The 144,179-nt window shown below is 33.8% G+C and overlaps 2 protein-coding genes across 6 annotated transcripts; both read right to left on the bottom strand.

The window, feature by feature from the left end:
- Positions 1–43,273: 43,273 nt before the first annotated feature.
- On the bottom strand, positions 43,274–128,701 carry LOC125050600 (T-lymphocyte activation antigen CD86-like). 4 transcript variants are annotated; one of them, XM_047650538.1, is made up of 8 exons: positions 128,442–128,701; positions 94,813–94,995; positions 53,896–54,038; positions 50,642–50,852; positions 48,014–48,058; positions 47,158–47,275; positions 46,411–46,598; positions 43,274–45,623 (listed from the first exon to the last, which is right to left on the bottom strand). In XM_047650538.1, exons 2-8 carry the CDS (start codon positions 94,883–94,885, stop codon positions 45,517–45,519), a joined length of 885 nt encoding a protein of 294 aa, XP_047506494.1. In that variant the 5' UTR covers positions 94,886–94,995; positions 128,442–128,701; the 3' UTR covers positions 43,274–45,516. The 4 variants fall into 4 exon arrangements, with proteins under 4 accessions (XP_047506494.1, XP_047506496.1, XP_047506495.1 ...); XM_047650540.1 differs by having other exon boundaries at positions 128,491–128,701; XM_047650539.1 differs by having other exon boundaries at positions 128,514–128,701.
- Positions 128,702–135,474: 6,773 nt separating this feature from the next.
- Positions 135,475–138,191, bottom strand: LOC125050704 (bile salt-activated lipase-like). 2 transcript variants are annotated; one of them, XM_047650711.1, is made up of 5 exons: positions 138,141–138,179; positions 137,754–137,917; positions 136,484–137,533; positions 136,216–136,412; positions 135,475–136,054 (listed from the first exon to the last, which is right to left on the bottom strand). In XM_047650711.1, exons 2-5 carry the CDS (start codon positions 137,802–137,804, stop codon positions 135,880–135,882), a joined length of 1,473 nt encoding a protein of 490 aa, XP_047506667.1. In that variant the 5' UTR covers positions 137,805–137,917; positions 138,141–138,179; the 3' UTR covers positions 135,475–135,879. The 2 variants fall into 2 exon arrangements, with proteins under 2 accessions (XP_047506667.1, XP_047506666.1); XM_047650710.1 differs by having other exon boundaries at positions 137,754–138,191.
- Between the last annotated feature and the right edge of the window lie 5,988 nt (positions 138,192–144,179).

Raw genomic sequence — 144,179 nt, 5'->3', positions numbered from 1 at the left:
CGGATAAATTTAAATTGATACTGTCAATAAGTCGGTCCGAATTTTTAGTTCAAAGTTGGAACCTATAAGCGATATGTGTAGTTAAATTTTAAATGATACCACTGGTAATCGTAAAGTTGTTCAGGAATCAATACGTAGTTTCAGCAATCGGCGTCGCTGTGAATATCGCCGGCTAGTTTAGACAATGCTATAAAGCGAGCTCCTCCGGGAACCCTAATCTGGGAATAATGCTTGATATACACTAAAGTTTTTGGACGTTAAAATTGCACTTTATTAGTTCTTAATACGTTGTGACGGAAGAAGTTTACTTATCACTCAGAGACAGGTTAAGGTAAATGTTGAGCTATCACTGAATATCGCTTATAAATCACTATTGTTCATTGAAAAATATTTTTAAAGTAAATTAGTAGAATTAGTAGATAACAGTATTGCCGTAAAAATAAAATATGATAATGAAATAAATAAAAAACTGCTTCAGTTACTCGGTGTCATACGTTATGGTTCATACAAGATATTTCCGGTGAAAATAAATACTGTTATCGAGTCCTATATTTTTAAATCAAGTGTAAATTTTTGTCAGTGTACGTCGTATTTCTCAGGTCAATAGCACGGCAAGGCTATAAATTCCACCAAAGGACCTCGCCGAAACGGTTGCTTATCACAGACCCTCCCTTGGTGGATATATACCACTGTTTTTGTCTCTACTGATACATCGATTTAAATTCGGATGTTTGTGTGCCACACGTAAACTAAGCAAGGTAACGTTAAAGGTTTTTATAAACTGCAGCTTATTTTACATAAAAGCTCCTAACGAGCCTCTCGTAAGCCATCATATTGTTATTATTCTAAGAAAGCTTACTGGGCCGCGCTTGTGCACTAACACCGTTGAGTAGGCACAGGTGCGGTTCTGCGAATTGGCTCGCCGTGCGCAGCGCAATTCATTCGAGAGATTAAACACGTTATTGCGCAAATACATATTCAAAGTTTGATTTCAAGCCCCCAAATTACAAATAGAGAACTTCTCTTGCTTGTATGTTGTTGCGTTGTACAAGCCAAATTATAATTGAACTCCATTACCTGTTTTCATTTGTTAAAACATGGAAACGATTATACGTAATTCTAAAATAATGTACATCTAAACACAAAATATTCTACAATTATTGTTGAGCTTTGAAGTATTATGTGTCCCTTATAGTATTCAGTACATTTCCATTTTCAGGATTATGACCTTTTGAGGCTGGTCAGATTAATTTACAAATTTAGTTTTATTTCGCGCGTTTAAATTAGTTTTCCTTAAGGATGGTTTAATACAATACAGAGTACAAATTAACTGTCAATAAAATTGATAATCGGATATCAGATCGGCTACGGCCGTAGGTGGTCGTCAGGAGCGTAGGCGTGATGCTAATCAGAAAACTACCGTAGCCCTTAAGTTATAAGTAGTTGGCGTAAGTAAAATTTCATTTATATTATTGACATAACTTTTACACATTTAAAGAAAACACTTTTTTACCGGATTGAAGTTATGTATTATTATGAATTTACAATTATTTTACATACTTTTAAATTTTTCCGACGTTTCGCGTGCTTTACAGCGTGCGTGGTCACGGTGACTGAAGACAAAAGGTTTTAAGTATTTTACAATATTCTTGAGAATTTGGTAATTTTGTTTATCTAGATAAGTTCTATTATATATTATCCTGTCAATTTGTACAACAACATATTATCATAATTTAGTATAACAAAAGTAAATGCATATGTGTAGTGCTACTCACAATCGCTCCTAATTTAAGGCAAGCGTGGAGTAGATTGGGGTCCAGCGGTCATCTGGGATAACAGCGCTTTCACGCGGCACCCGGGTCGTCCCCGGGGCATTATTGTTCCCCAAATTTCATGCTACGACTTTATGCTGTCATAACCCCAATGATTGCTGCTTGTTGTTTCTAACAGTTTAGTTCTATACGTATTCCTTGACGGGAAACAGTACATTTGAATATTTGCGCTAAATTAATAACCGATATGCACTGCCGGTAAATTCTATACGAATTACAACGAGGTCGCTTCCTGCCGTTCCCTTAGATCTTTTGAGCTACGACATGGATTTTAATGCAGTTATCATCAATGGACGGAGCGTTTCAAAGGTTTATAATAACCACTACAGAGTATTGAGGATGAAGTATGGTGAACAGTTCCTCCGACCTAAAGAGAGAATCCTCGACCAGACTCGAGGTGATCGCAGTCATTGTAGCCTGAGGATCTAGGTGACGCTACAGTATAAAACAAAGTATACTTTCCGTTGCCGGTTCTGGAAACCCTGATATGTTCCATCTGCTACTGCTGCTCATCCACCTATCTACTTGACGGCCTCCCTCTCTTTCTTTATTAATGCAAATGAAGAACCAGTTCACGATATCTCGAAACACTTCTCCTCTACCCTGACCGTATGACGCGATCTTCCATTTGATTGTCATCTTTACATTGTCGAATTACGTTCAAATAATATATCATATTTGTTTATATCATAGTTTTCAGTTTTGAATAGTTCGCGTTTGTAGGTGCCCAGATTTGGCACCCATAAGTAGGTACAGGGAGTATACAGGTATGAAAAAACTAACGCTACATTAACTCAGAGGTTTCTATATTTTTCATAAGTTCCTATAGGCTTCAATACTGTTTCTTTATCTATCAATTTCCTTCGTGGTGAAATCTGAAGGTGAGCTTATTTGGCCATTGTAGACGTATTTATCATTCCAATCCCTTACACCATTTATTTATTGTCGATATTTTTATATTATATATTGTATAACTTTATCAAATTTATTTAAAGTTAAATAATCGTTATATTTCTTTGCCTTAACCAAAGTGGTGTCCACAAAGGACAAGCAACAGTCTATGATTGATGATGAGTTATCGTCGGAAGCATTAATTAGTTTGCTGACTTTCGTGAAACTGTGCATTACACTACTAAATATAATCTATATAATATTATAAGTACCAAAATAACTTTGTATTATTTAGTAATAAAATCATTTAATTTTATATTTTATTAATTTGTACCAATGTTTTTATTTACAAGAATATAAGTTAATTTTTATTAAAAGGAAGGTGGAATAAAAAGTAATACAATACGCAAAAAATATATTTAAAGCGAATCCTAGTTTTAAATGTTTTGAATAAGCAAAAATGAATTCACAACATTTTTCCTGGACGCAAACAGAATATATAATTCGTTTATCCAATATTTAGGGCTCTCTTTGCGATATTAAGAAGAAAGGGGTCTTCTAATTTGATTAGTAAATAAAAATACAAAGGAAAAATATCTTTTGCACATATTGTTTGTACTCAGTAGTTATTTTAAAGGTATTTTTAATTGATACCACGGTTACCATTATAAATAAAGTTAACTGATTTTGATTTATATACAATACTTCCATTTTGGTTTAGTAATTTCACGAGTTGTTTATGTAATTAAATAATCTCGTGCATCAAAAGCCTTGTCATAAACATAATAAATTATTCAAAAGTACTTTCAATCAGTATGGCCAATATTTGAAACCATCTGAATTTTAATATTCGAGCAAAAACTCGCTGAAGCTTCACTAGTACGTAATGTATTGAAAAATGAAAGTTATTGAAATGTTGCTATTATTGAGGAATAACGAATTTTTCAAACGAAATTTTACTAACACAGATTACATTTGTTCATTCAGTTATAAATATAAAATATCTCCTATGTAAATACTATGCTAATATTTTCCGTTTTCTAATAATGCTACGAAAGTTTGGGAGCTCCAAAGGAACACGAAGCTGACTAATTTATCCGTTTGTTTCTTTGATAAGCCTTCTATGACATATACTTACAGTTCGATTGTTTTCTTGGCTGTGGAAAACAACGAGCAAGTGTGGCTGGTGCTGGAACGTACGACCTCAGGGTTCTCTGTTCAACTGCTACAGCAGAATTAATACAACGTATAATTTACAAAACAAACAATAACATTATAAAATTTATATTTCATGTTTAACAGCCTTATTTAATTTGTTACATTTAAAATGACTATAAATGTTGCTTATATAATTGGTTCCGTAAACTAACAATCGCGATCTTCACACGAAGGCACTCCTGCGAAGCCTCTCTCTCTAATTTCCGCTCGATGGCCCTGTTGACGGCTCCCCCGAGGAAATCTTTGAAGGTGTTGCGATCAATTAGTTTCGCTATTCGTACAAAAATATATTTCGCTATCAATGAAATGGAACGCAATTTATTTCTTACCTTTGCTCGTTGCTTCACTTACGTGGAAGAATCGGCGATGTTTTTCACAAATAGAATTACTATCTTATTATTTCAAGCGTGAATTTTAGTAAATATTTAGTTGTTCCTTTTTTGTTTATAAAGTAAATTAAACATTTATAACGCAATACACCTACATTATTAATCTTGTTTTATTTAACATAACCAATACAAATTACACAATTTAGTTACATATTTAGATAATCTGATTTTGTGAAAGTTCCTACTTCTACTACTACTACTACTACAACCATTCATTATCTCCGTTTATACGGCTGTACTTAAAAAGGAGCCGTATTATTATCGCATTAATGAGGTAAATCGTGCGAAAGGAATGAGATAAAACAGGTCAATTCAGTAGTTTCGTTAATTTATTTCGATGTTTCTCGCCGCAAATGGAATTTTAATTATTACCTCCCTCCAACATTACGAGGTAATTGTTGGTGAATAAAGCCTATTGGGAATTATTATTATGGTAAGCCTTTATGGTATAGTGATAATAACGGTTTATTTCAAATAAAATATAGTAAATTTTCATTAAATAAAACATTTTAAGAATATGTATGTATAGCAATTGACTATTGTTTTAATTAAAGTCTAGGCAGGCTGATTCTTTTGATTTAGATTTATACAACATTTATTTAATAGATTTATCGAAAATCTATCGGACAGCGTGTGTCAGACAGAGGAGGCTGATCACCTACTTGCCTATTAGAGTGACAAATGATCATGAAACAGATACAGAAATCTGAGGCCTAGACCTAAAAAGGGTGTAACGCCACTGATTTATTTATTTTATTTCCACGTTTTATGTACATGCATTTACATTACAACACACATTATTTGAGGGTGATAAGTGCCTTTTTGACGACCGTGACGACGACGAAGTGCATTACCAGGTTCTTATGAGATCGTCGCCAGCTTACGACTTGCCTTCAGATTCATGTAATATTAAGGCAAATGATTTGAAGTGAGTCGAAAAACGCAATTATTTGAGCAACAAAAGAGTCGAGTACGCTTTTGTTAAGCGGAAATTAGTGCCTCAAGGCGCTCGTGAAAGCCTCCGGGACCGGATGTGACGAATTTCCTCAGCACAAGTGGCCAGCGATGCTAAATTAGATGCTGTTTTGGGCAGTTTCAATCCATTGTGTTTTTAAACTATTGTAAGTTTGTTACTTGGATTTATTTTGTAATGAAAACATCTGTTTCTTACATTAATCGGATTAAGACAACAACAAAACTTCATGCAAACGAGAATATCGATAACAGAACTATATAAAAGGAAAATTACTTTACGAGAAAGAAGCCTTCGATACACTGGATTAGCACAGAATACAGGCAACAGTAGCATTATTCAAAATAACGTTATTTCAATTACAATCAAGTATTAATTGTATACAGTAAATAGCTGGTCCATAAATTACCATTGGGTTACAATCAAAGTCCATTACAATCAATTGTTAATGGACGTTTTTAATATGTGCCATATAAGAAGTAAATTCAGCCCGTCATGTGTTGCATAAACTGGCAGTTTTGTCCGCCAACTGTCGGCAACATAATACAAGTACAATCTTAGAGAAGACCCCTCCCCTTGGCACTAATCACGCGCTGCAGCTGCGCAGCTCTCTCTTCCGATAAACTTGCATCCTATTATCTTCCTTTAAGCTTGACAATGTGTACAATTGTAGATGTTTTTATCCTTACTTCAATAGAAATAGTATTATTTACGCCTACAATAAAAACGATTAAACCTGATTCTCATATTTGTAAATAATTATTTGTATAGCGCAGGTGAAAAAGAGCGCGGACATAATAAATATGATACATTACTTTACCGTTTCGTCTATCTTTTTTTCGTGAAAGTAGAACAATGGGCTTTGAATGTATAATGTTGCTGAAATTCGCTAATCTTTCATGATGAGAGAAGTTGAATGAACTTTTTAATATTAATCACACGCGGCAGGCTTTGTCCGAAAACAAATGAATACTCAATGTGTGTACTTAGCTCAACCACTGATTCCACACATAATTGACGTCTGCTTTACTATACAAAAATTGCTTAAACACATTAAACATTGTGTAATATTGTAGGACACAATATAATTAATAGGCGTTTTGGTTATGATAAGATAACGACCCACTTTATAATATTTATTCGCACCCACAAAAGGTCTCTCCTTTTCAAGAGTAGTGAGATCTTTGCGGCATTTCGTTTCATTAATCATTGAAGTAAAAAGTTTACTCTGAGCATGCGACAGTTACACTGAGTTCCTTTCCTTTTTTAGTAGTTCCTCAGTCCAGTAATGAAAATATTGATTAAGAAAACACGGCGCTAATAATATAAGCGACATAACGCCAGAATCAATCAGCCCCCGCCGTTACAGAGTGCGAGAAAAATTGTGAATCAATCTATTTCTATTTGGTAGCTTCGCCCGAGCGACCATTATCATAATGCGATGGCGGCCCGATCCTATAATCAGATATTATGTGAGACCTTCCACGTTATGTATGTATATTTTTATTGTAAGATATAAGGGACGCGTTTCGCCTCACAAATGATATGTTTTTCGATTCCTGCGGTTGATATCTGTAATAGCTTTTGGACGTTTTTGTTTTTCGTCCCTTTATAAGTTCACTGTCCGAAGTTTATCTTTTTAATAGTTTGGTGACCACGTGAGGTTAAATAACAAATTAAGTCTCAAATTTATTTCTGTCTAACATATAATTCAGAGTGTGTTCACATCTACTTAAGCGAGCTAATGGAAGATTTATAATATTCAAGCAGTACCTAGTAAAATAAGGATATTAGATATAATTAGTATATTGTGTAAAAAATAAGCATCTTGGAAAGCGTACTTATATTTTATAATAATTAGATATATATATAATTTATATTTATCAAATGGTAAACACCGTAAAATCTGAAAAGAAAAACGTAATCTGAAAACATTTAAGGGTAAATAGTTGAGAATCATGCATTATGTATCGAGACGTCTCTGAACTGTTAGACCTACGCCGTCTCACTCATAAGCGTCCGTTTATTTCACAAACACTTACATTATGCTAACGCCCCTTTTACACTATTATTATGAAAAGGAAAAGTAAATAAATTACGAGTATTTAACAATATGTGTGACTAGTGAAAGCAGTGCTGGCCTAGTAAGTAAGACAAATGATTTTCATTTAATTTTTTCACCAACTTTTTGTAAATTTTGTGATAATTTTAATAAACCCCTTTAAAATTATTTTAAATAGCAAAAAATACGAAGATAAATTTATTGATAATTAATTTGTTTGTACAATGTATATGGTTCCTTAAGGTATTGACGCTTTTTATTTGTCTATCAACCATCAAATGTGCTCACCGTTCTTCGTTTATGTTTGAAGACTTCTATAGAATTTAACCTTGTCTTAAAACAATTGAAAGTGTGTCTTTATTTTCACTGCAATAAATATTTTAGCGAGGCCTAAATAAAAACACTAAATGAACGCCTGGCATTTATAATAAAAAAAAAATTAAATATTGAGATATAATATAAGAAAGGAATGCAACTCGCACGAAACTCTAGTTTCACACTGACTAGTCAGTTTTGATTCTCAATTTTGCAATGTGTACATACAGAACCTTGATTAAGTCCTCTAAGAAATCCTTAAAGTTTAACTGATTTTGATTCAGGGTTAGGAAAGTTTGCTCATCGCGCGTCGATCACAAGTCAGCAATTAGTTGGGCCCAGCGTGTCGTAATTTTCCAGACCGCTTGCCCTAATTAGGTCAACCGGGACCGTCCCAGACCCTTCGGACACTTTGAGATACCTCGTTTAAACCCAGTAGGGTTCTTAAACGGATGTCTTAAATACGAGTTAGGAATTGGAATTTTTAATAGGTATAAACGATGACGCCAACGTCTCCGAATCTCCGAATGACGACAAAAGATGTATTTTTAAATCGTATATACGTTTTTAAAATTAATAACTTATATTTTCTACTACTTATATTTTATGAAAGTGCCATTGTGTAGTTCTGAATGTTTTGCTATTAATAAAGCATTCCTTCTCGGTGCGGTTGAGATTTCTAATTCATGCGATAAATAGCACATTTCGTTCGTATTTGCATTTGCCGCTAAGGCGGAAATTGCTTGCAAAATCTCAACATTAATGTGCTTTTAACGAGCCATTGTAGTAATGGAGGAGGCATTTTATTTTGTGCATGTGCAATTGTGCATTTTAAATTGTGTTATAATATGGAACTCTGCTATTGTATTGCTACGGTGTGCAGCTACGAAGATATTTTTCCTCACATATGGCACGTAACAACAGCAACAGTTCGGTACAGTGTAGTTAAAAAGCATTTTCATAATGGTCTTTGAACTATGTTAAAATTTTACACTATTTTAATAAAATATATTTTTACATTATTAACCATTATTATTATTAATCCAGTTTCATATTTATTAATAATTAAAATATTTTAAAATGAAAGTTTCATCACAATCAAGTTCCACCAAAATTGAATCCCTCAACTAGCTTTAATAGGTGCCGTCGTCAACACATTAGACATATTATGATCATTATATATACCTACTGTATTAATTAATGCGAAGTTTATTATACGTTGCTTTAAATAGGAATTCGCATAGAGAATATTCGTAACTCCTTCCGCTTGGCCAATGAGATGCAAATGTAGGAGCGAGTGCGGTTAGGCTACAGCCAGAATTGTGTCGTTGTGCCGAAACTCAGGTGACGTGAAGATAGCCGGCCCGTTACTGGGGCGTTACCTGCGATAAACATTTAGTTGGATTGTCCTAATGTTGCACTGTGGCCGTCGGCGGCGATTACGCAAGATGTAGGGCTAAATGCTCTCACAGTAGCTATAAATCGTACTTTATTCCATTATCTTAATATATATCGTTAGATTTGCTATACTTTTGTATTAAAGCAAGTCTAAATAATGTCAGTGTCTGACAGATTTAAAGCGTAGTGGATTATTGAGATACTTTAAAAAGATACTTTGATAAAAAGTTTATAACAGTATTTTGTGTATGGTTCTATTTACCACCTCTTAAATATTAAACTCTTGCGACAATACCTACCTCTACGTAGGTATCCATTGTTGGTAGAGGATTTTGAAGAAATAGTTGTATTAGTTAAAGTTATAGGCATTTTGTCGTCTATAGTTATGAATCGAGTCAACAATCGGTCGAAATCTTGTTGCAACAAACCCAAACAGCATCGTGAAATTCTCAGACTCTTTTGTTCCTGTCAGAAAGCCTTCTTCGGGCGCCCGGCGCGGTGACAACATGACATGTTTTTCATACACAAATAGTTGTGCTGGACACTTCCTATAGAAATCTTAAATTCTTCCGCTATGAAACTGTAACACGTCAATCTCTAAGAAAAAGTCTCCAATTTTTGTAATCATTAGTTCTACGACTTCCAACGAAGACGTCCCGTGCGAGGGTCGTCGTTATTGGTAGTTCTTCCCCGCTTGAACGAAGCACACCAACGAGCAAACGTATAATATGGAGGAGAATTAACCCCTTATGGTGATTAATATCTGATTGAAAAATGGTATGATAATAACATTTTAAACAGATATTCCATCGAAAACTCAATTTTAGCAAGTTTAACTAGTTCCGGCACTACGCTGAGAAATGACTTCTATTCTCAAAAAAACCAAATAGAAGTCATCGATTGTTGTATTATTATTACGTATATATGTATGGGTTATACCTGTCAATATTTATTATTATTATTAAATTGTTAATTAGTAACTCCACAATACACACCACATTGTTGAGTATAAATGTAACTTATAATAATTTAACGGGACATAATTTGTAGTAATCAAAAGTATAGTTATTAGTTAATCTAAAAACTAGTTGGTGTTAACCAAATAGTTTCGTAACTCTCTTCGGAAGGATAATGGATATGAGTTTATTAACAGTATAATTTACTTTGATCATAATTTTCCTATATATATAATATTATAATTATTCTGTGTATATATATATAATTTTCCTCTCATATTAATAACCAATAGCTGTGAGAGGTCCAAAATAAAATGTTTATCATATTATTGATTTCTTGAATCGCAAAAATATTATTATTTACAATGGATTGTAAGTATATCTTATAGTGAATGTTTGCAGTTAATGAACATAACTTTATAATTCAGGAAGCACGCAATATAACCGCTCTACACAAATATCGCTTTTTGTGCACATTGTCTACAGAGATCCTCTTAGTTTTTGTGAATATTAATCGACAAAGTTTACGGACGATAGTATGATATTATGTGTTTGTTAATTTGAGTTAAGTTACATGGTTTGAGAAAATCTAAAAGTGTTTTCTAAGTGTTTCTTTTTTCTACATTCGTACTTATTTTATGCTTGGCCAAGAAATCCCCTTAAACCACAATTAGGGCTTGGGTATTAAAGAAAGTGGCGAAATGTTTTTACCAGTTCTTCTCGCCGGCTCTACGCCCTTGTTTTGGGAACTGGTATTAAATGCAAATTTATATCTTTTCTGTTTTTAATTGACGTTAATAAGTGTAGATATAGTTATGAGCATAATTAAAATAAATAGGATTTTATACCCAGCGTACAATCATTTAGTTAACACAATGTTTACTTGTTTATGCGAGCATGTTATCAACATAGTTTCCATAAAAAGATGGTCTTCATTTCTAGTTGTATGATAACTCTGTATACATATAATCATATGTCAGTATATAGCAAGTGCAGTAAAATTGAGTAAAATAACGTATGTCAAAGGCAATCACGGGAGGACGAGGCTACACCGACACTTAACAAAGTCCGCCGGCCACGCGGCGGCGACAGCGGACATTTGCAATGCTAATATCATATTTGCTCTTGCCCCAACGAACTGGGATAAGTCACTGTTGTGCAAACTCTAACTCATAACAATATTACTTTTAGGTTATTGTATATATATGATAAATTTATTGCAAGAAAAAATGGAGATATATATATTAAATAGTAATAGAGAATTGTCAGTTTTATTTTTGATCAGAAAACAAAAATGTTTAATTAATATACTAAATATATAAGTATTTATCTACTAAAATTTGTCATCCATTGAGGGCTCAGTGTAATTTTTTAAGTTGGCAGATGGCTGGCCGGGTGTCATACTCGTGAACGGGTGCTACTTGTGGTGACTGGTCGTACTTGAATTCGTGTATGCGGTGATGTTCGTTATTTCGACTATGTGTTTGCGTGTTGCCCATGAGAATATAAGTGCATGCTCTTATTTTACCATGCATCCTGCTGATAGAGGGCAAATTTTTGTTTTTAATTTATTTTATTATTATTTATTACTTCAGATGTCATGTGGAACATGGTGTAATGGTTGCAGCTCCTTACAAACGTTGTGTAAAACAAAAACTTGGCGATTAAAAAGAGTTGCGGAGAGCTTTTTGCCAGTTTTTCTCTTCCGTTCTACGCCCTTGATTTGAGCCCTGGCAGTAAATGTAAATTAGAAGCATTTAATGTATATTTCTTTTTTGACGTTCATAAGTGTACATTGTGTTACCTATATAATAAATGATTTTGACTTTTAACTATTTGACTTTTGAGTTAATTTTGTATATTTAATAACATTTTAAGGATTAAAACCAGAACTGTTAGCTAACGAGATGGTTAGCATTGTGTTAACAGTTTCGCCCGAGTGCTCACATTAACTCTGCGTCAATTAATACATAGCTGATTATTGTCATTGCTATTTAGGTATAATATGTTTGACGTTGCTACAGTAATTATTGTATAATATGCCATTCATGTTTCATTAATTACAAGACATGTGATAAATGTCATTTTCATCGCAATGTTAAACCAATTATATTTAATTGCATTTGAATCAACGGTTTATGAATTCCAGCGTAGTGTAAAGGACATACACCTTTTTTGCATTTTGGTATACAAAAAGCACACGCCTTATTATAAAACATGGACAAGAGATATTTTTCCATGGAATCATGGAAATTAATCAGTACACAGTTGCTATAATAGATAATAACAATGATTATTTAATAATTGGTCGGCATATATAGGAATTCTATGGTGTGTAGATTTTAGTGACCTATTTCACTTATTTCGTAGAAAAGTAACAAATAATACATATGAATATGTATTTAATTCAATTACTAATACATGACTACAATTGAACATCATATCGAAAACAATATAATATATTGTTCATGATTTCACCTAACTACACATTTTACACACCGCTGTAAGTTTGCATGACAGTGCGCCTCTAGAATGTTGTGGTATTCATTTCAGTACTGTAGTCTACACTAATATTATAGAGAGTAAAGATTTTATTCTCTGTGTGTTCGTGACGAATAAATAAAAAAAACTGGACTGTACAAGTATTTCACCATTATACGTACTCGTTCGTACGTATTCCATTTTGAATATAACGAACGAGTCGTCAAGGAAAAGGTTATTTTATATAATATTTTTGAGCTGCCTAATATACTTAGTTATTAAGAAAAATAAGCCACAACAAAATCGAAATGTTTGATGAATCACTCCGTAGAGAATGTTGGCTTTGTCTCAAAAACAAAGACGTTCAATCCACTTTCAAACGAAGTTAAATCTTCGGAGTTCATTATCCGACTTACTTCAGCTTACTTCGCCTATCTCCGCAGACTCTCAGCGTACCTGGACCGTGCTCCAATATTCCTTACTCTCCTTCGTACGATGCATTGAAGCATTATCAAGGGAAGCTTGCGTTCTGAAAATAAATATTGTGTTTTTAAATCTTTTGGCTTTACCAAACTAATACAATAACAATATCAATATCAAACAGTAATATTCTAGGACTTTTTACCTTTTATTTTTGTAAGACGTTTAAGACGTAAAACAAACAAATATAAACAAGTGTCTTACGCTCCATTGTACGTATATATTATTCGGCACTTGAGAGCGGTCAAGATGAAAGAAATAATTTAGGAATTTAAATTTGAAATTACTTTTACCCGTCAACTGTTCTCATTTGGTAAAGATAGGCAAAGATAAGAAACATCATTTAATGATCTAACGTAGACTTACGACACACAAATTATATAAAAAACTTTAACGACTATCGTCAATTAATGATTTTTTTAAACCCGTCAACACAGTATATTAGTATGGTAATGCTGTACGTATTTGTGGCTGAAGCAAAAGGTTGAATAAAATGATTGTGGATACAGAACTGGATGCGATAATACGTTATTCAGGTCAATAATAATAATACACATGCAGTTCGGTAGTCAAAGCGGGTGGGTGGTTAATAAAAATTCCTCACTTGAAGTTATTTTGCAAAAGGCCGCGGGGGATTCGCGTATCAGAATCTAGTATAAAACGCTCGCTCGTGTGAACGTGAGAACTTGTGGTACGTAGTACAAGACAAGACGATTATTAAATATTAAATTTATCACGATACAAATCATATTGGACTATAAAGTATAAAATTCGGAACTATGGGATTTCGTAGAAGTAGTTTAATTAAAAGGAACAATTTTTATATTTTTATTGACATCGAAATACTATAAAATACTGCGTTATATTAAGTATTATTGCGTTACCCCCAGCTTTATTGAACAAGTGATACTAACTTATTTGAGATTACTTATCTGTTATAACATTTGTACTTATAATGTTTATTTAATATCAATTTATGTACGATCTCTAAGTTGGGCCATCTCCGAAGGTGGCTGTATGAAATAGTGTCGGGTCCTCGCAGGTGAGAATATGTTGTAGACTGTAAAATTTCCCAAGGTGACAGGACGGGCGTGTAACTATGTCCGCGCTCGAGCGAGACTTTAAATCTCATGAACCTTGTCGACACATTTCCTATTTTTATTGAACGCTCGCTTCGAAGGTATCTCAATTTTAGCAATAAACTACGTCAAAGCGAAAGATTGGTTTAAAATGCGACTACGAACTTTCAACCTTGTTTTTAGATATACATAGTTTGTTGTTTAGAAAAATATACTTTTCATCGGACTCGACAATAGAATACATATATTTTATAACCTTTACGTTCTCAAAGGATACAAAATCTCGAACCTTTTCCTAGTTCGAATTACAGTAATGATATTATTATATTCTTTGTTAATCTATATTTGTAAGCGAAGCGTCGAAAATCTTCCAAGTCAGGTTGAAACTTCTACGGCAAAGGTAACTAACTAAAATGAGATAAGAGTTTTCGAGACAGCTTTAAGCATTTTTCATGATTCTGGTCCGTTAGTTAAAAGCAACTTTCTGCGCATCGCTCGATTTACTGCGAAACTTTGCTTCAGTTAGGAAAAATGTGCGGACGACGCGAGGAAAACGTGTCACCAACGTCACTTTAAATACCCCACTTTATGTTTAGGAACTTCAGTTTACAAGCGCTTTTTGCTCTTTGCATATATCAACATCTTGTAAAAAAAATTTAATTGTATGGTATTAAGGATTACTGAAAAAAATACAAGGACACCTTTTTTATTTCAGTTTTGTATTTGTATTCAATTGCACGAAATAAGTTAAATGTTATATTGACTAGTGCAGTGTTGCGAATGGATGATTTTTTTTTATAGAACATTGGACAAAGAGGCAGGAGGCTTGCCTGATGTTAAGTGATACCGCCGCCCATTAACACTCCTAGTGCTAGAAGGCTCACGAGTGCGTTGCCGGCCTTTTAAAAAACTATCAATCACCAAGATGGTAGGTAAGATTAGTTTTAATAACTACTAACTACTAACGTAGAATATCGAGTAATAAAACAATAAACGAACATATTATTTGATTGAGTAGTTGATCGGTTTAGGGATTTTTCGTGTCATAATAAAATTCACCGCAGTCACTATATATTGAGTGCACGCGGCACATTCAACCAATTTTTATTGAAAAATATTTGACTGCGGCTCAGGCAATAATACGCATTTCACGTTCGAATAATGGATAAAAAGTGGGGGCGGTGTTTCAGTGCCGCTACCTGTATTTTAAATGTTTATTAAATATCCATGAATTGAAAACGCACGAACGAGTGAAGAAATAATAGAATCGAGCTTAAACGCTAAAATATTAAGCACCAACTTTATATCAATTGACAATAAATGAAGACTTTAAAAGCCAGCATTGTATTTGTTCATAATTAATAGTAGTTGATAGCTGCCACGATGAATCTATGTATCTGTCATTGTTAACAGTGAAATCAGAAAACTTTTAATCAAGGAAATCAATTAGAGAGTTTATTTTGTCCTTCGCTAATTGCATAAATAAAGTTAGAAGTTTAATTTTTTATTTAAAAAGTCTAACACTATAGAAACAAAAGCCTCTATTTATTTGATGTAAGAATAGGGTAAGAGGCTACTAGGCAGTGCAAGGGCAGGCATTGTCTCTCTCACAACAGTATGCACACAAGGCCCGCCATTCATGAGAGTGTCTTCAATAATATTTCATGAAGAGATATTTTGATAGCATGAAGGTCAAGTGAAAAAAATAAAAGGTTTTTTTCAAAAGTGATCTTACTACTTCTTCGTACTTTACAATGTGCCTTTTTTATATGTACTAAAACAATTAATGTGAAATCAAACCGAATCATCTTTTTGTAAGCGAAAACATAAAAATGAACTAAAATTTTAATAAATTCGAAATATAACAGCTTTAAAGATTAAAACAATGATCCTTTAAAACCTTTTAACGCTTTCAGCGTCAAAGCCTTTTGAGATTCTGAATGTTACTTTTGTAGCTTTTATCTAAAATATATATTTTCACGAATCCTGATTCGAGTAAAGAAATAAAAACGTAACTACATCGGGGTGCAAATAAAAGAATCAGTTTAGATCGCGGGCGGAGAGCCAAAATATGATTACGTTGGCAGAGCAAGTGGCCGGCACATGTCGACTCACACTTCTACGGTCCTATCATTTTTTGAGGAACTATATGCAAATAATTCATGGTTTAATTAGTGTAGTTGATGGCATTTTTTATGTAAGAGAAAAGGAAAAGTTAAGCGTTAATTCAAATTATGCCTAGCGCTATAAGGCTTTTTAAGGAAATAGCAAAAATTTTGTCGACATCACAGGAGACCGAAGAGCTGGCAGCTATCTCGTACAAAGAATAAGTTATTCAAAGTATCTTCGGAATTAGTTAAGAAAATTGTAAATACTGTATATTTAAATGTTTTTATTATTTTATGTAGTACCAATCATATACTTGAATTAAAGTAAAAACAAATCAAATTCGCTTATAGGACAAGGTTTGCAAATTTATGAAATAAAGCTTGATGGCAAGGCGAATTTTATTGTGAAGACTCTACTCTACTACTCATTGTTAGTAATAATCGGCCGCGAATAAGATAAGAAGTAGTGTAGATAGTGGTAAGGTGAGACGTTTATAGCGCGACGTGTGAGCAATAAATCGTGGCCAATCTGAACTCGTCTGAGGGCAGCTCGGAACCTCGCTCCCCAAATATGGCTTCGATGAGTTATGTACCGCACCTTATCTCAACCTGCCGCGCTTACTTCCGTCTGGGGCCAATTTTATGTTTTCTTTTTTTATAATTGATTAAAAACGTAACCATTACTAAATAAGCAGTCAAATCCTACGGTCACACACTCAATGTGTGCAATCGTTCGTCTCGATCGAATTCTCCTTTATGTTAATAATAACGTAATGTTACATTGATTTCCATTTTTAAGGTAAAAAAGTTATTTCATATGGATGCGTTGAATTTATAATATTTAGTTTATGAAAGAACAGTGTGGAAGGGAACACAACAATTGCGATAAATTGAGCACGTATCTAGCACAATAATACCGCACGGCGATTCGCTACGAATATATTATATTGTTGTACTGATTAATTATCTTAATCCTATTAGCAATTTTATGACTAAATTCAATAAACAGGTTTCTGTGTTAATGTTAACGGTAATCTCATTAAAATCGGATGGATGTGTGAAGTAGAACCATTGCTACGTGTGATTCCTTCCTCGTAACATAACTCATTCAGGTTCAGTATTCTACAAGTCAAAAAGCTAACGGCAGAAAGTAAGTAGAACGTTAAGTGAATGAGGTACACGCCCCAGTTGGCGGGTTAAAGAGATATAACCGTAGCTTTTGTACATAAAAGAGAATAGTAAATTCCACGTCCCATTAATTAGCGGCGAGAAGTGCAGCGGCGGCGACTTAATAAGCGTTGATTCAAATTGCAAAACTGCCAACTCAACAGGCTTTCGCCTTGTTTGGTCTCCACACTATAGGCGAACTGCTTTTTTGCGCTTTTATAATTTTTTTCTTACAATCGTATGTACGTGTAAATGGTCTATTAAAGTACACATAACACATCACACACTTTGATCGATATTGGTATAAAATAAATAAATTACGTAGTAATTTAAAACAGTCGGTAAGTTTTTAATATTTTTCATAAATTATTTAAAAAAAATTATTCAAATTTATGAACTCAGGAAACAAACTAATAAATAATATGTGGTGGCTTCGAAAACAAATGTCTTGAGTGTGTTCACTGAATAATGATGACGTCATCGGTAACTCTTTAACCCTTATTTAACCCTTCATTGACCTAATTAGTTAACAAACTGAGTTTGTGCTCGTTAAGATCTTGATAATTACGTTTAACTCAACTTCAAACAACCGATTGATGTGACCCTTTACTCGTATGCTTTACTCGATTACTAAGAGTGAAATGTCACGTGGATTATCTAAAAGATAAATTTATTGTTATCTTATTCTTACCAAAACCTAGACCCTATGGCAATATTTTATTTAAAACCTTTATAAATAAATAGTCCCGTCTAGCGATCACACACACTGCACGTATAGCATCTATTTAAATACAGAGCAATGCGCTTCCGTGCCATGTCGTAGTTTTTAACAACAAAGACATTACAGAACTCCACCGAATTCACTCCCAAATATATTCATGGACTCGAAAATTGGACGAATTTTAAAATAAGACCTTTTTGGTTCAGGGTAATGTTATTTTTTCATTAATGTCCGGACTCTTTGTTAAAATTTCGGTGAATTCAAAGTAGCATTGTAGAAATAATTGTGTAATTTGCCCATACGGTTGTCTAAACTATTAGCAAAAGTCCCAAAGAGCAGAAGAGGATTCACTACCCATTCGCTTAAGGTGTGACATAAATCAATATAGAATGAATCGTGGTTAGTAAGTTTTCCTGTATATAAAAACGTTCTTAATATTTATCTTGCTTTTTATAAAGAAATTGCACCTAAGCACCTTCAATTGTAGCGGAAAAATTTATGAGCACACTTATTTCAGACACGAAAATAATTGGCGCACATTAAACGATGACGTCATAACAAAGAAAACGTCAGAACAAACTCGAAAGGAGGAGTAAGTATAATTCAACAGTTTATTTCATTATTAAATTGTTCGTGAAAACGCGATAACCTCTGAAGAAAGTTGTGTAACTCAGTTAAACGAAGCGGAGCCTTGTCTTGTGGCGCGATAGTTGCCGCGATTTTAAACGATTTATTGGGAACTTGGACCACGAGCGGCCACAACTTGGAAGGGCTTAAGTGGTCTCCTTTTAGACTAAACCACTGTCTTGCAACTTTTACGCAGAGACTTCGGAGAGAACTTTATATTGAAACGACTGTGAAACTCACCTAGACGTTTCAGGTGTGCACTTTCTGACTTTGAACTTCTATAATTAATTTTAACTCCAATTGTTAAAAAGCTAACCTAAGGCACCTTAGCAAAGTAAAGGAAGGAAAGTAAAATGTGCACTTTAGTGCAAATAAGCAAAATATGAAGGTTAGTGCTTATACGCGTAAAAGCCACAATCCCGAAAATCGATTACAGTAAAATATTGGAGCGCTGCAATTGTTTCGGCGCGTAAAGGAAGCGGCGCTGGTTTGCAATTTAGCGTCGATTTGCATCACAATGGAATCTGATTGCGTGCTGCCGGTTATTGGGACGAACCATGCTTATTGATCGAAAAATATGCGATTAGATGCATCGCTTCAACTCACAATAGTTAGATCACCTCAATATTTATTCATGAAATCGCTTGTTATACCATGCCTATAAGCGTTTTGACTAACATGAAAGTTTGAGCTGCGATACTTGGCTTATGATACAGTGCATTCTTAAGTTTATACTACAATTTAAGGTTGTTAATTTCTTATTAAATTTATTTATTTTTACTTTATTTATTAACATTTCGTTGCAAGTATACATAAATATAGTAGAAATACCATAATTAAAGGACCTGGAAAAAAACGCTTGTTAGCGATAAGGCCGCCCGTTGCCTAATAACTCATGTAACCTACTTTTTGTTTTTTTTTCTATATGTATAATTATGTGTTCTATGGCAATGAAGTGTAAATAAATAAATTAAATAAAAAGGAGGGCAACAGTCGGCCGTATCGCTTTCGAGTGATCGCTTCCGGGCAACCGCTATGAGATTTTTTTTAAATTAGATAAGGTAAGCGCAAGAAGTGCAAAAATACATTAGACATATAGTTTTTAGACAAAACTAATGGAACAAAACATAGCAATTAAAACATATGCAAACAGTGAAAAGGACAATAATAATAAAAAGTTAGGAATACGATGTAGACAGATAATGCTTGTACAGTAGAGATAAAAATAATGAAAGATAGAGAAGGAGCTAAGTGAATAGGGACGGGAAGTGAATTCCATAGCTTCACTGCAGAGACCTGAAATGATTCGCCGGGAAGAGAGAGATGGGATTTCAAGTATATAGTTTTCGTAGAGCGTAGGGCTCCCAAAAATTAGAAGCAGTTTTGGGATTGAACACGATGGAATATAAGAGAATAATATAAATTATAGGTGGTATGAAAATAATTCTTCAATATAGAATCTCAACAGCTAACAACAAAACTAAACCGAGTGAGCTAACTAAATTATGTGAACTATGTTAGAGCTTAGCTTAGCTAAGTTAAAGTTATTTCCAACTTCAAGGCAACGTAATTTTAGAAACGTAATACTTTCTTTAATTCGAACATTATTCTACACGCACGGGAGAAGAATGAAGGTCATTTTAGAAATGATTAATACAATCTTTGAAAAATATTATTTTAATTTTGGCTTGCCTACGTTTAGTTCCCCGTTGGCTTATTAAAACATTATACAAATTTGGTAATATCTCAGGTAATTGATATTATGTTAAATCTGGCCGTGCTTGATAAACTGCCTTACCTAATTACCTTGAAAGACAAGGTGAGTGAGGCACATATAGGGTAAATTATGAAATTCTCGAACGTTGAGGTAAACATTAATTTCAATTTGGGGAAATTGTGTGAAAGTAAACACAGCTTGTTTACATTTTGACATCAAACAACTCTGATTTGCTATCTTACACGGCTTAAAAATATTTCTTTTTGATAAAGTAATATAATTAGAATTAAGAAAATGCAAATTTCCTAAAAAAGTTTGGGTTACGTATTTTATACTTCATTATAAGAAAATAAATTAACAAATAAGTTTTCCTGATGTTGAATGCAATCTCGTTATGTATTGTGTTATTTGTGTTTCTTTTATTTTTATTGCAACCAAGTATGAATAAATAAAATAATAACTATGTTTTAAAGAAATCTAAAGATTTTTCTTAATAATAATGTCGTATCTTAATTAACATTTCAAACACATGTTAACAGTTTTCATCGTGTTTCAGTTTTTTGATTAAAACAATTGGTTTTCGGGAACTATCCGAGATCTCGAAAATACCGAGATCTCGCGAGATTGTAATTGTTGATCCCACGAGATCTGGAATTAACAATCTCGATTCGAGATTGAATTCCCTAGTAAAACGCGAAAGAATTTGCTAAAAAGGAATCCACCCGATTTTTGTTATTTACTTGACTTAATGACCCCTAGATGGTGCAGAGAGCGGTACAAGTCTTTCTGGCTCTCTTTTATATTGATATATATAAGTAATGAGTTGACCAACATGAAAATTACGGCATTTCAGAACGGAAACTCTACTTAAATCCTTGAATTTATTGATATTATATATCAAATATAAATGTACTGGTACCAACATTCTCAGTCTATCTGTTAGTAATATGTGATGCAATTAATCTATTTGATTAACAATGATCAGCACAAATAAATAATATAATATAAAGATCAAAATACTCTCATTTACAAGTTAAAGTAGTTTTAAGCTGAAAAAGCGAGCCTCTTTCTAATTCACCACAAGCGAAACGTTCTGACTTAATACCTCTATTCAATCTGGAAATAAATAAATTATATCTGTACATTGCCTCGTACATTTAATTCTGTATGATACGACGGTCCCGGATCTCTTGTTTGCGGAGCAATGGATGTTATGATATGATGTTACGTAGCAAGGTATTAAGGTTGCATAACATCGCGTGTTTGAATACCATCTCGTTAGAATCAGATAGTGCCGGCAAGTGTTTAGTGCTCTTTTACGTCAGTAATTATCGTTTTAAGGTTTAAGCTACAGTATTATCGGTTTATCTATGCAAGTGGGAACTAATTTATATGAGCTCGTGCCTTGTGCGCATTTCACCTACTTTTATAAGGAATTGTAGGCAAATTACGTAATGCCTTTGTATACAGCGTACCGGCTACTTTGATACTTATCTATTAAGTTTTTAAATATTGTACTTAATCTGCAAAAAGGTTACCTTTTTGTTAGTAGTTTTTGTTAATAGTGCCTATGTCTATCAGCTTATGCCAATCATACAATTTAGGCCAAAAGCCCAAATACGTTAGTATGGTTCGTGTATCCGATATATGCGTTAAGCTTTATACATGTGTTGAATGGGTGTTTGTCTAAATTTGTCATAGTATAGTGGAGAATATTGAAATGTTGCCAGAAAAGTTGGTGGACGCTTAGAGCAGTCGGTGTTACCATGAATATTGTGTGCAACATACTTTCAAGACACATTGTCCTTTAATATTAGGTTTACTAAAGTTTAGAATTTTGGCAAATAACTATAAGCTAATACCAAATAGATGTTTCATTTTTGAGAACATGCATGCGTTAATTAGAAGCAGTGAATGATTAGATGTTTGTCTATGGGCGGGAGTAACGCTTGTTCGTACGGTGATGTCTCCGACGTATGTGAGGCACAGAATACCACCTACTTGCCGCAAAAATGTACAATGAAAGAGACGCAGAATTACGTACATATTTTGTTTGAAATTTAAAGGTTACGGCAAAAAGTGAAGAATATTTCGAAAAAAGTATTTTGCTTTCTACAAGTCTAGTTGTTTCAAACCATATTTATTCATAACATACAAAATTAGCTTTCATCAAAGATATAAGTGGAAAATTCGGTATTCGGTAATTGTAAATATGTACCTGTCAACCATTTTGACAGTTTTAGGATGACACGTCAATTATCAATTCTAACGTTAGGTAACTAGACGTTGGGGACGTATTATGTACCGAATCATATTTTTTTGTTTGCTTTGCTTGACAATAACGCGTATGCATGACGCTCGAAACTAAGTATTCTGTAGAAATATTTAGCAAATTGAAAATTCTCTTCTACAATATATTGAGCAAACTAGAATCGATGTTGAAACGTATCTTAAACTAAGCAAAATCGGAATAGACGATATCATTTGGAGACAAAGAAGGAGGGATCGAGGGGGGCTGTAAACGTTCCAAAACACATAAAAACGCCGCATCAAAATTCACTTTCTCCGCAGTAGCATAGTACAAATTGTAAAAATGAGAAAACCGAAAATAAATACTACTTACTAACAGGAAATGAGGAAACTTTTAAGGTAAACAACTGCGCAGCTAGGTATAAGTTTGATATTCCTTTAATTTTCATTATACATAAGTTACTTAATAAGTAATCATTAATAAATAAACAAAGCTAATTTCTATGCGAAACTCGAATTTTTATTTCCAAAGCAAGCACAGTTCACATTAAAATGATTCTGTGTAGTAATTAACAACTTATAATACGAGTATATTATAATTTGTACTGTATTTCACACACTTTTTATTAACATTTAAACTGATACAAATTTACTACAAGAGCACCTATGTTTTAAAATATACGAAACCAGGTCAAAAGCATATACGATATATATGTTTTCATACTCGTCTTTCTTTACTATAGCCGTAGGAGGCATAAAGCCGCGGATGTTTGCGGCGGTGATAAATAAAATGAATTCGCGTCAATTTCGACTGGAATGGGCCTGCAACTTATGTAATGGTTCGATGTCAAAGTTAGCTGAGTCGTTGAGACGCAATCCTGGAAAACTTTTAAGACTACCTTTTATGATTCAGGTCGCCAATCAACCACAAAACCTCTATCTCTACCTTTTACAAAGTGCCTGCATTCACGTGATCTGAAAGCGTCAAAGGTAGTTTTGAAAAACCTCCGAATGGGACATAGAGCACATAGTTATTGTCTAGGAATTAATACTTTAAATTCAATGGACAATACTTAAGGCTCGGTGCTTGTCATTTTTAATTTCTGATCAGCATTAAAATTTAGAAATTAATGGACAAAAATCGTGAAAGATAAATTGAAACTACCCGCAATCTTTCGATTAAATTTACGATGTTGCTAAAATATAACTCAATCTGGCGACCCCGACACCGGCCGATATTCAATTTATTTTCTAACTACCGTGACTTCACAACACGACCACACGTGGCAACGTCCAATTCAGAAAACTATCAAGTAGTGTTGCCCAAAATTGGTCTTGGTCTTGCAGTCTTGGTCTTGTTCTTGCGTTTTTGCAAGACCAATACCAATACCAAGACCGCCTTATTAGAGCAAGACCAATACCAAGACTGAACCCTGCAAGACTTGAGCAAGACAATACTTAAGCCTGCAAGACTCTTGCGTCTTGCAGTTAAGACAAACTGAGATTTGGGCGTTATTAAGTAGGTATTTGGTTTCAATCCCGATTTTGAGAAACGTTCCCCAGTATCAAAACCGTAGGGTATCACAAATCATAACACTAAACTAAGGGTTGCAGTTGTATTTGCAATTGGCAACGTGCCGCTCGTCTGAAAGCACCCTGAAACGTATTGTATTGATTAGGTAGGTAAGTACTTATTATATTTCAACAATTTATTAAGCAGGTAGCGTGTTAATACTCACAAATCTGTTCCCTAATAACTTTCTAGCAAAGTTCATACCTTGTAGGTATCTACCTATAATAATATGTTATGCTTGTTTATGTCTAATGTGCAGATCTAACGTTAGTACTCGTAGGTTGGTATGTGCTTAAAATTATAGCTAACAAAATTATATAAACATCATGTAGGTGTGAAACTTATGTTTCAAAGTTTATATTATTCTTCTATTTAGCAAAATTAAAAACTAACAGCGAGTCGAGTAGGTCTAGTAACAGTTTCTACGGCAGCCAATATTATGGTACAGACGCCAGCACATCAAGCTACTACAATCTATCAAATTTCTTTAACAGATTTTCAAGTTTATCGCTAAAGAATTAAGGTTCAAAGTTGATTCGGGAAATATGACGTTCTGCGAATAAACTGTTGGTCGGTCGGTGTATTATATACCTACTTATTTGATAATTTACCGACAAAGACGCCGCGGTTTGCAACAAGTGTAACACAGCATTTGACACTGAGCGCCGCATTCGCCGACAAAGAGTACGGACAGAGGCACACAAATTTTTACCTATTTTGGTAGGGTTGGTATAGGAGTATAAAATTAAATGACCTTGAAGATGTCCCAGCAGTAGGTAGGTATAAATTGAATGCTCTGAGTTTCTTTTATTTAAATACATTCTCACACTGCCACTGGCTTGAATTCGAACACTACAGCGTTAAAAGCTGTCGGGCGAGATGATAATTAATAACTAAGTAGGTATTGCATCTATTGAATTGCGAATATTTTGATTTCGAAATAATCATTGTTAATATCGGTAAATGATAGATAGTGAGTGATACCTAGGTACTAAAATGTGAGCAGCAAGATTGAAAAGTGTATATGCCATGTCAGTGCTTTCAATAAGTTTATTTTAAAAAAGCTCTCTAGTAAGATTTAGAATTTACCATTCAATTACACACAACATATTATTGAAAAACAAAAATTATGAAAAAGATATTTAGACTGAGTACTTAGGAAATTAGTAGAAAAAATATTCTATCGTGGATACCTAGTTATTAAAAAGTGGATAAACGTTGTGTTTACTTAATTTTATTTTTCTGTGCTAATGCCAACATTGAAAACCCCACCAAAATAGGTAAAAATTTAGTCCGCTTCTAGACTTTGTGTTGCCGCCGTCGCTTTCATGTCAAAGGTCGCCGCCACTGCCCATGTTCTAAAGAATAAAATAAGTTTCCGGGTGCTCAGAACGGACGCAAATAGATTATGTTGTCCTCGCAAGGAAGAATGTAGTCGTAAGGATAGGTAGATTTTATAAAAATTGTTGTAAGTAATAAAAATATACCTAGTTTATATTATTACTAGCTGGCCTGGCGAACATCGTACCGCCTAACAGTCGATTCTTTATTTGTTTAAAATACTTATTCTGCTATTCGGGACACCGGTCTAGCTAGTAAGATAAAAAAAGAAAATTGATAAGACAACAAATACATTATGTCAAAAAATAAAAATGTACCTTCCCGGAACCCCTTCACTAACACTTGAACTTTATGCTATGGTATTAAAGTTCAAATTCACTTTTAAGTATTATTATGAATATTTTGTATGGGAATATAGAAAAGTGTTTTTTGACTGATTCACTCAATTTTATTTTAACTTTTCTCCGTAAGAACCATCTTCGTACTTCAAGGTATATTATAAAAAAAAAATCAGACAAATCGGTCAAACCGTTTTCATGTTATGTCGTGACAACGGAAAACGGGTTTCATTTTTATAAATATACACTCGCGAGCAAACAAATCGACTCAAGCGCTACCTCTGCATTCAAAGATTGTTTTAAGTGAAACCATACAACATTTTAATAAAAATTATATGTCATTTGAAAGCTTAAAACTTCAGCTTTTATGAGATGTCATCATTATTAATATCCATGAATCTTTTTTTTATTATTGGTGTCTGAACTTAAATGGGGGAAAAATGAAATTTTGGGTAAAGGAGTTGTGTTCAGAATTGACAAATAAAACACGTTTTTTTTTTTTAAAGAACATCGACATTTATTGGTTCACTAATTGGTATTGCCCCCCTAGCCCTAATAACAGCCCGTATTTGGTTCTTCATCGACCTTATTCATTTTTTGACGGTGTCTTGAGGAATACCTTCCCACTCCTCTAACAAAGCTGCTTTCAATTCTTCAAGGCTCGAATGGGCTTGATTTCTTGCTCGTACCCTTTGTTTGAGCTCATCCCATAAATGCTCGACGGGATTTATGTCTGGACCGAGCGTAGGCCAGTCCATTGTGCGCAAATCGACTTCTCGAAGAAACTGCTGAGTAACGCGCGCTCTGTGGCATCGACAATTGTCATGCATTAGGATGAAGTCTTCATCAACAAATCCTGCGTAGGTCACAACATGTTCCAGAAGAATATTTGTGATGTACCCATCAGCTGTCAGTCCTGCTCTTCGGCCTACTCCAGGCACGAAAACGAGCTGGGTTTTACCCTCCAACGAGATACCAGCCAACATCATGCAAGAACCGCCACCATAGGCAACGATTTCTGCGAATCAGCATTAGGAAAATCGCTCTCCCGGACGCCTGTAGACCCGGCCTCTCCTGTCACTGTCATGCAGACACATCCTGCACTCGTCAGTCAACAGGATCGACCGCCATTGCCCAATGTGTAAGTTAAGATGCTCTCGAGCAAACTGTAGCCGAGCTTGCCGGTGGCCTGCAGTCAATTTGGGGCCCGTTGCAGGCTTTTTTGGTGTCAGGTTGGCTTCCTTCAGATGTCTTCTTGCTATTCACTCGCTGACAGCTATACCTTGAACACGTCTCAGCTCGCTCTGCACGTCGACACCCGTAAGGTGCCGATTTCACAGGGAGGTTGAGACAATGAAACGGTCGTCTCGTTCAGAAGTACAACGGTTGCGGCTGGTTGTTGGTCTCCGAGTGAATGCTAGAGTCTCTTGTCTATCGTCTGTATAATCGGGATACAGCAGATTGACTCAAGTGAAGCTGGGAAGCGACTACTCGCTGACTGAGTCCTTGTTGCAATAAGACAAAAACTTGAGCGGCTTCTTGAGGTGGGGTATCCATGGTTTCTTGAAAATAATGAATGCAGATTGCGGAGATGTGTATCGGTCAACTGTTGATAAGCGGCTGATAAAGGTTGAAAGGTAACGGGGGTTTTATAGAGGTAGAGGGTAGCGCAACTGGCTGGTAGCGTAGTGAGTAATTTGTCCCATACGCTCTAATTTCGCAAATTCACATGTTGATAGTCGTTTTATTTAATCGTGTTGATGTTTTTTTTAAAGCTTAGGTTTCAAGCTTTCAAATGACATATCATTTTTATTAAAATGTTGTATGCTTTCACTTAAAACAATCTTTGAATGCAGAGGTAGCGCTTGAGTCGATTTGTTTGCTCGCGAGTGTAGATTACCTATTATACCTTTTTAAAGGACATTGCATTGCAAAATTGGAAGTGGGTGATTTTAACAAACTTGAAACGTGGAAAAGCTCCAAATATGAGCGACGTCATATTGCTTTACGCATTTTGTTTTAAAATCATCGAGAATTGCAGTGTCGGTTTATCAACTTCTATCGTACCTACTCTAGTAGCGACTATTGTCTTCAGCGATGATTTACTAAATAAATAATCGTCGTGTAGGTACGACGATTATTTTTCTAAGGAATACAATTTTGTTGTAGTAGGTGCCTACATCGTTTCTTTCTTACACATACTTTAACGACAGTACCTACGTAGCAAAGCGCGCCAGTCACGAGTACGACAAATTGCCTAAAAAATGTACCTACGCACACTGTAATGAAATCTGCTAATCTCAACACAATGCCTGTAGCCTGCCTGCTATTATTGGTTGATGAACATTGTACATTGGTGAATGCTCCAAGATAGCCCGCAAACCCCCACAAATAGCAATAGGCTAATAGGTATTTGCAAGTCTTGCGAGACTTGCGAGACTCTTGCTGCAAGATCAAGACCAAGACCAAGACTGAGAGCGCAATACCAATACCAAGACCGAGACCAGGTGTATTGACGCAAGACAATACCAAGACTGGCCTAAGTCTCGTCTTGGTCTTGCATTTGGGCAACACTACTATCAAGTTATTACTTAGAATAAATTCACGCTTCATTGGAAACAATTTTGTAATTGTTGGCCGCATTGAATTTGCAGATATGTGTTTTGATTGTATTGAGATTTTAACAAGTAACAGAATCTATAAAACAAAGTTTTTACAAAATTCAGGTAGAATATTACATAAAAATACAAGTTATTCCATTTTCTATGTATCATCAATAATAATCCGATTCAACCCTCAATATGATGTTTCTATCTAATGCCCCTATACAGCATATGAATTAAGTCATGAATACACGGTACTAGGGTATAGGCGGGGATGTCCGTTATACCCTCAAGGGACTGCTACTGATTGAAAAAGAAAACAGCTTGCCCGGTCAATTCTTTTTGCCCTTGCCCTGTATCCTATCTATTTGCCTTTTATTATTAATCAATATAGAATGTAATGGAAAACTAAAAGTAATATTTTAGCATATTACTTTTCGTTTTCCATTAATTAATAATAATATTAATAAATATGCTAAAATATTACTTTTAGTTTTCCATATTAACACGCTCCAACTGTTTCTGTATTATTGCAAATTACTGACGCATTTATGGCCTTAAAAATAATTTAATAAAAACATAATACTTATTATATATTAAGTTCTTAAATCTAACCATCAAATAGGTGTGGTCTATACATATGAAACGCTTCGCCGTGTCAAAGTTCACGGTGACTTTAATATAAAAGCAAACAATGCTTTTTGTTCACGTTATGAATTTTGTACTAAACACGGGTGAGAGAAATAATATCTTCAACATTTCAAACGCAGCAGTCCCCTTGTGACAGACATCTGACAGGCCGCAACTCTGAACTGACAATGATACCCGGGACAGATCGATTTTATAAGGATTACTCTATTTCCCTCTCTATTTTTTAGAACAATTCTGAATTAAGAAATTTGGTTCGGTAATATCCTGCAGGCAATTTTCTATGAGAATTTTTTAAAGAAGAAGAACATTACGATCGTAAAGTAAGAGTGATTTAGAACTGACTCATATATTTATTATATAATCTGTTGAAGCGTCGATACTTTCATGCATCCTTATTGCATCCTTATTTTATTTGCTATATTACTATTTTAGCTATTGACATTAATTCAAACAGGCACTATTACGCAAACTCAAACGTTTTTTCACTTAAGTCTTCTCACTAGTCGCATGTTATCCAGAAGCTATATAGGACGGACGTTCACATTCAATGTGAACTACATTGCAGAAATAAGATAAGATGTACCAATCTCGGACTTAGCCCAGTTCTATCAAATAAATAGATAATATTAAAACGTAAATGTGGCGAGAGCCCAAACCTATATCGCTAGATATAAATAGAGAACATTACAAGTCCGTGCGCGGAATATATTGCTACAGATATTCACCAATTTTTCTCTTTTTATCTCGCATTCCGGTTGGTTATAGATTCCCTATTATCATTCACTTGGAAACATATTATTAAGTATTTCTCTGTGTTATATTTGTGATACGTTCCTGAGTTTTTAGAAAAAGGTAACTAATATTAATTAATGAGAAAACTTGTTAAATTATTAAAGACACACAAACCCTAAATTCAGCCTATTAAAACTAAGTTTATCATGTTGCCAGTTTTTTAAATAAACATTCTCTTGCATCAACGAAATTTTACGATGTTTTATCCAAAAAGCTGAAGGTGGAATTTTACAGCTTTTATTATTTACCGCACTGTACTGACTTAAAACTGACTTTTCCTTTTTTAGAAACTTTAAATTTAGTTGCTTACTCATATATGTACTTTTTCAAATGTAATATGGGAGAAAATAAAGAATTATTATTAAAAAAAACACAAAAATAGTCAGCATAGTCACCGCTTCCTTGAAATAATCTATAATTAAGGTTTTTAAATATGTTGCAGACTTAGCTGTCCTTAGGTTAAGGTTCAAAGGCCGAAAACCTATAAGGAATCAATTAAAAATACAGTATTATCTTTTAATTAAACATAAAATTATGATAATATTCATAAAATTGCCAACGAAATATAATATTAGTTTTTTAATATAAAGACATCTTTGTGTACTCTGATCAATCGCTCCTAGGCAACATTTTGCTTTAATAAAACCGATGCCAAAGCCTATAAAGCTTAGCCGTCCGCTGTGAATAGCCTATTAAAAATAGCGCACCTCGATATTACCGGCCTGTATCGTATAACATTTTAGAGCTTTCAAGAGATGGGATACTCTGAAATGATCGTTTAGCGCTGAGTTATGGTCGAAAAATTGCTGACCTAACGGTTGCACTTTGCATTTTGAGAATTCCATTTTCTGATGCTTTCCCATATAGTTCCAAAATATTCGCGGCGAATGTGATACTATTAATTTTCCTAAATAATTATTATTGAAAAAAATATATGACAACATTCTTATGTGATGTACAATAGCTTACTATGTAGTAAAGAATTTCAGTGCTTCGAACTATTATCTATAAAAATGTCGACTCTATGACGTGTACTGCCTCTGGAATCCCACATCTGAGACCCAAGAGTGGCTACTGAAAATCAAACCTTTTTCTTTATTACTTAGGGTCGTTTTATAACTTGCAGGTTATTTTATTTGATTTTTATCAAATTTGAACCGTATCGTATCGGCCCAAGGGTGAAATTGTAATGCTAAGAGCGGGAAGTCTCCAAGGAACGATTTGAAAGATGTCGCAAAGGCTTTCTTGGCGGAGTTTCGTGCTTTTGTTTTAAAATTGTGAATTATTCTTGTAATGTAAGAATCGTGTACTTGAATTACTCTTGTTTGCATGCTATTTAGATTTTAATATTATTCACTTTATCGTCGGGAAATGTTTGTATAACAATAACATTTCTCTGCTAGTGTTTTATGATTTCTTTTCTCAAAAATAAATTTCTTTTCAAATAAAATTAGTATCTGGAGTAGTGAAGTGTTTTTTTTTAATATTTTGCTATACATTATTTTAATTACACAAGTATGTATATGTATGTATAAAATTTTGGTTACGGTTTTTACTCACACAGTACAAAAAATTTTATTTCGCGTCGCATTAAACTTACCTGCTTTCACACAAAAAGCTCCCTTTTCATTAGAATTTTTTATATTAATTAAATATCACTTTATTTACTCATTATGCAATAGTAAAAAAGCAAATTTTAAAAATTTCCACGAGCCTTCTTCATGTGCTACATGGGCGAGGTTTTAAATACACTTTTATGCATAGGAGCACTTAAAACAGTTAATAAAGTTTTCTCAGTTTGCGCGGGAAACAGGAATGTTATTAAATTCTAGTAGTGAGACGTTGACTGAGCGCCTGTCTGCTACCGGCATAGTCAGAGAGCTACATTGAACCAAAACTATTTTATGATTCGATAGAGGAACTCGTATTTATAACAAGTTTGAATTTAATTTTAATCGAAAGATTAATTTGGCATATCATAACATATTTTTATCATTGTCAGTTTCAACACAACCATTCAAATTAATTTTCATTTTGTTTATGGCGATTTATTTGTCTAGTCAAAGTTTACTCTAAAGCCAGAACGTTTGCCATTTTAAAATGGAAGGCTCTTGCGCCTCTTGGTCTATTCCAGTTCCCATCTGGCTAGTATCCAGCCCTCAGACGTTGCTAAGTCGCATTACGTCATCGTTCACGGCATTCCTGTGTTAAAATTTAGCCCTGACATCCGCCTTTGGGTTACTCGACGTTTTACGCTTAGACTTTTCAAGAAATACCTTAGTTTTTCTGTTACTATATTCTATCAGACCAGGGCTTTTAGTTAGACGCAGTCTTCACGTTTTATTCCTTGGGCTGGAGTCGTAAGTTACTGGAATATTATAAACCTACTAATGTGTGAATGTTTTTAATAAACGATGGCGAAGATAGTTTAATTTCCTCCTTAAGAATATAGGACAGTAAGAAGATTTTAAAACAGTAAGAGCTAATTTTAATTGAACCAATATCAACGAGCGTAATAAATCTAATCTCTTAATGTTAATGCAACAGTATCTGTGCAACAAATGAAGGTTTAAATGGTGGCGTCTACCGTTCCGAGCAGAATCTAGCTAACGATATTGTAGGTTAGAGCAACAAGCTGAAGCGGAGAAGTCAAATTTGTTTAACAACAACTGTCATTCTTATTCGAAACCTAAAATTTTCCAAGAGTCTTTTAAGCTTGCGCGAGTTCGATAGAAAAAGTAAATGTTCAATAAATAAATTATAATATTTATATTACGCCATGCTTTGAGTGCATTACACCAGTCGTGGTTGGCGAAAGACTGCTGATCTTTTTCCGTATGTTGAAATTGGCAATATTCCATTGTATTTGTACAAAATTACCACAATGTATAAATTAATTGCTAGGTCTTTATCTGTTGCATTCTATTGTATAATATATAATTTCCTTCGTATAAATAACATAAATCAGTCTATTTGCACAATAAGTTACCGTGTCTGACTCTTTTTATCACAGGCACAATTTGACAGAAAGAGACGAAAAATTATTTAGCTCCTTTAGCTGATATTTTTTATGGGGTAACTTTTGAAAGCTTAGGCTTATAACTTGGTATCTGTGGAGATTTGCTTTCACCGTTTGATTCAGTAAGATAACTAGACAAACAGGTTTCTTGGCATTCACGACCGACCCGTATCGGAGTTACTATGATCATTGAGACGTGTTGTTTTACTGAATGACAAATCTATGAAGGTGTGGTATAATCTGTGGAGGTTACCTTTGTTGTCATCGTCATGTGATATGTGTATATAATATGTATTCATTAAAAACAGTTTTACTAAAGTTTTAAGAAAGAAAATTTTACATTTAATTTATTTAGCCTCACTTTGGAATGAAAAAACTAATGTTGATTATACTTTTGTAGAAAAATAATTGAAATGGTAAAACGAGGCTAGATTCCATGTAGATTTTGTACCAAAGTTTACACAACTTTTCCCTCAAGTCAACCTTTCTAGCCAGAATCATTTTAATGTGGCTTATATAAAGAGAACTTAAATTATGAAAAGCTTTGAGCCCTTGAAAGATAAAATAAAGTAAGACCAAATGCAATTTTACTGCACCTGCATGCGATAATAAAAATAAAGAAGGTTCATTGGACGTCTTTAAGCTTCACCGCTGTGTCAGGAAACCGAGGTTCAATAACCTCGCGGACCAGACCACTTTTTGCGCAAACGAAGTGGTTTTGCTAAGACAAGAAAATATTGTTTTCAGATAGAGCAGTTCTAATTATCTCTTTTCTTCGCTTTATATACGTATCTTATGGGATTATATCTATATCTAATATATAAATAAATAAGCAATGCGGTGTCTCTTATATGGGTAATTTATTTTTTCAGTAATCGAAATGCATACCTCATATGCTTTTTAAACTATCCAGACTTACTTAATTATACAATTTTATTTTCTACGTCATAATTAACTCTTGCCGACAGAACTCTGAAATTTTCGTAAATTGGGGTTGTTAATGTTTTCGTTTCCGTTATGCAGCATCCGTGTGAGCCGTCAATTGAAATATTTAAATTATATAAAATATTCATTAAAAGAAGATAAAATTACAGATCGGGCAGGATATTTTCTTTTGATGGTTTCTTTTTTACAGTATGGATACAGATTTCTATGCTCCTGAACGCAGCAAATGATGCTTTTGCTCTTCCTGTGCAGTGATCGAACCATAAAAACTTGCATAGGCTTTACAGCTCTTTCAGCTGTATCATTAACGGTCTTTAAAGAAACCATTATTGTTGTTGCCTCTGAATATGCATCATCTTCATAAACATCATGTCCACGTATAAATGTTTGAAGGAAATTATTATCAATATTTAATTGAGAAAACAGATTGTGCTCGTGAAAGGCACAAAATTACTTAATCATTCCTGCAACAATAAGACAGTCTTTTTTTCAATGTATTGAATACAGTATTAAAATAGTAGGTATTGTATTCCTACTTACCATACAAATAATCAGAACATATTTTCTTTAGATGGAATGGTTCTATTCCCTAAATGATACAAATTCTCTCTTTCTAAGTTTATTACGATGTTCGTCTTGGATTTTTCGTTATCTTCATCATGAAAGAGTTATAAAAGGGTAATACCTTCTGACAAGTATCAAAGATGTTGAGTAAACTTGCTCAGGGCTGCTTTGGATATATATTTGTCGATACTTTCATATTCCTTAAGCCTGTTTATAAAGCATAAATCTTGATTTAGTACTTTCACCGACAGACTCCAAGCTATATAACAGTGGATAAACAGATGTCTTGAAGTGCTCACTGCACTTTATCCATGGCGCTAATTATGAACTGGGATTGCCACGAACATATCTTGAAAGAGCTCTATCCATCCTCATCACCATCATCCAGAGGTTATTTTTTTTAAAAGCCTGTTGTTCAACCAGTTCCCGATAAACGGTACGATGGTTTTTTGCAGTTCTTGGTTCACACAAATTTTCTATTGTTGTATTACAAAAATTTCGTGGGAGGATATGTTGTATTATATATTCAATGGCATGAGGATGACTAGTATTTGCGTTGTTTCCATGAGGTACCGGTCATAAACTGCATTCAAAATAGCTTTGCTTAATCCTAACCAGTTTGGATAAAGCCAAAAGTTGATGCTTTTCTAATATCTAAATGAAATTTGAATTGGCAGTTCTTCTGAAAAACTTTTCACTACAAGTCTAGGTAATAATTTCCAGTCCGAATAAACGGTCACCATTTCAGCCATGTTATTCTGAAAATCCGGTTTTATAGATTCCGCTCTGTCTTTTCGACTCTGTGTGCGAATGCGTTGCAAGGACGATTTGTTATATAGCGCTTCTACATAAAGCATAAAACTTAGGCGTGATGAAGTCTTTCCTTCCTCTTTTTGCAGTAGTTAGAGAACTTACCGTTTTAGAGGGTCACGTTTGGATAGAATCTTGCTTAGTAAGAGATAAGGATAATCCTCCGAAACACATTTGCTCATATCTTTTTGTCTCTTTAATTAATTTCCTTTGTCTTGCCATTTTTTATTTTTCCACTAACTTCTTTTCTACACCCTCAGTGTATCTAACACTGGACGCCCTGGATCTCTTTACATAGTTAGATACAGCTAGAGAACTGCAAGATCTTGACGGTTATTTGATAATGTGCTAAGAAAGATACATATGAATATAAAATAAATATTCCAAGTACACGACTTACTGAGCTACGAAGACATTAGGATAGGAATTAACTTTATATCGTAGGGTCACTTAATAGAAAATTTTAAAGTAAGATTCATTTTGAACTAGTTACCATTTAATAAACCAATATATTAGGGCGCATCAACTTTTGGCATAGGCCTCTGTGGAATAGTGGCGTTGGTGCTGAAATGTCACGAAACTTGTTTATCGAACCAAGCAGAAGCCTTTAAAAATAGACTCTAATATCAAAATTAAATGGCTGATGCTACAAAGTTATTGATGACGTCAGCATTGCTGTAATTATCTTCAATAATTTATCTGCAGGTCCTGTTTTTGTTAAAATCAGGTTGAGCTTTCGAGACATTGTTCAGGTTATTGTTTGTTGCTTTTTCAATCAGTCCCTGTCTCTATCTCCTTCGTCCTTCCCGTCGATAGACGACAATATTTATATCTTAGGTTAGGTTTAAAGACATTTATTTTCTCATTACAGACAATGGTCACTTACATGTGTAGAAGTTAAGTATGGGTAATGAAAAAGCAATTTAATTACTTTATTTTGAGCAATTTGAAGGTGAGAAATATTAGTTTTAGTTGCGGCTCCCCAAATTTCAATAAGGTAAAGAAGGTGTGATTTTGCCAAAGAATTATAAATATGAAGACGAACTTCACGAGGAAGGCTTCGAACTATGTGTCTAAGGGAACCTCTTAAAGAAGATAATTTAGCTATTAAATGATTTATGTGCGTTGTCCATGTTAAGTTATTGTCAATATATAATCCAAGATATTTTTCACTTTTCTTTTCAATTAGTGGTACATTATTTATTGTTATAGGCGAATGTGGTGGGATTTTAACATTTTTAGGTTTAAAAATTAAGTACGATGTTTTAGTAGTGTTGATAGTTAGCAATTTCGATTGAAACCACAAGTATAGATAGTCAAGGTCCTTTTGCACTCGAGAAATTATATCATGCACAGATGAACCAGTGTATAGGAGACAGGTATCATCCGCATACAAGGTTATCTGTCCATGCAAGTTAAGTGTTGAGTTGTATGTCATTTAAATAAATTAAAAACAATAATGGGCCCAATATTGATCCCTGTGGTACTCCACAAGAGATAGGTAAGAGTTTACTTTGACAATCATTAATTTTAACTACTTGGGATCTATTGTTTAAATATGATTTGAACATTTTTAAGGCATTGCCAGTTATTCCAATCGTTTCCAGCTTTTCTACGAGAAGCGAGTGGCAAACTGTGTCGAAAGCTTTCATTATATCAATGAATACTACAAGGACAATTTTCCTTTGGTCGGTATTAGTTTTAATTTTTGTAATGAGATTAATTGTAGCTGATAATGTATTAGATTTTGATCTAAATCGATATTGGTGTTCGTATAAAAAGTTTATATTATTTAGGTGGTCTAATAAGCGCGTGTATAAAACTCTTTCTACTATCTTGGACATAACCGGCAATACCGAGATGGGTCTTTAGTTACCCGGATCATCTCTGGGCCCAGATTTGTATATTGGACTGACCTTGGCGATCTTTAAGTTATCAGGGAACTTGCCGTCACTGAGTAATTCGTTAAGACAGGACGTTAAGTTATCAAGAATCTGACTTTTAATACATTTAATGGTTTTGGTTGTGATGCCATCTATACCTGAACTACAGTTTGGGTCAAGATTGTTAATAATTTGGGAAATTTCCTGAGCTGTACACGGTCTAAGAATATTTAAAATAAATTGTATGTTGTTATTTGGTACGGTTAGATTGAAATTGTTTTGTTTATTACGTAGATGATTAGTGAGATTTAACCCTTATATCTTTCATTGTCAGTTAGCCACCCTTTACTTTCTACCTTCCTTTCTCCACGCGTAATTCTACGCGTAATTCTACGCGTAACTTCCTGCACCATTATTTAGGTGCTGCCCTCGTTCCTCGTTTGTGTCTCTTCCCACTCCGTCATATATATTTATTCTTTTGGAACTTAAACGGAAAGGAATTTGCCCCATTCTGTTATATCTTCTATTACAATTGTTCTTGTTATTATTATTATTAAAACAAAACTAATTAAAACTAACTAACCAAATGTAAACTTATGGCAAAAAGATCTCAGTGAATCACAAGTGAATCAGTGATTAAGATCCAAAGCTCAGCTATTCGGCGTAGCAGCGCGAAATAGCGTTATCCTCTCAACTTAATACTCGTACAAACTAACGGTACGTGTAACGTTTCATTCAAATCCACTTAATTTACTGACCTCGCCCCTAGAAACACTTAGCTTACACAAAATTTCTCTTTACTAAGTAAATTTGTCTTTCATGAATCCACTTTCTCAGTATTTTATTAAAACTTCGACTAATTATAAAAGTAAAACTTATTTGAACTTATTTGGCTTTACAAGAACAAATTAATTGTTTAAGGATTCATAAAATATGATATTAACATTTAGAAATCTTACTTGGTTTAAATGTCACTTCCTGTACTATGCCTGAAAGGTAAAATCAAATATACTTTTTAAATTTGGTACTGGAAATTTTAAACGTAATTGACCGCTTTGACCCTTTTACGGTTCGCATTATGATGCGAGAAATAAAAAACATAAAACTACTCGTGAGGAACATTTTATTAAAAATTGAAAAACTTAAAAAAAAACTGTGAAATGTGTGTGTAGCTTTCGTAGATAAACGTGAAGCGTCCATACAGAGCTGCCACCTCATTGGAAGCATAGAACGCAAAATAAAGAGACACGTCTTCACAAAGATTACAGAACCATTAAGCAGTGATGTATGGACCAGTTGATTTATGTACTAGAAACTAGTCTTTTATTGTTACGTGAGTGCTCTCCACGCGATTAATGGCTGCGTTTGTTTAAACGCCATGAATTACGGATGTCACTGATCCAATAGTTATTAGAAAATTTTTACAGTACGCGAATGAACCTTTTATACAGAAAATCACTTTGAACTTAGAATCTCGCTGTCTTAAATGTTTACGCTGCGGTGGATTTTTGCCAAACTATTACAATAATAAGTTTTTAACTTAAGGTAGCTAACAGTTACTCATGACTACAAGGTTTAAAAAGTATAACGTCGCGCATATAATATGAACTGAATAAGAACTTTTGTTCGAAAGAGTAAGGTAATAAGCGTTACCTAACCGAGTCCGATTCACTTTGTCGCGTCTACTGAAATCTCCATTAGTAGTAGCGATAAAAAGTTTATTACAACTAGCCGTACTCTTTGTACGAGTTGAATAAAATATTTACGACATACGAGCCTGTTACGACTCGGTGACACGCTTTAATAAATCATCATTCGTTTATGGCCATTATTATTTTACTGCAGGCCATGACGTGATGTCAATTATGACAACTTTGTGTTCGAGTTGGAGCAAGCTTTTCCAGATTACTGTGGAGAATAATATATCTTTACCTATGTAACTGGAGATTCTATAACCAGCATTTACAGGTTTAAACATCTATTGGTTGACGCGCAATTCGAAATTTAAATTAATTTTATTCGAAAGTATTCAACTATTAATTTAATCCATCAACCTCCGTCTTTTGTTTTTAGATAGATTATTGTTATTTACGAAAAAGTAACGACGTATATGGGCTTAACAGTGCTTCCATAAACACGGTCCATTATTTGTTGAGTTGAAGAAAGAGCCTCGCGGTCGGCTTGTAAGCACTGTCGACAACGACGAATTGAAAGCGGATCCAACTAAATCTACGGCTGAGCTTGCTGCGTACCTGGGAGCTAGTGTCAAAACAACATTGAAGCATTTTCGTCAAATCGGAAACATAAAGAAGCTAGATAAGTTGGTGCCAGACCAACTAAGCGACCAACAGCGTGACTTACGCGTCGATGCATGCATAGCATATGAAGAGGATGGTGACTGTCTGATGGTCCAGTGCCAGACTTCTACATCACAGCTTCTTACTGAATAGGACAACTGAGATGCCATTCTTGGTACTAAACATCTGCCATGTTTAGTACCAAGAATTGCACCAAGTTTAGTACCAAGAAAACAATCATGAAGTAATTCAACCACCATGATTGGTCAATCGCTCTTCCACATTAGGTACTTATCCACGGGAACGTGTGAGCACACGACGGAGCATCGCAAATCTAAAAGAGTTACAGCTGGAAGTACTCCATCACCCATCGTACTTACCGGATCTTGCCCCAACAGATTTATATTTTTTTGAGAATTTTTCAAGTGGGAAAAAATTCAACAGCTGAGAGGCAGTACGAAACACTTTCGCTGACTTCATCGTCTCCCATCCGGCAGACTTCTACAGTAAAGGGATAAACAAACAAACAATCAAATTGGCAACATATCTGCCAGCTTTTAGCTGAATTAAAAAAAAATACCAAAATTTTTAAATTTTAAAATTCCATATCTCCAATTACACAGGTAAAGACCTAATACTAACATTCTATTAAAATGATTTATACGGAGATTGGATTAGATAATAATGTAGCGGCATATTCGAGCGAATGTATTTTAATACTTCCCCACGAGAACCATATTATCATAGTCAGTCGTAAATATGATGTTATGCATGTAACGTAAAATGTAGTATTTCTTTTCACTATGGAAGTATGAACGAATACACAAGGCTTCATAAAACAAGTAATGTTTTGGAGAAATTAGATGTAAAATTTAAAAAGAAAATAAGACTTTATATAGAAAATATTAAGTTATCTTGTATCGATAGCACCAGTTCTTACGTGTAAAATAGGAATTGTATCTAAAAAGCTCGCGTTCTTGTTTGAAAATAATCATTAAATTATGCAGAAAATAAACATGTCAGGGTCTTATAACCCTCAAAAATAATACCTAAATCTGAAATAATAAATATAAAGGAAAACTTTGTATTTAAAGTGTGGTTTTAGTTTTCCAACCTCTTAGGTCGAGATATTTAAGATTTTCATCAGCAAAACCAGCTCGTGGCGGCCTAGTTTCCGTTTGTGGCGATAATCAGAGCGTGATGCGCGGAAGAGTTAAAACTAACACCTCAAACGCGACAAATGCCACAATATTCATTACTCGTAGGTTCCGAAAATGGAACAAAACTTTTACGGGATTTATGTATAATCATTGAATAAAAAAATCTAAATCATGATTGAATATTGCAAGAACTGTAATTAAAAAGAGCTTCCTTCTTTCTTCCAACCCACCATTAACCAAACAAACAAAAAAAACGATGTTGTGTGGAGGTAATTATTTAAAGTGATACTTTGTATTTTATCTTAGTCTCGTGGGATGAAGTTCAAAAAGATCCATCATAAAGTTAGCGATATGAAATTCAAGAGCGGTCCATCAAAGGGTGGCGAGGCGCGGACGCTATCAGCCAAAAGTTAAATTGATAAATTTTTAATAATGTTTGCGACTTTTTCCATTCAAGAGTATCAAGGAGAATAGAAGAGTGGGCCGTTGCTTTCGGTGACATTTGCTAATAATTTAGCGAGGTATTACAGGCAATTCGACTTTTCATGCCTTTCCTTGATGCCTTAATTAAGGCCACTGCACCTCAATTATTTTACTAGTCAGTATTGTATTACAACAATAATAAAGGAATATAGATTGATTAAACAATCGCACATATTTAGTTAAAATACTGGTCAAGTAAACTGGCCCGGCTAAATATATACACTGGTCATGTGGGCCATGACTTATATCTGAAAAGTGCACATGGATTACATGGACCTAACTCTCATTGGCTGATGTCCCCTTAGATCGACTCGAATGTAAATGATTTAGCTCAAAGTTTAATAATTAATGTAACAAATTATACCTAATTTTACTTTTTATTGGCATTTAGTATTACGATCAGCAACATCAACAAAAGCCGTATTGTTACATACATATTTAATGTTCCCCTTATAGTTCCGATAAAGGCATCGTGATTGGACCATTATCCATCGCACGCGATACTAATCTTTATTCTCTATGCGATAGAGATGATTCCATTTTTATAGCAGTCTGATCAGGCGCTGAGTGGATGACAGTTTTATAGAGTTTTAAATGTTTCATTCGTGACTTGGGAGACACCTACGAATAATTGATAGGGACTTAATATAATTCAGACTCTTGGAAAATAACTATTGCTACGCTCTGGTCAATTGTTATTGGATGTACCTTATATCATAAGTAATATATATTACGAAGTGATTAGTAGAAGCGATTAAGGAATGACAATGATAACCGACATTACTATTTACAAGATAAGTTTGAAGATAAATAGTCGCTAATTCATAGATCTAGGAACACGGTTTTTAAAAGATCGGTGGCATAACGACAGATGACAGTACAGCCATTACCAATAATAATGACTATGGAGTCACTATTACTATTGACTATTAAATAGTAGTAAATTTTTAGATCTATTAATATTGGCAAATCGAATAAACCACGTATTAACGGTCATAAACTGATTAGACTCTGACATTGTAAATTTATGAGCTCTGTGACATATAATGACAATGGCAGCTGACAGTAATGCTCCGACATATATATATATCATGCCAAAACGTAGTTTTATATTGTGCCAATGACATATTTCGATATATCCTTGTCACAGTTGTCAGTCGTAGGAATAAGGGAATATAGAAAAGTTCGACTGATAATATTACATAATTATACTACTTTGCCTTTAAATATAACAAGAAATAGTTCACTTCATTCACAAAAGACGTATGAAATTGTCAAATATCGAAACAACATTACAAGACCATTTATGCTAACGTTAAATCAAAACAAATCAATCATGGGTAATGCATTAAGATTTAAAAAAAAGTATCTATTACGCATAACTAATAAATATGAATGTAAGTTTGAATGTATAATACATTAGCTTAATAAATAATGAACGTATTTCTTACAAAAAGTAATAAAAGTGCAACGGGTCTGAATAATTAAATTTATAAGTAATACCACAACATGTTTAGTTAATTTTGAAATACAGCTTAGATGATGCATCTTATACACATATTGTCTATTACAAACAAGATCTTTCAAGAATTAATACTTACACAGGCGTTAATGTAAATATAATGTAAGTAAAGTCGCGGCTTGAGCCTAGTTGCCATAAACAGTATTCCAAGTTAATGACCTCGAAAATCTGCAGCCCGCGAACGCTTATCTTGGGGCTATCAACGGATTTACGAAACAATTTTCGTTTTTCGCGTTAAAAATGTAACGTCATCACCGAAAATGTTTTTCTTATTTTATTTGAACTGCCGGTGGTGTATAGCTCGTACACATTGAACGCAGATAGAATTTTCCCCTACGAATGCTATTAAATTTCGTCACAGGGCTTATAAATTGCTAGTTCTATAATAAAGTCTATAGAATCTCTATTACGTAAGTGTATTTTGTAGTAGTAACAATTTTGTGTGCTTTAAGTTATTCTAGAAAGTGATTGAATGTGAGTTAAGTGTGTGTAAAGAAAAGAACACAGTAAGTGCAAATATTTGGGTGATAATTTGTGCAATCGAAACACGTAAAAGAAATGTCTTGTCGGTCCTGCTTCTTAATGAGTACCTACTCTCCAGGTTCAAAGGTGAATAAAAAAGATAAAATAATTATTTAAAATGTTTATTAATAATACTCCTGTCCTTATTACGGTATTTACAAAATACAAAAGAAAATTAATATTCCAATGAGTAACATTCTCTTAAAAACGTACATACGTACAAATGAGCCCGTATATAACTGCTACTAAGGAACATAGCTAGTTACGACCATCTACAGCTATATTAGTTATTTTACTTTACAAGATTTTATGGAAAGAGGAGTTTAGAGACGTTTAAAATTACGCTTCGCTCAGTTTGTGTCAAAATCGTATTTTAATGGAAATACACTTATATTTATATTAAAATAAGTATTAATGAAATATTCCATTGGAGACATCTGTAATGTAACTGTCTATTGCCATTTTGAAATTGCCATGATTGAAGCGTAATTTAAAACTACATTATGTTAACAGAATGGTTAAAAGATTAATTTATGAAAACAGTCGATAGAATTTTAATAACCATTTAATTTATTTGTCTTTATTTTCTAATTATATTACGGAGATCTCTTCTTAGAAATTTAAAGTTAAGCTAACAGCAATTTTGTTAAATTCGGTAGAGGAGTAGTACCCTCGAGGAGTAGTTTTTCTTTAAAAAAAGCCTCTAATAACAGCCGAACCTGTACCTCAGTATTAATGAGAAATCTTTGCAAATCTGGCACATTGTTGATCTTTTGTCTCTTGTCTTTATTTACGAGAAACAATGGCCGACGTCACGGTGCAAGTGCAGTTTGACTCGCGGAACTTTTTTCTTTCTTTCGTACTTTGTGTTTTAAACTTCCGAATATGAGAACAAACTTATCCAGTTTTTAATCACTGTCTTTATTAAGCTGTCATGATTGAAGTTGATAAATTACCTGAAATTTACCTCGAAAGTAGTCGAGAAGAGATCTCCCTCACATTCACCTAGTAAATTATGTTCTAAGAACAACATAAACATCTCAACTGCAACTACTAACTGATAATAATTTTATTTACAACAATAATTATTTACAACGCATTAGTCTAATTTACGTATTTATTTTATTTACATTCTGGCCATTCACAAATTCGTAATGGAATGTAAATTGTGGAAAGAAGAAGCCATCTTTACGAAATATCATTTTTACACTGAAACCGTTAAATGGCGTTTTTTACAATTAGGTACATAACATCAAACGATAATACTATTAGTATTATATTAGTCTAATTTTAATATATTTCGTAAAGATTTGACCTAAGTCATGCAGTTTACCCTTATTTATGGTTAGACTTCACTGTTTCCTTTTAGTAGGTACGTTATAACGACTTACATAATCTGCAAACATTGGTTTCGATAATATCGTAAAATAATATCACATATTTTCAGTACTTAGAGTAATTAATAAATTAGGACTTTATAAGCATTCGTAATGTGTTGATTTATTTGTTTAGCTTATAGTATAGTATTGATAACGTGATTTCAAAAATCTTTCTAAATAAAAAACAATTTAAATGTTAAAGAATTAATGAAAAAAATCGAAGTTCTTTGTAATCACGTGTGAAACACTAAGCTATTTATATAACAATTTCATCTTCTCATAATTAGCCAAAAATTAACTCAAATTGAAAAGTTCAAACAAACAAACGATCTAATAATTGTGCCTGCAATGCTTGGCGAGTAATTTCGTTGTTTATTAAACAATATACAGACTTAATGAGAAGATCAATGCTATACATATTTTGAAGTAGTTCTTAGAATTATTATTCTAACGTATTTCAAGTAATTAATCTAATTAAATCACGTTCAGTTGTTTGAGACGAAATTTTTGTTTGTTTCAAAAGATCACACGACTCAATGAGCAGAAAACAAATTATTCAAAGATAAATTAGATTATATTTGCGGTAAAAATAGAAGCCAATCAAATGATAAACGTATTATTGTTATCTATTTTAGGATATTTAAATATTTCAACAGTTTTGACAGGTTGCATTTCTAACGAAATTATCAGAATTCTGAATGGGAATTGGAAATATCAGCTGATAAATTCAGTCGAAGCAAAAGTGTACTTTATTCTAGTTTATTTGTCTGCTACGACATTTTACGCGTCTCTTTGTATACTATATGAATTTTCCTGATGATTTATTAATTAAAAAAATGCATTTTAATTGCATACAAATTATTTTAACAGCGAACAATGTATGAAGAATTTCACACTTTAAAAGTATTCTTAACACGAGTTAAGTTCAAATAACAAAATTTCCATCTCAAATCATGAGTGGGAAGGGTGATCATCTGCCGGCCATTGAGGAGAGCAGGTAGGTGATGAAAGCACAGCTCAGCTGAGATGTTAGGTACGTCGCTCTGTTACTCGTCTGCATTGCGGCCGGATGCTCGCCTGTTAAAAATATTCACGTTTATTCACACATTATTAGCATTATTTTAGAATAAATCGAAGTATTATTTTTTACAAGAAAATAAATATTAAAGTGGTATGTAAAATCTAATTGTTCTGCAAAAAGTTAGTGAATTTCACATACAGTTGTACAATTTAATGTAAATAAGGAAACATTATTTTAATTTATAATATCGTAATCAGGTTAATTATCCAGAAATAATGCCAGTAATTAAACTAATAAGCTTTATTGCTTTAGCGCATACAAATGTAATATAACAATTTTAATAATACCGAAACAAATATGGACGTGTTAATGGAAAACAGATACAATACAATTTCGCATGATAATATGAGCTTAACGTATCGAACTGAATTATTACTATTTTCGTTATGAAGTATGATAGATTGTTTAATTACGTGGGTGATTTGTTTTTAAGTTAAGTACAACTCATTAACATTGATTGATTGAAGATTCGTAATCTACCAAACATTTAATTATTCACTATGATGGAACTGTATTTTAATGTATGCAAGAATTTGACTGTTCCGTCCTTAGTGTGTAAGTTTGTTCTTTTAACTTTCATATAAAAGTGTGTAATTTGTCTATTTCCTCGCTCTTGAGACTTGTGTGTTTGTATATTTTGTTGAATACGTATCAGGTTACTTAAAGAGTTCGAAGAGCAGTTCGCTCTCAAGCGGATTCTTCCAGGCAACTTCAATTATTAGGAGACATGATAAATAACTTTTTTTTCTCTATTACAAATGCTCAACTATTTTTGACACATACCGTTGAGTACATGAACGGACACAGAAGCCGGGTGCGCATTGTTGGGAACACATGTATAGTTTCCAGAATCTGTTAGCGCAGCCTTAGTGACTAGCAGCTTGCTAGTAGTACCGCCTTCCGTCTTTTCTGTCTCCAAGCTAATTCCTCCTCGAGGTGAATCGAAGTCCACCACAGCATTGCCGTGGTACCTACAAATTAACAAAAATATGTATGAATATAAACAGTTATTCTCTGTAACAGTCGTTTTATTTTAACCTGTGCACTCGAGTAAACTAAAGAAATTGTCCTTAAGTTAGTCTAGCGTGTAAAATAGTTTTTAAACTGTAACAGTGAGTAGATATTCGGTCCAGTCCCTTGAGCCAAGCCCTCTGAAATGAGCTTGACAACGTCTTTGAAAAATCGTCTGCCCCCTTTCAGATGTTATCAGAAAATTCATAAATATTTTAACAGAACTTCACCGGGTTATTATCCTGTCGTGAAGGTTTTCAGAGAGCTTTATAAATACAAATTGGCTTAGATAAATTATCTTTGCAATCCTCAGGGAGTGGCTTATCGAATTTAATCAGAAGTAGGAAAGCTTTTCTTATTCTGAATTAACCTTATTTTATCATAGCAAAATGTCAGACAATAATTATGAATAACGGTGATTAATGGCTCTTTTGTTCGTTAAATTTAATATCTTGGTTAAAATGTATTTAGAAATATTTGGAATTTATAGTAAGGTTGCCGATGCGAGAGTATACCTACCACAGCACTGAAGCGCTGGAGGGAGGCGAGGAGTGAACATTGACGGAGCAGGTCAGCGATATCGTGCTGCCTCTCTTTACGTACACGTCTTGCGACCCCCATATAGTGGCTGCAGCAGCTGACGATGGAGACACTCAAATTAAAACATTGATAAGTGAGTAAAAGTTGTAATGATTTATCTAAACAGGATACTTTCATGTCTTATAAATTAATATTTAGCTGTTAAGAGTATGATAATGTAGAAAATATAAAGAAAAAGATTCTATCAATACATTTATTTTGATATTAATTTCAAAGTCAACGAATCTATAAACGTGTTGTTTCAAACAAACATCAAAAGACTCATCATCTTTTCAAAGATAGCTGTTCCGCAATTGTAATACTATTATTAAAAATGTCTTTACGTACGTTCTTTGACTTTGTCTAGCCATTTTGTATTACGTATTTTACAGAATAACTGAATTTAATTCAAACACATATCGAAACATGTATGTAACAATATGATAGAATATTAATTTTATCTCAACAAACAATGGATTTAAAATACAAGAGAGTCATGCATCGAACTGATTAACAACATCGAAATAGCAACGAAGCGAAACCCAAACAGTGTTGTAAGAGATAAATTAAATTGCTGTTACTTCAATTAACTATATTCTTAACTCACTGACTAACTATATAATTATGTAAATTTAACAAGACTCTATACGATTTTTTTAATTAATTATTTTCACAATCATTGGACATTATCGATAAATCGTTTACAAAGTTTTGAGCAACACTTTCTCTATATGTATATAAGTTAATAAGTCTATTTGGGATTCACTTCTGTATAGTAAATAGGAATGAGGAGTACCTGAGGATCGGGGCGGAGGCTGGGGCGCGGGGGTGAAGGACTCATCTGCAATGCACAATAATATAACAGCTTAAGGCAGGGAAAGAAGTGGTGCAATAATAGTTAAAAAGCATGTGGTAAAACTTCTATGTACTTTTAAATGTGTTCTGTGTTTACTTGTAACATTATATGTTTTAACTATATTAAAAGCAATTTCGGAAATATTATAATTGTTGTTACCAAGGATGACTTATTATAGGACTATATCGTTACATTAAATATACGTTAATGAAGTAATGTAAAAGCGGCGTATTTGATGATACGTGATAAAGAGCAGAATAATGGCATGTAATGTAACTCATAACTTTTATATCGTATGAAATATATGCACATTTAGGCGAGGTCGGTTATTTTTCAGCGTAACAAGCGCTGTAATTGGCCGGGAACAGAATTTGAGAAGCGCTTGATGTATTATGTTGAGCGCTGGCGTGCGGCTCGGTTTACAAATTGCGGTTGTGTAACAAATGACGAATATAAAAACTATGTTATTTCCTCGACGTTTCAGTGAAATTATTTTGAAACAAAACTCTTTTAGCGTATCATCAATCGCCCGATGCGGGGGAAAAGGATCGCTTTTCAACTTTCTAATGCCATTAGTGAACCTGTGGGTCTGTGATAGAGTTACGCGTACAGCGACGCATGTTATGCTCAACTTTATACACTACTACATTTGAACATTAAAAAAAGTTTGTGTTAAAATATCTAATAAATATAATTTCTAATCTGACACTTGCCGCTTTGTATTTGATATAAAACGATGAAATAAACCCTTTAGGTTAGTCACTTTAAAGACCAATTAATTTTTACTCTCAACTTCGAAGCGACCGTTTAATTATTCAAGCACAATCTCAAGCTTCGCGCCGACTCTCTTTAATTTTAAACTGCTGTGATCTTTGATCATTATTATTTGCGACTTCAAATGCTTTTATCAAAATTTCAAATATTACACCTCAGTGATTGCGAAAAGAGAATCAATATTCTTAGAGAAAACACGTTATCAATACAGTAGTATAAGGTTTGGGTGAAATGTAAAATATTAGGTTTCACTGTAGGAATGAACCACAAATCTTGGAAGATGCCTAGTATTTACACTGGTATTGACGTAACGTAAGCTGAACATCGAAATCTGGACCTGACTGTTGAATTCTTAATAAGCCTGAACGGTCGGTATTTATATTCTGACAACATATTGCAAAAGATTTCCGATATTTTAGTTAAGAAATCTCTCTCTTCTGTAAGGAAGTTTAAGATATGAATTAGCCAATTATGGTCATTGCTTTTTATCAGTACTTAATAGTTCAGTTAGTTTATCGATTGCGTTACCGTTGAGTTATACTTTTTTTCAGTGATAGTCTAGATCCGTCCATTTCCTATTCATTCCGGTTCAATTCTCTATGCCATTTCCCTATCTGCGCTCTAGAAATTGCTTTGCGGAAGCTTTTAGCCGTTTCCAGCGGTCATTTATTGTTTCAATAATAAATGTACGTTTCGTTAGAACATCAAGATACAAAGGATTTAAAGAATGAGCAACATATTTGGTCATACATCACGAGTACGCGCGTTGGCGTGGGCCCAGCATGATACAGGACTTAGAGTAATGGCTCGTAGTTTGTATCATGGCATTAGCCTCCCCCTAATATGACGAGAGATGAATGCCAGATTACATCTAACCCACTTTTCATATTATTCACTTGCAGGCCTCTCGCATTCAGGATTTGGATCGGTGGAGCCGCTTTGATTAGTTTCCTCTCAGCCGAACTTTCTCTTAGTATATTTCTCACTGCGATAGTTTGCATCAAAAGTTAAGGAAACAACCACATTTATTTTAATGGCAAATTTGTATTATGTTAATGACGAAAGGTACGGTACTTCTATAATGTGAGGAAGTTCTTAGATTATAAGTTTTGACATACTAACATAGAATATTACACATGAAATAATTACTTTTAATTATATTTGATACTTGCATGCTAGTTTGATATGACTGAAGAGGTTTTTTATAATTCATCTTAATTATATATAGCATTCTCAAGGAAAATAAAGCATTTATGTAATTAGTCTCAATCTTACGCAAATATTTTTTTATAGTTGATGTAAATAACGACGACGAAAGCAGTTATAATTAAATATAAGTTTCTATTTATATGATAAACGTGTGAATATAACAGTGAGGGCATGGATATAGCCGTTACCGGTGGCCATTAACTCGAAGCGATATCACGTACGCTACGTGCCCAATACGCTCATCCCAACTTCTGCTATCTTTGACTTTCATATATTACCTCGACTATACAGATATCATCATTTATTACGAAATTATATTATATATGCGGATATATATAATATTGTAGTGGTTGCCTGGAAGAGATCGCTCGAAAGCGATAAGGCCGCCAGTTGCCCTTCTTTTCATTTAATTATCACAATTGTATTATATTCTGTATGCAACGAAGTGTTAATTGTACAATCAATGATCGAAATTTCTTATAACTTAACTATTGCTATTCTAAAAAAAATATTAATAATGTATGTGAAGTATGCCATGGAAATGAATTGTTTTATTTAGAAGTATAAAATCTGAATAAATAGTACCTTCAACGCTAAGCATAACGGCCATATTAATTTTAGGCTCAGTGTTGATTTGACACTCGTAGACGCCCGCATCTCGGGGCTGGACGTAGTCAATCTTCAGGTCCCAGTCGTCCGAGGGCTCTGGATGTAGGACACTGAACCTTGCATCTCCAGTGTAGGTGAAGATGTGAGAGGTCAGAATATGCAGGTCTCGCTTCCTCATCCATGAGACCTAAGAAAAATTATTTCGTTGTTAGCGATCGTTATACGAATAAGATAAGTATAATAGAAGTAAGTATAATAGAATAAGAAGTTTCTATCGTAAGGGCACATCTCGGAATTGTTTATGAAACCTATGCTAAAAATATTAAAACGAATGAAAATGAATACATGTTTTAAAGAATAGAAAACATGACATTAGAAATTTGATTCGATGCTTTTTAAGTATTTCTTTGAGAGAATAGTATCAAAACGTTTTTTTTTCTATCGACACAAATATAATAATTTTATGAAATTCTTATAATAGCTTTATGAATTATATATAAGAATATAAGAAATTAAAATATACTTCACTCTAAATGTAATATTTCTAAAACTTGCATAATTTCACATAAAGTGTGGATAATTAAAAAAACTTTAATTAACGCGACATGAAAAGCTGAAGAGATATTTTTAATTAGAGCATAAGGAATTATATCAAACATTTCTCACAAATCCACTTAAAAGATTTAAGACGCGCCCTTTGATTAAAATTACAACAATAAACGCCAAATTATATTTTTAATCCGAAGCCTTGGAGAAATTACGAAAATAAATTTATTCCTTTGTTAGGACTTTTGTTTTGTATGTAATTAGGGGGGCTGAGCCGTAATTAAGCAAAAGGACGGAAACTTTACAGCTTTTAAAATAATAAAATTGAGGGCGCAGCTAGTTTTGAGGTTTGATTTGAAGAATTAACGCTTATATCTGTTTCAAAGATTAACAGTGATCATTTCATAAAATTAAAATGATTTTCATTATATACTTAGTGAACATGAAAGAAAAAAGAAAGAGATAATGAGAGAACAATGTCGTGCTTTATTTAGAAAAATGATCCAATCTTTAGAGGCTGGTGAAACTTAATCTACTATAGTTGTCCTTTCCTAGCCATTTCGTGTAACTGGCTATTTTCCTTTTGCGTCACGGTTCAATCTATAACACTGTATAGTAATATTCGAGCCGTCAGGGTGATATTATAGGGGTGTTGATCCCTTCGCCATTAATATGGCGGTCAGCGGAGCGGGGAAGGATCGACAGTGAAAAATGATATTGTAGTCTGCAGGTGGAGATAAGAAAAGGGCTTGACGAGTTCTTGAAAGGGATTCTGACGCGATGCTGGTGACTGACGGGGTTTCTTGTGACATTTTTTGCGGAAACCGTCGGAGATGAAAGAACTGTCTGTGATATTACTGAAATATTCTGATTATTAATCATCAAAAAGTCTCACCCTGGACACAGTTTTTAATTAGAAATTTAGGTAAAAAGTAATCAAACTTTGTTATGTATCCTCAGAAGCATATTTTTTACAAATAAGTAAGTCATTAAAATTATTATTTGGCAAGATTTTCTTGTTACAATAATAATTTAACTTTTCATGCGATACACAAAGTAAATAAAATAGGGATTTGAAATAAATTACATCAAGATTGATTTCACTTTGTGAGGATTTGAATTCTATATTTCAATTTAAGTTCGTAGCAAAAAGTTTTCGTGGCCAAGAAAATATTATCTTAAGGTGTCAAGGTTTTGGAGTTTTGTTATTTTCATTGTAACTTTGTGAAGTTGTTATTTAGAAGTTTGGATACCTCTTTCATATTTTTATATATTTCTATAAAAAATATATTTGCAAAATTCCCTTCTACATAAATCCGCCTTAAGCTTCAAATTTATGTTTCATGATTTGTTCTTATTAATCTTGTGGTGTTTTGAAAATAATTAAACGCCACTATAGAATATTTTAAGGTAGTAACGAATTTCTAAATAAGAACAAAACTTGTAAAGTAATTTGGACAAAGAGAATGTATTTGATATAATAAAATTAGCGTTAATTTCGTTATATTAAAATTAAATAAACACGAAATCTCATCTTCTATCCTATAAAGGAATACCAAATTTATGGTTGGTCTTAAATTGATTACAGGCTACATAAAATCGGCAAGACGACCACAGCAGTGGCCACTTGATTAACTGGCGCTATACATCACCGCCTCTGTCTGACAATTGCATTTACAGACGAAACGGCCTTAGGTGATGTAACATTGGTCAAACTTACCCCAAGACGATCACTAATGTATCAAATATTTATTTACTTCATACAGACACTTCTTTCATAAGACGAGAGATTATTTCACTATTGGTGTATATTTGTAATTTTTTTCTCGCATCTCGATCTATCTTAAGGCCCTAAGGGTATTTCCCTTCCACCAGGGAAAGCTGATGACCGCAGATCTTCAATCTCCTTTTATAGACCATGTTGCAAATAAATAAAATTTTACTATTTTATAAAACATTTTGCATCACCAAGTGTCGATATATTCTGTTATTTATATTACATTTCAGATGGTTTGGAAATACAAGGGGTTTCTGAGAATTGTTGGACTGTATCAGATTTGACGTAAACTTGAAATACGAGTACATTGTTAAGTAAGTAGTTTCGGATGCAAAGACGGTAACAGAGCTTTCCATTTAGAATTACTCTGAAGGTGACTTGAGAACATTGAACATTTGAATTCGCAACATTATCATTATCTGACAGAAGTTTCGAAGACACGTTTTACAAGTTCCAATATTTGTAACGTGAATATAATCCTAATCGATAAGCGAGATGAACGAGCGATCTTAAAACGTTACGAACTTATCTAGATTCGAGTGGTTAAAGTCAAAATGAGATGTTCACTTAGTGTTAGCTAAATAGATATAATATTGTTGTTAGCTATGACAACCGAGGCATCTCCTCACCTCGCCCCGCACCAACTCACCACATTAAGTAATGTAAATGAAAGAAGATTGCTTTATTGACATTTCTTCCATATAGTATTACTTTTGTTAGACTAACAAAAAATTAGTTTTTCTTAATGAGAGGTGTCAATACTAAAGCAACATACTTATGGAAATATTAAAAAAAACACATGTATGCAAATAGAAACACAGGATACTAGTGTGTAGTATTTATAATATCACTTATATTGAGTGGAATTTGAATTAGAATCTATATTGTATTGGATATATGTACTAACAGTTCTATTTCCTATGTGTTTTGCGCGACATCGTAGCACCGCCGATTCGCCAACCACTGCCGATACATTCCTCGGTGACACATCGTCAAAGTAGGGCCTCTCTGTTCTCTCTACGCTGCTCAATGCTGGCAGGACACCTAGACCTGAAAAAGAACAACAGTTATTATTTATCAGATTTTTCGTATTGGAACTTCACAAACAAATAATATAATCTTTTATTATCAAAGGTTAAGAAGAGACGTATTTAAGCTACGAACTACGACTCCCTATACACTAGGGGTGTTCAATTAAAGTTATAATGTATGACGGAATTATCTTTTTATTTTTTCTGCGCAAAAGATCCCTGTAATACTGGCTTCGTGATTAAGGTATTCGATCATTACCACTCTTTGCGTAAAAAAATTGCGTAAGATATACCCGGCTGATGGAATCGGCTTAAATTTCTTCGGAGTTCGACGGTGTCTTCAAAGGTATGGACTGTTATTATAATAAAATAAAATATTAAAAATAACAAAAAATTATTTCTGGTTATAATTTTGAAGCCATGTTTCGTCGACATATTTTATGAAACGAGCCAACAATGAAGCCAACAGGTTTGTGAAATTTTCAGTTTTCTTTTTTTCTGCGCATCAAAAAGATTAATACTTTTTTCATACCCAAATGGTATAAAAAAAAAATCACGCAGAGATATTTTCATACCGCGCGAACTTCAATTGTATCGATTTTAATGCCAGACGCATTTACCCCTTAGTAACAACAATATATAAAATTAGAGTTATCTTTAATCTTTAGTAATATTTTAATTACTAAGCTATCGCTTAAATTTATAATAACAATGAATATAAATTATAAGCCCTTATTAAAATTAGAAATCATGTCGTACAAACACGTTCTTGAACTTGTAAAGGGTTTATTGAAGAGGTCAGATAGGGTTGTATTCACAATCCAATACATATTAACGAGATCTATGATAAACATTATTAAAATTTGGTTCACTGCGCCAATCTTAATCTGTAAATAAGATTGTGATTTTTTATTTATCTTCATTACATACTATTATTATATAGGTATATATTACCACATACCAAACACACAAGTATGCACTAGAACGTCCACAAAGAACATTCACCCGGTTCCTGGCGTACAAAACCCCTTAATTTTGCTACAGAAGTGATTATGTTGATCGATTACAGAAGTTCCATTTGCAAACTCTCGAGGATCGTCGTATGATTGTGGACCTGGTGTTTTTGTACAAATTGATGCACGGCACGATTATTTGTCCAGATATTTTAAAAAAGATTTACTTCGTAGTGCCTAGAATCAACGCAAGAAGAAGACAGACTGATACTTTTGTCGTTCCACAGTCCTTAACCAATCTAGGTAAACATGCGCCCCTCAGTAGAATGCTTAGGAATTTTAACCAATGTAATTGTAGACATAGTATTGACGTGTATTATGACTCACTTCCTAGTTTTAAGAAGAAAATTCAGTCATCTCAGCCATAAGTTATGTAATATTTTCCACGTTTCAATTTATTTATGTTTAAAGATACAAATACTTAAGTAAACTCTGTCCGCTATCATTTATTAGAGTCAATGTTGTGTACACCTATTATTAGATTGCATGCTAGAATAAAACCCAATATTGTTAATTAGAGAATATATACATGTAATCTGTTGGTGTTCCTTAATAAATAAATAAATAAATATATTTACTACTTTAATATATAAATTTATTTTATACCAATTAATGGAAATGATAATTTCTTCTCCTCCGTGATGAATTTGGCTTTCAGAAATTTGTTACAATTCCGTTTAACAAAGTTACACAAATGAAGTGACTTACAATACGGCATTGTGTAGAAAAAGGTGACATTTTCATACTGCTATCAGTCACCGGAAACATGACGTCACACCGAACCGGAAAAAGGAAATCCACCCATCTCTGAGACTTGTTAATAATCATACTATTATTGCCAAGCCTATTTCATAATTTTCACATATTTTAACGACAGTAAACGGGCAGTAAACCAACAAATGTTTTCCAACTGATGGTTGATTGGTTTTATTTAGGGTAAAAAACAACATTAATTCCTTTGTTGTTCGATTGACAATTATTAAACGTTGCAATTAGCGTTTTAATTAATTATAAGTATATGCCCTGAACATAAAGAGATTCTTTTGAAACCACATACTCTTGTACGTTCATGAATATCACGACAAAGACTTGCTTCCAATATTCGACAGTATATCATGTTCCAAAAGTTATTAAACTCTTATATTTGTAGCCATTTCAATTTATAACTTCATGTTTTACATAATGACACTGTTTTCATCGTGTATTTATTGAACCATGCTTTGACGAATTTAGTACAGGTTCCGTTCCACGATCTAAGCCAAAAAACTTCAATTTAAAAACGTTGTAAGCATATTTGCTTAAGGTATTTGTGTGCAAACATTCGTGTCGTGTTCCAGAATGTTACTATACAGTTGTACAGCTGTCCAGAATGTCACCAGTTCCGGCTTCCGAAGCCTCGCGTGTTGCCTCGTTCCAAAAAAATATCCGACTTACACGTATGTACTTTGAAATTTCTTGTTTAAAATCGACGCAGTGGCGTATATTGAAGATATTCATATAAACTATGCGCAGTATCAAAGTGTTAAAGAAGTATACATGAAAATATATTTCTGTAATATTTTACGAAAACGACAAAGAAGTATTTTAATTTATCAAATGAAATTCTGTAAGAATAAATAAAAATTTGTGTTCATGTAAAAAAGCTAAAATGCTCAAAGCTTAGTGTTTTGTAACGATTTGCAAATAGCACTTTTTGGAGCATTAATCTGAATTCAGGCCGCGACGCGACACATTGTAGGAGAAATAAATATATAAATAAATATGCGGTGTTGTCCGCGTCGCTACGTGACCCGCATCCTGCGCCCGCACCGCCGAGCGTGAATCGCGTGCCGCGGATTTTTACCATTTTCTTGAACTTTTGTTGTGACAGAATAAAGAAATGAATATTTGGCTCAGATCTTATTTTCATACTATCATTGAAATACATAGGATTTTATGTTGATATATATCATAACTAAAAATAATTCCAAAAAAGGATGAACTTTAGAAAATAAACATTATTCCTACACTCCCTTGTACGATAAATCTTAATTAGGAGATATTACTTATCAAAGTGGTCTCAAAGTGAAAAACAAACTCATATTATTTGACGGCAAGAATTCATTCCACCCACCATAATGCACTTGAAGTGAGTGTAGAGGCAATAAAGCTACTTTCACGGGCAATCTTCGGATTATTCTGAGGAAAAAACCAATTTCAGTGGCGATAGTGGAATGTTTACTTTGACACCAAACTTATTGAGCGTCTGGAAGATGGAGGTACGAATCTGCATATAGACGTATTTTACCTGATTTATTATATTAATGAGTTGGCTTTGGAAACTTTAACATAACTGATTTGTAATTGCTATAATAAATAAAATTAGTTCTTAAGAAATAATTTTAATATTACATTTTGAATTAGTTATAAATTAAAAATGTGAACATTTGTGATGTCAGCTTGCATCAATTTGAAACGTTATTTCGGAGTGCGATGGTATTTGGTTAAAGGGAAATTAAAACGTAATTGCGTCAAAGTGGAATTTAAATGTAGCATAAAAAATCCCACACGAGTCAGGTATCTTTTATGAAATAAAATATGTGGAATTCAATTAGAGTTCGCCTTTTTGGAGCTGGATTTACATCACACACGACTTTAACCCTCGCAAATAATATTTAACATTAAAAAGACTCGCAAATACACGTTATATTAATGTTCTAGGAATTCGAATGTCAAAAGCGGAATTTGATGGAAACTTTGTTAGGTTTTATATTATCTTTGAGCTCCGTATCAACTAACACGTAATAGAACCACGGGCAAACTTATAATATTTCACAGTGATAAACTATTTCCATTTTCATAGCCCGGTAATAGGATTAAGTACGCCTCTAAAACGCGCTCAGATTCATTCGAATCAGGCAACAAATTAATCCATAGAGGTTATGTAATAAAGCCGAGTATGATCCGAGACGAGTCGTAAACTATGTAGTAATAACTTGAGTTACGGCCGTAATACACCACACGGTGGCCTCACTGCGAGAGATGTTCGGTGGCAAAGATTGTTAAGATTGAAACCACTGCAAAACATGTTGTTAACGACATGAGCTCTGATCAGATCACACATTTAAAGAGAAAATTAGTTTACTTCGTGCATGCTTACCAATAAAAAGTTTGTGTTAAAAGTTTGTGTAATTATTCTAGTTTTCGGTCGAAAACATAAAATCAGGCTGGCCGCACGGAATCCGAACCTTTTTCAGGTTAGGGAAAATAATTAGGAGCGGGTAATGAATACAGTTGTGATGTCAATGCCCCACGGAACAGATATATATAACTATAAATCCTTATTACAAATACTTTTTCAACGCTTGTAATAAAACTTGTTTCCCTAAATCGGGCGCTATTATTCTTAAAGCAATAATAATTTCGCCAATTTTCAACGTACATTACGCACGGAAGTGCTTACAAAAGTGTCTTCAAGTCGGACAATGGCCCTGGCTTGCTCTCAACTACTATAAATCTTGCCTAATGGCTCTTCGGTAGCTATTGAGGATCGAGTGATTTCATATCTGTTAATCTGTTTGAGTGCAACCCCTGATATTTATGCTTCGGTAATTTATTGTAAAGCCTTTGAAATTTAATTTCAAGTTGCACTTGACAGCCTAAACGTGTTATGTCACTGGTGTAAAAGCAATAAACGACGCAGACTCTTCTCCTATGGCTGTTGGAAAAAACTACAAGTATTTCGACCGGGTCTTTATTTAATATAAATAAATATACAGCATGGATAGGCACCATAAGGTTCTAAGCTACAAATGAGGGAGGAGAAAATTAAAAGTTCAGAAGGTTTTGTAGAGGTGTTATTATTGTCTATATAGATATTTCGTAATTCCATTTGTAATATTGTCGACGTATCATTATTTCGTAATTCCACTTGCACGTGGATGATTCAGTCGCCCTATAACCGCCATGTAAGTCAGAGGACAATAAAGCTAGTGAATTCTATTATGGTTTTCATTTGGTACACCAAACACTAAAGTTTCAATTCTCTCAATTAGTGTTAGGATTTGCGAACAAAAGAAATGATGTCGTCTTCGCGAATTTTTATTTATTCTGTTACTGCATTTAAAACAATATATAATAAACATTGTATAATTACGTAAATAATGAAATCCGGTTGTTATCTCCAAGAATTCATTTCAAAGGAAGTAATTTTAACATATAATATTCATACCTCTAATCTCTAACAAGCCGTATCGTCATTTATCCGACGATCCGAGTGACAAACGGCACGAAACAAACAAAATAACTAGATAAAAAACCATTTAGGGCCTTTATTGGCCATAAAGATGCCCCTTGTTTATAGTTCGGACAGGGGCCGAGGTGTGATTAACTTCGCGACAAGTTCATTTAAACTCGACTCTGGAGTTTCCGGTGCGGTCGGGACCAAACATAGTCTAAGTTTCGCCAACTATTATTATTACGGTGTAGTTTTAGGTGAGCGATAGTCTAACTTAGTCTAAATAGAGATTTCAAATTAGCAGACAAATAGCGGTTATAGAAGGCCTAACATATACATCACATACCTATTTGCAATAACCTTAAATTACATTGCTATCTGCGTCGCTGTCTACGATAAAGCATTTCTCTAATAATTCGGTCCTGTTGAGGTATTTCCCACTAATACTTTCGAATCCTTGAACGACAATCGAATCAAATCTCGAGCAATGCAATGCGATGTGTCCATGAATGAAGAATTCACTTAACATCCGATTAACAAACAACAGATTCGATTGTATTAAAGTAAAAAACAGGCAATTAGAAGCAACACACTTCCCAAATAAGTTGAAAGTGAAACACCCCTCCGAAGTTGTGTAACTTAATTTGAGCACCATTAACAACTAATGGGCCGCCACTTATCGCTTCTGACGCGATTACCTCGTCATTTTACGAAATAGCTAGCGAGTGTGGTGACTAACACAAAAATTCTCAAATATGGCTTATTTTAATGGAACTAATTGCTCGTTAAAAGGATTTTTGTTGAGATATCGTACTCTTTTTTGTAAGGTTTAGGTTGTAAGGATACATAATTACGATTGATTTCAAAATTAAAAGTGTAATGAATAAATACCGTATGCAACAAAATCTTTATTTTGATTAATTTTAATTTTGAAAGCTATTGTAATTCGTAGCACGCGAGATCACAAAGCAAATTATATCACATTAAAACAACGAAAAGCCGTACATGCGTCATGAGGTTTAGCATAATAGACTTAATTAATAACGGCTAGGCTTAGCGCAAACATAATGCCGATCTCATGAGCCGAAATTAAGCCAGATAAACTTGTCGTAATCGATTAAGCCTGGCTTTGCTCTCAATCTATTACTTGTTACTTAATTTATATTATTCCTTAGAAATTACGCAAAATAATATAATTTTTGCTCAACTAAAATGCTTAGAGATTAAGAGCTTAATGTGAAATGTACAACCATTCAACATACTATATCTGAATCATAATTCCATATTGTTTTATATTAGGAAGCGTAGACTGTAGTATTGCACAATGTTTTTTTGCAGGTTTCCCCTCAGTAACGCACACTACGGAACTAAAACGGATATTTAATCTTTTTAACAATAAACTTGTTAATGCAACAATCATTAGTCAAGTTTACGCGACTACAACTTTCGACAAGTTTTTTCGCCAACTTCAGGCGCTTCGATGAATTTCATGTTTTGCACTTTAACGGTAGCTCGTTAGCACTTGTTATACACTGATTTGTTTTTATCTTTAAGAGCAATTATTTTGTAAGTATCATTAGGAAAAACGGCAGCATTTAAATTTCACGTTTTCTTTTCGCCGTCGGAAAGTAAAATTATCTCACAATTCATAGAATAAATTATTATTCAAATTAACATATTTATTTATGAAATTAAGTAAAATAACGTCTCTCCATTCCTTAAGTTACTTTCGGGAATACATTCACGTTTATTGCGGAGTCCTGAGTATTCCATAGATCTACGCGAATGGCCAGTGTCGTTGTTCGGCGGCGTGTGACTGCGCAGTAATCGCCAAACTTTCCAAATAAACATTTTATTTCAATTTTTACGACGCATTTAGAGGATATTATTGTCACTGTAGCGCTACGATTATCAATTTGATGCTCTGTTTTGTGCAGATTACGGAGCGGCGTCTTCATGTCTGACAACTATTTTTGATATTATGTATACCTATTGTTTTAGATAATTAATTCCACTAAGTAAATAGAAAAATAATAAGAATAATGTTTTATGTTGGATACAAATTAGATAAACTAACTTAGGGACTCTATTACTCTTTGGGAGTGTGTTACCTTAATACATTAAATACTTAATTAAAACGTAATCGAGAATGCCGTGATACCGGTCTAGACACGAGCCTAGTCTAAACAAGTGAAACACGAACAAACACAGACTCACAATTAACCCTTAAAAAGGGTCGAGTTGTGAGAACAGATCCGAAGAAAAACTCTTTCCAGATATTAAAATGAAGCGGGAACTTTCCAGAAAACAAATCATACAAATTTATGTGTGGTTCTTTTTGGGCAAGCTTGAATTTAATATTGGTTTTCGGTAGAGGACATCAAATCGAACATTACACTATAGCTCAAATTGAAAATTACTCTTACCAAAATAAGTCTACAAGATACGTTCTTTTTTCTTTTAAAATAAAAAAGTTGAAATGTAATTAAATATTGTAAAAGTATAATATACAGAGTGATATATTATATCCAGGTCCAACCCGAGGGAAGTCAGAACTTCAAATATTAATATTGCCAGCCAACAGTCATTATGAGGAAAACCGACACTCGTTTAGCTGCGGTTTTGTGTACTAATCCAAATGCAATTAGTTTTATAGCAGTTATAGTGGTCAGTCATAATATTAGGGCTGTTTCAATAATACAGAATAGGTGAAACATGCGCGCTTGCGTTTTATTGATTTCAAAAATTGGTGTTGGTTGATGAGCCACGAAGTAAAAGCTAATCATGTACTCTGATACTTTATATTTATATATGCTTACTATTTATGGTCCTTTCACTTGCCTTTATTTGGTCTTAGCATAATATTATATCTAAAGCAGTATAATATATACATAATATATACTATTCTCATACCTAACGAAAATATATAAAAATCCCACCAGTCGGTTGGAGCAGTACTATCACAAACACCAAACCACGACAGTTATATAGTGACGACCCACTCTTTATGTATTATATAGTTCACATTTACTTTAGAAGGCCTTCAGACAGAAAAATGTCAAAGTTAACAGAGTCAAGAAATTTGTGAAATATATTGCAAAGAAACTCATTGGACCCTCCTTACGTCCGATGAATAGGCGAAAAAAATATTCGGCGGTATTATGGAAAAGTTAAATTTTACCCCTGAAGCTAATACCCATAATCTTGGCAACTTTTAATAGGACAGACCCAAATTTGACGGCACTTATTCAGGAATATCTGCCGAGGCCGACATCTGCGCTCTTTATTACGAAGAATCGAGCCATTATACGCAATTCAGGATGAATTGGCCAGCGACACATTTGTACATTATATAGAAGTTAATACCATAATTGTAGAAAGGAATATTATGTCATATATTTCGTTTTATAGGAATCGGTTATCCGTTCGTTTGTTATTACTCATACTGGTTTAAGTGTATGTTATAGTCAATTTACTATATGTATAGGTTCAAGTTTTCCATTGTACGAATTAAAATGTCACGAACGTAGCTTAACGTAGCGAATTTCGTGTTCAGAAATTCAAAGGCAACATTAATTAGGTTTCTACCTACTTTTGAGGTTTTCAGACTCCCCGCTCTGTAATTGACAACTTTGGGGAATATGTTTTAGTCTGTAGTATAATTAAAAAATTCCATAAACATCGTATTATAATAAACCTATTGGTAAAATTACATAAATTTAATTAATATCCAAATCTGTACTTGACGTGGGCTTTTCGAGCAGTACTCGGACGGCGTTCTATTACACTACAATTTAACAATACGGCATTGTTTGTGATCGTTGAACTATCCTAAATGAGGATTAAACACGTTTGTTAGGGTTAAAGTGCTTGATTAACGTATTTTATATATTGTTTATATTTAATATAATTGCATTTTATGTAATACATCGAGATTGACAAAACTACAAAGTGTCTTGATCTTGAGCGAGGCGGTAGGTTTAACATGTAGTGAGAACCCTTTGCAACTCGATCTGAGGCTAATGTAGGTGACCGGGCCGGCTGTCACTCCATATTACCTTTTAGCGAGAATTTATTACACTAAGCATTACTATCCATTAGAAGGCCAAGACTCGCCTTTGCAAAACAAGATATTGTTAAAAACAAAAAATTTATGAAGGTGTTACGTTATGAGGGTTATGACAATACGAGTATGTTTTTAGAAAGCTATAAATTGATGTAATATGGCATAGAGTGCAGAAATCTGTCTCGTTTATAGATGGAGCATCTAGTATCTTGTAGCAAACAAGTATTACTTTAATTTTAATTATTTGGATATTCAAAATGCATTTTCGTTTTGTCAGGTAATTATAATGACTTGTTTGTTTTGTTATTATTCAATTGTTTGAGAAGTTATGCTACATATATCGTTTTATTTTTTTCATTTTGCGTACAAAGCATACATATAGTCATAATATATATGGAACTATAATATTTTAATTGCAAACTCCAAGTCAGTCAAAACAATTCTGAAATGACGCTTTTTTTACACAGATGCGTTACATTAATCCTATGTTTAACTGATTTTAACCCAACTTATGATATTATTAAAAAGTAAAATACTGGCAATGTTGTCTTTACATACATATATTATATACACACACACAAACTAGATTACATAATGACAGCCTGATTAAGCTACAACTGCATAATATAATTAAACTCTTAAGATGTGTCTTAAACTAACCATTGCAACTCTTATATTAAGCTACGAGAATTAAAGCATCTTGCATAAGGGACCCTTTAAAAATATCAAGTAAACGAGGCCATCATAATAAAGTGTATTATAGCGTAGAGGGGTGGTTCGCTAATTTCTAGCACATTATAGAGCTCGTAAATATCATTTGTAATAGCGTTGTAAAACTGACATTACATTCTTGCCAACGCTTTGTATATCGAATTGTGAAAATAAAGAACACGCAACGATCTTTTCTGTTAACATATCTATCTTTAGCTATTTTAACTCACTACATACTGTTACGTGATTATTAATAAATTAAATGTTTTTCTATTTAGTTAGAAAATCCATTATTAAGATTCAAGAATAAAAATAGAGGAATATTGAAAAAAGTATTTCGGTTCTTTTAACAATATGGTTTTAAAAGTGGAGCAAAAAACAGCGGTGCTGAGGGAGAGCCGCGTCACGATGCGTCGTTGACGCAGACCGACTTTTTTACTTTACCACTTTATTTATATTTCGTTTTGTTACGAGTTGCGGTTTCACTCTTTTCGAAATACAGGTACATTGAAATTTTTGTTCAAATTATTTTTACTGTGAAAAATTTACGTTTCAACAGCGTTTTATTCAATTTTCCTCGTCAATAGTTTGTTACTTACGTAAAGATTGGCTTAATGTAACGAGTCTAAATAAATATAATATTTTGTATTCAATATGAACATCCTTTTACACTAAATATCATAGACGTAGACGTTTCGTAGTTAGACTCGTAAAACATTAATATTGAGTAATGGGTCTTAATAAATAATTACAGAATACAATTAACAATTACTTTCTAACATGTCTATATCAAGTGGTATTTTATATGAAAATTGGTTTGATCTAGGTCGAAAGGAAGCCACAGAGAATATGAGCTTAATTCGTAACATAACAAAATTACGCGCTGCTGAAATATCAGCTCGCCATCAATTTGTATTAAATGTACTTGTAACTTTATATTGAGTAAAAAAAAACATACATAAAAGAAAGGAATAAATAAGTACGACTAAGGATAATGAAGATATCCATATCTTTCTAAATAGTTTTAATATACGCGTCTATGAAATCCGTAACTTCTATTCCATTTATAATGTAAATTTTACAACTAAAGGACTAAACTAGCAACTTTACACCTCCATAAAGAGTTTGCCCTAAACTATCGAATGGCTGAACAAATGCAGATAAAACTTAACGCGATGCGTGCGGAATGAGCAAACAAAACTTGTTGATGGAAATAATTCCGCTGTGCATAATATGATGGGCCAATTTAAAGTTTATCTGAAGCATGGGTATAAGGCGTTTTATGAGACCTCCACACTCTGATAGTTTTATGAACAGTTGACTTTACTGGTTTGTGCTTCAACCGAATTTATGTTCTTTTTATTTGCACTGTCAGCGAATATTATAAATGTTATATATCTTGGCGTATTTATGCCACACTACTGTTTTTATCGGAAACGAATATTATAAATAGTCATCGTAATTTATTAATGGTTACAGTCAATGTTTTAAAAAAGAAGCGTGTGAATTGGCCAATTACTTGAGCGAGCGCTATGGTAACATGAAGTCAGGCCGCGTGCCGTTAACCGGCGAGCCGGCTGAAATATTCATTTGATCGTCTCACAGTTTTGTATCGGTTTATCGAATGTAAAATCCTAATTTAAACATTTTGGTATATTGAAATTCCAATCTATTTAAAAGTTATGCGACTCAAACACTTCTATACAAAAGGCAATACTTATATGATATACTTAATATTGCCCTTTGTAAATGTCACTTAAAATAATTGTATGAATAAAATATACACTATTATGACTGCCTGTGTAGCTTATTCGGTTCAGCTAATACCACTGAAGACAAAGCAAGCAATGATATATATTAAGGTTCAGTAAACAGCATCAAAATGTTAAAAGTGTTAAGAAGAACAAACCGTACAAATAAGATAAGAGTTTAAAATGTTACGAGTATTTATTAAACTATAGCAATATTTCCCGAAGTAGTTGCGAATCAAAACACGTTTCCATCGAAGTAGGTGAAAGATATGAAAGTATTACAAAGTACGGCAACTCGCGGTAACTATAACGCTCCTCGATGCTTCACGGACTTAAGATAAGTTTTGTATGTATTTACTAGGATTCCCAACTACACCGCAGTTGATCAGAGGTCAGAAAAACAACTTTTCCGTTAAAAATACTGATATTTATTTAATAGAAAATATAAATATGTATATACTATATTGCTTTCAAGAAAGCGTACCATAATGAATTTCTTCATACTTTGTAAAAGATCACTATTTGGAAGAGAAGAGGTAACCGATGTTTTTGGATGGCGATTTGGAAGGCATCATTGACAGCAGGTAGACTTTTGCAGAGCACTGTGATTTTATTATAACTAAAGTATTAAGGTTACTTAATTTGTTTAGAGTTATTGTAAAGCTATTTGAAATGGTTTTAGCCTTTATAATTGTGTATTTTGCACTTAAATGAGCGTTATTGGAATTCTATTTGCCAATCTGGAATCCCTTCTTCTGGAATGCCGTAACAGAATCGAGTCCCTTCAAAATTGTTTTTATTAGCTAAAGGACGTAACAATTCTCCTTATTGTCATATTTTTATGTGAGCTTGAAAGCCGTTGTCGTTTTTAATTCAGTGTTAATTGGGTAAATAAAAATAAATGTAATTTAGTGCACAGCTGGGGTTCAAACGCAGGACTATTTATTTAATGCGAATGGAAATAAAAAAAAACAGGAATTGTAAAATTTTGCCTCCTTACCAATTAAAGTAGATTTATCTAGAATTCCCAAGGTTTAAATTTTTTATAATATCATATTTATAATAATAGTTAATACTGCCAACTGTAGAATAAAAATACAAAAGAGCTATCAACTCTAGAAGTAATATTTTGATGTTTTTATTGGGCAAAAGGAATTTAACCAAACACAATTAAAGAAATTTATCAACAAAAAAGAAGATAGCTCAAGGACTCAACGAAGGCGTTTTTTTGTATTAAGTCATATCTGTCTATCTTTAATATTATATTTTATTTGGAATAAAAACTACATCTGTGTGGACTAAGAAAAATGTTTCAATATCAAAACTATACTAGTCTAAATTGAAAATGTTTATTAAGTTCTAACAAAACTTTGGAAGTTAAAAGAAAACAACAGAACTTAAGGAGGAATCAAAGAAAATCACCTCAGTCAAGCGAATTTGAAAAATCTTAAATTGGAATCTAGAGGAAAAATCGCAATCACGTCGCTGAAGATAAAAATAAGGATTTAGTGTTGTGCCGGCAGCAGGCTCGTCAGTATCTCATTAGGGGACCGGAACGACTCAAACTTCAAATAATATACAATTATATTGCTTTTGTGCGTGGCAATTCCTAAAAAAAACACCAATTTAAGCTCTACTGAATCTTTACCTACATGCAGCGAACATAATTCTTAGACGTAACAGTTTAGGTATTGCGTGGTTAACCATATGTCTTACCTTTTTTCTCGGTTTATCTTTACTCCGAGGGCATTCGCTGAAATCTGATGTCAGACAAAACGTTCACAATTCAAGATAGTTTAATATTTATCACTATAAAGCATACATTTGCCTTTATTCTTAGATTGCGTTCTTAAATCCATGAGTTGTGGCTGCCTGTTAAATTCAGTGGTGTTCACGATTGTGAATTTATTAGCAATGTTAGATACAGTGCGGTCTGCAGATGCGATCTAAGAGTTATTATTATACTAGAGAAAATTGCTTCTATTTGAATATCGTTGTGCTGTCCGCCGCGTTACAAGGGCTTTTCTACATTTTAATATTAAACATTTACAGTTAATTTAAATGTTATTTGTAACTGGCTTAGATTAATTGAATAAATGAATTGATCAGTCTAACGTTTCAAACTCTATAAACTAAAGAAGCTAATCACGTCATTTATTCGCCTAAATAAGTCCTATTTAAATACTCCTAAACGTACTTAGTAAATATCGGGTGTTTTTTTTAGAGGTATAGAACTTTAAATTGCAATAAAACAACGATGGATTATTGGACTGACATGATTTTTTTTTTATATGAAAGATAATCTTGTGGCAATACATTTTAAATATGATTTCTGGCATATGACTGCCACGGCTGGCTCGTATTTAGTCCAATCTGGACGTCCAATTTTCCCGTCCGTTATTCTCGATTTTCATAAGCGAATTTTGTTTAGCGATGAAGCACACTTCTGGTTAAATGGCTACATCAACAAACAAAACTGCCGCATTTGGAGTGAAGCGTATCCTCAAGTGTATGTCGAAACACCGTTACATCCAGAAAAACTGACTGTTTGGTGCGCTTTATGGGCTGGTGGCAGCATTGGTCCATACTTCTTCAAAAACGATAATGGCCAGAATGTTAAAGTCAATGGTGATAGGTATAGAGACATGATTACTAACTTTTTCATTCCTGAATTGAACAATTATGATGTCCAAGAGCTGTGGTTTTAACAAGACGGCGCAACATGTCACACAGCTCGTGCCACAGTCGATTTACTGAAAGACACCGCCTAATTTCACGTTTTTGACCTGTGAATTGGCCTCCAAGATCTTGTGATTTAACACCGCTAGATTATTTTCTGTGGGGCTATGTAAAGTCATTGGTCTATGTGGATAAGCCACAAACGCTTGACCATTTGGAAGACAACATTCGCCGTGTTATTGCCGATATACGGCCACAAATGTTGAAAAAAGTCATCGAAAATTGGACGTCCAGATTGGACTATATCCGAGCCAGCCGTGGCAGTCATATGCCAGAAATCATATTTTAAATGTATTGCCACAAGATTATCTTTCAAATAAAAAAAAAATCATGACAGTCCAATAATCCATCGTTGTTTTATTGCAATTTAAAGTTCTATACCTCTAAAAAAACACCCATTATTTATAGTTTTTTTGTTGTTTTAAGGAATATGGATTTAGCTTAATTTTCTAATCATGTAACATGAGATTCTTGTCTGTAACGTATTATTATATTCATTTATGAGTTGCAATCCTTACATATGTGATTAGTTAAATTTGTAAATGAAACTTATAATAAACTGGTTTTACGCACGCACAATACTAGTTCAAGATATAAGCATTCAGAAAGGCGTTACTCAGATAAAACTATTTTGCTTTAAACGCGACCTTCCACAAGGACCTCCACATTAATATTCAAGCCGCTTCGTTCAAAATTAGTACGACATTCATTAGCTGAAGTAGGCAAGGCAAAGATGGGAGGAGGCGATGAATGAAAAATTCATAGAAACATCAGTTGTGAAGGACGGACAGGTTGGAGGGCCCTCGCTAGATTAACTGTTGCATGGCAACGAGCCTTATTATTTCGTCTTTAATGCTAGTTAGGACTGTATTCGACGTCTTTGTAAAGCGAAATATTCTGTATTTATGTCAGGTAATATGTCCAAACACTTAGACGCGTATGTAGTATGCATAAAATTTAATGGAAGTTGTCTGATGTCTTGATGTTTTTATATACACTCAATATAATGCACTAATTATGATAAATTCTTGAGAAAAGAAATCAAGTGATTATTTAATTTACATCGGAGTCAAAAAGTAAATATTCAAAATTCAAAATTCATCAAACAATATTGAAACAAGATTCGATATAATTAGACCGGTGATCTGAAGGCCAGTTTCATAATCCGGTCTTGTCCTTTGTTTTAAATTTGGGTAAATAGAAGGATGATTTCAACTACTATACTAAATGAAAAGCCTTGTCTTGCATAGGAATCCTCTTTTTAGCCGTTACGCTCTAAATCCGCACCTTCTAGATGCTTTTTCCATTTTCGTATTTTTTTGTGACTGTACACAAAATAATGAAAAAGAACGGGAGACATTATCGCTTCCTCTTACAAATGCAAACAGCTATTCGCAAAGTGATAATATAAACGTATTACTTTCTACACTATATAAAATAAAGAACTTGAATAATATATTTATTGGTGATTGAGTTCTAAATATAATAGTTTATGAAAGTGTTGTAAAATGTGGGATATTAAAAGTTGAGCGTGCTTGTGAAAATCATGTCTCGCTCCTACTGTTAATGTTGTATATTTTTATTTGCCTATTCTACGTGTATTCTGTATAGTATAGCGTTTTATCGTTATTTTAAACTGTTTTGCGTACCTCATACATATTCCTAGTTTTAACTTAATGTTTACTGAAACGGTTTAGTGTACATAAAACTTTTATTACTTAACTTTTGAAATAGATTTAAGTCTTCACAGTGAAATAATTTGAAGTTATCCCTCATTTGCCGTTGAATTTTAAACGAATATACTTTTGTATTATCTGACGTAATTTCTTGCAACTCTCAAAGGGTTAGAGCGGAAAATCGTCTAGTAATATAAATCGAAGCCGGTTTAATTGGTAAAGTTGGTTTGAGCAAGTTTCTTACAGAATTACGGCAAAATTTGCCCGAGTGATAAATTAACGAACCTCAAGTCAAACAGGCCGGTTTAAAGTACGACGCAAAGGAATAATATTTTTTACTCCAAAACAAACAAACTAATTGATTTGGAGAGGATTTTGATGTCTCGAGTGTATAAATTTATATAATAAGAAGACAGAAAGTTCTTCTGCATCAGATAGCATTCACGTCAGCATGCCTGTTTTAAAATCTGAGAGTCAAGTTAATCTCGAGTGCTTTTAATAATAGAGCATTGTGAAGACCAGATTTCCTTTTACAATGGGAAAAAATCTAAAAGCTGGGATAATTCTTGTGATTTACCTTTGTCCCTCTCACAATAGCTCCTACGAGTAGCGCGGTCATTGAAACACAATTATTGTGGAGGAATTAGGGCGGGCCCATCGCACAAGCGGCGCGGGAGCGCCACCGCCTTTATTGGCTCTTATTTGTGTTCATCAACCTATATATCTTGATATGTTAAACAGGAATACACATTATTGCAAAAGACAGCATTGATTTGATTGTCGGCTTTGCAGAGAGTAAATTTTTTTATAATAAAACGCCCTAAATCACACAAAGTACTAAACTTATTCTCTCTCTCATTGATTGATAATATCGTTTTCAAACCCCATGAGGTACTTTAATAATTCGTAGTCATTATTTGTGAGAAGGACACATGTGTGGTAGTTGCCCTGCGCTTGACTGACTCTTTGTATTCTTAACAATACAGAAGTTTACGCGACAATTTCAGCTCTTCAATTTATAAAGTTCCAATTAAATTCATTTGATTTCTGAAAATATTTTACGCGTTTGTCTTGCACGCATTAATATCAGTAGTTATTAAGGTTTCATACACATTATACACATATATGTTTTATCTAGGAATAACAACTAGCTTTTTGGAGTGCAAAAATATAAAAAACAATTTCTTATAAAACTCGAGCATAACTAGTAACAATAAAATTTATACAATTAAGGTTACTTTAAACGAGGATAACGATTGATGCGTATCAACGTATGAAGAGCAACCTCGGTACGTTAATTGGAACGCATACAGTTGCGGTGGCCGATTCATCGTAGCGTCCTATTTCTGATGAAATGGCTGACACAAATTGACATTTATTCCATCCAAGCCTTAGAACAATCAGGTTGCAAAATCTATTTCAATAACTTTTTGACAATGAATATCTTACAGTTAATTTCATTATCAATGTGAAATTAAAAAATAATATCGTTAGTTGTATGCTGATAATATGTGAATAACGTACATGAAATAACGAAATGAAAAAGTTATAAAGAATAAACAGCAGTTTTACATAAAACCTTTCTTTCCTTTTACGACACGTTGTTCACAATTTCACTCCCCATAACACGATACAATAAAACGCGTAAAATTCGCGTTAAGAGTACATTCGTTCTCCGGTGGGACGTACTCATTGTTTAGGGGACACGCTCGCCTGACTTCGCTAATGGATAACAAACACAGGATTATAATAAACATCGACACGATGTTTCCATTTTTATATGATAAAATAACTCGTCTAACATTTTGTTATATTTGTTAACAAAGCATCATTACGTAGCAGCCAGCTGAATTAATATAACTTTCGTGCGACTTTTCCAATCGTTTAGTTAGAAGATTTTTTAGGCTAGAAAAGGTCTAAAGAATTATGGAAGAAAAAAATTGGACGCTTCTTTCATCCGCATCCTTTTTAAGAGCATTTATAAACCTAAAAACATGATAAAGGCACATCTAGAAACAACTATACCGTTGAATATTTAAGGAGGAAATCACGTGACATTTTGAGAGAAGGCTTGAGAGAGGAGAGCACTCCTAAAGCAATTTAATAAGAAGCTGAAGCCACGTCAGCACATCTATATTTACTTCATAAGATATCCTTGCTTGCTATTTGTGTATTTTTAAAGCTAAACGTCATAAATTTTGTGAACTACGGTGGATATTGTGAAACAAAAGTTCTTTATACAAGAACCAGATCCTATATGTTTCCTAAGTTTGAAACCCTAATATATGTTATAGTTTGATACTACATATGAAATACAAATGTCAACAAGCGTTATACGTTATCATTCCATAAATTTGGACACGACTACAGCACTAAAAGCTAATGAGCTCGAAAACAAGCAGATAGTACTCACTAGGCAGCACTGATAAAACTTGCCGAATGTCCCGCTCACAAATACCACTTTCACGAAATTTATTTTGTAAGGCACATAAATAAAGTTGAGGGCAGGAGGAAATTGTAAGTAACTGGAGGCTGTCGCCTGGAGCGAATAAGTTAACATGCTTCCGAGTGGACAGACGTGCGGAAAACTAATGTTGATATAAATCTTGACCACCCCATGCTTCGATGTAATGGAAATGGTTTTAGGCTTGAAGGGTTACGAGTTTTCTGCAGCTCAGCTCATATGTTATCCACGGGAAAATTATAAGGTATAACTCATTCAACTCAATAGAATATTCTGATAGTTGTTATGAAACAAAACTTATTCTTATACAATTACTAGCCGTTTCGCGCCCGCTTTGCTGGACGAATTAAAATAAATTTTATGTTTCATTATTTTTATTTTTTTTCATATTTTTATTATTCTTCTTTTTAACTTCCCGCTAAGAAAATTGAAATATTTCGAAAATCGAGTTTTTAACAGATGTTGACGTTTAGAGGTTCTAGGAAGCCTCCCCGAATGTTTCCGCGGTGAAGTCCGTATGGTTAAATTTTCATAAAAGTAAAACAGCAATAAAAAATGAAGGAACGTTGGAATTCAATAAATAAATAGCCATAAACCATCTAGGAACCATCGCATCGAATGGTGGTAGTTTCATGTCGATACAATCAGTGGTTTAGGCGTGATTGAGCCTCAAACGAAGACCATTTTCATTATATATATATAAGATAATATCATAAATAAGTTAGATAATATTGTCTCAGTCATTTCAAATGTTGCTTGCGTGATGAGGATAACCGAATATATTTGAATATTTCAATAGTTTTAATAGCCATTGTAGCTCTAATAGCATAATTGTGTTTCCAACATCTTTGTTACAGTTTTCATTTGTACCTGTCGGATGCAACCGTATGTTTACAGGTTAATTAAAACACATTCCTGTGCGTGGTCACGACTCTGACTAGAGATTCAATAAGTCAACGCGGTTCGGACTATAATTTAATTTGCCACAGGACATCGATTTAACCCAAAATGCCTTTAATATTTCTTCCTTTGACCAAACTGTAGCCAAAATTAATTGAATTTGTTTAGTTTTCATACGAGTACATGGAATTGTAACTATGTATACAATTAAATTATTCTTAATTGTTTAGATACATTTAGCTTTATTAGGAATAACCAATGAAACAAAGTCTCTCGGATGCCCGGAACATCAACTGACCCATACCCGACCTATGTTTCATCGTACAATTTATTTAAATTAAAATCGATTCACCCCTTCTGTATATCTGTAGCGCAGATAAATTACGTTGTCCGACATCTTTCATAAATATGTAGCAGGCGAATGCGAGGCCGGTATATAACTGTATATTACGTATAGTGTTCATATAAATTCCGAAGTTTGCTCAAATTGTTATCAAGTTTAAGTTGCTTACAAAAGATAATCTTGTAATTTTACATTTACCAAGTGTTGATTGTAATAAAGATAATATAAATAATAAGCTTGAAAAATGATTGTTTTAACCCCATCACCCATTTTTGTACAATTCGTAATAATTATAATTTAAATCGTAGTTTTACGAAGCGCAAAATTATAATAAACGACGTAAATCCGAAGTCAACCGTCAAAGAAAACTTAAGTGCCATAAGTTCAGTGCGAGACTTTCTAAAGACCACTAAGCCTACATAAATGTGCGAAGGTATTTTTATTTTCAAAGCAAGTGCAATTGGACCTTGCAAGCATGGGTCGAGGGGCAAATCCGGCTTTGAACCTTACCCTCCCTCTTCGGCCCCCACCTCCACATACACCCTTGCGCACTTAAGAAGATTTACTTTGCCTTATAGTATTTATTTCTGAGATTTTAAAGGTTGCAATCGGCGAGCGACATCGATTCTTTCAGCTAGCTCGATCGAGTTTTCAACTAAATTTCACCGAAGCTCACTACTCGAGTCTCGGAGTCTCCAATTTATTTGAATTTATTTATTTACATTTGATTTCAAGTATTTGAGCATTTTGCGAAATTTGAACTCTACGTAAATAAGAGTGACCACAATACGAGTAAGTATACAACAGTATGTAAAATTTAAAAATTCTATAAATGGGAAACGGTTTTCAGTTATTTAAACAACTGAGTGTATATTCTTTCGTACAATTAAAATACACTATCAAAAATATTTATTCAAGTTAAAACAATCTTTTGCAATTACAACAATGAAATAAATTAGTTTGTTATTGTAACATAAATAAAAGTAAATTGCGTTATAAATGACATCGGTTGTTCGCATACAAATAACGGTTTTCCACAATGAAGTCATGTCACAAACATTTGTATGCAAATTATTCGTATTGTATAAATTATCACGAAACCAAATATATTTCAAGTATTTCGTGTGATTGCCGGGAAACGGCCTAAATAGTTTCCAATGAGAGGTGGTCATACGTACGGATGTCGACTTGATGTATACCACCGAATTTGCTGAAGTTTCAATAACTTATATTATATTACGCATTTACAATATATTCAGGACGATATGGGCTTGGTTGGTCTTAGTAGATTGTGCAATGTAGAATTACTTAAGACCTATTAAGAGTACTTGTACATTAACGGTGATATGAAAAACAAAGCACCATATGCATAAAGGGATTATCTAGGGTAATGAGCATTTCATTCCTTAACATAAAAGCGTAGAATGAAAAATAAAACCAAGATAAAATAGATAAAGCAAAAGTCCTTCAAGTCCTCTTATAAAAACTACCTTTATAAATCTCTAGGACTAAGTGCCATAATTTTATTTCACCCCAAAAATTCATATTATAATACTCAAAGGATAAAATTGGACACATTTCCGCCATTTTAACTATTATAAATCACAATTCACGAAATAGGGGGGAATGTTACATTAATAATAATGTGAAAGCTTTTACCCTCGATTAGGGCGGGAACAGTTCTTTCGAAAGAAGGCTTTGATTACAGTTCGATCTATTTTAATACCTCATAGAATACGCGTCAAATACGTATTCCGAAACGAAATTTATATCTTTTTATTTTTGTGATATATTACGAGGAAACAATTAGAAGCAACGGCTTACCGCGGTAGGTAGGTAGCGGTGCAGTCTCTAAGTATGTGACATAGACTGTACCAACGTGTTGACGTAGACATAATAGTAAGATCTGAAATGACACTTTATATAACCAAGCTTAGTATAAGAGGTATCAGTGCTTCTTTAAACAAAGTACTATAAATTATTTAAACCATGAAACTAAAATTATAACTACCGAGTCGAGTGTTCCTTAAATGGCGACTGCTCCGCTACTTTTGTTGCTACCCATAGGCCACCATAAGGTCCTTTGGGAGAGTACATAAACTTAAAATTATTATTATTATCAGTACGCTCCCAAAACAGCATTAAATTATTTAACAAACTGCTAAACCACTTTCCAGTCAAATTAAATAACCTAGATCTTGAGTGTTATAAATTTTAATTGTTTGAGTTATTAAAGAAATATAACGTTTCGTTAAGAAATAAATAAACGTAAAATGTATATTTTATCCAGACGTTAATTTTTTTACTATAATAATATATAAATAAAAATTAATATTTTAAAATACATATTTGCAATCATTAACATCATTTCAGTATGCGCCGTGCACAATTTTAACTGCAACCGAAATATTTAATCCGTTAAGCCGTATAATGTCCGACGCAACTCGCTCGAATATTACCTCTCATTATTTCACATTGTTGCGCTGCATGAACCAATTATGAACTGAATTCATAACATTCTTTTTAATTTTTAATATGTTTTCCCAACGAGATTCAAGTATTTCACAAACCTAATGTTAAGTCCCTATAAATTTCGACTAAATGTCAGCTATTGAATCGATTCGGCACACATTTAAGCTTTTAACAGGGATTTGTTTCACAATAAATTGGCCTAAAACAGTCTGCGTAGCATGTAGCATGTGACGTAGGCCGCTACGAACTATCGTAGATTCAAATAAATTGTACAGATTAATAGTTTCTAACGAAGTAAAACACTACTATCAGTACTTGTAAAGTGATTTTCATAAAATCACCTAGTTACTCATTACGTGGTATGTACTCGTATGTAAATATATGTAATTACAGTGTGCGTATATTGAGGAAAAAACATACGGGAATTGATTCGGCGCGATGTTTTAATGCCCCGATTAATGGATAAGGATCGTTAATATTAATTTGGACGCATTCGGTGCGATGTAATGCCGTCAATAAATAATTTGGAATTGCCTGACACCTGCATTCATTAATTATATCGGAAAGCATAAAGAGATGCAAATTCTTCATGATATACAATATCTGCGAGCTTATTATCTTTTAATTAAATTTCGCCTCCCATTTTCATTTTGAAATAATTCAGTTACGCCAACTCGACACAGAGATTCTCTACATTTAGGAATTTTTAAATTATTCGCGCTTCAATGTTAACCTTCACAATATTATTTTTGTTAAGTGCTCCGACATAAACGCATGCCTCGTTTTTTTATATTAAAACCTCTTTACCTTTTAAAAGTTTATTTTGAATTAATGCTTTTATCGGCAAAATAACTTTGTTATGAAACAATGGGGAATACTTAATATTCTAATAATTGTCATACACGACGTGGTTGAAGATTCTCTCTAAGTAACGTTGTTCCTAAAAACATACAACTGCCAACCGGCATTGTTCCTTTCGTATTTATACTAAAATGCAATTAAAATTTGTATATTATATAACAGTTATAATCTTGTTTGATATTATCATAAGACCACTTCCATACTTCTCGAATTTGAAACCATGTCATAAGATAAAAGGTTCTCAAACACTTCGACGCAGACATCCCGAGCTCAGCACTGACAAGTTCCGACGCTGATGCAAATTACGCATATACGTAATATCGTTTAGTCTGGGATCGCCTTTAAGCCGTCACCATAAGGGGTATAGTCCCCTGAAGTACCCAGACAATGTCACGCTTGTCAGTTGAAGTTTGATGTTGGACTTGCACAGTTGATATTTGTTTGGGAACCTCTGTTGTATTAAGTTCGACTTTGAAAGGATATCTCGTGCCTCAACGTAACAACTTAAATCATATTGCTTTCACTTCGGCGGACTTGAGATTATAATGATTTGACAAGGTGGAATTGGTACCAACAGATTATTAAAGAATACACCCGCACAATTTAATCTTTTAACTATATCATATTTAAACACTAAATGATATTGTGAATTTAAAAATTTATCACTAATTATCCGAAAAGTTGTCGAGAAGTTATAAGATTCTGAACTATTTTGATGAAATAAGGAGTTACTCTAGTTGGGCATTAGAGTCTCAAGTTGGCAGGCGGGCTCACAAGCTGCTCTCGATAAATTTCGTTTGAATTGTAGCTAAAGTTTGCCAGGTTGCTATTCAAAAACTATAAGTACGATGCTCACCGCTCACCGTTGAACATACTTAAGGAAACTTTTAATTAATCGCGATTTACAAATTCGAATCAGTTATATAATGAGCGCACGAGTTATCCCAGTGGACTGCGTCCAAGTTTTAATGAACAGTAAATTTTACACATAATGGAATAACAAATGAGATGCATTTAATATGGACGAGGCGTTCTTTTATCTATTCATTAATTATGTTTCACATTAAGACAAATAATTTGTCAGCATGAAATTAAGAAATAACCACTTAGCTTAATTCAAGGATACAGTTAAGCATTACCGACCAAAACCACCTCGCGTACGACCACCACTACAACAATTTAGCATATCGAAGGCTTCTTCGGTATCGCTTGCATTCTTCATATTCCTAATTAAATATGTACTATTATTTATATATATTATATATAAAAAATCATTGCGGTGCGAAACACTGGCTGAAATACGATTTAAAGCTCCGGAAACGATAAAATAAAATGGAAATATTTTTGTGCAGCGGTTCTAGTCAGACTGTTAAAATTTTATTAGTTCAATTTGAAGTTCGACTGTGTTGTAAGTTAGTGACCAACCCTGGACGCAGCGGACTACTGTATTTGTGTAAACTTTCCAAAATTTAATAGCTAAAGCAAAAATACTATAGTTACTTTAACAGCGTTATGTCGTATGGAATTCTTTTATGGGACAAAGCAGCCGATATACAATCTATTTTTATCTTACAAAAACGTGCTATTAGGTCAATTTATTGCTTGAAACCAGGCACTTCACTTAGAAATTTGGTCAAGGAAATCGATATTTTGACGGTACCTTCCCAGTATACCTACAACTGTATCGTTTTTGTGCGTAGTAATATTAGTTCTCTTTTAAAGAACAGTGTCATTCAGAATAAGAATACAAGAAATAAGGGAACACTTTTCCAGCCATCTTACAGGTTGCAGAAAATAAATACTTCATTTATGGGCCTCAGTATACGTTGCTATAACATGATTCCTAGTGAAATAAAACAGATTCAAAACACATATTAAAAAAACATTAATGTGTAAAGGTTACTACACAGTTAATGACTACCCAAAAGACAAAAACGCATGGCGATAGTTCTAGTTATATTGTTATAATTTGTTTTGTTATCTTTGAAGTGTTGTGAATATGTGTGTAATGATGAATGTGGTAAATCACAGAACAGTTTTTTTTTACTTATGTAACTTTAATGACGTTGTGGTTTATGACATTTTCCTTTGAATAATTGTAATGTAAAGGGAGGGTAAAACTTGCAGAGTTTCTTGCCCGTTCTTCTCAGAACAAGGCCTCCTGGTAGTTTTGCGAACGGATGGCTTAGTCATGCTCACGAATTTTGTAAACGTTTTTGACATTCATAAGCATGCGCTAAGTAAGACGCATCTAAACTGAATAAACGAATTTTGATCGATTAATTGTTTTTTTTAATGTCTATTGTATTTATTGAATAACAAACATAATACAAAAATATCTATTTAATTATCTATTATTACTAGTTTGATATAATTCATTCCCATTTAACATCGTCAGCTTTTTCTTTTTCCTTTAGATAACACCTATCACGTGCGCAAGTACAGAGAATATCATATGTTTTGTATATATTTTGGACAAAATACTTCGAATTTTCCATGGAAAAATATATGGATTGTTCTGTTAATCGAATAGCAGCAGGTTTTCAATGATTCTTCAGACCGTGTTTGTTTTCGCCCCAGTTTGTTTCTGAGCATCATTCATTTTCATTCAATGCTCCCTATACTCTGTACCGCTCGCTTCCTAAAATGATTGCACTTGTTATTGCTGTCTGCGTTTTACCATACGCTTGTAATTCTAAAAAAACATCTGAATATAATATTTTTGTGTTACAAACGGAAAACAGGTAGTTTCTCCCCATTTAAATATAAACACCTAACGAACGATCGTCTAACCTTTCTTTAAGTATTAAGTATCGATAATAATTACAAAATAGGTGAGGTAAGTAGCTAGTGGTTCGCATAATTCGATATCTCGGAATTCAAACGGAGCTTTCAATCAAACGCACCTTTGTCCGGCTGCGCTTGTTCGCGCCCCAGTTGCGCTCTCTTCACTCATTCATTCATATCTTGCTTTTCTCCGCTTTGTGACGTTTCTGTGAAGTGCACCTTGATTACAGCTTGTTTGCATGGATTTAAAGAAAATTTTCAGTAATGATGTGTTGGTTTTTTAAAAACTTCGCGGGCTAAACAAGTATAGCTCATCAATGTTATTTCTGGTCATAATTAAATTATAAAACCATTTAATTATGACCGACGCACGGATAAATAAAATATATTCCTACTTCCTTCAACAAAACAAGAAAAAACCTTATAATATTTAATGTTTCGTTTTACATAATATTATATTCCTACAAAAGATTTTCACTTCTACTATTTTTGAATTACGTTCGCAGTCTTTTGTAGAGGTCTGCTAAAAATGCAGGTATTGTTATTTTTCATTACAAGTTAGGAAGCACACAATGCGGTTTTATTTCGAAGACAGCTTGCTTTTAGTGCAAGGGAAGATTAAATTCTCTAAAATATTATCTGCCATTTATCTTTCGGGATTGTTGTCGCTGGCCTCGAAACGTAAGGTATAAACTAAGTTTAACAGGAAATCTCTGTTTTATTACATCTGACACAAAATTACCACTTTTTGCAATTTTTTTTGCGAACCAGTAAAATTATTGTAATGCATATCGTATATCGTTAGTCATTGACAAACAAATCCCTTACAGCAAAATTAGATATAAACATTTTCATCCCGCTTCACGTCCTTAGTAAGAAACAAACTAAATTTTATCCGGAGCGGCTCCCGGGGGCCATTTGGGTGAGGTTTGTAAAATTATAATATTATCAGGTCAAGTATAGTGATGTCCGGCCCTACAGAGTTTCGTAATTACGCCATCCGGCGGATCCCGGACGCGGTACTGAGTGAGTAAACGTCATCTACGCGTAATTTCGTGATTGAGGGTTTTACAATGTAATGCTTATTTATACTATTTATCGTAGTTTATTAATTTAATTTAAATATCTATTGACTTTATTAATACTTGGACAACATTTGTGTACGAGTGTTAATGTGTTATTTAAAAAACAGTTTAAAAAATTCGTTTCAAAACGAAATGCACACGTCAGCGTTGACTTACGATAGCGTCGAAAGCGCTATTTTCAGCTTTCATTAAAAACTACAACATTTATTTTGTCTGAAACAGAGAAAAAAACATAAATTCAATGTTCATTTGGAGTTGGATTTCATTCTGTGCTGATGTAACGGTATAGCTCGTGTAGCTCTGAGGTATTCATATCACACAATTTGCTGACACTTTTCCAATGAAGATTTTCTAGATGTGTATTAAATAATTTATTTTTATTGCGTCGATTTTACAATAGACAACAACACAAAGACATAAATCTGTATCTGTTTCATGATCTTTTTTCAATCTAATAGGCAAGTAGGTGATCAGCCTCCTGTGCCTGACAGACGCCGTCGACTTTTTGGGTCTAAGACAAGCAGGTTTCCTTACGATGCTCTTACATTGTTACACATTTATACACATAACATATATTTGTATATGAGTTAAGTCATTTTGAAAATATGTACCAAAACGTGCAACAGCTCTTAAAATATGAGGTCCAGTCCGGAGTATTCGTATGATCTTTAACAATAAACAGTATAAAAACTAGCCAAAACGTTTGAACAATTCTTATTTGGCTCACAATTAAAAACGTTAATATTCCCCATGGGTTGCAGTATTTTACATTGTTCGATCGATTGCCCGTTAAGTACGCTCGCATCGGCGCTCAACAATGTATTGTTCTGTGAATACTTCCGATAAAAACGATTGCTTTTGTTCCAAATATTTACTTCTTTCCTTAGTATTCTTATCAATAGTTACAAAATCTACTGCTATAGCTGTTAAAGAGCTGAGAAACGAAGTAGGAATGTTTCGAGGAGATAAAGGCTAATATTGCGTTTCCTAGGTATTTTTTTTATATTGCCGAGCAGTGTTGGCCTAGTGGCTTCAACATGCGACTCTCATCCGTGAGGTCGTAGGTTCGATCGTCGGATGTGCACCAATGGACTTTCTCTCTATGCATTCAACATTCACTCGAACGGTGAAGGAAAACATCGTGAGGAAACCGAAATGTCTTAGACCCAAAAAGTCGACGGAGCCTGATCACCTACTTGCCTATTAGTTTTAAAAATGATCATGAAACAGATTCAGAAATCTGAGGCCCAGACCTAAAGAGGTTGTAGCGCCATTGATTTATTTTGTTATTAAATTTTGCCTACCTAAAGTACAGCTACACATATAATATATATTATTACGTATAATATATATATTATAGTGTCAGTGTTAGTTATAAAAAAACTGAAAAAACTGAAAAAAATGAAAAAAATTGTCAATTAACATCTATAAAATACCATTCTGTTGAATATCAAAAATTTATACTATAAAGTTTCCTACATAGTGCCCCAGCTCAGTGAGTATCAAAAGCAATGTTTTTATGATAAAATAAAATATTTAAAGTGGTCCAAGACCATCGTAGTCACTTTAATTTTTTTTCCAAAAAACTGCATATGTAGGTCACCGATACTTGGTTATGTATTTTATGTATTTACCATTCAACAAATACAATTGAATTAGCGTCATTAAAAAAAAATGGTTGTTTGTAAAGTAGGTTTACGATCGAGATGTTTACGTGATAACGTCTTATTGGTGATATAAGTTTTTGGGAAGTAAGGAATTAATGAAGATAACAATTTTTTCAAATTTTAAATTACATCTATCGTTTTATTCACACTTTTGATGATAAATTTCGGGTGTAAAATGACAAGTTTACTTATTCGACTATGATATACATTTTTCTTCATACATTCACGGAATGACTGGCAGCGCTCGAGATGAGACGGGAGATCGGTCCGTCTCTCTCTCGTTATACCTGCGATCGCGCTCGTGAGGTTTTGGTGTGACACAAGTTTCTGAACATGCCACCCGACTAAAACGATTTTAAAGACGTTATCACGTCAAAAATATGTTCATTAATGAACATAATAAACATAAGATAAAGGTATCACTTATTCCACGTCATTAAATTATTAATCCCTACTCATCAACAAAGAAGACAGAGGGTGTAGGCCGAGAGAAAAAGCCTTAGAATAATAAACGTCGTCAAACAGTGACAGTTGTAATTTAATATGTTTATCATACATATATCGAAAGTCTTATAAAACTGTTTTGGAGCACAATTTATCTTCGATAAACGTCACTGTGCTGACGCTCGCTCATTTCGACAAAGCGGTGACGTCACAATAACCCTCCACTCGCTATGTTTAGAATGCAATTAGTATTGTCGCTGGGACATCAACGACCCTCGCTCGCAAATTAACTTTGACGCGTGTTTTCTTTGTATTGAAAACGTATTTTTTACGACACGTGATTTCGTTTAGGACATCAGAAGGAATGGCAACATTGTTTTTATTTAAAGCCAATATAAATGTCCGAAATTCAAGTATAAACTAAAGAACCAACCGAGAAAGAAAAATTTAATAATAATATGATTAGGAAGGACATTGGATTAAACTTAAACGGAGCAAGTAACATATTATATTATTGATAAAATAATCACTCCATGTTCAAATTAAGTCAATTAACAACTCGAAACAATCGGTGCACCAGAAGCTTAACTTCAAAAGTAGTTACTTTAAACCCACAAAACCGCGTTAAGCACTATTAAAACGGTACGTGATGACGGCAGAATATGCCAATAAAAGCATGAAGAGCCGTCTGTCAGGTCGTCGGCGCCAATCATTTCGTTTATTCCTTAATTGTCAGTGGCTCGCATCACGGGACGGACGCGGTGTCGCTCGCAGCGCTATCACTGACAGGTTAGTGTTGTACTTAACTGACAGCTGGCTTTGCGAGAATCAAGAGAGTCGCTTATCCAATTTCTATTTTGATTTTCGCAAATGATACATTCAATCGTCTCATCTATGTTACTCCAGTCGCTTTCAGTCTTTTATTAGGTGTTAAATAAATAATATAAAAATAAGTACGTTATGTATTATTTTAAGTCTTTAACGTCTAGAATACTGCGCTCAATGCCCCTCTGACAAACTGCTACTTTATTTACGAACTACTAAACATGGAACTAATTTGTTTTAGTAATATTCTTATTCTTAAAACAGTTAGTTGCATGTTTGACAAGCGTTTGTTTGTAAGGCACGGTTTACGACCTTGTTTCTAAGGCTCAGTCGCTTTTGAATATTTCCCGCAGGCTTCAGTATTTATTCCAGGTTGGCTGTATTCTGTGTTCCACGTCAAGATAAGAACTGTTTCTCTCGCAACTCATTTGTTTGCCAAGGTATGTGTTGCTTTTAGTATACAAAATCTTAGAAATTTCGTTGTCCACCAATACATTTGCCCTTTCTCCATTTTTTATGAACGTTTTTGAAGTTCTCCCACAGGCCATCTTCTGCTGTCATGATTTAAAGACTAACCCGTTTCTTGTTTTTGGTGGTTCGAGTATTTATGATCTATGTTTAGGTAAATTTTTCAATTTAGTTTATTTTTTGTTGTAGTCGATAAAAGCGTCATAAAGCTGTTCTCCTGTTATTTTTCAATAATTAGTTCTAATGAATATTATGATCTATCGCTGAAAAGCTATTTTTTATATCCTGCTTAGGGTTGTTTATTGTTCTGGTGCTAATTAAACTAACGAATAGTTTAATAAGACAGGTTTATGAGATTCTTGGTCAGTAGTTTGCGACGTCATTCGGGTCTGTTTTTTTAACTTTATAATTGATTCTGACCATGCGACGGGGCTTCTCCTGTTTCTAAGATTTTGTTGAAAAGGTAAGTTAGTGGTCTTCACAATAAGTCGATTTCTATTGTTATGCTGTCGTTTTTAAGGTTGCCAGGCCTGCTTTATCTAGCTTTAATTATTTCGTCGTGTCCATGATTTTCACCACAGGTCTTTGTTTAGTTACGTATTTTAGCTCGTCTCTGGTTATTAAGTTATAAGTAAGTCCGTTGTCCTTTTTAATTTCACCGTGATTTCTAAATAATTAAAAAGTAATAATACTTGGGGCTTTTTTCGAGCTACCATATTATAAATATTTATCTATATATTTTATTATGTACTTGTTTACTAACTTAGAGTAAGGAGTTGATTTTTCTGTAGTCATTGCCTTTTTTACAATGCATTCGACCGGTTAGTTCAATTTTATGTTCCTTGTTTGCGTTATCTTTTGAGGGACTCACCACCAGGCTTTGTGTTATGACTTTTAAAAACTTGTTTTAATTAGTGGCAAGATTCTGAACGTTGAGGTTTAATATTTCTTTGTTTTGTAACATAACTGGTTTACTTTATGGTATGAAGTCAATTTTATTTTTATATAACCGCCAGGTTCATTTCTAATTTGTTTTTACATTGAAATAAGTATTTTTAATTGTAAGTTTATTTTCGAGTTAGTTTTTTCCCTTTGCTTCTAATTATATAGACGATTTCAGTTTAGAGACGAAATCATTAGAAATTAGGAACTCTTGTCTGAGTTACATAAATAATTATAGTTATTCATACATTTTTAGAGAGAACATTTAAAGTAATAACAACTTATAATTGCAAGTAAACGAAACTATTTTATTGTTTCATTAGCTTGTAACAGAACAGACAGAGAGTTCAGCAAATATTCACCAAACAGTAAATTTAAGTATACTCTTACTGTTATTATGCTTTCCTACGTTTATGTTATTCTTTTTAATTACACTTGAGCGCTACATATAAATACCATTTTGAGATTCGACCTAATGTTGTTTTCTTAAGCTTTTGGCAAAATCCCAAAATAGTTAACGAAGAACACTAAATAACCTTCTCGGACTATACTTTCGTGAAAGTGCCTTAAAAAAGTGGCTCAGCATTACAATAAGCTCCTTTCTACACTAAGTTGATGAAACACCATATTGAAGATATCGCCATAAAGAATCGCGGAAGTTTCTTGACCTTTCATTGTTTCCTTCATTTTTATTTAAACGCTTTTGATTTGATGAAATTTCAGTTTAATTAAAGTGCATAGATTGTGTTAGAATAAAATCGTCATCATCATATAATCATAAAACGGAAAGCGACTATGCTTATTTTATTATTGGTGAAACAGAAGGTGAATATAATGTACTCTGTCAACCTGAAAAATTGGCCAGTAAATATAGAATTTTGTGATTGTGTGTGGTTTCGGAGATCTAACCATAGGATAGAAAAAAAGGTGGAAGTAAACAAATTAAAATATTCTACCAAAACGTAAGGGGCCTTCGGACTAAATTAGCTCACTTTAACGCAAGTGTTTTAGCAACAGAGCCAGACTTTAATGAGTCAATAGCTGATGCTGATTCGATTCCAATAGGCTTTACTATACTGCGATGTGACCGCGCAGACTGCCGAAAGCGGGGTGGAGAGATACATTTTTTGTATCTGGTTTTATTCAAGGTTGGACGTAAAGTGTGAGTCTGATCAGACACTGGTTCCAGTGAATGCACAAAATCCACCGCTTCAAATATGTGTATGTTGTATTCGAGGATAGGAGCAGCAGACTGGTCTAGTATATTTTCTTCGGAGTAAGTCTTGCGAGTCTAGATAACTTTTATAATATTTTAAATACTATTTGACGATTGTGTGCCAAAGGAAACCCTAAAATGATATGTACACTTAAAACATATATACCCGGAACGGTATACTGATGAAATTATTCGTAAAATAAAAAGGAAAGCTAAGATACACAAGCGTTATAAGAGAACTAAGTTGCAATGTGACCACCAAGCGTTTAGCTGGTGTAGGGCTGAGGTAAAGGTAGTGATTGCTAAGGCATTTGATACGTATCGGAAAGTTATTGAAACGAACGTCATAGATAATCCTAGGTCATTTTGGAATTTTGTAAAGAGCAAAAGGGCGAAAGGCAAAGTTGATACAGGCTATTTTGATATGCAAAAAGCATTTGACATGGTTCATAATGATATGCTCTTAAAGAAATTAGCAGAAGTTCGCTACATTGATTCGGTTTATGGCAAGTCACATTACAGATAGGGAGCAGTATATTGAATATGCTGGCATTAAATCTAAAAAATATTATACTCGGTCTGCCGTGACACAGGGAAGCAATTTAGGACCTTTATAACATTATAAATGGTAAATGATCTACCAGGAGTAGTAGAAGATGCAAAATGTTTGCTATTTGTGGTCGATCTTAAATTATCACTGCCGATTATTAGCGAGCGAGATTGTCTACGATTACAGCAGGATATAGATCGGAGAGTAAATTGGTGCAGAAAAAAGCGACTGCAGCTTAATTTTGCGAAATGTGCTATTATTTCTTTTTCCAGTGCATGATTCTCAATTCCAGACACTGGTTCTCTTTTATTATTACATAGAAGAACAGCAAATTCCAAGAGTAGCATAAGTCGAAGACTTAGGGGTTCGTTTGAACGTAGAAATGAATTATCGGGATAAAAATAGGAAATAAGGGCACTTGGACATAAGCTTAGATAATACTATCGTTTAAAAGCTGATTCTCTACAAATGAAATACATCGTCCACCACTAAGCTATGACAGATTTCAGCGATCATGGTCCCACCTAAAATGACAGTACAATTGGTTCGGTGTCAAAACTGCCCGGGCCTCGGTTCGCGAAGACCGACACCGACAGTGACAGGTTGCGAGCGACATTCGCATTGAATGTTCGGCGGATATTGCTCCACCAAACAATTGCTGTTACTATGAATATATTACCTAGATACCAGGTCAGCATTTTATCTTTCGGTGACGTGTTGCGATTGAAAATATGTTATCGAAAGTGATACAACTAACAAACATGAAGATGTTAAAATAGGTTAAACACATAAACGATACATTAAGCGAGGGAATGTAAATTGTTCGTGTCGTCCCCGAGCCAAGCTATTAAAACTACGCTTCTTGTCAGCGTTCGCCAATTACGTTTGAAAATACATTAATTCCGTCAAAGAAATCCAAGTAAACTAGCGTAACATTCACAAAGGACGTAATGAGGAGGTGCTTGTGAACACATGCGGGCGCTGCATCGGAAATACAAAACTGTTTACCCGGCGCGCATTCAAAGGCTTTTTATCGTTACTACCGAAACACTATCCTGTCTGCTCTATTGTAATACTACCTTACGAAATAGAACAGACAAAATAATATAATTTAACTCATCAAATGGAATTATCAAAATTCACACAAGAGACCTAGGAGTGGTCAAACTTTATACAAAAGTATAAAATGTAATACCGTCCAAAATAACTTTTAGTTTGAAATTCTAAATTGAGCTTCACTGCAATATCAACCTTAATTCTTCTGCTTTAACTTGATATTCGGTTAAAGTCAATGTGTATTTTACTTTTATTTTGTAAATACAGCGCAGTAGGTCCATAATTGGGGGTCAACGAACTAATGTCTTTTTCTTTTTGTGGTAGAGAAGCCGTCAGCTTACTAACGCTGACAGCTGCGCTTTTGTGCAAAATTTCTTTACTCATCACTTTTAGAGACAGGCATTTAGGGCTGATAATTCACTACCTTGCGCAGATCGCTTTAAACTCTTCTCTAATAACGGTATCGATCCCAATAGTATTAAAATATACGCAAAGTGTCATTCGTAGAAACTGAAAGAATCTTTTCCAATAATTCAGAGTTTAAATGCTTTAGATGTTACATGCAAATTGCTTTCCCTATCATAATTGCTATCATACATAAAAATATAATAAAATAGCTATCTTCTCATGAGAAGCAATTTTCCATTAGCAGATAGAGACGTTGCCAACTTATCTGGTTGCATAGAAATGTGCACAACGTTTAAGGTCGTCGCTCAGTGGGCTGTCGTCACACGTAACTGGTATCTACTTCGGTGATTCCCGATATCTAAGTATTGGGGTGAAAGACTTTTAGTCTTGTGCCTAACTCGTCTAAATTTCTTATCAAGGCAAAACAACATGGAAACTACTACTGAGAAAATATACGAATATTGTCTTCTTGTTTGTTTTATCAATTAAAAAAATAATTTATTCGTCATGTTGTGAAAACTCGGGTGCGGTTGGGAAAACTAAAACTGAAGTTTAAGAATGAATATTTCACTAATAGTCGAGCTTTACGTGATTCCATTTGCATTGCCGGAGGTTTTAACATTGTTGATGTAATAATGTGAACTCGGCGTTACGACATTTCCTCAGTTATGTTCAACAATGCCATCTCTACGTTCTTGTAATATTTTAATACATTTTAATTTTCCGTTGTTATTTCGTATATAGGGTTAAAGGAAATAATTTTGTGTTACGAAGGCAAAGCACAATAGTTCTCACTATTTAATACAATAAAAAATGTAAGTATCATCTCAATCAATAAATTTTATTCTAAAGCTAGTTGTTCTATAACATATTCAGAGTCTCAATATGAAATGGATAAAGACAAATTTGTCTGCAAACTTTGTTTATCTCTGCTAAATCAAGACGTAACAATTATAAGATTGAATCAGTCGCGAAACTCGAGAATGTTGGGCCTTTTCATCGATCGGAGTCCTTCAAAGTTTGTCTCTTAAAACTTATTCTGACCAAAAAAGATTTGTTCAAACAAAAATATTTCATCATTTGTAATAAATTCTTTGTAAGATTTTTTCGAATATATTGTCTGGCTTCGGATTATCTAGATTCTGACATCTTTTCTTGTCATGAGTATATTTGTTACTTTTTTTTACGCAAATAGTTTACTTTTTTAGCCCGTCTATATTTTAACTGATAATGCGCGTGATGTGGAGATTTTTGGTCCTCTTGCCAAGTGCCCTGCCTGTTTGGAAAGTATGTTCGCGACTTCAAACGGTGTATCCTTAAAGTCTATCTATTTTATTCATATTATTTATCATTTAGTATAAGCTAAATATTTTAAGCTTTATATAGTATAATATATTCAGAGTCGTTTGGCCCCGTCAGGCGTCCAAAGGCGATTTCTCAATTAAGTCGGTCGTAGACTTCGGTTATGGTCGCAACGACGACCTCAATAACCGTTAGAGTAAGAACCTATCTCTATGTTAAGGTATCTTTCTATTGGTGATACGTTACCCAAAAACTTCATTACTTGAAAATCCTAAAATTAATTTAAATTTATGTTTTTTTACTACCAGTGGAAAGGCGGACCCCGTAATAGTATATTAACTATAAGCTATTTCGTTGTTGTTTAGTAAATAATTTATATTGATCATAAACGTCAAAGATTCTTTTGTATAAATGTAAAAATATGGTATTGCTGCATCCGTGATTTATGTTAGTGACTTGTTGTTTCACAGATGGGAACCATTCCAGTTCAGTTCACTGAGCTTATAAAGCACTACAAGCAGGTTACATTTAAATAAAGCACTCAAAGTGAAGCTGGATGTATCCAAAGCGGCCTAGAGGGATTTATTTGCGATCATGTCGACCGACAAGTGAGCCTTTGCCAAATATCTGGCATCGCGCGTGTGTGGGCATAACTTTACCTGCCCATAGAGAACGAAAATCTCTACGTCTTTATACAACGACTGACGCCTAGCAACATTTATATATCAAACAAGTAAGCCGCTTATTAGATTATTGGGAAAATATTTTATGCTTTTATAAATTAAATTGATTGAAAAAGGAATATTTGTATATGTTTTTATTGAATAACTATATAGTACCAATAGGTAGGTAGGTTATATATCATTACTACTAATTTGACATTTCATCATCGGACGTCGAGGCAGAATTCGAAATTCCACCCGTATCACCTAGACGTCCGTCGTTTCACAACAGAGCGTTTTTTAAGGCTGCCCGCTGAAGAATTTCTGAACCAATTCGCACTCGCGAGCCATTGAGAGTGTCGAAGGGCGGCGGTATCACTTAACATCAGATGATCCTCCTGCCAGTTTGCCCCCAGTTCGTCTATATAAGGCTTGATATTAATACTTTACTTCATGATTTGATTAATACTCATAATGTATTTAACTCTAGGAGCATTGCGCTTTTGTTTCTTACACATTTACAACCCTTTTAATGAAACCTGTACAGAAGGGAATAATTTTTTCTATAACTTTATGTAGACTATGACAGGGGATAAAATGCCTAATTAATGTTGCCAGTAGAGGTTTATAATTGACTCATTTTAGAATTTCAGCAACTTATTATTTTTTCACGCTATTATGAATGAAATAATTTCTTTAAAAATCAAGACAAGATATTCGCAATAATTTTCCATGTGCCTCGTACGAACACGAATTATCTGTGTAATTCGCCAATGTATGTGTTATAATGTAATGAAACATATTTAATTCCCAGTAATTTACGTGACTTAATACGTTAAGTGGAACCAAAGTCAAGTGGAGATTGTGGTATTCGGCAATAGAAGCGGCTGGCATTAATACTAATACAAACAACCCAAATACAAATAACTTCTCGCCACCCGATCTATTAAATCGAAAATCTCCATCGCAAACATAGATTGATCGAAAAACTATGTTAAGCTATCACCTCTATGTTGTAAGACTTAAGGATGAAAGTTGAATGACGAGATTGTATGATATTTGCGGATAGTTTCGATTAGACAAAGGAAATTGAACCTTATGATTCGTGTGGCTTGACCCAAATTACTAAGTACTGCCGCGTAGGGCTGATCTCTTGAGGATTTCAACTACATATTATGTTTATATTTATCGAGCCTTGAATTAGACATCGATGTGATTTTTTTATTAGGGCAGTGTAAATGAATACATATATACATATATAAACATCGTTTATTCAATAACCTACACTACTACTATTACGCGGGTAGTTTGCAGCCGCCTTGTACAGTGTTTATCCAACATAGGAACGTAATTGAGCTTTGTAATATCATTATTTTAATTAATATTATAGATAGATAATTAACAGCCCTATGTGTCAACCCTAGCGAAAACCATTTAAAATACCAATAAAACTTTGAGGGTGTTGCCTCAGGTTTATTGAGTAAGCAAGATTGAAACCCCAAGGTAGGGGCAAATCGATCAGGATTAGCCCCAGAAGCCGCCCTGGGTCACCGGAACTACGATATAAATAATCGCTGACCTTACCGCCACCGTTAATTAAAGATTATTCAGCTAAGTGCGAATAAAACTTCAGGCAGGTCAAACTTAGTATAATCAAAATGTTGAAATATCATCAATACTGAAGCCATTTCTTAAAGTAAATCTTATTTTGTTAGCAGTCGCAAGGCCGTTCCGACCACCGGTGTTCCACCCCATAAAGTTCCAGAAGCATTTAGACCTTCCATTAATACACTCGACAAAAACTCAACAAAAACGGCTCCGCTCGGTAATCATTCCCTTTGATGGCCCGCACTGATTCCTACCCTTTTGTTTTTACCTGAAGCTGAAACACTTTCATCTCTAATGGATTTTGGGGACAATTTTTTACTTGACAACTTTACTCGATCACTTGTTTCGCTTTTCTACCAATTAAGGCGATCTAGTGATTACAATTACTGGCCACTGGGCAATACTTTATACGAATACTTGTAACGAAAGCTTGTTTGATGAATTTACCTAATAATGAGTATATAATATAGGTATATACCGATCAATGTTGTCATTGGATGTCATAATTAATTACCTTTTTGACATCTTGTAATTAATTTTATTTCATAATAATATTTATTAATAATGGAAGATATCGAGTCAAAGTAGGTTTATTATGTAGAGGTAATGGCGACATTGTGAAACATTCGCACTCTAATTCGTTCGACAATTGTGGTGTACGGTAACGTGGTCATGAAAATATATAAAACAGGGAAGATTTCTGTTTTTTGAATGGAATGACATTGTTGAGCAATTGAAGTACGAGAAATATCTACAAAGATTCCGCCTGATTTAAAGAGATTTGCTTTACATACGCGTCAATACATATTTAAAACCGAAAAATGGAAAGGAATATGATTTACATAAAAAAGATACAAGTTATTAGTACTGAGCTTACCGAATGGAAAGGTCTTAAAGGCTAGAAGACAAAAGGTAGACTAAAAGTCAAACATAAAATTAAAAAAAAAAAATTATAATTAAGTTATCAACACGAGAAACATTTTGTTTTTGTACTCTTTACATTTTTACAAAAACATGTTTTCTTAAAATATATATTTGATTATTTAAGGAATATCTAAACATTTATTGAAAATTGTGATTCTATTGTAAAACTAATCTATGTAGACTATACTTCTGTCGCTCTCACAGCGCTGGCTGAACATATTATAATAATGAATTTAGGAACCGACATCAATAAAACTCTATATTACAAACAGTACTCTATCTATTGGGAACCTTAACCTTAGCTGAAAATAATTTATTTAAAAAAATAGACGAGATATTATTTGCATTTTTTCCAATAGTTGAAATAAATAGGTTTGATGATATGTACATCTATGAACGCAATTTTACGTTAATATTATGCTCTGCAACACTTGTGTAGAGATTTCTGAGCAGTGGTTCATTCCAAATAACTATAAGTTTTTCTATAAAATTCTTCCGAATATATAGTTATATATATCTATACATCATATGAATATATCTTCCGAACTTGTTAAGCAAAGCTAAAATGTTTTTTTTAACGAATTTTGGAACGCAGAGTCAGCTCATTAAAAGTTATTGAAGCCAATTGGAAATAATATAAATAAAATATTTAAAAAAAGACATCGTCGTCCTACTTTTAGAAAGAGTAATTAGTTCACTATATATGTGTCAGGACACTGATAAAGATATGACTGTGCTGATTCCTCACTGCATGGTATTCACAGAGCTACCGATCGATTTGCGTCCAAAGCCGGCTCGCTGCTCACTCAAACGAATTTTTACCTGGATGCAGTGCCCGGATTTACTAATGCAGGTTACTTAATATTTATTTACTACTACTAGCCTACATTAACATCGACTTTGATGACAACTTATCCGTCTAAATGTATCTCAAGTTAATTATCAAAGATTTGTATATAAATTACTGATGAATTATAGTACTAAATTACTAGGATAGGACTTAGATGCTAGAATCATGTTAGCACCGCAGCTGTAACGAAACCGCGGAAACTTTGACACTAACTTATTTGCTGAAATATATTCAAGAGTAAGGAAGCACTAAGCGCCCCCGTACCACGAGACCTACGCCGAGAGACGACGACACATTCCCATATTTACATACGTACTATTAAATCACTGTTCTCGTCTGTAAATGTGTCTTGGCGTAGTGGAAGAGCAATGGTCTCCGTTATAAGATATTCCCTCTTTTATCTCAACGGATACGTTTTAGAGGGAATATTTAAGTGTGATTCAGAATGAAGAATTGTGTTAGGTAGTGAAATACGATGTATTATGTATGTTTTTGTAAATGAACGGCGGTTGTCTGCTAAAGGGTAGAGGGAATCGTATTTATTAGGTTTTCTTATGTAACGTTCACGAGCGTTTTTATTCTTTGAAATTTAAATAAAGTGTATTCGTGCGATGTTCATGCTTTATCAGAGGATGAATAAATCTTACGACAACATTGATATTCATCTCTTTGTTATTAGCTCAAGGGGTGTTTCGATAAAATTCCTTACCTTTGTAATATAACTTTTTGTTGACACACCGAAGCTTAACAATAGTATTTTTACTTTATTAAGACATGCAGGACATACCTGTGCCGGGACTCGAAGCCGTAGTCACGTAGAAGCAGTGCAACAGTAGCGAAAGCAGCATCTTGGTCCCCATCGTGCCCTCTCACTTGCACTTTCTCATCCCATATCGCCCTTTCTCTATTACACCACTTGACAACTCGTCCATGCTTATTCCATTGATTATGACACAGTTCTACACCTCATCTGAAACAAGCACCAGAAATGTTATGTCCTCGAATATCAGCTGGTACATATGAGTATAGTGGGTGAGTGGGATATATATATATATAATTAGCAAATTTGAAAGCCTATTTGAATTCTTAAAAAAACGATATTTGATTTCAGTCTATCCTTGTCCAGATCAATAAGCTTTAGTAAAATAAGGCATTTATTTTTGTTTCACTGGAGCAGCGAAATCGAATCGTTTGATGTCAAATTATTTACATTTCAATAATTACTCTAATTAATTCTAAACACAAACTTATTTTCTTTCGAGCTATATGAAGGGAAATGAAAATTTATTTATTTTTATTAAAATGTTTTAATCAAACATTCTATTGTTCCATTATTTGAAAATATTGTGTATTTCGGGTGATTGATAATTTTCTGTTCCAACATCAATTAAGTCAGATGGATATTACTTTTGTATACTATATAAAGCTGAATTTACCACATTTCATTCATTCAGTGCCTTTTTTAAAAGGGTAAGGGTTTTTTTTACGTTTTTGTATCGAGGCTCCAAAATCGACTGAAGGAAAAAGTGGCAAGTGGAGTGTCTGAAAAAATTTCAACGGCCATCTTTCGACAGTTAGTTATTCTATATTGTTATTTAAAGTAAATATTAATTGCACAAACTCCCACCTATCTATCAGAACCCGTACACATGAAATACAGTCCTAAACTTCTTCTACTTGTATATAGGCAATATAACTTAAATAAAATCGATGAGCTCTTTGATCGCGAGTCCCCGACGCTGAGATGCTTAAACAAATTTAGCGCACGGCTTTGATAACGTTAAGCTCAATATAAAACAAGCAAGTTGCCAGTAAATTGTATTAAGTTGCTTAAGGAATTTCTCCGATCCTCAAAGCTTCAGCTATCGCACTTCATGTGAACTTATAAAACTTATAATATCACGTTTAAAACTCGAAATAGTTGCTTTCTAGACTTACAAATTTGTTACTTCTGTCGTATAATTAACAAGAGTACAAGAGCAGTTTAACAAAAGTTTTATTTTAGCTACCTTAACTATGATCATAATGTTTAGAACAAGTAATTTCAAATAAAATTGAATTATTATTTTTTACGATAACACCTATTATTAAAAATAGAAATTCTACATAAACAAGAACTACCCTACCTATATAAAAAGATTTATTTAAGAGAAATGAAATGTCTCCACACGAGATAAAGAGAAAGGCACTCACCACTAATGGCCTTCCTTCAAAAACGAAACGAATATAAATTATTGACATCAGCCTTTTGCGCTTTGCCGCTATTTATTTAATGTAACCATAAAAATTTTAACGTCACTGGCGATACCAGCCGATAATTGATGAAGTGCTTCATAAATCGCTCAGTGCGGAGTGTGGAGTCGAGAGGAAAATATCGTGCAAACTTGCGAGTTCACTACTTTAATAGCTGCTATAATAGCACGGATAGCGATATATTGTTATAAAAATTAGTATTGACCGATTAATGTATCACTTAAATCACCAAGATTTTACTTAGTTGTAAATTAGAAATAGAATATAGAACGAAAAAAAGATAATCAACACTAGTTGTGCTAGTTGGGAGGCAGAACATTTTTCAAAGGATGTGACGTGGTCTTATCGCGTCGTGGCTCCGAAGACGTGATTTCGAAGCGAACTGGTCAATGAAACGGAAACAGGCGAATGTGCGGAATGGTAATGGCCTTAGGACGTGATTTATTAGAAGCTCCTTGCAGATACGGTATCTTTGTGAGTCCTTAAAAATAGTAATACGATTAAATAAATAACACTATATGTAGAATTTTCAATAAACGAGATAAATTTAAACTAATTATAATATAAAAATAGTATATTGCTGTAATTACAATGAATTCAGTAGCCGATTGTTCAAATATTTAATGAACTGATACACTAAGAAAAGTTACATTCCTGTGTTTTCATCAGAAGCCTTCCTAATAACACATTGTAAAACTATTTTAACAGCACTAAAAGTAAATAGTAAAGTTGGAGAGTGGTAAAGTTATAAAATTAAACATAAGCAGAAACACACGACAACATGATTAAGGCTGCTTCGGTTCACTCGGAAACAAGTAACAAGAAACATTAACAGATACAATCTGCAACTCGGCACTAACACTACTTAAAACTGTTGTGTTACACTAATAGCGCAAACAATGCGGTCCTCACGAGGTATTACGCAGGTGGCTCTCGAGAACCTTCCTTGCCGGCTCGCCTTTTCTACTCTTTGAAGCACAAACGGCACTTGATATGCATATCTACGTCTTATTATATAGTTCCCGTACTTTCTTGAGAGAGGCGGTCGACACCATCGTTTCCCGAGGTTTTTCATTATTGTATATACTACTATACTTCATCATATAGTGCTTATATTTTACGTAAAACTAAATAATAGATTAATTAACGGATATAAAGGAAGTCAATTAAATGTTTAACAATGTATATTAGTGTTCATGAAAATGTAACAGGTTTTAAAAACCCTCCAATCGTAGGTGGATTTATAGCATCCTAATATTAACTTTAGCAGGATTCATGACCAAGACATGAACTTTTAAACATGTATTAAGTGAAGTTTCATTCATTTAATACATATTTAAACGATGTCTTGTAAATTACTATTAAAGAACAGGAGGAAATGTAGCGAGTATGTGAAGTACAAAGCCTGTGATGTAACAAGTTACGAGAAGTGACGTCCTCGTTCTTCCCTACGTCACAGTAACGACCGACGACTGCCGTTTAGAACTCTCTATTGTTGTACTTTACCTCGTACTACTTCACCACAATTGTTGCCATTATTATTATACGATTTTGGACAATAATGTTTATTTACCTTGTACGACAGACCAAAACGCCTCGCTTTTATTATGTTTTATACTTTCAGCAATACGCAGGTGTCAGAATAAACAATTTTCATAAGTTATCGTGACACACGTTGGCCAAATTGTACAAAGCCGTTAAAGGTATTTTGTATACGAAAGGTGAACTTAATAACTACAAAAACTGATGAACTGACGCGCAATACATTCGCACGGTCGCTGTTTTTGCGATAAAATTAATATTGACAGATTCAGTAATCGTAATTACAATCTATAAAATACACTTTTGCCATAATTATATTAGTTAGGATAGTGAAATTAGTATGTCTGATAAGTTTCTCTCCCAACTCCCAAGTTCTATTTATCAGCTGTAGGCAGTCGCCGCCATATCTTATTTAGGACAATAAACTGAGGTGACCGAAATTGCACATTTCAAAGTGAATTCTGTTTTGTGGACTTAATAAATTTGGGGGAAGGCAAAAAAATGTTGCGCCGTGCCAAGTGGTAGCAGAGACCGAGTGGCGACGAACTATAATCGCACTTTGGCACGGTTCCGAACCCGGGACGAGCTTGTAACTGGGATACCGCGCTGATACATTCCCGCACTATATTATTGTTTCGCTTCTCCATGCTGGCTTATGACCACGACGGAAATTTCCAACGCCTGCTTTTGTTGCTTAGGATGGATATTTAAGAGACTCCAAAAATCGCCAAGGATAAGATTTACTAATCAACGTGTTATTTTATGTACAGGTTATGTAAGGTTTTGTGAACTCCGTGGATAACCTGAACTCAACCTACAAAATTCTGGAGTTTCCAAACCACAACGCCGAATATCGTGTCTTCTGTACTAACCTAGGTAATATGTTGACTTGAATTACAATCGCTAATGGTTATCTGTAACACGGCTGATCCATTACGGCATGTCGAGGCTGGAGGACCACTCGAACCCTAATCTCTGTGGACGTCTACAGCGAACACGCACATCAGAGTTACGATTTATATAATAATATATATATTATAAATACACCTTCCATCATCGGTAGAGTTTGATTCCTTAACTACTGTGTTACGATTTTATCGCTTTATTTTAGCGCTCATCCAACTACTATCTAAAGTTATTTCTGTTTGTGTCATTCTAATGATTTGTGTTAAACGTTATAACAACATCCAAAAAAGAAGCTTAACCTAAAAACAGCACCTGTAATAGTCCGAATATGCTCCGCAAACGAGATATCCGGGACTCCTGTCTGTGGATTCCGCTCTCAAATCACTCATGGAGGAGTCATTTGGCGTTTTGATAAACAATAACTGCGACAAAAGTGCCGCTCGACTGAGTTTGTTTACACTTGGAACTAAAATTCAACATTGATATTTGACATCTGACATCTCACATGAATTACAATCGGCAGCCAAGTCGAATTTTTACGTCAAATTAAAAGTTGCTCTTTCCTCGGTGATTGCGTGATTTACAAGTGAGTTAGACATTTTCGCGCGAAGTTAAAAGATATTTTATATGTAAATATTCTAACATACACAATTTATATGTATTTCGGGGTAAGTTGATAAAATAATTTTAATAAATATGGAACGTGAAAAGTTAGTTTTCTCAAAATTACCAAGAATGTCCTGGATGCGCTCAAATTGAAGGAGCTGGTACTAGGCAGCTCCCGCAGATGAGAACGGTACTGCATGTGGGGCCAACTTTGCGCTGTATGCGCAGACAGGGATTCTCCATTGAGATGGCAAGTGGTACCCCCCTTTCTTTTTGATTTGGATGGGATAGCAGGAAAGGGGTATGAAATGGAGGGGTAGGATAGTAAGGGAAAGAGAAGGATAGGAAAAAGGATGGGTACCGAAGGTGTCACTTACCACACGAAACGTGAGTACAATAGGATAAACATCACTTCACGACGGTTTTTTTTAAGACTGCTATTTCTCCGGTCGTACCTACCCATTCAGCTGATACCCGAAGGCAGCAGCATCACACTCCTACAATTAATTTATATAATACTAAAACTATACTTGTAATAATTTCAGAGTACCAAAAGTTCAAGGCCCCTGGATAAAGAAAGACACGATAGAGCAGACATTTTAAAATGATTGAATTTTATCCTTCAATTATATAATAAATATTGGTTTTTATAACGTTATTTAATATATTTGTCTACAAACAGTCTACATTTTTGACTATATTAATTAAAATATTTATTTTTATAATAATATTATTAAATATATTAATTAATTAGCTCTTTGTGAGGCTGGGTTTGAATTGGTGTTTATTATATTTTAGTTGTGTACAAATCTTACAGGTTAATTTTTTCTTTTGAGTTATTTAATGAGTGTGTAGAAAGTAGTAATTTTGTTTAGTAGTAATTTATATAATACTAATAATTTTATTATATTGTTCTATTATTAAGCTGTATAAAATAACAATGCTTATATATTTTGCATTTTTGTTAAGCAATTTAATTTACACGGTTAATCCATAATTGGGTTGATGAACAGGTATAAAAGGTTTTTTTTTATATATGTTATATTAAACATCAAGCATTATATTGTTTCTAAACATGCATGAAGTCTTTAAATACATAGTAGATTAATGTCCAATAAACAATTTCAATATTATTAGATAAGTAAATAAATAATACTATACAATAAGTTTAATGTAACACACATTTGTTTAATTAATAATTGTTTTAATGCTCCTCGATTTTTGGGTCTAATATGAATTAAATATGTGTGCGAAATTTCTCAGCCATATCTATTACAATAAAACTTAAAATATAATTTGGCTGATTTATTAAATGAACGAACAAATTTAAGATATTTTACATAGAAATACAATATCCTAAATAGTTTTATTAAAATCAAAGTACATAGTTAAATAAGTTAAATGAAAAAAAATACGTTCTGATCGTCAAGAATATATTCTAAATAATTTTATACTTACTTGAACTGAATGAATATTAATTTAATGTTGACACATGGACTTGGAACCGCGATGTAAAATGCATTGCTTAAACTAAGCGTAGTTACTGGAATTTAAAATTCTTAATTTTTATAGTAATCTGTGGAACCTTAACTTACGCAATGCCTTATTTTAGAGACAACTTCTTAGAACATTGAGCCTCCTGCCCGTTTGCCCCCTGTTCTATTAAAAAAAAATCACGAAACTTTAAACTGAATTCTGTATATAATTGAAGTTTGAACATATATTATAGAAACAAAGTGAGCTGCCATAAGCAGTTGACGACATTGACGCCAGTCACAGAGCAGAGCAGAATCAATTCCCGACGCGCATAAAATTTACGACGACATCAAACTTAATAACTACAATTGCTTCGCTATAAAATGTTTTGTTTTTCTGATTCCGTAAGATAAAATACTGCAATTGAATTAAGGTTTGTAAATAAAAAATATTTCTTTTCAATATAAGAGTAACCAGCTTAAACTCATAGAGAGACGGTAAGCAAGGTCAGCTTTTGCATAGGCAAATTACGGGGATTATAATCATCTTGTTTTGGTCAGAATTAAGAATCAATAAAATTGCCACGTGAAAAGTTTGTATTTAATTAGCCCAAGGCCTGGAGAATTCCATTTATATAAAGGCTTATTAGGCAAAGATCTATTGAGTGATTAAGTAGAGAGCGTCGGTTCGAATCCGATTATGGCCCAACTTCAGTTCCCAACTAATCTCGCTCCATTCAACTAAGAACCAGCCCATTACGTAAGCACTTCAGACTTTTTAACAATTTCACTCGAACGGCTTGCATTCCACAAGTTTCTTTTATTCTAAAGGAGTACCGCATTTTTTGAGCGATGGTAAATTACGTACCCCAGCTGGTTCTCATTTTTCAAACCAATTGAAATCAATCCTAATTAGAATTCATCTTACTAATTTTTCATTCAGGCCGACTACTCTTCACTGATTCTTTTAAAACAAGAATTATAATTCAATCTATTCCAGATAATTGGACAACTAAACCAATGCGACGTTTCGTCAGCGAAATAAATGGGCCGCGCTGCGGGGAATGTAATTAATTCCCTTAATTTATCCTTAGAGGCCTCAAATTTCTTTTCAAAGACCCTAATCCGGAGAGCATCTTTGTAATCTCGCGAAATTAACGTACGTACCCAACAGATGTTGCGCTTCGGATTCCACATTCGATTATTTTTCCTTGTCAATAAAATGTAACAAAACCACCCTCAGCGTCTTCAAGACCTCCTCACGTGCTCCTGCAGCTCTACTTTTTCCTTTGAAATATTTAGTACTTGAAATACCCTGTGTTTCGATCCTATGAAAGGCACTAGCTACCGATATGTCGAAAGCAATAAAATAAATTGGGAACATTTGCTATAGGTTCGTCGGTCCGAGGATGTTTATGGCACCGATAATGTTATGGCCAGGTAATGTTCTGTTGCTTTTGGTACACGTGTCTTTTATTGCTTTATGTTCGTTTGTTACCATTTGATTGAAATACGTTTGTTTTACGGTGGGAAAATTACGCAGTTCTATCACCTTAAGAGGTACAAGTAGACAGGTTAAAATAAAAATATTTTTCATTTCCCTTCTCGACAACAGAGAGACAAATGCCATATTTTGTTTACTATTGTAGCAAAAGTAAGATTATAGTGGAATATTAATCGCGGTTGTTCTTATAAATGACTTAAAGGAATATTAAGTAAAAAAGTATGTTAGCTTTACACACAAAAAGAATCCAGAAGTTGGTGTTAGAAGATTTTTATTATTAGATTTTGTCAAAGAATACACATCTAGTATATTCACAGTACAGGTGAACAGAAGAACAGATATTTCTTACGTTAGTTTCAAAATTCAAGCTGAGCTTGGTTGGCTAAAAGCAATTAATATTGTAATTGGCCAACGTATAGTGGTCTGTTATCAAGGAGTAATTATAATTAATAATATATTGTCACGGCTAATAGTCGCCTCTCATCACTCTGCTCACATACCGAACACTCAAACAGTAAATTGCTGTGAGTATTATACAGTAGATATATTATATAGTATATTTGTGTTAATTAAATTTTGAAATAAAATATCAGAATAGGTGTAAATTGTGTAACCGCTGAATTGCAATGAACGCAAAATACAACGAGCAACCAAATGATTCGCAAATAAAAATACGGAGGCGAAAATAGGTGTTAATTTAATGTTTGTACGCCGGAATAAATCTTTAATACATATTTTAAGTGCAATCTAGCTGAAAGCGGTCTAATACATATGGCGTCAAAAAGAGTAATTAAATACTATTACAGTTAATTTTGAAAAGTATGAAGTAACGTATACATTTTGGCCGTATAATTTAATTCTGCTCGTGCCGAAAATTTTACGTTTAACAATGCAAGTGAAAATACGGCATTCTCGTGTGAATTTAAGCATTTTCCTCGGATCTCATAAAAATATTTCTAAGGAAATTCCCGCAAGCTCGGGTGTTGGCAGTACATTTCAGTTTAGAGGTGTGAAGATATAGTGTACACCGCGTAAAGTGTAATAAACACACAACAGTGTAGCGCTAGTGTACGTCCCGGTTACGGTAACTGTGAAGGGTTACGAATCACGGGCATTACAAGTGTTGAACATTAAAATGAATTGTACAGACCCTGTTGGTATACAGAATAGGTACATTTTAATGGTATATTAATGCGGTTGCATTTCAGGTTCGTATATTTTAGTTAATATGTCCCAATGACGTTCTTTATTATTAAATGCGCTGTAGGTGGTCAATATAATAAAACATATAAAAGTTAGGCCCTTCAGCCTGATATTTAGATCGAATGAAACTCTAAACTCGGCTAAGTGTTACGTAATGACGGGACGGCCGCGGCGGAGCGTCTTTATCTTTCATAATTATCCACCCTGTCTGAGTTTTATTTTTCCTTTTTAAATAATATCTTCTTAACATTTTCAGTTTTCTTGATATAATTTAAACCAAGTTTTAATAAATCAAGTAGACGACGGTTTCTTCCATTTCTGTAAAGTGTATCCTACGACTAATTAATGCAGATACAAATTAAACGATTCCTTCTCTAATTCCCTTAAATTGGGTGATATATTTATCTTCCGCAAAAACATGGGCTTAATTACCGAAAACACAATAGAGCGTTAATATTGAAACAAACGACGCAATAAAACGACTCAACGCCAGACAAATGTTCAAAATCAAGTGCAATTCTTGTGAGCCATGAAAAAACATTTGACAAATAAATTATAAATATCATAGATAGACGTCTTAGTTCTAGTAGTACAACCGAGCGTGCATATTAATTAAGTGGACCAGTCATTGGGCAGCTTCTCCGGAATCCGAGTAGACGCAGTGATAAATAGTACCCGGGCTCACTAAATCACACCTTATGAAAGAGCAGAATTAAGACGCTCCAGACGCCGAAATGTTTAAAACTTTAATCTTAGCCGAGAATTATGGAGGAAATAAAGCTAGTTTACGAAGTCCGGGCATCGTTCCGACTGTGATTTTAGTACTAAGATATTTAATGTTTCATTCATATATTTGTATCAACGAAAGATAAATATTTTGCTTGGGTGAATTGGCAAAAAAACACATTGCATTAACCCTATTTGCACAATCGTTTTGCAACTAACGGTGCTATTGAATCAGTAATCGTGTATTATATAAATGTAAGACTTATTAATTAAGTTAATAATATAGTTAGACATAGTACATTATCATTTTAGGTAAAGGATGTTCGTTGGATGTTAGTTCTAATCTCATGTTCCCTTTGATGTGTCGCGATAAGCCGCCAGCCACCATCATCCGGCAGCGATTCCTCGCATCGCTACATTTAAATTATGACTCGACATTATTGCATACTAATAATTAGAAGGGAATAATTTGGAAATGGATAATTAATATATTTGTGTGCCTGTGCATTTATTTATTTCTTGAGTTAAACAAGAAAATCTACGGACAGCAGAGTTCGTTAAAGCTGGCAGCGGCCGCACTAAATTATCGCCAAGTTTTATTTTTTAAATTCGTATCCGTATAATTTTCGCGAAATCTAGAAAATCCTGGAAGCCGCGTACATCTGCTAATCCTTCTTTATAACCGGCTTAAGTATATCCGGTTGCATTTTTGTATCGCTCCATTTTCCCCATTTTGCTGGGAATTAAGCGTTGACGCGGAAATTATTTACAAACGTGAGAGGCTTACAATTATCATTTATTTGCTTTTTTAGAACTTAAGATATGATTTTATTTTCATTTAAATAAATACTTATCATATACTAACAAATATTTAAATGCCCAAAATATAAATGAATTTGGAGGATTTTGTGAAAAACATGGAAAATACTGTAACCCTTTTTATTTTAATAAAAAGTATGAAGTAGAATGTGAATAGCTGATAAAAAGCTTATTTTTAAACGGATTATAAAGAGGTCTTCGCGAGTGGTTACTCCGATAACTTTCTCTTTTTTCTAATACGTAATGTATGTTTTTTATAATTTAATCCTACAGATGTCAATAGACATACTTGTATAATATAGTGATTATACCCTACAGTAACTTAACATATATAACTAATGTAACTATAATATTATTATTTATTCCACGTTTCCATCTCTTTTTATCAATACATTAATATTTACTAGTATTTTTCCAAGAAAAGTGTGACGTCATTGTGCGTTAGGAAGGCTGTTGCGGGAAAATGATGGGTGAATCCGTGCGACAGAGGGTTTCAACAAAACTCGACCACGCGTGAAAACGTGTTTTACTTCCAATAAATAGCGACCCGTCAGCTATATTTTTTAACATAACATATTTTTTAAAAGATTCCCCGAAGCTTGTAGCAATATATATCAATAATAATTCTTAATTTATTCCTTGACTTTGCCCAGTTTAGCAAATAAACAAAATAGATTTAGATTTTACAAACTGTTGTTTTTCGTAAAATTATATAATTATAATTATATTATCTTATTACGAACAATATATTTCTGTTTTTATTGTATACAATTTTCTATTTTCTGTCGTACATATATTACGTACTTACATACTAGTTATAAAAGGTCTAGTACACAATTTATGTAATATATAATGTTGGTCCGACTATTAGAAATTAATGCGTATGGGGTAATGGGGCATGTAATGGTATCCTATCCCTAATACTACTGACCCCAATCCTATCTCTGTGAAGGCAGTGTGCGATGCAAAGGGCGCCAGATATCGGCGACATAATAATAATACTGTGTCATATAATATAAGGTATAACTATGCTATTTAAATGGAAGAAATGATAGAAAAATGAAACTCAAATAAGCTCGTAAAACAAAATATTAAGAAAATTTCAATAGATGTCTAAACGTCTCAAATAATGAAGAGAATAAATACGCAATAAGAGGCAACAATGCGAAGTCTCGTTAAATTCGCACGCTCTATGGCTAAAACAAATTGATTGACGTACAAACGACCTTGTTTTCCTTATCTTAATAAAATTCTAAAGAATTATATATTCTAATATTATAAATTCTATACATTAAAGTCCGCTCTTACTGACTGAGGCTGAGGCACTCAAAAGAGCGAGCTCAAGTGTCCTTGAGATTACCAGTTTTGCCTTAAAGCTAACCAATAATGAGGTAATGGTGATTTCGGAAACAAAAAACATCTGTATTTTACAAAATATCATCCAAATTACGGCACCAAATATGTACAGTCTGAAATAACTAATGCGTAAACAATAGCTAGTAATAATGTGCTCGTTATTTTCGTTCTGACGTAGGTATTACCTAAATATTGATACTGTTATTATATTTAGGAATATTCGTTTATGGGGGAAACTAAATTTGTATTTTAATCGATCTATTTCCAATTTATATAGGTTAACTACTTCTATTTGTAAGAACAAATTCGTTTTATGCAGCAAGGAATAGTAAGTTTTGCGAGTTTCTAAACGCGACACAACAGGGTTGTCGCTACAATGAAGCAATCTTTTTGTTTCCATCAACATAATGCCTCCGCCCTCGTCACTCCTTTTTGTTACGTCAAATTACGGATGATTGATAGATCTAGTGTTACATATTAGCGTACATATATATTATAATCATATTTCAGTTTGATACTATTACCGCGTATTATCTTGGATAATGGATGGCAGTTATAAGCAGATATATTTTGTAGGCAGAAAGTAAGGGGTGCGAAGGACGTTGGGTATTGTGTAAGTTAAAAAAGCTACTTTACGTCGATAATGATTAATGAATAGTATTGACCTGAAATAATTTATCAACGACGAGAATTATATCAAAAATATCCGGTAACCTTGTAATATCCGGTCTTAAAATTATTGAAGTGAAAACTTCTTTCACGGCGTTGTACACTTTTTTTGGAATGGGTAAAAAATGTTAAACTCGCGTCAGGACACGTGATGGAGAGTAGACAGCTGTCGCGGCGTTTTTAATGTAAAATATAAATTGTCATGTTTGTGTACAATAGCGCAATAAATAAATATTGTATTCTACCAAATAAATCCCGGAGTGCCGTTGTATTTTTTTTTCATCGAAGTAGTTACATACCTACTTACGCAAGAAAATAGACAAATAAGGTTTTAACTATTGTTATGTACTTATAGGCATGAAAAAGACAGTATTTATAACCAACATGTCCTCGTGGGCAGCATTATATGGGAGAGATTACACGCCCTGTTACTGGCTTTTAATCTTAAGACACTGTTAAGCTTTATTAAAGTTTAAACATGTTTATAATTATTTGTAAGCAAACTTTGAGTGCACGAGTTCATGGCTGAGCCTCACACTCAATAGTAAATGACTGAACGCATTCCTGCGGGCGACAAAGCTGGCTGCAATATTGTCCTCGGGTAAACCGCAGTTTTGTTTCGACTCGGAAATTTAAGACAAAATTGCATCGTGTGTGTGTCTGTGCAACTGTTATAAAAATTTCTAGGAAATTTTCGCCTGACAGAAGTTTTGCCTATGGCTGAAAAGAGGTTGTAAGTTTTATTTTAGCAACATTAATAATAATAAATAAAGTGTATATCAAACATAAATATAAAGTTATGTTTTTCATAGGATTATAATATTATCGAGTTAAACTCTACAAGTAGTAATCTGCAAATCCATTAGACGATGCTTGTAGAATAAGTAAAGTGTGATGTATCGCAGTTTAGGCCTGAGGGTGCGAGATGGATTCGCCCGATTGTGACTCGTATATGTTTAAACTGAGGGTAGAAAATAGCATCATCTAAGCAATATTTGCTACATTTTATGTCCCACGAGGCGTACTGTATATAATACTATGCCAGATTTACACAAGCATATTGTTGGTTCAGTTACATTCGATTAAACATGAGCAAATATATTGAATTTATTTGGAAACTCTACGTACTGCACGGGGATTTAAATGTAAGACTCTAAATTTCCTCCAAATACGCTAAATAAATGTTTCCAAGTTAAATATTGTTCCACACGAATAAACCCGATAGATAAAATTATTTTAGAGACACACTTTATTCAGCTCAGCGTTATAATACCAGATAGCCTTTGAGTATAATAATTTCACAAGTAGTTTTTTAGGTTTCACCCTTTTAAATATAAGAAATATGACCTCTCCTTTGCTTCTCATAATCGGGCCAATCGGTTATGTGTCAAGACTTGTATAGTGTGACATAATAGGCTTATAAAAGCGGTTAAGTTTTTAACGTTTCAGTGATACTTCACGTTACAATCTCAATAAAAAATGTTGTACTGTTTTATAATCAAGAAGTACCTATGAAATTTATTTGAAACGAGATTTTAGATACAAAGAAATCCACTATATCATCAAAATAGAGGAACATGACTTTAAGAAATGAAATACAGAGGGAAGGATAAGTCCCGTAACGCAGCCTCATTCAACTCTCCCTAATGAACACGAGCTTCTAATTAAAACCCTCATTGAAACAGTCTAGATATTTTATTGAGTACCAATGAAATGTTTGATAGTATCTCGGATACTAAACAGTTGCACGGCTTGTATCTCGTGTGTTGAAAGTCAATTATGATAGCAATGTACGTATACAGAATCAATTTAAACAAGGAAAGTTGTTAATACTGTAAGATGGTAAAGTCAAAGTCACGTTTAGGACGTTACATTGTATTAAGTATAAGTTATCACATGCAAGAACACAAAATGTTATTAATCATATATATATTTTATTATTTAAAAACGAAAAATGTTAGAAATAACGAAATAATCAAAAATCTATACAGAGTTGTAGGAAGTTGTGGCCTTAGCACTTAACATTTCAAAGAAAACGTTAATTTCAGCCGTAAACACAGCTGTGCCCCAAGTACATACTTACGCGATATGAGCGATACACTCACGGGAAAGTGACGTAAAATTCAACGTAATAAAGTACGAAATTGAATAATAACATATTCATTTACTGAATTAATGAGAGCTGATTTATTACACGCATGGAGATTTTTGTGGTAAATGTCACGTCAAGATAATGGATACGCAAATATTTTATTTACGTTCCACGTGAAGGGTTCCAGTCGAAATTTTATATTTCACCGAAGAAAATATTTATAGTTTCACATTTTGGGTGATGTGGAAATTTGCTGATATGCCTTTGTATCTATTAAAATTAAAAAAACGTGAGTTGCATATAAAAAGTTTATTTATAAATGTTTAATCAACAAAATCAACAAAAGGCGCCTAAAGCTGTTAATGATTGTATAGAGAAAAATGCCATATTTTATATTAAGAAAATTTCAAGAAAACTAATATTTGTGCACAGTTTATAGTCTGTCCCGTATACAAAGCCAAATTAATAGTCCCCGCGAGCACCTGCAGTCGAACTTTTTACGGAGCTTTATGAGGTGACGGAGGGCTAATTAAATCGAGTTTTCGCTCAATTTTATACTTTTTACAGATAAAAATAACAGCCCAAAGCTTCATAAAGATTGAGAATAATTTTAATAGCAAAATTTTAATTTACATTTTACTTTTGCTGCCTTTGTTCCGCTTCTCTGCTCCAAAATACCTATATAGAGGCAGCTAGTTTATACGAGTAGCACTGACAAAGCAGGAATCAAATAAAACTCACTCTATTAACTTTGACAAGATACAGTTCAAATGACGGACGGATATTTTTATCATATCCAGGAGTATCTTTCATTTAACATCTCATAGTGAATAGTATCTACGTGTTTAAAAAAAGTTCAACTGACAATGCGTCCTACAAAGTTAAAGAGTAAACGTACTAAACGTATAGTAATGATATGTAATATGTATAATGAACTTTTCATTTCCACCTGAAAAAGACTGCGGGGTGTCACTAAGTGAGATACATGATGTGTATTAGTATCCATACTGTACTTACTCACTAGTTGTATGAGAAAAATAGTAAAACTAACTTTTAGGCAATTTCACAGCGAAAATAATGAAATGTGAAAAAATATAAAAGATAATTTTTCTTTAAATATTATTCAAAGTTCGTAACTAAGGCAAGTTAAGAGGGGTCGGAGGAACAAAATTTTATTAAAAATCTCAAGAAGGAAGAACATTACGCTATCCTAATTTGGGCCCTTAAATTAAATGAGATCCCAAACAACATAGCCTTTATAATACTCGGCCAGACAATATTTTATTAATTGGGTTTATTTCAATTAAGTATTAAAATACAGGAACCTCTACGTCATATTATAAAGTAATTAATTGGTGACAGTGACATAACCACTTGAACTTATGAGAAACGTTATAGATGAAATATATGTTTCTATGTAGACCTTGTCATTGGTTTGCAGTACCAACAGCACGACAAAATAATGCTTTACGAACCTTGCATTATTGGAAATGTTAATTAACATAATTCCCTCAGAAACGATCTCAAAACTTGAACAATAATTTTATAACCTGAATATAGGATTTTATAGAATATTATTATTAGAACTTTTACTAAAATATTTGATCTTTAAATAGATTTACTCTAGAAAGTAATTTTCAATTTTAAATCAATTTAAAGATCAAATATTTTAGTAAAAGTTCTAATAATAATATCCTTAGGTTCTCAGCTCTGTCAAATAATATTAAGAAAAATATTAAATCTTTTGAGAATTTGAAACGATAATACTAAGTACAATATTTTAAATATTACTATATGGACGTATACGTGTATTTGGTACAAATAATAGAGGTCTATTAAAGAAATAATAAGAAGTCATTAAAAATATATTTGTCTTTAGTTATTCTTACCACTTTCATGTCATTTAAAAAAAATAGTTTTATTTATTATTTAACTCATCGCTTTTACTTCAGTAAAAACTTAATAGAATGTTGAATGTTGTTAAAAGAGCACAAAGTCCCAACAACAAATGTAAATCCCGTCATTACGGTCCTCACTAGTCACTCCTCAGTAATACATGTCTCGTGTGAGTGGTATTAGCCCCCTCTGCCCCATGCCCCGGCCCCCCCCTGGCCGGGACAATTAACGCGAACCATCTGCCTGTGACGCAAGCCTTTGTCATGATTAACTTTCAGCGTTGAATTTTGTTTCTAAAATTGTTGGTTGGTAATAACAAAATGTCACGAATCAATTAAATTTACTCAAAATAATTTAGTATCGAAAATAATCTATTGAGAAACACGTTGTTTTATTGTGTAAAGTATAAAACTAAATTATAATTCCATAAATCATAATCTCGATATAAAAGTGAATGGAATGTTTATGGGATCACTTTGTGAAAATTTAAGCTCGGCGTGCGCAACCGGTCCTGACGAAGGCGTCCAATAAATGGAACAAATCAATGATAATGCCATATGAAACCGAATTGGGAGATGTCGTGAATGGAATCCGGTTGTAATTCCCCGGAGGTTATTAATTTCAAATACCTAATCCTCAATTGTTTGTCGCGTTAATATCGCCGACACACATCTACGGCGCGGGTCCCATAATGGGGCTATCAGCACACAGCTATTATAAAATAACTTGAATATTTTAGGAGATCTATTGGGGAGTAATATTGGCATGACACGATTCATTTTTAAAGTACCAGTAATTAGTATTTTTGATACCTGTTTTATGAAAGCATCACACACATATTTCAGCTCTCAATTATAACTATTATAAACATCAAGTTAATGACTTAAGTAGCTCTTAATGAAAGACTGTATCTGTGTTGTGTGGCACTTTATAGGTACTTATTGGTACTTTTTAATCGTTTTTTAGTATAATAATCATATAACAATCAAATATACAGTATTTACTATTTTCTTAGAAATAATTAAAATTAAATTGAAAAGTTTGATCCCTGTGTGCCTTTAACACTGGCAGCATTTCCTCGCTGTATTGCGATACTAATTCGTTGAGCGAGGAAAGCACCAGCTCTGGGGTCTCCGGTACTAACTTAAATCTTTAATTAGCAATGGACCCCACGGCCCAAGAATCTTTAATCCTAAGGGAACAAAATCGAAGTTGGAGAAAAGGCTCTTATTTGAGTCGTTTATTATTTTCCGCCTACTCTGCGGCCGCCCCAGCTTTTTTGTTTGTCCGAGGGACGTGAGACGGGGCTAACGTGTCCGTCCACACAAGTAGCATCCCATACCAAAGCCCGTCCCATCTTCTAAGGAATCAATGACAAACGACCACGGATGGGATCCGGCCACTTGCCATCGTTTCTTGCGATGCCTGTTAGCTCCAAAATGGCTGGAACATTGACGGAGGCATGAGAGCGGCTGATGATGTCGCTGAGCGCAGCGTGGCGAGAAAAACGACTTGCACTCTTTTGGCAATGAAAGCTGGAAGCAGAAGGATGGAGTCCAAGTCTACTTACGTGAAAGCCACAAGGACACTTATGTGGAGTACATATGAGTATGTACTTCTTTTCATTCGCACAATTTACACACAATTCTTCCATAATCTAAAAATTATTTTGTCAATAAAATTCTGATATTCAAACAGAAAGCACTAGAAAATTATTCAATTAATAGATATTCACAATAACTCTCAGCCGCCTTTGCCATAAGCGTAACAGCATTTTCTTGGCTTTATCGAGACACTTATTCGATTACAAAAATTTAACACTAATTCACAATAACACAATAGCAACTTTGTATGATTGAAACTTGATGTTTTTTTTTTTATTGTGCTAAAATTGTTTTGTTTCAGTAGTAAACAATTAGTTACTTTTGAATAAGGCTTTTCACCTCAAAACGTTTCCTTGTTGCATTGTTGTTCTTACAATTTTCAACAATATTTAAAGGGAACTACGGGCGCCTTTTATGTTAATTTTGAATTTCCGTAAATAAACTTGGGAACGAAATTAAAAATTTGTCCAGGAGAATGTTTTTGAGCAACAAAAATAATGCGATTTTCCCGACGGATCGAGTTGAAAGAAATTTGAGGAAAGTTTATTTGAAGCTAAGTAATTAGAGTTGTAAAACTTGGCACTTCGTTACCTTAATGGCTAAAGCATGTACAAAAACTAAATAAGTTTATCACGTATAAAAAGATGCTCTTTGGCTGTATCCGAACACGGCTCATTACTCAGAGGAATAACAAACAATCTGGTCCGCCACAAGAGTTAACATAACACAACGGAAGCGAAACTATTAACAATTAGCAGCGGCGTTGTTCTGCACACACTACACATAATTTATTTTTCATTACACCGAAACGGTGAAGCAGATAAAGTTAACATTTGCGCGGCAACCCCGATAAATATGCCAGCATTACATTGTCGTTACGCAGTCGGTCGCCACTCGTAACTCGCAGATCATTTGGCAATAGACCGCTCGCAAACTAACCTAATTGCCACCCACCGTTTGATATCGCTAAAATCCATGTTTTCACTTCGAGGCGCGAGTCTCGAGAGATTAAACAGACTTTTAATTTTGTGTTGGAGGTTGAGATGTTGACTTATACTGGTTTTAAACTCTTAGGTTAGCATCTTTTCGAGTCATACGTTCATAGACAAGTTACTAGCAGCAATGAAGGATTTAAGAGTTACCAAAGTCTTATCTGTTTGTAAACGAACTATTGAGAAAGTAATTAAATATACATTGATGTAATAAATTTAAGGCCTTGCTAAATGCTACTTATTGAACGGCCGCCTCCGCTTGTCGCTTAACCCACACGGCTCTTATCTATGAGTGTTTTCAGCACCCTCACCTATATCATTAATGGTCGCAGCAGATATGATAACTACGTGAATATGTAACGACTTATTTACCCAATGATTACCGCGATTCTCCTGATTACATTGTGTTGTGACCCTTTCCTCTATTATTTCGTTATTTTCATACATTTTCGGTATTAAATTATGAAAATGCTCCCATAGTTTTCAGTTATTCACTGTTGCGTTATTAATGTTGAGTTGTTCAGAATGCAAATGTTATATTGTGTTAGAGCAATTTGTCTTTTGTTATTATACGAGTACGTGCAATGCATGAGTTATTTATAGATAACGAAAATTTATATATTAATGGATGAATATTTTTTACTTATGTTTAACTTATAACAACACAATCTTTCATTTATTTGATAACAGCACAATGTCAAAACGTAATCAACGCTTGCATTTATACCCTAATGAGAAAATCTTGTATATTTTCCATTAAAAATAAATATAATTTTAGTGTCCAACTCGTTCATAGAAACAGATGATTAAATACCTCGTATAAATTTCTCAACGCAATTTTACCATACATTAAAATTAAAAATGCAACCTCATTCAACATATTCAATGGCCGTCCCAAAAATATATGGATGTTTGAGGCAAAAAGGTATGAATAAATAAGGTGGCGAGTCGAGTGTAATTTCCTTGCTACATACATTAATGGCCGCATTATCCACACTCAAAATTGTAATCGCGAAACGATGAAGCAATTAGTGAGGGTTAAAAACCCGATGTTACCGCACAAAACCCAAAATGTTTACTTTGAACCAAAATCCTCCGTGAAAGCTTCATTGAAAAATTGGAAATAAGATATATATATATAAGTATACAAACTTAGTTACAATTTAATCATACGAATCTATGCAACAATATTATCAGGCTAATTAATATATCTATAACAATAAGGGGAAAAAACTATTTACATGTAACGCGTTATTAGCATAGAAACTGAATAAAGAAAGTACAATTAGCATACAAAGCTTCACTCTAACAAATAGAATCGGTTTAAAGACTAATTTAGCCAAATCCCGTGCCGTGTCGTGTCATCTGCGCCACATGATGTATGCGCGCTACGTGACTCGCCTTTTGATCGACCACTTTTTAAACTTTACACAAATGCGCCAACTGACAGATGCCACTAACTATCTATTTACTCTGTTTTATTCCGATTTAAAGATACCTAAGTTTTTGGACAATTATGCTTATCAATGATTTAACTCTATGTTCTTTTGTCTGTTGATACTTATTATTAATACCACTTGTGTAATTCTCCCAGAAGACGTTTGATGGTTCAAATGAGTGATGTCAATTAGCTGTCAAAAAGTACCACAAAAGTAATTTCCTGCGATCGTGTATGAAGCGTCGACTCCACCGCATTCGATTATTTACAGCCGACGTAATTATACCCTCGCGAACATATGTCTCTGACGCAGATTAAATTAGTTGAAATTCTATGAGTAGCCCATGTTTAGTTGCTACCAGTGATAAAAATGCATATTTATTCTTTCATTATTTATCATGCCTATAGATACCAGTAGTTACCGGTTAGTTATAGCTCTCGCAAAAACTATGTAAAAACTAAACAGGCACGCCTCTACGTGGTTTGTATTATAAATTTAATATTTGTAAAAGGTAGATAATTATTCAACACAATACAAGTTTGATAATGATGATTTTGTATCGCGATGTCTACGCCATATATGTGTAATTATGAAAACAAAGCCTTTGTAACGCTGTGAAGCTATCAATAACGATGAGCTAACGGCCGCTATGCTACGTCGTTACTCTGCTACGTCGCACGCACGATACTACACGTAATCAATCTTCTTCATTAATTACTTTATGATACGTTAATAGTGAGCCTTACACAGTTGAGTGACAGTTGTGAAAAATCATATCATAATTTTATAAAAATTCGGATATTGTATTGTTTACCTTTGCATTTTGGGTAAACTACCGTTCAATTTAAACTGAAGATACTTCTAGAATACAAAATCAAATATTGCATGATCGTATATATTTCGAATACAACTAATATAGAGGTTTTAACAGCTAAATTTAGATTTTAGTAAGCTACCGACCGAATTATCTAAACTGCGCTACAGATCTAACTACTTGTTTTGCTCTTTTATTGCATTACTCAATTTGCTTCTTATGAAGTCGGGCACTTCAGTGATATCCTTGTATTTTGTATATTGTTTATATTTGTTGTCTAAACTAAAGACACTTTACAATCAATTTTGTATCTTAAGGCTACTTTTTGTTTCCTGCCCATTACTTATTTCAACCCACTGGCATAAAAAAATATATCTAAATATACCTACTGTTGTAAAGTCTGTTTTTACTATACTAAAGTACAGCTACCAATTTAAAGATAACGGTTGAAAGGACAATAATTTAATTAAACGGCATCCAGGCAAGTCGCGTACATTTATAAATTAACTTACGTAGGATTGTTCGTTTCAAAGTCAATTTATCGTTTTACAATCAGTGGAACTGGAAATGTTGCGATCGGAAATGGAAGGAGGAAAAACCAAGTGAGAGTGGAATTACTAATGAAGCTAATGGGTAATTTACGTGTTTCTATGGAATACACCAATTAAATTTAAAGAATTCTTAAATTTTTAATATACCAAATGTTTTTCTCGATCCCAATTCAGTATTATATGACGTTTTCTCATTTGAACCATCTCAATTATTCGAAAGTGAAAAAAGATCACGTTTTCGAATCCAACAAAACCTATTAAAGTTAGCGTGTACTTGTTTACATAATTCAAGAGCATAGACAAAAGTCGCGGAAGGATGCGAGAGGGCCGACAGCGATAAATAACCCGCTACACAACCGCTTCTAACGTTGTTTTTGTTCTGTTGTTTATGACTTTAGTGAAGATATTTTGACGCTAAATTTGTAATGCTCTTATTAACAATCAACTGTCACAAAACACAAATTATCAGTCCTACACTAAATTGTGGTCTTTAGTACGTTCACGTACCAAACTATGGATTATAATATATTATTGGGTTTATTATAAATGAGTTTCTTATATTGTTGTTTCAACAACGCCTTCAATTCTTAGAGCTCGAAATGTACACGTTTTTGTTTATCTGTTCAGATTATTAAAGAGTTGTAGGAGATCATGAGCTACAATTACCATTTCTTTTTACTTGACCATGAATTATTTGGGTATTTCGAACTCAAAAAGGGATTCCTAACTATTACGAAAGTTTGTTAATGAGCAATATCAAAACACAAGCCGAATGGAAATACGTTTATAAGTACATACATCTACACTACACACGTTACAGTTATTTTTATTTTAATACAGTTTGTTTGTTTATAAACGAATTCTCTCAACATAACATCTTATAATTGGGCAAGGACTGATATAGTATAATTGATTAGGTATGTCCAAACTTAATCAAATGCCGATTAGCTGTGAGCATCTCGATAACAGTATCTGTACATATTGTCCCAGTAATGCATTCGCGTGCTTAGGCAGATAACAGCCTCTCCACTTTATGAATATATATTTATAATTTAAACTAACTATTCTGTGATATATTGCCTGCCCATTGAAAATCATAGTAAATATGAGACCCCTACGAAATGCACAAGATGTAAAACACAGGAACAACATTAACCAGATGATATATGCTAATAAAGTTGTAGTTCTAAATGTTTTTTATAATTTCTAAATTATCTATTACAGTACTAACTTTAAATATAAATTAATGATAACTTGTATGTAGTATTGACAAATTATGGAACAAAATACAAATAAAACCATCTGTAACGGCTGTAAGGCGTTGCGCGAGTTCGTAGCCCGTAGCGATTCTCGCTCTCTTAAGGCGGGGTTCGCCTTAATAAACGTAAATCCAATGAAATTCGCAACAAAGTGAACTGTTTCGAGTGTGGCTTACCGAAGATTTGTAACTGGCGCTTGATATAAATTCTCTACAACTCAGCTCGGCCCGCCCTCGGTCTAGTATTAAGGAATTTAGGACAAATTTCTGCTTTAGCGTGCATTACTGATGTTAGTTTATAGTAGTTAGTGTGTATAATAATTTTTCTTCTTCTAATTTATGGTACAGTGTCATAAACAGAAATCCGCATACCGCTAGGGCTGTACGGCAAAGCGTCCCCGAAGCGTGGGGCTATAAAAGTTAGTTCCAGTGAAGCGAAGTTCATATGGAAAAAGTTAGTAGGACACTTTAGCAAATGTGCCGATTTCAACACCGCTGAAGGAAATAACAAAAAAGTTTTGACTTATTACCCGCCCCGTTCGTAAACATGTTACAGAATGTTTTTTTCAATTCTGACATAACTAATTTGTAAGCTATTCAAGCAAAAGAGGTCCATAGGAAATTTACTTGGTCACATCCACTTTTATGTACGAGTAACATCAAATATTTATCTTTTTATTAAAAATTATAATAATTGTACCACTGACTATATAGTCATAAGAAGTGGTGCGCGGGAGAGGGGGGAAATAGGGGTATGTGTAGTGTTTGAACCAACAAGCACCTAATTACTAGCTCCTCTCTCCAAACTCAGTCCCACCACCCCAGCACGAAAAATACAATGTTGCTATTATATATTAATTTATTTATATAATAATTTCGTTATTTCTACATTTTAATGTTCCTAGTTTTCTATGGTATTGACGGTTGAATAGTTCTACAATTCAGTCACTCTTGTCTCAAAAAATTGTTTGATCAAGTCGCAAAGGGTTACTTTATCAAATTTTTTAGTGAACATTCATCGTGGAGTATGAAATCTGACGTATTTGATTTTCAAATTTTATTGTTTATCTTATAATTAAGACGTGATCTGGCCTTCTTCTCTTCTCTCTTCATTCTCAACTATCTTGTTATTCTCTTTAATGGCACATAATTTTTTGACACTCATAGAAAAATTAACTCATTACTCTGTTTTGACTTTTCTATAACTGTGTGGCGTATTGGTAGTGCATATTCCAGTAATAGATACCATAAGGTAAAAAAGGTCAAATAAAGTAAAAATGCAATAAATAAGTTCAACTTCTTCTCCGTTAAGAAAAGTAAGAGATTCCAAAAGCAAAAGTAAATAAAACTATGTTAACCCCGTTTGTGGTAATTAAATGAAAATAAAATCAAAGTTTCCGTCACTTCAAAATCGCATTACAACGCTTCGGTAACGGTTAAACCTTAAAAAATCAGACTCGTAAAATAAAGTGTCTCAAAAAGGATTTGCGCTTAAAACGCTTTCATTAGCTCCCGAAGGGTTTCTTGATAGAAATGGCACCATTTGTATTGGGCTAATCGAGACTTACTTAGAGAATTTCTCAAGTTATCATTTGTTACTTCGATTGAGATATCCCAAAATCAGCCAGATGATGCTAATGGGACATGAAAAGCCACTATTATCTGAGATTATAACAACCACGAAAATTGTAATGTGTTTTATTATTATTTACACACCATTCTTGTTTTATAATCGTGCTACACGTCATTTGATTCCACATTCCTTTACGGAATTTGATTTGGTTTTAGTTTGAAATACTAAAGTCATAAAATCCTCTTAAACAACGATGAAAAACTTATCGAGGATAAAATCATTTTTTTTAATTACTTTTATCATTAAAAAAGTGTAGCGTGTATATAATATACGTATAGGTACGATACAAATCTTTACATAATGACTTTTAGCTCTCGCTTGAAGCAGTAGTGAATATACTATCCATGTTAGTATTAGCTGCGCATTTGTGCAATTAGTTCCGAAATGCAAATAGTGCTAAAGTTGGTCTGTGCATTCTCGAGCCACGTCATTGCACCGAACAATGTTTTGTTATTCACTTGCCTTTGACCATAAACTCAAAACTTAAACACAATAACTGAAGCTTTTTTACTGAATCCAAAACATCTCTTTAAAATGCAAACGCATATTATGATGTTTCAAAACGGTTTTTGGTTTTCTACCCATTACCACCTGTACCTTGGTGGTTAGAAATTGCTGGAAGGAAACCAAATGTCAGTTGGCACGAAAGAGAGTCGTTAATAATATTTATGTTTGAAAAATGAAAGTCTATCAAACGTAAAAGTTAGAGTTTACTAAACAATCGTATTATAATTCAATTTGTTGAAATTTCGAAAGTGATTTATCCTTTGTTGTATAGATATCTATTATTATAAAAATGGGTGTGTGTTTTAAAGCGCAATCACAACACAAATTTACACTCGAATTAAGCTCAGTTTTACGTGAGTAATAAGATTTATTTCTGCCTTTTAAAACTATAATACAAACATTTGAAACAGGTCACCCGTGTTCCTCTCATAGATGGAATATTTATTTTATATTTCATGAAAAGTATATTTTCTATTCACAAATTTCCAATTGCAAAAAGCGTTCGTTTATGTTTTAAATTTTTCATGGCGGCTGACCGATTTCATTTTGTGCCATAAGTGATTACTAGTTTACATATTTTCCCGGCTCCACCTTCGATATTCAAAATGTTTCTTCCAAAAGTCAAATACAGATAGGAATTAATCTATATCATCTAATGATTATAGCCATTGGGATAAACTTGCCGAATTAACATGAAACTGATATTGAATATAACTAAGGAGATTGAGGGACAGAAGCAGAATGTTTCAAAGAGGGCTTCAGCAGAGAGATATTCCACTGGATATTATTACACGTTATGGTAGGGGAGCCCAAGAGGGGATTTCGGGATTTACTAAAGCGCGGCAGATTAATATATAGGGGGATACCTTGTACCCGGTTAAGTACCTCCACAAAATATGAGGCCCATATATAAGGCCGCACGTGAAGGAGACAGGATCAGTTTAGTAAAAAAAAATTGACCATCAGAAATTCCCGAGCGCGTCAGATTAAGGTAGGGTGAGTTAATTACATCCTAAAAAGTGTATATTCCACTAATCTGACAATTTGAGAGTGACGGAAAAAAAGGGGAGGGCAACAAAGTTGTAAAAAAACAACGTCATCTCGACATTCTCGAGCGTAGCTAATTTTTTTTTTATTTTGAAGGAAATAATTCAAGAATAATGAAAAATATATAATCTGACGATTTCCGCAAGCCGAAATAACAAAAATTCGTCGATAAAGTTAAATGCGTGCAGCTGCGTGATGCCTACATTTCCTTAAACCGATCGGAATCTACTAAACGGCGTTCTAAATATTTCCCTCAAAATTACATTTCCTGTGAATTTGAACCGATTCGGACCGATAGATTTTGAGAAATTTTGAAAAATCTTAAAAAAATAAGAAATATTTTTTTTAAAGTGGTTTCTTTATCGATCAACTTCAAAAACTAATCCGCCTTTGAGCTTAAAAAACCACGTCGATCGCCACCAAGCTGGTCAAAAGCGGTTGATTCGTTCGAGAGATATCGTACACGAAAGAAACCCGAAAAAGTGTTTTTTCGGGATTACTCCGAAATTTGTGGTTCGATCAATTAAAATTGCAAAATGACTTATGAGGATGATAAAACTGCGTCGAATGCCGCCAACCGCGTGAAAATTGCTTGATCCATTCAAAAGTTATTGCGGTTTGAAAATTCCAAAAATAGTGTTCTATGAAACTTCTATTAGACTTTCGAGCTTGGAGAGCTCAAATGCATAGAAATGTTATTTCTTTGAACTCAGCGAGCTCAAAATATCAATTTTAAGCGCCCAGGAATGGAATTAGCGGGAAGTTGCAGGGATGGCACTTTAGGTGAACCGTTTTTCTATTTTTTTTTGTCAGATCAGGCGAATCCCTCTAGATAATCGTCAGATTATGAGACAGTACGTTTAGAACATAAAGATGAACCACATATATCTTAATCTGACGCGCTTGAGTATTTCAAAATTGCGATTTTTTTTTGCAAATTAAGAAAATGGCTGTGGGTTTGCGTCCCATCGAAATCATCAGATTAGTGAATGAGAGCTTTTTTTTGGTGCACTTAACACTCCCTTAGAAAATCTGACGCGCTCGATAAAAATTTTTTTTTTTTAATTTTCAACCCTTAAATACAACCACCCGCATCATGCAAACGATCAGATTAACATACGTACATTATTAAAAATACGTAGGGCATAGATGCTATCAATATCTGACGCGCTCGAGGATGTCCATGCAACAGTTTTTTTTTACATATTTAACTATCTATAGCCGCTTCCCCCACCGATGAAAAGGAATTTATCATATAACATTTTTTTCTTCTTTTTATCTAAGCTTTGCATCCCAATAGGTCTCTACGACGCTCGAGTAAATCCCCATTTAGCATCGTGGGCTCCCCTACCATTACTGGGTATACGTATCAGGACTTGACGTTCACTTAAAGGCTGGTATCTGACAGATACTATGAATACGTACGCGTTTCGCGCTTTTCTTATCGTAATGATTGATCAATGATAGTTAATCAAAATTAACTATGTTAGTAGTAAAAATACTTTGATTCAAATATAATTTACTTGAGGAATACATCATAGTATATTTTTTTAACAAATTTTATTATAAACCGTGTCAAATTCGCCTGAAAATGTATGTCGAAAAGAGTTAATGAAAAACATTGCTTTTATTATTCCTTAAAAATATTTCCTGATATACTGAACACAATATTTTTTGAATAAGTTTGTGATTAATTTAGACTTTTTACTAAGTGGTATAAAAATTCTTAAATTTAACCGTCCACAATCCACATGCACACAATCGATTATTTAATAAATCGAGTAATTGATGAAACTCTCAGAAAGATTCTTCTATTTGCAGACCATCGATAAGACAAACTAGTTCCGAAAGGCATTGAAACAAAAAGATAAGCAATAACAAAATCAAAGGGACAGCGAAATTGCATAGAGCCTTTGAGCAAATACGGAAATTTGGTTTCCGGCATCTCATCTCCGGAATCACGCCGTACTTTACGTGCCCGTCAGCACAGCCTATACCTATTCGGTGAGGCTGTATTCTGTGTAGCTTTGTTCATATATATGTTTCAAATAGAATGGGATTGTAATTGTATTAATTCAAGTTTCAACTGTCAAGGTACGGATCAAGAATAATACTAAATAATCATTACGTACAAACCAATTGAGGAAGATCGTTACCCTTCGTACGCGGGGCACATTCATACAGTCAAAATAAAACTTTAACGAAACAAAGTACAGTCTTTTTTTTTGTGTGTGTGCATGAGTCGAGGTACTAACTATACATCAACGAAGTTTCGCGAAATTCGCACCGATGAGAGTGAAGTTACAGGCAAGGACGTGTGTTCGCGCTCGGTGAGTAATTTTTTGATCAATGTTTTTGTCTCTTGTTACCGTAGAAAAAATAAGTTTTCGTGTAGAGTATTCCATCAGTAACTAGCAAAATATACTTAAGATACGTCTCCAATACTTAATTTATGACGTTTTCCAATTAATATTAAAATCTATATATATAAAAGAAAGTCGTGTTTGTTACAACACTTATAACTCGAGCACGGCTGGACCGATTGCCATGGTTTTTGATTTGTTGGATTTGTTTCCGTCCCGAATAGCAGAATAAGCAATAAAATATCGGATAAGTTATCGAATAACAATAAATTAATTAATTAATTTTACGAATGCAAAAACCATATGGTGCCATCTGTTGACAAAACTACGCATCATTTTACGTCGAATTCGTGTCAGTTCAAGAAATTCCGATCTTGAGGTGAATGAGGAGATGCATAACCATGCTTTGATCCTGATCAAAAGATGTTGGATATCAGAGAGTGCTTAACATGCAGTATCGCCATATTGACGCTAGAGAGAAGATGCCTAATGTGTAAAACTGCCATTCTTCTTTCGCAATGGCAAGCAATAATACATTTCTATATTTGCAAAAAAGTTGTATTAATGTAATACTTAACATTAATGAAATCCTAAAATAAGTTAAATTAAAGTAACAACGATACAATATAAGGTTGTAGGGCGGAACGAAGTTAGCCAGGTCAGCTAGTAAGTTATATTTTGTTCTTATTCAGTTAGTGGGGTACTTTCGGACAGCACTAGATGGGGCACATTTGAACGAATTGTACAACTAAATTTGTATGAAAATATTTTGTCGACACGAACTGTCATTTTCATACAAATTAAGTTTTCGACTTTCTACATACACTACTGTTAAGGCATCTTGGCTAAACCCTCTGGTAGGTAGGTAAGATAGTGTTAGTGTGCTAATTGCAAATTTTTGCATTAACTTTGTCCTGTGTTGCTATCATTGCTATCGTCGATGTAAATATATGTTTATATACCTATTTTTTATTATATTTATTAAGGTTGACTTTGATGCTTGTGAACCAGATGCTGTGAATAATTTACCAATCCATCAAATAGTAATTCCTTCGAAGTCAGTTTTGACACCAGAGGCATTTCGACCCTAACCGCATGTTACAAGATGTAATAAAACAAACAAAATGACGACGACGGCCAGGAAAACCACGAATTTATACTGCCACACCCGAAAATAAGAAGTGCTAATCCACACCAAAGAGCAAAAAATGTGATTTTAAATTAAATTAAATTTTGTTTTACATAAGAAAAGCTATGTAATTTTTGTTCACTATAAGAAAAGTATTTATTTTTGTTTAATAGAAGTTAAATCTTTATTTTTGTGTTTAATTTCATTGCTAATAAATGAATTTTGAACTACCCCACAGCGTAAGAAGGTACCCCCAACACTGTACGCAGGTGCCCCATTGATGTACGTATTTCAGATTTAGTTTAGTTAAACCAAAAATGGTTTAATACCTTTTTTATTCACTTTTTGTATCTAGAATTTATAATGTTATTTAACTTTGACTTGCACATACTATGGCTATATTTCCTTTAAATTCCTTTACAAAACAAGTTTCACCAGCCATCTAGTATCACCTTAACTCGTAAATGGATTGACAGACATCTACGTAGAAAAATATTGAGCCGTTCTTTTGGAGCCTAAACGCATGAGCTAACAAGTTCTATATGAACACAATGACATCGACTTTAATATTGACACAGAGGCACAAAGCGAGGAACTCCACGAGCTGGGAGTCATTACACTCAGCCGCAGAGCGGAGACAAAGCGCCTCTAATTGGACGGAAGCTGTCCTCACTACTGTGCGTCTGGTTGCCGGCCGCCGCACACGATACCTGCATTAGAACCGGATATTACAATAATATGCAAACACCGTCTACTCTAGCTACTTTATTGTACATTTCAATAACAATTTTTTTATAGAAATGTGACTCAAAACATATATCTTTTTATTAAGAGTCAAAAGAGATCCTTGTAAGGGTTGTAACAGCTTCTACGAGAAATACATCTTAGTATAAGAAAAGATGAACAATCAGTTAGTAGGTATACAAAGTCTATGTATGAGCCGCGGCCCTCAAAAGTTGCGGCTCTCCGGCATTGTAGTCACGTCCGGTGTCGATATTCTATCGAAGTAACCCTCGGTAATTTATGGAGCCAGAGAGGCGTGCCGGTATGAATTATGGTCAGGACAGACGGACTATTACGTTTACAAAGTAAAATATCCGCTGGACTCACATCCTTGATGAAATATAACCAAAGTCGTAAACCATCATAATAAAGTAAAAGTCATCTGAATATTAAATATAAATTGCTTTTAGATTGCGACGATGGCTTAATGGACGATGGATTACACAAAAGTCAACCCAAAGACACACATTATTTCACCTTTTTCTACAACTATTTATAATTTTATCTCAAATCAATGCACAATCATATTTGTAGATTTTTACAATATGAAAGAATCTACAAATAATATAAGTACAAAGCACACGACAAAAAGAAACCATCAATTCTCGATTCGATTTGAATAAAAGGTATTCTTTTGTAAGCAAGGCCTAGGTACGTACAATGGAGGGGTCATTTTTCACTCGGGTTGGCCGTAAATCACAAACAGACTGCCATATTTCATAGTCGATAGAGTGGCCGTCGCGGGACAGGAATTGCGATCGAAATATCATTCCATACAACTCAATCAAATTCAAGTTCAAAGCTGAAGTAGTCTTTATGGAACTTTAAATAATTTGAAACAAAATATTACACTTATACTGCAGTTTTAAATTTCTAGTCCCCTGTAGAATATTTGATAAGTCGCGCTTTGTTTCCGGGCTATTTATATACAATTGATTAGCTCGAGTCAACACGGACATAAATATCGACAAACTATCGTAGAAGCTAATGAAGCACCTTCTAAGTAGAATCACTTAAATTTCAATAGAGGCAGCCGCCTAAGTAGCAAGTACTGCTGTCATCTTCATCGGAGCATATCCTTGTTGCCGGCCCACTGGCTCGGAAACCAGCCGCCTCTCACATTATACGAGTAATTTAACGGAATACGGTTAAAGCCTATCTTTGCACGGAGTCGGATTTTACAGGAGATAACTGAGAGATAAGGCAGTGCGTCATTCACACTACGATTAACTCTAACCCAAATTTAGTAAATTTTTACCATTAGCTTTGTTTATATGACGAAAAATGTGTAACTTCTCCCAGAAGCTTAAGCATAATAATATATTAATCGCTCGTTTCTATTTTTATATGATTGAACAAATAAATGTCTAATTTCTTTGTGCAGTTACAATGTTTTTAATTTTCTGTCACAGTAGTAGTAATTTTGATGTTTGATGTATTCTTAAGAATTTGCATCTCAATTTATATTAATGTATTTATATACTATTAGATATAATAGGCTGTTATGATAAGTTATAATGTAATGTAAGGCTTACTCTTCTCGAAATAAAATTGTATAAACCATATTAAGATCCTTCTTTTACAACGTAATTAGGTGTTTCTTGTACATATTATAAACGTAGCCGTAAATCGGGTTATTTCATAATAAGGAAAACCGATTATCTCTTCGTATATTGATAAAAGATTCCACGTCGTAGCCTCGACTTCAAACACAGCCCATACTTTATCATTCTCTCCTCACTTCCCCAGGGACAAGACATGAACCCGAGACTTTCTTGCTTTACAACTTATGGATAAGGCCAAAGACAACGTATAGGGCTACCACTCCCCTCTTCACTTCTAATACTAAACGCAAAGTATGTAGAATTCATAAAACAAGACTTACATTCGGTCAACCTCTATTGTGTTTAGCTTAGAAAATGGCCGAGGCCGAGGTTCGATGGTGCATTAGGCCCATTTAATTGTTTTTTTTATGAAATATGTTCAATCGAATATTACATATGTGTGTTATTTAGTAGTGTGACTGATCATTTTAGGTTAAATTAGAAAATAATTTATGTATTTACATATCTGTTATGATTCACACAAATACAAATTTAGTGCGCTTCTCAATATTTTATTTTTCAGTGAACATTTTAATATCCAGTTCCCCTAATATTCTGCTTAATGGTGTTTATTACAAAGATGATCAACCTCAGGGAACATCAAAATCAATACAACCCTATACACGCACACAATCATGTTTTATAATTTTTGTTTTGAGATAATAGGGATGTGAATAGAAATTGACGAACTGTAATTAACCAAAACGGAAAAATTTACGTAATAAATATTATGAATAAAAATTTGCTTTATACTAAAAATACTTAGTGGTAGATAACCCTATGCAGTCGCCAAGTGAGGTTTACCGCAAAAAGCTCTTATGAATCATAGCTTACATAGGAGTTAAAAGGGAGCCTATTTACCACTTTACTTGAACATGTGTTTTACGGTTTCTTTAGCCTATGACTTGAAAAAAAGAATATATGGCTACAGAAGAATACACACCAAACAAAAAAAGATTTACTTTAGTTTAATTAAGTTCAAAAGATTTCAAGAAATACAACTTCTTTAGCGCGTATAAACGCAAAATTATTAATTACAATATTTAAACGTTGTTTGTTTAAATACCAACGATATTTAAACAAATTTTACTGTTTACTGATTGCGTAAAAACTCTTTAAATTTATTATATTAATTATTATAATACGTAATTATTTTATTTCAATATTGCAAGTAAAATAACATTTTCAGAAACAATAATCATATTTTGTTTTACTTTAAGGATAAATTATGAACCTTACGTTAGGTATATACTGTCTATAATATGTATAAAATAAACAACATTTTATTATAATAAAAGCTATTTTTTTTTATATTTAAGCAGGCATTAAAATGTTCTTAATTGCTATTTAAAATTAGGTAAAAAAATAAAAATATCTTTAATATATAATATAGTTACACTTCTATCCCATCATAAATCTTTACTCATTGTGAAACGGCTTCCGCAATTAATGCCGTCGGAAAATTAAGTTGTTGTCAAGTGAGTGAGAACGGGAAACTTAATATAACAGAGCTTTTGAAATATTTTACGTACTTCCTTTAGCCCACCGCAGTTAAACACAATTATAACGTGCACAAAGATTTAAGCTTTTCTTTTAAATAAAAAATTGTTAAATATATATTTTATATGAAATGGGCTAGACTTACGTAAACATCATTATTTTAGCTATTAGAGTTTCCTAATGAGAGCACTCACACGTCAATTTCAAGTGCACTCACCGAGCGAATCGAGTGTTGTTAACTGCTAAAGAACTGCCGCCGAGTCCTAATTGCTGTCACCCACAACACTCAGTTAACACTTGTATCACGAGTTAAGTCAGTATCACTTGCACAATCCACTGATAGCGCGGACTCGTGTTGATAACGCTGGGGCGGCTCGAGCAGGCAAACGGGCGGCCAGCGCGGCGTGAGCGAGCGGACTGCTGCCTGCGCACGCCTCGACCCGGCCGGCCCCGCGCCCCTTGCCATTTATTCTTCACATGAAAAATCAAATCAGACCCTTATCTGATATTATTTTAATATAATTTATATTTATATTCGGACGTAAATGACATTCAGGTTCTATCTATTTTACATATAAAATAGAATAAACGTTAATCAAAAATGAGTATTTTGGCAAGATATCGCCTTACTACATGGAGCAATTTCACACAAACGTCATCGATTTATATAAGAATTGAATAATATAAGAAAATCAAACATTCTGCAACGAATAGAAGACCAACTTTTATAAATCATTATCGTGTATATTTTTTCTCTTTAAATAAAAATTTGCGTTTTTAATATAAATTTGAATACGTAAAATAATAAAATAATTTGCATATTAAGGAAGACAACGAAAGGTTTAAAACCTGTAAAGATGCCATACCTTGGGGTATCTGGGTGGTATTGGGGTGTAATTAGGTAAATTAGTGCCATTATCTGGCATCGCCGTCCGCATCACTCGTGCTCGGCGAGATATCTCTGCGAATGGTCCTCAATGATCACCTCAAGTCCTAAGTCTCGGTGATTAGTCACCGGCGTGTGTCGGATGCCCCGGAGGTAGGGGGGAGGGTAGAGGAGGGTGCAAACGACGCAGTTAGCCTGAGTAATACCCGCCTCGTGCCGCGGTTACCATCGGCACCTAATTTATAACGTTTTGAATCGAATGCTTATGTAAATTCCCGCAAAGGTAGATCCCGAAGAATTTCTTTCTCATCTCAACACTCTTGAACATCAAACGATTTCGTCGTTCAAAGAGCTTTTTTTCTTATTTTCACACATTATTCCGGCCCCTCCACGCTGGAAGTAACGTTTTTATTTACTTCACAAGTTTCACCGTTTAAACACGACTCTATTTACTCCTACATGAAAGAGGCAACGCCTTTGTTCTAGTACGATTAATACGTACTAGAACACGTTTACATTTACAAGACATTATCAATACAAATAAGATATAAAAAATCAGCCCACTTATTCGGACTATTTTCAATATTAGAACTATACCTGAATTTTTCATTACTTGACAAAAAGAATTCTCTTAATATAAGAATAAGTCAAGTGCTACAAATGTTAGATATCTAACGCTGTAGCTCGTTACGGTGTAGCGCTACGCCGTAGAAGTCCACTGCAGTCCAAAGAAAACCATCACGACAAATGCTTGCAGCTTATCATAGATTCTTCTTTCAGACTGGAAATAATATTCTACTGTAAACTATAATAACAATTAAGGTAATTTTACGGAGCCATTATATACTTTCGCTTGGAGTGTATTTAACTAAATCAAATTTGAACGTTATTGTTTAGTTGTAAAGTTTAAAATGGATCAAGGTGGCTTCTCCAATTCACACCTATTCCAGCTATCGGCCTTCTTTTGTTCCTAATGCTCATTACGTATTCTCTCTCCTGGATCCAGATATAAATTTTATAGGTTTTATTGGAGGTCACGTCTATTGTGAACGTTCGTTTGTTTCAGTGAGGTATAGATAATCGGAGACTGTTTAATGTGTGAGGTTTTAAAAATAAACGAGAAAAAAGTTAATAATTATTCAATAATATGCATCTGTAGTTAGTAGTAGCAATAATACTTTAATCACATATTATCTTTGAAAAAAGTTTAAAATAATGTACTAGTAATGCCCTGTAGTGTCATCCGCTTTAGTTTGAGACCTGCTTTAGACGTTATAAATGCATGCATATTGCTTAATCATTATTTTGTTGTGAATACATTTTAAACATCTAAGAACATTTGCCGAAAGACTTCTTTGTCGTTGTGAAATGCTAATATTTCGATTTTAAAATAAGAATATTGTATTAAATATGTAGGGTTATTGAAAAGTGTAAATAAACCGATGATTCATTCGTACGAGTAACATGATAAATAGCTATTATTTTAGATAGTGGTCAAGAACTATTAGAGTATTCTTAGATTTCTGAATAGAATTAGCATTTGATCCGGTATCTATGCCAATCCTTTAAGCAAAATTTGAAAGAGCCGCGTGAGGCATTGCAATTGTTAACTAATTTACTTAACAGTCAGTAAATTAGCTATCACATTTAGTAATAGCCTTTCCTTCCGCTTTCCCTTTAATATTGATGTTTATCGGAAGACTATATAATAAAAGTAGTGTGAAAAAAACAGCAACCCAAAAGGAAGTATTAACAGAAACATCTTCGCAAAAACTTTATTTAATATTGCCGAATTCATATTTGCTAAAGGATTGTCGATAAATATATTTATTATTACTTTTAGTTCGGGCCATCATCTCGTAAAATTATTGCGTTCTACAGAACAAACAAACTGTTCAGCTTAAAAAAAACAATTTGCAAGTGCCAGATCTTCTTTTCATTTCATTACATTTTTCTACAGAATGTAGTTCTGTGGCATTATTAATAACTGTAAAAATACTAAATCGTTAAATAATTTAAGTAACAGATGTCTGTATTAATACCAGTATATTGATAAGTTGTTTAAAAAATGGTTCATGTGTCACGTAATAGTGCGTATAACCCGACGTGTTTAGAGGCAACCCGCACGTGTTCGGCGCCATTGTCTTTTACTACGCCATACAGCCTTCTATTGAAAGTAAATTGATCCATTTATTTTTAAATCCATTGTGATTGAAACCCAATGTCCACTATGCAACACATCAAACCAGACTTAATAAACCCATTGACGTTCAAGCAGGTTTATCAATATATCCGAATGATTTATTTAAAAATCAAAAGCAAATAAGAAATTAAGATGAGAGAGAAGAACTTCACATGTAATTATTGACTAAGATACAATGGATTCTGCAATTTGGCTTAGATTAAAATTATATTTTGTGCTGCAACTAAACATTTTAGAAAATCATAATAAAGTGTTTGTATGAAAGCGTGTTCAGGCAGTCAACGGCAAATGAACGCATTTTCTGCGACTACTTTTATCTTCACAATTGCTACATAAAAGGCTTTGCTGATTTTGTTCAACACTTTGTTTACCGTTACTAGATTTTTGATACGTGACATGGAAAGAGTTGATGTAAAAAGCCAATAAGGTTTTTTTTAAATACCATCTGTAGTAACACCTTTTTAAATCGAAATACTTAAATCAATGGAAAAGAACACAGATTTGAGTAATATTATTATTTCTTACAATGCGGGGGGCTCGTTAAACCCACCTGCCATAAAGTGCATTATTAACTTCAGCACATGAATATGTAGATGTCTCTGAGCGCAGTTTGGGGGCAGGTGTGCAACGTTTAGTTTTTGTCTCACCACAGTTCTCTCGTCTAGACCATACCTATTCCAAACTTTTGCAACCAACCAGCAAAATTAGTATTCCAGTCGTGTCCCTATGTTACGTGTAATTGTGGACCTCAGTGATGTCAAACGTATTAAATTCACAAACTAAAGGGCCGACGTAAAATTTTCCCTTCTAGCGGTTCATTTGAAAAATCCAAATCCGAAATTTCACGTAGAGAACAATGTCATAGCAGCAGCCTCTAGTAAAATGTTAGTAGAGTAGTTAACACAACTTTACACTTAACAAGAGTAAATCAAATTAATACCCCGAAAAGATCCCAAATAGCTTGACTGCATTATTCTGATATTAGGAGTTTCTCCTGAATTAAACAGCGATAAATAAAGTTGCGCCTGCGGTCCGGTTCAAAGTTATTTAATATCGGCGACAAGACGACCTCTCACACCGCTCTGCGCGACTGTACCCGTAGTTTGCATGTTAATCGGATGCAGGTTCGATCACCCGTCACCGACTCAGTTTTAAACATAGAGTATTTACATTTTCGTTGTTAGATATAGCTTATATCTGTTTTAATCTACCACGGATCGGTCGCGGTTCGATATCTGTCTGGTCGATCTGGCGGCGGAGGACTTTTTTTTTATAATATAAAGTCAGATATATGCTGTCGCTGACTTTTTTGTAGGTATTATCAAACTTTACAACTTTTATCTAGAACTCAATCATTTATCTTTAATAGTACACTCACAAATAACGTGGCTTTTTATTTGAAAATTCATTTTCAGATCTACAGCCTGACCAACTTGTCTCTTCGCAATATTAGGATAGATATTTATAGGACATTCGGACAAATAGCAGAGTCAATAATATTTGTGTAGCTTTAAAGCAGCTGGCATGTAAAGCGCAGCTGTCCACACTCTAGGAGCCGGCTCGATGACACACGCCGTACGGGCAATAACATTTATTCAATACCAACACGTCTGCAAAGATACAATATATTGAACGCAAGCAGAAATGTTTAGTATTATAATATGCAATGTCATAATGAAAATGGTGAATAATTAATTTGATTCAAATACGAATCACTTAGTCTGTGTTTTCGAGTATTTATATGTTGTATTATTAAGAATAATTATGACAAGGTAATGCATCACCAATTAAATAAAGCAGCGATAGCAATATATTTTTTATAAATTTCACGTTATAGTAAAAATTATTATAACGTATATTTTAAGACACGTCTTTTTCTTTCTTCGTCATTCTTCTGGTGATGAAAATCTCTTACATATTATATTATTTTTTGTATATATGCTACATATATATCAATTCGTTTAGTACAACATAAAGACCAAAGGCCTTGGGTTCGTTTTAAGATAGTTTAAACAGTATCGGGGCGTGTAGTTGTAATAGTTAAAGTTGTTCTGAGCGAAGTTATTTAATAACTACTGCATAATCCGACTCCGCCTGCCCAGTTTTAATCTCTGGCTTTAACCTCGGCTACGAACGAAACGACATTCTTTAAATAGCTTCAACTTTTACATTTCTTAATTTGCTTTTAATTATGAATCTTGTAAATTATTTCAGATTTTAACACGTTCACTGCGTAACAGGCCGATATCAGCCTGCCGCGGTATTTCCGCTGGTGCGGACGAACAAATCTATGTCCCTCTCGCTGGTGCGTAACGATTATCTCAGGTGTTTGTAAAAATTCGACAGGGACAAATATATATTTCATCTTGTGGTCAAAATTGTAGGTTTTCCCCATCAAAACATAACGGCAGGCTTTTATCGACCTACCACGCACTGACGCTGCTTTGCATCCGCTGAGTGCGGCAGTGGGCCTATTTCAGCCCGCCCTCCCAACAGGCAGCTGGCGACCCGATACCGCACTGAGCGCGCGCCCGGCTAGTTAGTGTTGTGCTATCTAACTGATCTAACGTAGCGTTCGATATAATCAACGATGGCAATACAAGAAAAATACAAATTTAGGAAAATAGAGTAATTCGCCTTGCAGTTATTGACAGTGATAGTGACAGCAGTGAAGAAATATTTTCCACTAAGAAAAATAAAAAGTATTTCTGTTTCCAAGACAGGCATACATAAGTAATAAAATACATTTTTCAGTTCCTTTACGATAATTCTGTTTTATTTTCGATATTTCTCTGTCCCATCACTACTAAAAATATATTCTAGTGCGGTTCAGGTCGATATCGGCCTGCCGTTTTTCCTGCTTTATTTCTCATTTCCTGTTTGCCAGATCCCGGGGCGAATCAAACCTAAGGAAGTTGGGTTCAAGGTCATTCTAACAATATAAAAAAAAAACGAATACATTATGTTTCCACAAAGTTAGAGCAATTTAATCTATCCTAGTACTGTTGGGTCTAGAAAGACCTGCCACGCACCGGCGGAAATATCATTGGGGGCGCATTTTGGCTCGCCGCCGCACCTGATGAAAAATTATGATTTTACTTGCCGCAGTGAACGTGTTAATTACTTTGCTTTAAAAAATGTGAATGAAATCATTAAAAGCTAAATGACGTCCGCGACTTCGTCTGTGTTAAATTGGGGAAGAAGATTGCGTATGGCTCTTAGGGACCGTTGAGAACCTAAACAGCAAGCTACATCATTCACTATAATATATTCTAAATCCTCAGTATGAAAAAGTCACCTGCTTAATATTATATTCTATCTAGATACCTATTCGGGTGCCCTATTTATATAAAAAGCTACATTCGGACAAACTGTGTTAATGATGTGAAATTATAAAAACCTAATTAGACATTAAGTTTGATAAATTAAAGGGACTTGAACGTAATAGTCTTCTTCATAAGATATTTTTATTTTAAACTACTTACTTTACCAATTTTAAAACTAGCCAGTAAATGTCTGCCTGTACTGTATCTTTTTAAATAAGGTATTAATTTAAATTAATTAATTATTAGTGCATTTTGTAATTTTCAAATTTCATAATTTAATTTATTGTAATTAAATTTATATAAACTTCAGTTTGAAGTTCACTTCAGCGCCCAATGCACTGAATGAACTTATGTCTAAATACAAGATAAGCAGATAATACAAAGCAATTTGAGTCCAGACTCATTTCAGACGTAAATGCACATTGAAAATACGTTCATCCCGTCCGTCTGCCCGTCAAATTGAGACATATTGAACTTAGGAGGGGGCGGGACGTCACGCGACTAATGAATATTTTATCACGTTAGCGGGAATCGAAGCCGCATTCGCAAACGTTTATCGATATTTATGACAGCAGCGAGGGCGCGAGGGAGCCTCTGGCACCTCACGACAAAGAGGCCTCAGCTTAAGATGCAACCTTTTGCACCTTATGCAACTTATCAGTGTAAACCTTTTAAATGATTCGTTATTTATTATTGTATTTAAAATATTTTCTATTATTTTGGAAATATATTTAACATATTGTTTCATTTACAACGTTAAAACTACTGTGTTGCATGCAAATGCTTAGGTTTGCAGGGTTGACTGGAAGATTTAAATACCTAAACTTTTGAGTGGATAGGGAACAGTTTTCTTCCCCAAGGATAAATAAAATGATTATCACATGGCGGAGGGCTGTCGTTCATTTCACGGCTCTTGACTCACTCGAAGGAATGCAGCGCTGACTTGCAATTTGAATAATTTACAATTATCTGTCACGTAGGGGATGAGCCTAGTACACGTTTACTTTAAATCATATTACGTATTGAGTTATTTCATATAATTATATAATCTTTATTAATGGGATATCAAATTACATACTCTAGGTGATCTTTTTAATTCCTATTAGTAAACTTTTTTCAGAATTTAATTGATAGATAATATTTTTATATTTGTGTAAATTTTTTCCAATCAATACCTAATTCGCGTTGAATATTTCTCATAGAAACGTTTCCAAAAACGAATTCTTGAAACTAGCTCAGTTTCCATTTTGGTCTCTCGATCTATTTGAAGATATCGTCTACTGTCCCTCGATATTGGATACCATTTTTCAGGTAGAAGGTCAGTCGGAGAAGGCGTGGGATCACTAAAACAGTAAATGCAAGTGAAAATTGTGAATTGAAATGTAAGTAAACGCTCAAAACGTGAGTGACTGGGGATTGACTGCCTGATATGAAGCTGATTATTACTACGATCCCTTTAAATTAAATTAATTCCTAACAGCACAGTAAAGTATTTCCTACTGACCCGTACTTTGCGAAGTTTGTCCATAGTGTAGTAATTCGGTCCACCATAAGCTGGTCTTCCGAGGAGGTGTCTCCGAGGACAGTGGACGGGTAGATGTACCCGACCTCGTCCGCGTGCATGGCGCCCCCGGTGCTCAGATTATTGATAATTTGGTGTAAGTTTCTTCCTCCGTAATATGTAAATACGTAGTAGTAGATCTAGAAAAAATAATTTTTCATCGGTAATATTTATTAATTATATCGTTGTATGAAATTATAAAGTAAAGTACCTTATCAGAACCGTGGTTTAAAAATCTCTCCATTTGTCTAAGTAATGGGTAATTTAAAACGATGTCCGATGTGAAGTTCACGATATTTTCTCTGAGTTGGGAGCTCACTTTATTAACTTTATAGAATCGCTTTACTTCAGCTACACTAGTCTCCATTTCCGTTTCGTTTAAATGAAACGCTTTAGACAAAAACTCCTCAAACATGTCGTATGCGTCAAAGTAGGCATTGGGGAATTTAGCATAAACGAAGTTATATTCATCCTTTGTGTGTCCAATTAAAAATCGTCTGTTCTTAACTTTAGGCACCGTATTCAGTGAATAATCCGTAATTATGTTTTCCACACCTTCAAACCTTGGCTCGATACATGGAGTATACTGATATTGAATGCTCACAGATGCCTTTACGACATCTAAGGGATTCTTCTTTGCTAGAAATTTGAGAGCTTTATCGACGTCATCGGTTACATATCCTAACTTCCGAGCGATAATTGAGGGAAGAGTATTATTTGCAGGTAACACGCTAAATGGGAACAATGATGTTCCGCTCTGTAATATGGCTCGCTGGAACAGTTCATAAGGTTGAGTGTGAACTTGGTGGTCAACCGATATGGCTCCACTACTGTGTCCAAAAAGTGTGATCTTATTCACGTCACCGCCAAAATGTTCTATGTTATCTTTTATCCAGCGAATCGCAAGAGTCTGATCCTTTAACCCCGTATTTCCGGGAACTTCTCTCGTCCCTGGGCACAAAAAGCCATATGGGCCAAGTCTATAATTAAAGACTACATATATCACACCGTACCGCACTAGATGCTGCGGTCCATAGAGAGTGTTGTTGACGAATTTCCCGGCAAAGCCGAACATGAACCTGCCTCCAAAGATATAAACCATAACGGGAAGTTTTTTTTCCCCTCGTGGTACATAAATATTCAAGTTGAGGCAATCTAATGTACCACCAAAACTGTTTGATAAATCGTCAAGTTGAGGACAATTTTTAGTATTATCTGTGGCTTCAAAAACTCCATCGTATATTGTATACGGCTCTGCTACCTGTAAGAAGCAAAATTTCTAAAACTCTTCAGTTCGCTTCACTTCGATTACAGTACAATTATTATATTCAAAAAGAATAGTTATTTGCTGTTCTTCAATTAATTATTCGTACACAACATCGTGACTGATCTTAATAAAATTGACGTCTAGTGACTTTATAATATGACATGACATATAATATATTCCAATGTGCTATTATTGCCATACAAGTAACACTTACCCCGAAAGGATTCTCTGTTCTAACTTTCCCATACGGTATTCCGAAAAACATATCATAGTCACCATCTGAGGAGACCAGACCTCGCACCCAACCATTTTTCGTCAACACGAGAGGTCTGGTATAATGATGATAGGCTTTCTCCCAAACACACACCAAAATAGGAACTAAGAGAAATTTTAAAGTAAAAACACAGCTGTTTTCACTCAACATCGGAATCCACTCTACATTAAGAAATAAATAAAATACTAGCTGTTTCCTGCGTTTTTTAAAACAAAGATTAATTCTCGTTCATAAAAAAGACCTTTGCAAATAATGCATTATTTTAGAACAAAATTGATGATCACTTAAAAGGTTATAGGTATGAGTTAACCTTAAAATATACTATACCAAGGTAGTTCCTGCGATAGCTAGTTCAACTAAACAAATAAACTCATCATCTTTATAATACATATATGAAAATTATGTTTCATTTCATTATACCTAGTGTCACGACTTTCGCGGAGCACGGCGCCAATAAATGCATTATTAGAACGTAAAACGTGTATACAATATATTTATTTATTTTATGCGTTTTCAAATCAGATCTTTCACCAACAGAACCAATAATTAGAAAAAACATAAAATGCTACATTTGTATGAACATTTTTTAACGTGACAGTGTGGTTTATCTCAACATGCGTAAGAATGATGATTATAACAATAATTATTATTTTGTTTATTGCGACATCTTGCAAAGAAAACATATTTTTAAGAAATGCAATAGTTTCTAGTACTAGTCTTATCACATTGATAACACCAGTGCAGTGATTTCGCGTTTAAAATAAAATAATTAGTTAGTTATTGAAGATTTTAGGTACACCGGTAATTATACTAGTAATTCAGTGCGGTATCGATCCGTGGACTTACAACAAACAGCACAATCAGGTAATTACTCGCTCTTCACTGAGTTTTTAATTTCGATTGGAGTGATGGATGTACTCTACGAGGTAACATCTGGGAATTATTTGAAAATAATTTTATTAAACGAGAGGCTTCAACTCGAAAAATCCGTTATATTTTAAGTTGTTTTTCATTATCAATCATGCAAATGATCGTTTGGCTTAGTTTATGCGTAAATATAAAAGCGGTGTTATACATAGTATGTTAACTATTATTTTAAAAAAACATTTAATGATTTATTTTCTTTGTCTATTTAATTAATCTAATCCAAATGACAAGCAACTTCCAACTTAAAGCTACTATTAACATTTTCTAAAATTATGGCAATGGTGTGTTTATTATTCGCCATTGCTTTTTACTATAATATGTTATTTTAACAGACTATGCGAAGGTAAGACATTCGTAGATTAGATAAGAATGAAACACATTGGGAATAGCGGGATGATATAAATCTGGAGTAGAGATGAGGTGTCATCGGTAAGACGAATGTCCCGCCGACTTTGAACACATTCCGATACCGGTCTCCGATGATGTATTTGCTGAAAAGACGCGACGCTATCTCAAATGTTGTTAGCAAACTTTACAATAACTACATTTACTAGCTGTCACTACTAAAAAGTTACATTGTCTGCGTTTAAATAACGTTACGCTTTTTTTATTATTATTAAAATAGACTAAAGACAAGGAGTCACATGACCGAGGACAGCATCTACATAATGGCACAGGATAGTTAAGGATTACACCTGGAGAGAGATACAGACTTAGGTAGGTTATTGTCTAATATTACTTCTTATCTAACATTTTATTTTCTATGTGCACTTTGAAGTCAATTAATATTTTTTAAGGAATTTGTATATCATATCTTATCATATTAGTATAACCTTTTGCCTTATCGCTGGCACAAATGCCTTCCAATGACCATCCAGCGGCTTCCTTTGGCGAACACTGACTCCCACAGGTGGAAAACTTGGTGACTCTTTGACACTTCTCGCAATAACTTACTTCGAAAGAAGTTCAGAAACTCGGACATGACATCTTTGTAATTCAATGATTTTGTCCGTGTGGCTACAATAATGTTCTTATGGGACTGTTGTGGATGTAGGAGATGAGGATGATATGAGATTTAATTCATTCGAATTCCAAAATCGACGAATCCTATTATTACAAAGAGAATTAAGTATATTGATCAATAATTAATTTATTTTAATAAGGTTTTTAAACATGACAGAATCCTGGGTTGCAGAGCACAGAAGAGCAGAAGCACCAAGTTAAATATTAAATTCAGTGTCTTAGTTATAAATAGGAGTATTGAGGCGAAATTCCGCTCACGGCATGTAATGTTGCGAACACCTAACTGCTTTATGTCTGTCTAGACTCAAGCGCCTCGCGCCGTTGGGCACCATTCTCCATTGGTTTCGTGGACGTGGGATTTATTAACTTTTTATTAGGTTTTATTAACCAAGGAATCGATAAACATGGGCTCTAATATAAACAAATATTATTTTATTCGCACCATTTTCATGTTTTTAATATTAGTGAACTCAAATTCTTGATGAATGTTTTATTTCTAGAGAAAAGGTAAACTATTATTATTCTGAATTTCTATGAAAAACCCTTGAACCGAGTAGATTTCTTGGTATTATTTTTATTTTTTGATTTTCTTCCATCGGGAGATTATTTTTATTAATCAATATTTTTAATCTTATATTAATACAATACTTAATACTTAACAGAGTAGTACCCAAGAGACGGAAAGAGAAGCAGAGGAAGGCAGATGAGGAAAATAAAGGTCAATCCGAGGTGGTTTAGATGCATGGTGTCTGCAGTAGTGGGGGATCGCATTAGGCCTGCCCGTCGCGTCGCTCGCAGAGTCTACCGCCGCCTCCTTATTACAACTGTTTAAAGCTTCGCTTAAATTATTTGCGTATTTAAGAATATTCTATTATTATTTCAGTATTGAAAAAACATTTAAGATTAAATGGCTTGGTTAGAATCCATCACACAGTAACTGTGCTCAGACAATACATATAAAATATTATGATACGTACAAAGTTCTTTTTGCCGCGGAGTTTGACTTGAATTTGATGATAGCCAGGTGTATGCGATTTCCCGCTCACAGTCCATCTGTTTAAGAGAGGCAATGCATATACCTCGCATCTCGTTATTTATTTGAAATACTATTTTTAATAAACCACGTTTGCAAATGTAAAATTTTAATATGTTCTAAAAAGTTCAATAACCCTCAGTTCAATAAACAATCTTCTGCTAAATTTTTAGAACTTGTGTACATAACTGAAATTAGAGAAAATAAATGGAAATGTTAAAAAATCTATTAAAATATCAAACTAGATTTCATATTTTTTTGCAGTTGAAACTATGAGCCATGCAAAGGGCTGGAGTTGGAGCAAATCAACTATAAGTTCGTTTCGGAAAGCACGAAATGCTGATTATATTCTGATTACGTATCTTAAAAAAAATACAAGTATGGTACGTACACGTAAGTGAGTTATTTGAGTATTGCTTACAATGAGCATATTATATTAATTCTTACTAGAGACAAATTTATTTGGTACCTGAAGCGTCTCACAAAAACCCGCAAACGATGCGACGCCTCTGGCGGTGACAGCTCTGCGCTACTTCTGCGTTCGCAGGTATAAGATATAAGTGGGCACTTTTGATACTTAATCACTGCGTATCTTGTATACAATATGATGTATTAGTTAATAATTTAAAAAATACTGATTTCAAAACTAATAGTTCCATATATAACTAATAATTACTAATCTCCCTATATATAATATTTTATTATCCTAATTAGCTTTTCGCGGTAAGTTTAATACCATCCTCTAAGAAAATTAAAATGTTGTTTGGAAAGTCCTCGTCCCGACTCGTAGTAAAGTTTCCGATTTAAAAAAAACAAAAGTTTGAGTAGTGCACCCGTTATTATTTACAAATAATAATATTAAAGACCCAATTAACCATTACACAATTGGATGTTCACAATTTGATGCCTCTGGCTAAATGCAATATTATATATTCCAAAATTTACTTTGCGCATTTCGTTCCAATGAATTATCGAGGTGAATGATTTACTAAGTTGAGCATTCCAACTTTCGTATTCAATTATCTCATCTAAATAAATGATTAAGCATTCAAGAATGACTTTTAACAAGTACTAGTTACCGTTTGAGTTGGAAAGAAGGAGAAAGTTTCATTAAACAATGAATATTTATAGAGAATCAGCGGGCGTTAACGACGCTACCTTTATTCGGCGAAATATGTTTATTTGTGTTTTGAGCTAACTTTGGGGAAAGCTGAGAGTCGGCAAGTTGAGGTTTTGCGACATGCGAGCTATTTGCGTCCCTACTGTCTTCAAATTACAGGTGGAAACCGCGCAGCCGGTTCAACATTGAAGTCGGAAAGCCGCCGGGTACAATAAATAAATAGTTGTAGATAGAAAGTTGTTTCTTCTTTGCCCCTGAGCCGGCTTCACCTACAATTCTTACCTCCCGAATTGTTGGCGCTTTTTACTTCGGATAGTTGGTGAGTTTGGATCATTAATTTCCAGTTAGGCCTCTTTTCGAAACTGATTTAAAAGTAATAGCTGAAGTTCAGAAATCACAACTATCTGACTACTTGTCGCCTACGTGTTTTTATTTTACGTCACAATTAAAGAAACATATTCAACAATTCAGCTTAATTGAAATTTAATTGTTTTGGAATAAGAACTAGTTGTTTTGAGAAGGTAAAAGTATATCTAATTAAGAGGCAATCATCAGTAGTATCAGCGGGTTGAGTCCTGATAATAAACTATCGGCTGATAACGAGATGACTGTCCCGCGGGACCACACCGACCGCACTACCCTCCCCGACGTTATTACTCACTAACTTTCGATACGCTTTTATCCTATATCATTTATATTAATTTCTATATAAACAGGAAAGTATTTTGAGATTAACCCATCTGCTAAAATAATTAGTTAATCCAATAATATCTATAAAATAAACTACACGTTAATAAAATACACATTTCATAGTTTTTACAATAATATTTTTGGTTAGCGATAGTGTTTAAATAATAAAATAATATTTACTTTACAAAGTATAGTAAAACATACGAAACATATCTTCTGATCGTCTTAACTCGATAGGCTGGACTTTATTGGAACTATGGTCGTAGTTACTGATCCCATCGACGTAGGCCACTTCACCGGACGGGCGCACATCCCGATAACAGCAATTAATATTTTAGCGCGATATCGCTGATAGCATTTATATCTTTCTCATAATAAGATAGCGTTTCAACCTTTAGACTTTCCTTTCATACAATATTGTAACTGCTATCCAGTATACCGTGACCTTCCCCGATGTAGCCTTTTACACGATACGCGATACTTGAGGTAAAAGAAAGGGTCAAACTCGTTGGTTATCATTGCTCCCCCTTAACAAGTTGTTCCAACAAAAATGTAAAGAACTTCCCCGGCCCTCTGGGTACATCGACAGCCTGGCTTACAAGGTACAACCCCTCACAAGTGCAGGGGTAGCTGCTGGGTGGTCGTTTTATGATCTTATATCCACGATTATTGGAGGGAGTGGCTGTTCGGTCCCGTGTGAGGTGTCGCCAATTAGTTTCCGCTTCGCTTACTACGTCTGCAATCCTCAAATGAGCTATACAATTAATATTGTTATTTCAACGTGGAAAAATGCTAAGCTACTCGATAATACCGAATAGTTTTAGTAAATCTGAATATGTGTTTCTTTACGTTAATTAAACATTGCCAGTCTATGACATAAATATCTTGATATTTACTCACTTATAATAATTATATTTAAGGCTCAGTTGAGCAAATACAATCTATTAAGAAAATGTAACGGATAGTCCTTTGTATCATGGAACAGATCTACTGTTGTTGGCGAATTTAGGTTTTTCTTAATGTATTTTTTCCTAAGTTTATAAAAGACGACTTTTTCAAAATCATAATTACCTGTTTGACTTTGTTCTGGTTTTAGAATAGTATAATTTACATTGCAATCATAAATTTCTGATTCGTTGTTTCGTTCTTATAGTTCATGTAAATTGTTAAAGAGTTCGCAATAAAAGACAAGTAAGGTAAACCGCTCGCTTTAAGACCTGACTGAGGGACATAAATCCGGAAGGAAGTGCCCAGGAATCGAGGCTACACCCAACTGAATCGCACCGGATTCAAGTAATCTGAGCTGCTGCAGATAAATTACTTGTAATATTTCGAACGTCATCACACAGTTGATAAGAGCTTTTTTCACACTTAATTTCTAAATTGAGGCACGATGGAAATGTATAATGTGGTGTGGTTATTTTATTTATTTTGAATTGATTTATAAAGTAAATGGCATTTTAATGACTACAATAATACAATTCTAATTTACTTTGCCTCATCAAGTTATGATAATATAAATTATATTATCATACACCGACATACACTTTTAGTTTTATTTTAATTACGGCTG

The sequence above is a fragment of the Pieris napi genome, chromosome 6, assembly GCF_905475465.1.
Source record: "Pieris napi chromosome 6, ilPieNapi1.2, whole genome shotgun sequence".
In the NCBI taxonomy this organism is placed as follows: domain Eukaryota; kingdom Metazoa; phylum Arthropoda; class Insecta; order Lepidoptera; family Pieridae; genus Pieris; species Pieris napi.
This window is presented reverse-complemented; position numbering and strand designations above follow the sequence as displayed.

Bases quoted from the DNA above. Each gene is read 5' to 3' on its own strand.
- LOC125050600 (XM_047650538.1), bottom strand. From the start codon at position 94,885: ATGGGGACCAAGATGCTGCTTTCGCTACTGTTGCACTGCTTCTACGTG. The intron at 54,039-94,812 runs GTATGTCCTGCA...GTTCTTTTTCAG, and splicing joins GGCTTCGAGTCCCGGCACAG to GTCTAGGTGTCCTGCCAGCA. The intron at 46,599-47,157 runs GTAGGTATACTC...GTTAATTTGTAG, and splicing joins TCCAGCGCTTCAGTGCTGTG to GTACCACGGCAATGCTGTGG.
- LOC125050704 (XM_047650710.1), bottom strand. From the start codon at position 137,963: ATGTTGAGTGAAAACAGCTGTGTTTTTACTTTAAAATTTCTCTTAGTT. The intron at 136,413-136,483 runs GTACTTTACTTT...TATTTTTTCTAG, and splicing joins TAAACCACGGTTCTGATAAG to ATCTACTACTACGTATTTAC. The intron at 136,055-136,215 runs GTCAGTAGGAAA...TTACTGTTTTAG, and splicing joins ACAAACTTCGCAAAGTACGG to TGATCCCACGCCTTCTCCGA.